Genomic DNA, 141,893 nt, shown 5'->3' with positions numbered 1-141,893 from the left:
GATATACCAAGCACACTATTAATTCTTATGAAGTTTAAACAGTTCTTATATGAGAACCATCAACAGAGGAAGTGGAGAGTTTGGGGCTATATTTGGATCTAAACTCTGGCTTTCATCTTAGCTGTGTGGCCTCAGGCAAGTTGTTGGTGAAGTTCAGAAATCCCCACCTACTGTGTAAGGATGCCGTAAGGGTAAGGACCAGAAATGCTGTCAGAGGTACTGCATGGCACGTAGCAGGTGGCACATAAGTGATAAAGAGTACTACAGCTGTATCCTCATGTTTCATTTGACAGCAACTCCAGTCTTTCCTGGATGCTTTATAAAAGAATTAAGGTTTTTAGGGGCACCTGGCTGGCTCAGTTGGTGGAGCATATAACTTTCGGTCTTGGGGTTATGAGTTCAAGCCCCACATTGGGTGGAGAGTACTTAAAAAAAAAAAGTCTTAAAAAAATTAAGTTTTTTAAATGCCAGAATATATGTGATTAAGCTGAGTGGTCCTTTCAATATACACTACAGATATCTATTAAGCTAATTAATGTTAGGTTACCAAAAATACCTACAATTGCCAGCAGTTCAGTAGACCGTGTGGGTATTTCTTACCTTAAATTTACGTTAACTGGAATCACCATCTTCCACCTCAGGCTTTCAGGAATAAACCAGGATTTGTCAAGCACCTGCCAAATACTCAGTATCATGAAGAGTGCAGTCATATGAATTATTAGGACTGGGGATTAAACATTAGATTCAAACACTAGTAGTAAGAATGGGCCTATCCTTTCCTGTTGGTAATTCATGTGACAGTGAAATAACCAAGCCCTAATGAACGATGTCTCATTAGTAATGTTAGAAAGCTATCAGTATGTTTTAAAGGTAATTATAAAAATTGTTTATTTCCCTTGTTTAATTAACACAGTCGCTAGAACTTCAATCTCAGTGTTTAATTTTCCCCAACAGTTTAGCTATTTCCAAGAAAAACAATCATTTGAAGACTGGAATTGCAGATAACAAAATATTATTACCTTGTACTGGCTTCTCTTTACCAGATCGTTTCAGTAAAAACAGAACTCCCAACTGGTCTACTTGGTTGCCACTTCATGTCCATTAATACAGCAAAAGTCTTGATTTTTGCCTCTTGTGATTATCAACCAAGCAACTAACTTCAAAGAAAAAGCAGCAGAAGGAATACTGAAGAACCACAGAACTGTCCACCAAGTTACACTAAACACAGTATTAGCACAGATACAGGTAACTTTCGTGCTTCTCAAATTCCTTTCTTCCAGAACACCTTAGGATTACAGAGCCAACACTTCTGCTTTAAAAAAAAAAAAAAATTAATAACTGTAGTCAGGGCAAGAAAAGGAAAACAGTATCTTTATTGTGTGTAGTTCTAACAAACATTCACTGTGTGCACATTCCAGCAGAAAGAGACAAAGATCTTTGTTCAAAATATGCTGAAATAAAATAGGTAAACAAACTCCATTACTGAATACACAAAAGGAATGTTAATATCACTCGTTCACAGTTGAGGGTGAAGTAAAAAGAAAGGAAGTTAAATAATCATAATATTTTGCCCAACGAGCACATGTAGAATACAGGTACAGGGAAAAAGCAGCTCCTAAAACTTATGAGTAAGATGCTAGATATTGGGTAGGTAACTTGACAAATACCTCTCTGCTTTCTGGAACCTCCCTCTGAAATCACCCCCACAAATTCCAAACCAGGCCCTTTCAGAGAACAACAGCCAAATGTGAACTAAACTCCCCATTACTTTTGTGACATCTGGCAACAGAATAAGATGGTTTAAAAAAAAACAAACAATCTCTTGTTGAGACAAGACATGTCTGAATCCATTTCTCTCAGGAAAGGAAGTAATGAACGTTAATGTTCTGCATTTCAATCTCCTAAAATGGAATTTAACCAGATAGGTATCACTTGAGATTTGAAGCATGAGATACCATAAGTAATGATATACCTGGCCTATAAATATAAAGCATTTCTCATTGCTCCACATCGGAACTCAATGAGTATAAACTCAACAATGCTCTTATCTCACAACATATGCATTTATGGCAACTGCTAAAAGAACTTAACAGGCTCAAATTATAGGTTCCAATGGATTTTTGTTTCTGCTTAAGAGGTCGCCAAAAAACTAAACACAGCATCAACTTTGTCCCCACCACTTTATTGTCTTTACAAATGTGGAGTTGTTTAGAAACCGAAACCAATTACTAAGGGACAGGGGCTAGGAAATTTTGGAGACCTGGCACTCACATACCCATGTGGGTGGCACACGTTGTCCCTCATCTCCTCCTTTTGTGACCTCCAGCCATCATGTGTGAGGCCACAGCTGGTCCTCCTCGGGAACGAACAACCCACCACCCCAGAGACCAGCCCTCGGGGGCCCCGTCAGCCAACAGAGACTGGCTCCAGTTACTCTCCAGAAGGGTTTTCGCGACCTACCAATGTTGAGACTGTTACGAGAATTTGAGTTTACCTCTTAAAACAAGTCCTTTTTGATGGATTTGGCTAACATACTGTATTATTCTACTGTTTAGAAAAACCTCTGCAAATTTGCACGCTAGCTCTACCTTTCGCCTGGCTCAGCAGAATAACAGTGAATGGACCCAAACGTGGTTTTTCTAATACAAAGTGACATCAGGAGTAGATCAAAAGAAGCCCTGGGTGTTGGATGGATTTCATGGACAGTAGAGAGACAAAGTCTGAAAATCTTTTCCTCTGGCTCCGAGGAAAAACAAGTCCATATATAAACGAGAAAAGAAAACCAGTATGAAATAGAAAAGCATACCTTTTGTGTTAGTATTCACCCTAAAAATATATTAAAAAAAAAAAACCACCAATTTTACTTAAGACTATAACTCTTTAACATTTCTTATAAGCCAGATGTTTTTCATTTAATTTTGGAGACTGCCAATATATTTTAATTGATCCAAGTTATCTGCTGGCTTAGTTTCAGCCTCAATGTTCCCCTTCCAGTTCCTCAATAGTCCTTTGTTCGTCATTTCTACCCCCAATGTGGCCCATGTAATCATGCAGCTTAATTATTACAGCAATTATATACAAATTCTTATTCAAGGCAGCCCTTCCTTATGCCTTCAAATGGGAGGAGCATCAACAGTCACACCACTTATGTTACATAATCACCAAAGGTTTTTTTTCAATAAATTGTCTAAAAGTGGCATCTTATACAATATTTTCTAAAGATAAAAGTTTGACTATTCCCACACCACTGATATATAAAAGTATGCCAAAAATCCCCTAAAATTTCTTCCTAATATCATATCCAAGTGTGCAAATACAAGGTTAATATTATTTTGATGAATTCTGAATTCACTACAGGACCTGGGTTGAACCTTTTCTTAAATAGTCTGCAGGAGCAGACACTGCTTTGCGGGGGCCTTTCCTGTCTTGTCAAGTCTGTGGCAAGTTGGAAGTGAAGGCAGGGCGGGGGGAGATACTGAGTAGTGTCCATGGTCCTTCTGGAACCAAGCCACTCCTTGCTGCACAGGACAATGGCTCAGAAGCAAACTGGTAATGCTTAAAAGATGGGGAGAAAAATCACCACAAACAATTGTTGGCAGAAAACAGCCCGTACACTGTCTCCTCAGGTGCTTCCACAGGGAAAAAAAAAGTAAAGTCAAATAAGCCAGAGAAATTCCTGAACCAAGAAGAAACACTCACATAATTCTAAATAACCTACTCTTCAATTAAAGGAATAAAAGGAATAAAACTAGCTGGTTGTTTTTTTCTTTTCCCCATCAATGGAAAAACAACAAAACCACAAATTGGAGCCATGGAGGTAAAATCCGGATGAAATGGAAAGCATTCTCTTGTCACAGTCTCCCCCTTTCGAAGGTCACTTTACTATGGAAGTTCTTTTACTGGGGCTAACAGAAAATCAGCTACTGTAGCTTTGATCAAGTTGGACTCTCTTGTTTTTGTAAAACGGGGAGTGAAAAAATTCACTAATCAATCAATAAAAAAATTTTGGTAAAGTTCTACAAATAGAATTATAAATTTGTATCTCAGCAATAAGACAGTTGGGGGGAAAAGAAAGAAGATGGCTAGAAAGTGATGCCACACCAAAGTAGAGCATGAAGTCTTTGGGGGAAAAAAAAAGAAAAGAATGAAGTCTTTGGTGCTTTTCCTAAACTCCCATCCTAAGTAGTGTCTCAGTATTTTGCGAAACAAAGAGGACTAGGAATTCACCCTATCACTCACCCCAGTTCATCTCTCCCCTTCCCTCTTCGTCTCCGTTCCCAAGACATACGATGGAAGCACAGTTCTGTCCAGCACTTGGCAGACATGGGGGGTGGCAAGAGCTACCTGCTACCCTAGCTCCGGAGGGAGGACAGGATTTCACGGTCCTTCAGAGTTTGAACAAATACAAACAAGGAACGAGATCATCTGGCAGTTGTGTTTTAAGTCATAGGTGTGCAACTTTACTTCACTAACTAAACCCCTTATGATAAATAATAGAATGAAGCCAGAAGAAAAATGGAAAAAGGAAAGCTTCAGAACCAGTGTGTTGCCCTGTTAAGAACGTCTGATGTACATCAAGGAACTGGAAAGCAGGCATTTTCACCAAAGGACAATGTCACTGGGACATTTGGATTGTAATTATAAAACCAAGTTCAGAAACACAAAGGGGCTGGTGGAAGCCAGTGGAGACAGGGGCACTGGCAGGGACACAGAACAATGAGCAGGTGCTTTGGGAGTAAGGCTCTGGGAAATGAAGGACACTGGCCCCAGGTCTGGGGTGGGCGTCTGGCCAACCATCTGGCCTCCAAGGGGGAAGCACACACCCAGCAGGATTCGAGAAGAGGGCATCGCTTGGCCTCCAAACAAGTCTCTAGCTCGCACTCCCAATGGATATGCTTTCCAACTTCCACACGGTCTCCTCAGGAGGATTTGCTTTCCGCCGTGTAGTAACGGTACAGGAAACCTAAGACAATAGCGCCTAGGATGGGCAAAATCCAGTACGACCAGCAACTAGAAGTGGGGGGAAAGCAATGAAGCCGTGAACACCTGACACCAAACGTTTGCTATCTTTCAACACCCACATTTTAATATTTTTATGAGCAAAGAGTTTTTATTTACTTTGGGAAGTTTAACTTTTTTTAGCACCCAAGTAGCAGGAAAAACATTTGGATTGGTATGATAATATTAAACAGTAATTTTTAAAAGATTAAAAACAGAATGCATAGTATGATATGAAAAAATATATACGTACATACACGCTTCTTTATATGTTTTTACAAAGACAAGTAGTGGTTATTTCTGGATTATGGATGGCTGAAAGTTTTCTTCTTTGTGCTTTGTTTTTTACATATTTTAGAATTAACATTTTTAAACAGGAAAAAAGCCACCATTTTATAGATATAATTACAAATTTAAAAGCAATACCATCTGATACAACTATTGGCAATGTTTTATCTGTCTCACATGTATTTTCTAAATTTAATCCTCATAACCACCCTATGAAATAGGTACTACTATTACTCTCGTATACACAGAGAACACGAGCCTTGTACCTAAAATCACAAAGCGAACTGAGTCAACCCATCTGATTCCAGACCCATCCTCTTAGTCTCCAGTTAAGTTTGGACACTAACGAGGATACACACCCACATAGAACGTATCAAAAAGTTAAATAAATAAATGGCAGTTGGCTTAAAAAAAAGTTGGGGCGCCTGGGTGGCTCAGTCAGTTAAGCAACCAACCCTTGGTTTTAGCTCAGGTCGTGATCTCAGGGTCATGGGACCGAGCCCTGATCGAGCCTGCTTGAGATTCTCTTTCTCCCTCTCCCTCCTGCTCTCTCTCTAAAATAAATAAATACATTTTTAGGGGGAAAAAGAAGGTCGAATAAAGTTAAATAAATCGCAGTTGGCTTGAGAAGTCCTCTAAGAGACTTTTCTTAGGAACTTCAGGATTGTCATCACTCTCTTTAAAATAATTCTTCTCTATTCAGCTCATTAGCACTGCTCATTTTAAAGTGTAATTTTTCCATGATCCAAATGACCTGCATGCCCCTCTACTAAGACATACGCATCCTTGGTATTAAAAGGTTTTGAAGCCAATAAAACCAGCCCAGTTTCAATAACAAAAATGATTCTCCTTGCCTAAACATGCCTGGTACTTTGTACATTTAAGTATGGCAGAAAGCTGCCCCAGAGTTTAGAATGTCAACCAAGGAGCTTAGTGTAAAAAAAGCAAGCAAGCCAACTGGCATGTACAACATCACTATGGCACATGGGAACTTTGAAGTACAACGTCCCCAGAAAGGTAATCAATTCAGGTATCTTGGAGAACCACAAGAGACAAAAGTAGGGTCCTTGAGAAAACAATGAGGAGAAATTCTTCCATGCAAAAGACTGAGAATGGTTGACCACCAATCCTCATGCAATCCTTTGTAATACTTAGCTGTCATTGGGGATAGAAGCAGAGGAAATGGATTTATGCTGCACCAGAAGAGTTTTAGGTGCAACAGTAATTTCCCCGGCCATAGGACAGAACTCTGTTTTGGAGATTTGCTCAGGTTATTGCATGTAGTTGTGACTCATTCATTTTTATTGCTTTGTAGTATTACACTTTATGAATATACCAGAATGGATTCATTCATTTTATTTTATTATTTTTTGGATTCATTTTATTAATGGTTATTTGGGTTGTTTCCAGTAGTTTGCTAGCTTGAATAATGCTGTTATGAACATTCTATGTATGTGTTTCCTGGCATACTTGTGCACGCATTTCTCTCAAATATATCCCTAGAAATGGAATTTCTGGGTCAAAAGTTATTCATATTGCCAAATTTACTAGATAATGCCAAATTCTTTTCCAAAGTGACTGTACCTATTTACGCTCCCCTAAGAGGGCCTACAAACCTTGGCGATCCACTTCCTCAACAACTTCTCTTATCTGTAGAATTTTCAATTTTTGCTAACCTGGTAGTTGTAAAATATATCTTATGATTTTATTATTTTTAAAAGATTTTATTTATTTATTTGAGAGTGAGAAAGAGCGCACATGAGCAAGCAGGGGGAGGGGCAGAGGGAGAGGGAAGGAATCTCAAGCAGACTTCCCACTAAGCGAGGAGCCCGACACTGGGCTCTCAATCTCACTACACGAGATCATGACCCGAGCTGAAATCAAGAGTCCGTCCCTTAACCGACTGAGCCACCCAGGCGTCCCTGCATAATAATTCTTAACAAGTGTTATATGTAGCCTAAGTCTGCTGCAAGTTTATGGCTTGTGTTTTCAAATTCTTTCCAGAGTACTTGGCTGAGCATAAGATCTTAATATTAAAGAAGGCGAATTTATTAAGTTTCCTTTAAGTTTAAATTTTTTGAATTCTCTGTCTTTCACCTCAGATTAAATAGAGGCAAATGTATACCTTCCAGAACTCATACTATTGTATTCCTAAAACCACAGCAAGGGATTATTTGAAGTAAACCTTTGGGAAAAAAAACCCAAATCCCTGAATACACATGCAATGTATATTTTTTCCTTCTATAAAATACAATAATAATAGCACACACCTTACAGAGTGGTTGTGAGGATTAAATGAGATTAAGTTTTAAGTGGAAGTTGCATAGCGGGGCTGAGCTGCAGAAACTGTTGGCTTGACTCAACAGTAGTTAGCTGTCCATGCACTGGCCTCTCACCAAATGTGATTCCAAATTATGTCACAACATAATTTAAAAATTACTCAAAGCATGAACTTTTGAGATTACTCAAAACGATTGAAAACTGTCAAAATTAATTTTGCTAATGGTAAGGAACTACTGAATTTGCAGTAATTTTGGCCAAAAAAGAGTTAGTTGTTAAACTGTAATTTTAAAAAATTGAAATGTAGTTAACATATACTTGAAATATAGTAATACAATATTACATTAAGGTGTACAACACAGTGATCTGACAAGTTGATACTTAGGCGGTGCTCACCACAAGTGTAGCTACCATCTGTCACTATACAATACTTTCACAACACCCTTAACTATATTCCCCACTTTTCTTCCCAAGTCAAACTGTATTCTTAAGTTATGTTATACACGTATATTTACAGAAAAACCTCTGGCCAGACATTATGTTGAACATAAGGAAGTCCATTAAGGGTATACTAACCTTTTGCACGGGGCATCTTTCGAAGGGTCCTGAAGAAGATGCATATTCAAAAGTTACCAAGAGAAACAAAGAAGATTAATAAGTATGTAAATCTTCCTGAATATCTGTATAAACTTTGCAGCTAATAACAGAACTTCATCTTTCATGCAATTTGATGTTTATAAACCTAAGGCACTGGGAGGACCAAGAATTCTATTTCTGATAACATACTGGTACTCCCTAGTGAAGAACAAGTAAGGAAAGCATAGAAAAATGGCCTGAACTTTCTTAGATATATATAAAAAAAAATGCTATTGATACAAACTATATTGAAATGAACTAGCTGCATCACAAGAATATGCCTAGTTCAGCTGGGCTTGTCACTGGCAGTAGCAAAGACCATATTTTCTGAAAACGTATTTTAAAAAATCAAAACTTGTGTCAAATAGATCAAATGTGAAATGCTCTAGAGCATGCAGATGATTGCTTTGTGGCTTACAGAAATGAACTGGTTACTCTCTGAAATCATAATAATTATGATAGAAACCCTAGGGTTTATTTAACAGTGAAATGGGAAGAATGGAATTAAGCGGGTGGAATATCAAAATAACCTTAAAAGCAAAATTTTGGCAATAAAAAGTAATAAAGTACTGAGCCATGCTTCAACATGGATGAACCTTGAAAACATTATGCTAAGTGAAAGGAGCTGGATACAAAACACGACATATTATACAAATATTACAGAAATCCATTTGTAGGAGAGGTTCAGCATAGGCAAATCTAGAGGCAGAAAGTAGATCTGTGGTTCCCTAAGGCTTGGGGAGGGGGGCAGCAGGAGAAGGGGAGTTGGAGGGGAACGGGAATGACTGTTAATGGTATGAGGTTTCTTTCTGGAATGATGAAAATGTTCCAAAATTATTGTGATTATGGTGGCACAGTTCTATGAATATACAAAAATCCCCTGACTGGTACATCTTCAAGAGGTAAATTGGATGGTATGTGAATTATATTTTACAAAGCTGTTATTAAAACTTTTAAATCCAATTTAAGTAAATATCAAATGAAGTTCTTGAGTCCATTAATTAGCTGTATATACAAAAGGCCTGCTAACTTAATGTCAGAGGACAAACCCATTAGTATAGATTACTGCTGCCCAAAATATCCTCTTTGCTAATATGTCGAAGTATGCTAGGGTGTGAACACAGAATATTAACTCTATTTAACCACAATTTTCAGTAATCACCAAGAATTTCCAAAAACCCTACATACTGGTCTAGATACTTTAGAGCAGATCATGAAATGAGTTTGTTTTATTTATTTATTTATTTATTTATTTTATGAGTTTTAATTTCATATACCCAAACACTGCCATGCAAATGAATACATGCCCCAAACCTGAAAGAAATTAGCCTACAGGCAAGTAAAACTTTTAATAAGAAGTTTCAGATAAAGCACATAAATAAACTACTATACTTCTTTGAGACCTTGATGATTACTGCTATCTGGGACATTTCTACTAGACTATCAAGAGTCAGGTTAATTAAAACATATTACTAGTTGATCTTTGAGAAATACAGCAAATGTTTTATACATCTGGAAGGTGGTGGCTGTAGTAGTTATGGTAGTGTGTGTGTCAGATTAACTTATAATGTTGCCTTTTAAAAGATTCCACTACAGGGCGCCTGGTGGCTCAGTCGTTAGGCGTCTGCCTTCGGCTCGGGTCATGGTCCCAGGGTCCTGGGATCGAGCCCCGCATCGGGCTCCCTGCTCTGCGGGAAGCCTGCTGCTCCCTCTCCCACTCCCCCTGCTTGTGATCCCTCTCTCGCTGTGTCTCTGTCAAATAAATAATAAATAAAATCTTTAAAAAAAAAAAAAAAGATTCCACTCCAGTAGCCATGAAATAATTGAATTTCATCAAGAAAATGTCCATGGTCTTTTATGCTTTATCCACATATATACCAATGATTTTGGAACAAAAAATGTACAGTCAGTATTAAAAAAACTAGGACAATTTGAAAGGCTTACATGAAGGCATTATAGAGCAATGTGTGTGTTATGTTTAATCTGTAATCATAGTAAAAGCCAAAGTTCATATTACTGGATTCTCTAGATTTCAAACTTTTAGCCTCTTTTACAACTAAAAGCCTGGGATGTGTGCTAACTGGAGTGAACCTCAAACAATGCAGAAAGCAACTGAGAAAAGAAAGAGAAAGACCAGAGAGAAGATTATAATATGCACCAACTGTAACAGTTTCTAATAAGCAATAAAAAATTTTAAAAACACTTAAGAAACAAAACAAAACTAAGTACCTCAATTCCTGTTTTAAGATAATTCCATCCCTGGAGGCAAAAAGATCAACTTCCCTACCACTGGAGGAAAGAGAAGAGAAAGAAGTGGAGGGGCGCCTGGGTGGCTCAGGTGGTTAAGCGACTGCCTTCGGCTCAGGTCATGATCCTGGAGTCCCGGGATCGAGTCCCACGTCGGGCTCCCTGCTCAGCAGGGAGTCTGCTTCTCCCTCTGACCCTCTTTCCTCTCGTTCTATCTCTCATTCTCTCTCTCTCAAATAAATAAATAAAATCTTAAAAAAAAAAAAAGTGGACCCTCTCTTTAAGACACTGACAGCCAAGTAAATGCCAGACTATAGTGACTCCACTTCTAGTGAACTATAATGAAAGAGTTGTTTAAGGCACTGCTCTTAGAAGCCAAGTACCTCAGCCAAGGTTGGAAAGAAGCCAAGTACATTATTTTTAATTTAACAAAATCAAAAAGAAAAGGTTTTGTTCACACAAAACCTTCCTTCACCCCCACCCTGCCATTCTTTCTATGCACAGCTCCCCAATTCCCATTTCCACTCCAAAGCTCTGTGCTCAGTCTAATGGATGCCTAAGTGAAATTCCTAGTTTATGATTGACTTTAACTTACCCCTTTGTGTGTTCAGGCATATCTGGCTGGTTCTGTCCTTGCCCACATCGTAATTTACATGCAAGATTTTTGGTCAGGAGAACAGTGACTGCGCAATCTTTGGCATGGAAGGCTGTAATTGCAATACTATATGATTTCAGTTACAAGACAGCAGATCAAATCCAGAGTTCTTCTACCAAAAGCCTTACCAAGTAATTAATATGCATGTTTCTGGAATACACTTCTGAACTACTAAACTGTTTTAAGCCTACTCTGATTTTAGTTCAAAATTAACAGAAATGAACTGTTCGAATAAACTGGTTTCTTAAGTTCGAGGTTCATTAAGGCGTTAATTCCCTCATAAAACAAATAAATAAACACGGACTCTGTAGGGTAAAAGGAAATATTTCCTAATATCTGAGTAGCCTTTTTATTAAGCTGCTCATAACTGAAACTATCTACAGTCTTCAAGTTCAAAGCTAAATCAGTTTCCTCACTTATAAAATGAAAGGCTCAGACCAGATAAACTCTAATTCTAAAGCCATATTTAATTAACTCAACACAGTTTTCTGGCCCAAGGGCATTTCAGCAAAATCTACAATAGCAGCCTTCTAAAGGTTAGAGAGAAGGAAACACTATTCTTCCATGTCTGGAAAGACTGAAGGAACACTCCCCACATGTAGATTTTTTTATCTTATACCTGGTATACAGAGATATGCTCTTCTAGATACTATGATTCCAAGTGGCACTGGACCATAAGTACAGACTCTCTTTGATATGGTTAAGAGAATGACAAAGAAATGTAGTAATCGGCAAACATACAGGAAAGGATTTGGGGGTCAGTGGGCATGGTTTCACTATGAAAACCATTTTTGAAAAAACGTGGGAAAACACATGCTTAAGGCATAGTGTACTCTGTCAACAGAACATAAACATAGGAAATGATGCACCAGAATTATGATTATGATGCATTAAAGTATATAGATAGGGCATTTATAAAGTGAACCTTCAGCCTAAACAGTTTAGACTTTCAGATATTTAAATAGAAGGCAAACCTACTGCTAGTGTATAAGGACCTTTTTTTTTTTAAATGAGCTTATGTTTCAATTCCTAAATTAGATGCTTGCTATTGCAAGAGGATTCCAAGTATTTAAAATTGGAAAAAGTGGATTTTTAGCCACATGACACCTTCAGTGCAGCTCATGAGTATTTGGGTGGTCCGATAGTTTTTGCAGCTTTTTATTTAGAACACTGTGGTTTCTATGTGGCCGGTAACTTATGAAAAAACAACTTTGGAACTTTTGGTTTCAAACACCATCGGAAAGGATTTTCCCCCCATAATACAATGGACTTTATAGCATGAACTGTCACAGTATGAATTTCAGTATTAATTTCTTAAAATCTGAAAAGTTTGACTATTAAAATACATGAGTTCAACATTTTATAGTTCCGACTATGGCATGGCCATGTGTGGATCTTGAGGACAGCCTTCTCAAGAAGCTCCAGTGTATTAATAATTACTGTCTTGTAAAGTATGTGTCATCCCTAGAGTCAGCCCAGTCAAGTAAAAAAATATCTCCCTGCATGTAAGGACAAAATTCAAAGATGAAAAACACCCTTTAAGACAAATTTCTGTACAACTCTCTCAAGAACCCACTGTGATAACATATATAAGATATCACTGAAGGAAAAATTCCAACGTTCACAGAGTAATTTCTACTGGGACCAAAGAAGTGAAAACCTTGTTCTAACACTGGAGGACTAATTTGAAAAAGATGTTACCTTATCCTTCTAACACCTTCTTTTGCAAAACTACACACTATCTCTAAATAAAGCGTTATGAGAAGACATTAATCCTTGCGATGCCTCAGCAATGGATATTTTGTTTTACAAGAGGGATTTTGCCATTACATCCTATGCTTTATTTGAAAATATTATGTTTCAAAAAAGAAATGTCAGACAAAATCAGGAACAATGAATCAACCATGCAAAATTATTTGGGAAAGAGCAATCACCGCTCATCTACAGGGCACCTGCATAACCATTCCAAACATTAATGAACTAGGTTTTATGTATGACAGGAATATTAAACAATTCTTTGAAGGAAAATTTTGGTATGATGCAACCAAGTAACTACATTACATAATTACAAACAATGTATTCTTTTTAGTTTCTCTCCCATAAAAGAGAAGATAAACTGGTTATTATTTATGTGTTCTAGAAAACTGTTGTATAACAAAAGTGAGTAGCATTAGGAAGAAAAATATCTATCTGCTTTTAAATGAACTTACAGATTGCTTCTAACATACATGGAATTTACTTGATTTCAAAAGTTAGTTCTTAACTTAAAAAAATGAAGTTTAAATAACACATTAAGCCTTTATGGAGACAATCTTATTTGTTTTTATTTATTTATTTAAGAAGATTTTTATTTATTTACTTGAGAGAGAGAACGAGAAAAAGAGCATGAGGGGGGAGGCAGAGGGAACAGGAGCAGCAGACTGCCCACTGAGAAGGGAGCCGATGCAGGCCTCAATCCCAGGACCCTGGGACCACAACTTGAGCTGAAGGCAGACGCTCAATCGCTCAACCAACTGAGCCACCCAGGCGCCCCACAATCTTATTTGTTTTTTTGTGTTTTTTTGTTTTTTTAAAAGATTTTATTTATTTACTTGACAGACAGAGACAGCGAGAGAGGGAACACAAGCAGGGGGAGTGGGAAGGGAGAAGCAGGCTTCCCGCTGAGCAGGGAGCCTGATGCGGGGCTCGATCCCAGGACCCTGAGATCATGACCTGAGCCAAAGGCAGATGCTTATTTTTTAACAACTGAGCCACACAGGCGCCCCTCTTGTTTTTAAAAAACACATCAAATCCTGTTATGTACGGCAAATGCCATTTCATCAAAATTCTTGTCTATGGGATACTGTTAAACAATAATCACTAACTGCACTGTATGTTAAATAACTAAAATTTAAATAAAAATCTGAAAAGAAAAAGTGGGTTTCTTGTAGGAAAAAAAAGAACAATCACTAAGATAAAAATTTTAAGTAAAGAAACAGTATAGAACAGTATGTGATTTTTTTTTTTTTAAGGAAGGGATGTTAGTCTGCTTATCAACTTATTGATCAATGGATCGATCTGTCTGTCCACCCATTTTTATTTATGAATGCATAGAATCTTTTGGGAAGAGAAAACAAGAAAATGGTAGCTGGCTACCTCTGAGGAAGGGGAACCGAGAGACTGAGAGTTGGAGATGGAAGGGAGTCATTTTATATATATGTGTGTGTGTGTGTGTGTGTAAAATATATATATAAATATATTATTTATGTATTATATACAATTAACATAATTATATATAAAGGATAGGTATTATTTATATATAAAACATATATATAAAAGTACACTTTTTTGCACTATTTCAATTTTTTGCCATGTACATCGTGTACTACCCATCCAAAAATTTAAATGGGAAAATGGTCAGGTTACTGAGTCTGCTCATTGTAATGATACTTGGAGCAACTGAACTGTCACCTAGATAGTATCTGCTGAATAAACGAATGAAATGATACTGACTATTTCTGCCAGGTTAGCATGTGTATGTACCTCATCTCCTCAACTGCCGGCAGCTCAAACAGCGAACCCACAAGTGAACGCATCATCCAAAGAGAGACATCATGGACCACAAATGTGTCTAGCTTACTCGCCCTACAGTAGACAGGCAGGCAAAATGGCACAGAAAACACCAAGTGTTTCTTTTCTTTTTTTAAAAAAAAATTTTTTTTTAAGATTTTATTTGACAGAGAGACAGCTAGAGCAGGAACACAGGCAGGGGGAGTGGGAGAGGGAGAAGCAGGCTTTCCACTAAGCAGGGAGCCCAATGCGGGGCTCGATCCCAGGACCCTGGGATCATGACCTGAGCTGAAGGCAGAGGCTTAATGACTGAGCCACCCAGGCGCCCCAACACCAAGTGTTTCTAAGGTGAGTTTCCATAATCCAAAGCAGACCAAACAAATGTTCACTCAAGTAGGAATAGAAGACTGATGGCCCTCAGCATGGGGACTATTCCAGGGAGGAAGAGATTCACAGAGACAAAAAGGTTTGTAATTCTAGTCCATTATCTACGACTGAAGCAGGTGAGAAAAACATCTGCTGCCAGATCTGTAGTTTCTAAGCTTTTACATTTTAGTTTTGTACTATTTCAAGGCGCTGGACCTCAGACATTATCAATCTAACAAGAAAACAATGGTGACCATCAATTATTTACCTCTGTTGTAGCAAAAGGAGTGGGAAAGGTAGTTGCCAAAAAACTGGGGAAAGGTTTCTGATTTCTACTCTGGAACAGCACATTCTCAGTGGCTTTTTTTTTTTTTTTTTTAATTTTGGGGGGGTGGGGCTGGGGGGGGAGTAGTTCTGGCAGGGAAGAGATGGGAAGCTGTGGGGGGAGGAGAGAAGTGGAGAAATGAAGGAAGGGAAAAGAAAGAGAAGGGAAATGAAAACTCTGTACCGAGGCAGAAGTCACCTCTTAATTAGGCTTAAAAAAGAAAAAAATCACTTCTTTGTAGAGGTTTAGGAACCTGTAACCAAAAGAAAGTATTAATGAAATGAATTTTATATCCTTTACTCCATGGTGAGTGAAGAAAAATTAAGAGAGGAGACATCTACATCCTAGATACAGAAGTGCTTATTTAAAATCTTTGTTAAGAAATCAGGACTTTCTTCCTGGAACTGAAATCAGGTTGGACTATAGCTCTGTAAAAACTATGTAGATGGCCTTGAAATTTTTGCCAAAGGTTTTCCTTGCCTGATCTGCCTAAAATACAGCAGCGTGACTGGAAACACTCTATAACCTACTCTCTACTTAATGGAGACTGTCCTTTGGGTACAACAGACCCAAGGAAAACAGCTATGAATATACTGCCTTTAGCCACTGTTATACCAGGCAGGGGCCAAACTATATTTGGAAACTTCTAAATTAATACAGAATTCAGTGAGTTGAAAGGGTTTCTTTTTCTGTATTTCTTACAAAATTCCAAGGCTCAACAGATTTAATTTAGCTGAGACATCTCTAATTCATTCTTTGGCCTATACCAGGTGGACAGTGCTTTCTACAGAAGAGAATTAAAGTTCCCCAAGTTTCCAAATGAAAAGATTGGCACATCATTTAGCAAAAAGCCTGGTGCTTGGCTACCTGGGTTACTTCAAATGCAAATTCCCAAGTCCCATCTCCAAAGACTACGAATCAGTAGTAGTGGAAGCAGAAAATAGACACTTCAGAAACATGCCCAGGGATTCCAACACAGGTGGTCCAAGGGACAGAATCTGAAAAATACCACTCTCCATTCCCAAGAATGGTCCTCACCACACACTGAATCACCAAGGAAGAAAAATAGCAACAAGAAGCAATTTGTAGACTTTTAGACAATTGTAATTCCCAAAATATTTTCTATTGTTTTAGTAAAGGCGCTCTCATGATTGATGTGTGAAAGTGGGTTATGGCTCCTAGATACAACGTGTATCTCTGGCACAAATGGGAATATCCCTTGAATTAAATGTTTACTTTAACCAAGACCAGTGTTTTCTAGACAAGTCCAATATATTCAGCAAGGCCACGCACAGCTCGAACTTGTCCTTCATCACATGTGCTAGGAAGGGGAAAAAAGACCAACCAACAGTGCTCCGGAAGCATTTAAAACAATCATTTCACCCCCCTTCATAAACAGTTCAACAATTCAGAATAGCGGAGTGTAGCAAGACGAAAGAGTTAATTTCCACAAACACTCTGGATTGCACAGCAACAGATTGCAGACATTATGAAATGACGTTCTGGTTGCAACTAAACTGCTGTCCCTTTAAGTGAAAGGGTAACCTGATAGCTGTCTGAAGGAGGAAGTCAAGAAAAAGCCTGAAGTAGTAAGGGAAATGAAGAGCCCCGGTTGTGGGAAGCTAAAAGGCTTTCATATTTTGTGCCTGGTATGTTATGCAGTGCACATTAAGTTTTTCAAATATTTACTCTTTCGTTTTTGCTGTATCACTGAGTAAATGAAATGGGTATAGGCCTATTTGAGCCTATACGATAAAAGGATTAAATCTGGGTAACAGGGACAGAAAGGCCCATTCCGGTCAATTACTTCAATCTGTAACTCCTCAGACTTTTAAGCGAAAATCAATTTTCCAATGATTTTTTTCCAACACAGAATTGTTATCACCTGTATTATTTAATGAAAGAATAAGAAATACTTTTCTACAACTGAACCTATCAACTAATTTCTTTCAAAACCATACTGGCTTTAGAATTTCCTTTTTTTTTTTTTTTTAAAGCAAACAGAAGCATGAACAAAATGTTTCCTACTGTTTAAGACTCAGTTATTCTTTTTTCCTGAGATGGCATTGAATCCAAATTCCTGAAAAAATGGGATTTTTGCTTGGGGGGAAAGTAAACACTTCTCTTGTTAATTTTTTCAAAAGACATTCTATTTGAGTAAATAGAAATATAAACACTTGAAACACATAAGAGAAAGATGACTTCTTACCTTGCTACCACTTTCAGGTTTAAGGTCATTCTGTTAAGAAAGGAAAACAAATAATATTTTAAGTCATATCCAAATGAATTCTCACCCTGGGCACTATGTGCTTGTTTCTAACCTTAGACCATGAGAATACATTCTGGTAATAGAGAATTCTCTGAAAGACGTCAAGGTCTGTAGAAAGGCAGATGCTCTCCCTGCCCCAACTCTGGGCCTATCAGGGTCCCTTCTTAGAACGTCCACAGTTACCACCTTTAGCAAGGAATTTCCAAGAACAACCAAATCATTCTTTTAGGTAGAGATGTAATTGCATCACAAAAATCAATTAAAAAAAATTCCAAAATCACTTCCCTTAACTTTTCAGATAACTACTGGTGTTGCTTTACATACAAGAAGCTGTATCTCGGCACAGCAGGCAAAAGGATTTGGGAGAATATGTAGCCTGATGGCTGGGTTCAATGAGTTTCCGTTTTAATGATTCATTCCCCTCCTTGTGTTCTGTGGCTGTTCAGCAGCTTCGTCTCTGTAAGCACTCCTAGCTCAGCTCGTTCTTACCGGATGCACATCACCAATATAGTACTGCTTTAGCATTTCTCTGGCATCAGCGGAGTGGCCGACATCTTCAAAGCTCTCACTTGCATCTGCACCAGCTTGTTCCAGCAGAACCTCTTCTCCCCCAGGATGCTACAAAGAAAAGATATTTGAACGTTGGGCCCGTGGAAATGAAAATTAATTTATGTTACTTTCCCCTCTTCTGCTTTTTTTTTTTTCTTCCTTAACGGGAGTCGTGGGATGAATCGCCACCGTATGCCAGCTGACGGGATGCACTGGGAAGAACACAACATAACTGGTGATACTCACACCAAAAGTGTATAATACTGGCCTAACTGGGAAGAAATCTAGGACAACAGCAAATTGAGAGAGAGTCTACAAAACGACCAGCCTGTGATCACCAAAAACATCAAGGTCACAAGAGCTACGGAAAGCCTAAGAGCAGTTCCAGACTGAAGGAGGCTAACAAGACAGTGCAACTGAAACAACATGTGCTCCCAGCTTGACTCTTTTTGCCAACATTATCCAGACGGCCGCAGAAACCCGAATGGAGAATCTGGTCAAGGAGTATATGGAATTCTTTATTCTATTCTTGCAACTCTTCTGTAAGTCTGAAATGGTTTCAAGATAAAAAGTCAAATCAGTGGTACCAAAATAACTCCCTCTATACCTAGGAAGTAGATCCTGTCTATGACTGACAAGCTATGTGTCCCTGGACAAGGTACTAAGAAACGGAGAGGTCTTTGCTTTCTAGTTTATAAAATGGAGGTAACAGGAGTACCTATCTTAACTATTATTATATCAAATGACATAAAGATAAGAAATACTTTGTACTCAGAAAGAGAGAGGTATAGTTTATATAATAGGCTACCTTCTGTGACTTTAAAAAGCAGATACATAGTATCACAGTACAATGTATCTAATGTGTGTATATATATACATGCATAAAATCTCTCTGAAAACAATGAAAAGAACCTGGGGGCCAGGAGAAAAGGCAGAAGGAAGATTTTTCACTGTAGACCCTTTTGAAATTGTTTTACCAAATAAAGTACCACCTGTTGAGAAAATACATATTTAAAAATTACATTTAGCACAGTCCTTGACTTAAACATTCAATAAGTATTTACTTACAATGAGCAAATTTAGAATTTACATTATATGACATATCTAAATCTGTATTTTTAAAATATCAAGTGATGCTTTTAAGTAGTTTTTATTATAACAACCTTTTAAGCAGGAATAATATTATCATCCTTATTTTAGGTAGCTTTTATTTCTTTATTGGGGGGGCAACCAGGGGAAGAGGCAGAGGGGGAAGGAGAGGGAAAGGGAGAGAGCATCTGAAGCAGACACCCTGCTAAGCCCAACTTGGGGGGGGGGGATTCGATCTCAACAACTAAGAGATCACGACCTGAGCTGAAACCAAGAGTCAGAAGCTTAACTGACTGAGCCATCGAGGCACCCCCATCCTTTTTTTTTTTTTTTTAAGATTTTGTTTATTTGTCAGAAAGAGAGAGAGAGAGCACAAGCAGGGGGAAGAGGAGGCAGAGGGAGAAGCAGACTCCCCACTGAGCAAGGAGCCCAATGTGGGACTTTATCCCAGGACCCTGAGATCATGACCTGAGCAGAAAGGTAAACGCTTAACCGACTGAGCCACCCAGGTGCCCTCATCCTTATTTTAAAGATGAATTCAACTGAAGCACAAGAACTCTAAGTGTAACCTCCCAAAGTCACTTGCCTATGAGCTCCCTAGGACAAGGATAACTTCTCTATTTCTCACCTAAAAGGTCTCTGTCCAGTGAGTGTATCTCCCATTCCAGTACTTAAGCAGGCTGTTTTCAAGCAAGAGTAAGAGAGCCATCACTCATCTGTCATTACAGCTGAGCTCTATCAGCTGTGGTGAGCCATTTGCTTTGGAATTGTGTCCCAATGCACTCTATAAGATTTTATTTATTTATTTGAGATAGAAAAGGGGAGAGAGAGAACACAAGTGGTGGGGAGGGGCAGAGAGAGAGGGAGAAGCAGGCTTCCCGCTGAGCAAGGAGCCCCATGTGGGGCTTGATCCCAGGACCCTGAGATCACGACCTGAGCTGAAGGCAGGCACCCAACCAACTGAGCCACCCAGGCGTGCCCCCCCATTGTGCTCTATGTACCTCAACTACGGAAGACAGTTTTTCCTTATGATACATCCCAACTATTATGTTGCCTTTCAGAGCAAAAGGATAATAAAATCTCTTAGCAGCATGAGATTATTTCAGGAAATGGCTTAATTTATGACTTCCTGCATGGCTCTATCTATAGCTACAAAGTATTTTCATTTTCACCACTCTCTCACCACATATAAATAAATAAAATGCAACACTTGGGGTTTGAGGGGGCTCTGGTGGTGATCTCAGGGTGGTGAGATCAAGCTCCCTGTCGCCCCATGCTGGCCATGGAGCCTGCTTTAGATTCTCTCTCCCTCTCCTTCTGCCCCTTTCCCCCACCACCACATGCATGTGTGCACACCCACGTGCTCTCTAAAAAAAAAAAAAAAAAAAAGTGCTACTCTTAAACAATTATATAATATATATCCATTGTTTTTACTGCATATTCAATCATTTCAATCATTATGCTATAATTTTTATTGAGTACTTATTTGATATGGTAGGCAGTGATAAATAAGTTTTCGTGTTTTTATAAAAATGAATTCATATGGTATACACTATCTTATAGCCTGATTTTTTTTTTCACTGAGGCAAGGAAGGTTGGAGTGGTCAAAAAAAACCTAGGTTTAGTACCTCTCACCTCAATATGTGGTTTTAATACAGATGGTTTAGAACAAGCAAGAGTTCAGGGAACCTTGATGACTGTTTTAGAACTCTATAAACTTCAGAAACTATTTAGAATCAAATGGCAGGGGCACCTTGGGCGGCTCAGTTCGTTGAGCATCCAACTCTTTTGGCTCAGGTCATGGTCTCGGGGTCATGAGTTCGAGCCCTGTGTGAGCAAGGAGTCTGCTTGAGATTCTCTCCCTCTGCCCTCCCCCACACTCGTTCTCTCTCTCAAATAAATATTTTAAAAATAATAAAATAAAATAAAATAAAATGGCAGCCCAGCTGAAGGCAGCACACTAGGCCTGAGGCTACAACACAGCCAGGGTCAGTTCTGGAACAGGGTAATGCCCAGGCTGAGGGCCTGACCTGCAATCCTGACTAGGCTGGCTCTCAATAAATTTTTTTTTTAAAGATTTTATCTATTTTGTCATGAAAGACAGAGAGAGACAGAGAGAGAGAGAGAAACAGGCTCCCAAGGAGCAGGGAGCCTGACGCGGGACTTGATCCCAGGACCCTGGGATCATGACCTGAGCCGAAAGCAGACGCCCAACCATCTGAGCCACCCAGGCGCCCCTATAAATTAAGATGGCGGGAAGGGCGCCTGGCTGGCTCAGTCAGTAGAGCATGTAACTCTGCAATAGGGTTGCACGCTGGGTGTGGAGATTACATAAAAATAAAATCTTTAGCAGTGCATGGATGACTCAGTTAAGTGTCTGACTCTTAATTTCAGCTCAGGTCATGATCTCAGGGCTGTGAGATCAAGCCCCAAGTCTGGCTCCACACTGAGCATGGAGTTTGCTTAATATTCTCCCTCCCTCTCCCTCTGTCCCTCCACACCTCTCTAAAAAAAATATAATAAAATAAAATCTTAAAAGAAAAAAAAAAAGATGGCAGGAGCTGCTGCTTGACTCCAATGTGAGCTTCTGGGTGTTCCTGCCCATGTTTATCATCACCCTCTCTGTGGGCATGATCCACCATCCTGCTGCAGAGTAACAAGAAACTCACCCAGGAGCAAGTATTTGACAGTTGAAGTCCTAGTACAAAGCAGAGTCCTCAGGGAAAATGGAAATAATATTCCCAAACAGTCCTTCTTGACGTGAAAATATTACTTCCAACACCTCAAACGATGGATTTTTCAAAAAACTAAAGGGAAAACAGTACTACCTTCTCTTATGACTGATATCATTATGCTCACCAACATGGTGAAAGGGAATTTAACACATGTCCTCCAATTATTCTTACTAGTGATTGGATAACATGACATGCTCGGGCTTTGTTAGAACCAAAGTCCTATTTCCAATGACCCTGTTTTAAGGCTATGCTATCGCAAGGAATTCAACTATTCACATTAGCTGCATCTGGGTAAATGCTACATCCTGGTACTTCTATGTATTTGGGATTCAGAGCATTTATTCTCTCATTCTGAGCCAAAATAAAGCCAATAACCAGTCAAGAATTATCCAAGCAGGGGCGCCTAAGTGGCTCAGTCAGTTGAGCGTCTGCCTTTGGCTCAGCTCATGATCCCAGAGTCCTGGGGCTGAGCCCCGAATCAGGCTCTCAATCTCCCTCCTCTCTCTCCCTCTGCTGCTCCCCCTGCTTGTGCTCTCTGTCAAGTAAATAAATGAAATCTAAAAAACAAACAAACAAAAAAAACAATCCAGGCAAAGATGACTGGAGCAGCCATGGCCATGCCCACAGACAGCAACAAAGCTTTCAAGGCAAAGTGGAAAGTTCTAGAGCTAACAGATTGCCAGTGGACACTTGATGATGTCAAAGAAGAGCTCATGGCCAAAGATCTCCACTTTGAAGGCATGTTCAAAAAAGAATTGTAGAGGGGCGCCTGGGTGGCTCAGATGGTTAAGCGTCTGCCTTCGGCTCAGGTCATGATCCCAGGGTCCTGGGATCGAGTCCTGCATCGGGCTCCCTGCTTGGCGGGGAGCCTGCTTCTCCCTCTGCTTCTCTTTCTCTCTCTCTCTGTCTCTCATGAATAAATAAATAAAATCTTAAAAAAAAAAAAAGAATTGTAGACCTCTATTTATTAAAGCGGGGATTAGCTCTGTTGGGAACAAACAGAGTAACCCTTAACCTTGTAAGCTGTTTGAGCTGGGGCCTCTCAGAATAAAAAGAACACATGAGCCCGTGGACGTACAAGGATCATTCTTGTCTGAGAGGGAGGATCCCTTATGTTTGAAACTGGAGGAAATGATTGTGTTCGGGGTGACTTACAGGGAAAGAACTATTTTTAAAATGTTTAAAAATTCCCTTCTGGTGACAACAGAAATGAAAGGCAGAGAAAGGGGAAACTCAAGCTAGTGATAATATATATATGAAAATTTAGCAAAAATTCAATCTTTGGAAGAAACAATGCCAATTATAATTATCATGTACAATTAGCCTGACATCTAAACCACAGTAAACTCCTGTTTTCTTGGGATTCAAATACCCTGAATTTTTACATCTAATTTACGTGCTCGTATTTTAGTAACTTCTTTTACAAAAGTAATAACTTTTATTAATGAAAATTCACTATGTATAAGCAAAACAAATATCACTGTATTATTCATTTTGAGCCTACAGAATGACATAAAGAACAAATGTATCAAAACTTTATTCAAATAAATTATTTTTCAGAGTGAATACTCAGGGCCAAGACTTAACAAACCTTCTATGTCTCTTAAAACTGTCCAGAGAAAACTGGTGACCCTAAGACACTGCGGAAATCTCAAGCACCTTAAGGAATGATTACCTATAGGTCAAATAGGATATTTTTCATGTGCAGTTCAATACATCAAATCAGCTGAAAAAATCAATGGCTCTGTACTGTACTACAGTGACTCGACTGAACTAAAGACCCAGTTAGTCTGGCTAAGAGTTTACTTATCATTATAAGAAGGTAGAGATGGCAAGTGCCGGAAGATACACAGAGAAAAGTTGCCGAGGATTAACTGTCTGGATTAAATGTCCTAGGGAAGTGGCAAGGTGCCATTTCTTTATCAAGAGGCAAATGTAATCTGCATGTTGAGTACTGTAATCAAAAGTGAATGACTCTTGACTCTACAAATTAAACCACCTTGTTTTCTCTTTAAAAGGGAAATCAGTTTTATAGAGGTAAAACTGGGAAGGTCAGAATAAGATCTGTGGATGCAATTAATGTCAATATCCGGGTTGTGGTATTGTACTACAGTTGTTTTTTTAAAGACCTTATTTACTTATTTGAGAGAAAGAGAGAGAGCATGCATGCCCATGAGTCAGGAAGTCAGGTAACATTTTACAAAATGTTACCATTGGGGGAAATGGGTAAAAGATACAAGGGATCTATTACTTTTTTACAAGTACATATGAATCTACAATTATTTCAATAAATTTTTCAATTAAAAAATCAAACTCAATTCCCTAGTATAGACCCAAAGAAATGTGTATAGATACATGAACTTATATACACACAAATAATCAGAGCAGCGTTATTTGTTATGACCCTACACTTGAAAACCCAGTGCCTGGGCCGCCTGGGTGGCACAGTCCATTAAGTGTTGGACTCTTGATTTCAGCTCAGGTCATGATCTCAAGGTCGTGAGATGGAGCCCCACAAGGGGCTCTGCACTCAGTGGGAGTCCGCTTGAGATTCTCTCTGTCCCTCTCCCTCTGCTCCACTCCCGAGTGCTCTCTCTAAAATAAATAAAATCTTATAAAAAAAAAAAGGAAAGGGGCGCCTGGGTGGCTCAGTTGGTTAAGCATCTGCCTTCGGCTCAGGTCATGATCCAAGGGTCCTGGGATCGAGCCCCGCATCGCATCGGGCTCTCCGCTCCGCGGGAGGCCTGCTTCTCCCTCTACCACTCCCCCTGCTTGTGTTCCTGCTCTCGCTGTGTCTCTCTCTGTCAAATAAATAAATAAAATCTTAAAAAAAAAAAAGGAAAAAAAAAGAAAACCCAATGACCATAAGCAGAGTATGAATAAATTATGATATAATCCTACAGTAGAATCCTAATCAATAATGAAAAGAACCACTGCAATATCCACAACACGAAAGAATATAAATGGTGAACAAAAGACACCAGACAGGGCGCCTGGGTGGCTCAGTCGGTTAAGCGACTGCCTTCGGCTCAGGTCATGATCCTGGAGTCCCGGGATCGAGTCCCGCATCGGGCTCCCTGCTCAGCAGGGAGTCTGCTTCTCCCTCTGACCCTCTTCCCTCTCGTGCTATCTCTCATTCTCTCTCTCTCAAACAAATAAATAAAATCTTTAAAAAAAAAAAACAGACACCAGACATAAAACAATATAAACTGTGACACTCTCGGGGCACCTGGTGGCACAGTCAGTCAAGCATCTGCCTTTTGCTCAGGTCATGATCTCAGGGTCCTGGGATCGAGCCCCAAGTCCAGCTCCCTGCTCAGGTGGAGTCTGCCTCTCCCTCTCCCTCTGCCCCTCCCTGTTGCTCATGCTCTCACTCTGACTTGCTCTCTAATAAAAAAATAAAATCTTAAAAAACAAAACAAACAAAAAAACTGTGACTCTCTCATTTGTAAAAAGTTTAAAAACAAAACAAATCTACAGGATTAGTCAATAAATAGACTGGGTACCTCCAGGGATGAAGAAGAAAGCAGTGATTAGGAGGAGGCACAAGGAAAGGTTCCAGCATGCTATAAAGTTTTTTTTTTTTAAAGATTTTATTTATTTATTTGAGAGAGAGAAGGAGAGCACATGGGGGGAGGGGCGGGCAGAGGGAGAAGCAGACTCCCCACTGAGCAGAGAGCCCAGCACAGGGCTCAAGGGATCATGACCTGAGCTAAAGACAGATACTTAACTGACTGAGCCACCCAGGCGCCCTGCATGCTGTAAAGTTCTAGACAGTGGTTATCCAAATGTGAGTGATGCCATATGACTAAATTTCAGGGATTTATAATTAACGGGAAAATAATTTCCAAAATAACACATACATAACTATCCTTGTATATATAGTCAAATGATCTTCGACAAGGGATGCCAGGACCACTCACAATAGGGAAAAGGCAGTCTCTTCAACAAATAATGTTGGCAAAACTGGATATCCACATACAGAAGAATGAAGATGGACCCTTATCTTGTATCATAAGACAAAAATTAGCTGAAAATGAATTAAAGATCTAAACATAAGACCCAGAACTATAAAACTCGTAGAAGAAAATATAGAAGAAAAGCTTTAGGACATTGGATTTGATAATGCTTTCTTGAATATGACACCAAAAGCATAGGCAACAAAAGTAAAGCAACAAAAGTAAAGACTGACAAATGGGAGTACATCAAACTTAAAATTTTTTATGTACCAAAGGACACAATCACCAAATTGAAAAAACAACCTACAGAATGAGAGAAAAGATATGTAAATCATAAGGGGTTGCTATCCAGAATATATAAAGAACACCTAAAATTCAACAACAAAAACATCAAATAATGTGATTAGAAAATAGGCAAAGGACTTAAGGAGACATTTCACTGAAGATGATCTACAGATGGCCAGCAAGTATATGAAAAGATGCTCAACATCGGTAGTCACTGGGGAAATGCAAATCAAAACCAAAATGAGGCCACATGCAGAAGAATGAAACTGGACCATTTCCTTACACCATACACAAAAATAAACTCAAAATGGATGAAAGACCTAAATGTGAGACAGGAATCCATCAAAATCCTAGAGAACACAGGCAGCACCCTCTTTGACCTCAGCTGCAGCAACTTCCTGCTAGACATGTCTCCAAACGCAAGGGAAACAAAAGCAAAAATGAACTATTGGGACTTCATCAAGATAAAAAGCCTCTGCACAGCAAACAAAGCAGTCAACAAAACTAAAAGACAACGTACAGAATGGGAGAAGATATTTGCAAATGACATATCAGATAAAGGGCAAGTATCCAAGATCTATAAAGAACTTATCAAACTCAACACCCCAAAAACAAATAATCCAGTAAAAAATGGGCAGAAAACATGAACAGACATTTCCCCAAAGATGTACAAATGGCCAACAGGCACATGAAAAAATGCTCAGTTGGTGGGGGGGGGAGGAGAGTCTGCTTCTCCCTCTCCCTCTGCCTGCCACTCCCCCTGCTCGTACTCTCTCTGTCAAATAAATAAAATCTTAAAAAAAAAACCAAACCTAAAGTGAGTCTCCTATAGACAGTATCTTGTTGGATCCTCTATTTTTATCCATTCTGTCAACCTCTGTCTTTAGATTTAGGAATTTAATCCATTTAGGGGCTCCTGGATGGCTCAGTTGGCTCAAAGTGTGGCTCCTGGTTTTGGATCAGGTTGTGATCTCAGAGTCCTGAGATGGAGCCCCACATTGGGCTCTGTGCTCAGTTGGGAGTTTGCTTCAGATTTTCTCCCTCCCTTACCCTGTGCCCCTCCCCCCACTGGCACACATGCATGAGCATGCCTGCTCTAATAAACAACCATTTTTTTAAAAGGAATTTAATCCATTTACATTTAAAGTAATTACTGATGAGGGCGCCTGGGTGGCTCAGTTGGTTGGGCAACTGCCTTCGGCTCAGGTCATGATCCTGGAGTCCCAGGATCGAGTCCCGCATCGGGCTCCCTGCTCAGCGGGGAGTCTGCTTCTCCCTCTGACCCTCTTCCCTCTCGTGCTCTCTATCTCTCATTCTCTCTCTCAAATAATAAATAAAATCTTAAAAAAAATAAAATAAAATAAAGTAATTACTGATGAGGAGGGACTTAACTCTCTCAAAATTAAAAACTTTTGTATATCAAAGGACATTATCAGACAAGATCGGGCACATTCAAGGTGGTAGGGCCATAGATCAAAGGACATTATCAAGAAAGTGAAATGACAAGCTACAGAAGGGGAGAAAATATTTGCAAATCAAATATCTAATAAAGGATTGATATCCAGAATATATAAAGAAATCCAACAGCAAAAAGACAAACAATTCAATTGAAAAATAGGCAAAGAACTTGATTAGATATTTCTCCAAGATACACAGAGGACCAGTAAATACATGAACACCATTAGTCATCAGGGAAATGCAAATCAAACCACAATGAGATACCACTTTACACCTGGCTAGGATGACTAGAAGTGAAAAAAATAAAGTGTTGAAGACACTGTGGGAAAACTGGAACCCTCATTCACTGCTGGTGGAAATGTAAAATGCTGCTGTGGAAAACAGTCTAGAGTTCCACAAAAAGGACAGAAGAGCCATATGACTTAGCAATTCCACTCCACAGTACATATCCAAATGAACCGAAAACAAGCACTCTGATAAATACTTGTATACCAATGATCACTGCAGTATTGTTCACAAATAGCCAAAAGATGGAAACAATCCAAGTGTCCATTGATGAATGGTTGAATGGACAAACAAAATGCGGTATATATACATATAATGGAATATTATTCAGCCTTAAAAGGAAGGAAATTCTGACACATGCTACAACATGAATGAACCTTGAACACATTATACTAAGTGAAACAAGTACAAAAGGGCAAATATCAAATTATTCAATTTATATGTGGTACCTAGAATAGTCAAATTCATAGAGACACAAAAATCCAACAGTGATTACTAGGGGCTGGGAGGAAGGGCAATGGAGTTATTATTTAATGGATAGAGTTTCACTTTGGGATGACGAAAAAGTTCTGGAGATAAATGGTGGTGAGAGTTATACAATGATGTGAATGTACTTAATGCCACTGAACTGTACAATTAAATATGGTTAATCAAATTTATGTTATGCATATTTTACCACAATAAAAATTTTAAAAACCAAAACATTATGTTAAGTGAAAGTAATCAGACACCAAAGGACAAATATTGTATGTTACCATCTACTTGAGGTACCTAGAATTAAGCAATTCTAGAGAGACAAAGCAGATTAGAAGTTATTAGAGGAAGAGTGATGAAGGGGTAGTTATTGCCTAGTGGCTACAAGAGTTCTGCTTGAGGTGATGAAAAAGTTTTAGAAACAGTTATCATTGTTGGTTTGTTGTACAACAGTGTGAATGAAATTAATGCCACTAAATTGTACAACTGATTAAATGGCAAATTCTGTTATATATCTATATCACCACAATAAAAAAGCTAGGTATATATACCTGTAATTAATATTAGCCAAAAACTTACTTTTGTCTGAATTAGAGCAAAATAAAACAAATGAGACCATAAGAGTTTCAGGGGTTAACCTGAATAATCTAAGTTGGGGGCCTACACTATTCAAATCTATTGGAAAACTGTAAATTTCTCCCGATTTTTTTTTAAAGATTTTTATTTATTTATTTGGCAGAGAGATACAGAGAGAGCAAGTAGTTAGAGAGGGAGGCAGAGGGAGAGGGAGAGGGAGAAGCAGGCTCCCCACCGAGCAGGGAGCCCAATGCGGGCCTCGATCCCAGGACCCTGGGATTATGACCTGAGCCGAAGGCAGCCACTTAACCGATTGAGCCACCCAGGCGCCCCTCTCCCGATTTTTATTCAGTAAATCTAATATAAGGCAACGCATATTTCCCACTTTTCCTAGGACTTGCTGTGCTTTTAAATCTCGTATAAATTTACCAAAAATTTATTTTGACTTGGATAGCCTTTGTGTTTTAAGACTAATGGACCTTGTCCCGGCTTTTATTATGTAAGCAGTTACACAATGTTACAAAGAAAATGTCTTAAATAAACGACACTGTAACCAAGATCATAAACTTTCAAAAGGGATGAAACAATGACTGTGATCCATTCATTTCTCTCTCAGTCCGGTAGTAATCAAGTGAAATACTTCAAAGATACAAAGGAAATTTTGTAATGTCCCCTGGTGAAAGATTTCAGTAGTTCATCTGTCCAAAGCATATGTGGTAGGGAGGAAGCCTTTTGGTTCTTCCTTAAGTTCATTTACTAAGTATTACTGCAAAGAAGACAGAAAATTTATGTTTTAATACAGAAAAGAGAGCAGACAAATTAGTAACAGAAAATAAACTTCCAGATTACTAATACCATGCAAAGGACAGGGGTCAGATGGCAGAAAAGAAGAGAATGCGAAGAATGACAGGGAATAAAAATCTTTTTTTTTTAAGATTTTATTTATTTAACAGTATTTATTTGACAGAGAGAGACAGAGAGAGAGGGAATACAAGCAAGGGGAGAGGGAGAAGCAGGCCTCCCGCTGAGCAGGGAGCCTGTTGCAGGGCTCAATCCCAAGACCCTGGAATCACGACCCGAGCCGAAGGTAGACGCCCAGCGATTGAGCAGGGGAAAACATTACACAAATTCTCTGTGAGTGGAAATCCCATAATGATGTAATAAAAATGTAACAATAGGGATATGCTAGAGACCACTAGACTTAGAAAATAAAATCTAGAACATTAAGATTTTGGAAGCTGCAAAATTAAGCTGGGTGATGAAAAGAAACTCTAGCCAAACAGATGGGCAGAATACCTCATCAAAATGAGATACGGAGATTGAAATTCTGGACAGGACAAAACCCACTTTTTAAAAAACAGTCTGACAAGGCAGAAAAAGATGACAGACCTGAGGGGTGAACAGGAGGAAATGGTGTAGGTCCACAGGTATTCGTTCGCATTTAGATTAGAAAAAGCGAAATAAAGAAGGGGTCATTTAGGAGAGGCTAACTTGATCGCTGCCAGAAAGGCTGTAACCTTGGCAGTCACCACTGCCCAGGGGTCAAATCTCAGGTCTTCAGTTCCAAACATAACTTATCCCCACCAGATTAAATCCCACTACCATAGATTTTCACAATTCCTTAGGTACCTTCATAGTATTCACTTATGACAACTACCATTATTTATTTGACGTCTTTGTTCACCTGCTAGACTATGAACTCCGTAAGAACAGCGACCGTGGTTGTCTTTTTCATGGCTGTATTCCAGAACATAGCATGCCTGGAACATAGTGAGATCTAAGAGAGCTCACTCTGCCCTCCTTCCCTCCTGTTTGCTGCCTACCTCTCATGCCCACATGCAAAACAAATAAATGAAAGTCAGTTTGTTCATCAGAGCATCTCACCTGGACAGTACTGAAGGTTAAATTTTGCCTCATTTTATTTCTAGCTTTCCCTAGGACTAACCACTTGTAACTACTCAAGGAAAGAAAGTATTCTTGGGGCACGTGGGTGGCTCAGTTGGTTAAGCATCTGCCTTCGGCTCAGCTCATGATCTCAGAGCCCTGGAGCCCCACGCTGTCACGTTCCCTGCTCAGCAGGGAGTCTGTTTCTCCCTCTGCCTCTCCTTGCTCACGCTGGTGTGCTCTCTCTAATAAATAAAATCTTAAAAAAAAAAATTCTTCCTATAGATTTGTTAATTTCACAAGCTAGATGACAATCAAATTACACTTTATTTTCACCAGCCTTAGAGAAATCCAGTAAGAATTGTTATTAGTCAGGCTCTGAAGCTTTTAGGGGTACCGTCAGTACCCTGATATCAAACAGAGCCTGTGTTGTCTTTCTTGCATGACAATTACTTGTGCACAGATCTCAATCTCACTCACAAGTCCAAGACATCTAACTCACCTTTACATGTTCAGAGCATCTGTCACTTAAGCACTCAAAATATGCTGCAGGGAACAAGTAAATTTTATTATTAATAAAAATAACTTCAATCAATCATTCAATGGCCCCTAACACCGAGCTCTTTATTGCAGGTACCATAAGACTTTATATGCATTACCTATATTAATTGTCATAACAACTCTGTGGAGTAGGTACAATTATCTCTATTTTATAGATGGGAAAGGGCCTTTACAGAGCTATTTGCCCAAGGTTATACAACTATTAGGTGGTAAAGTGGTAACCTGAACCAGACATTTGGACCCCAAAGCCAGCACCCAGACATTAGAATTGTATTTCATCTATACAAGGGACCAAATTTTCTTTAAAAAACACTACTAACTGGGGCTCCTGTGTGACTGTCAGTTAAGCAGCCAACTCATGGATTTTGGCTCAGGTCCTGATCTCAGGTCATGGGATTGTGCCCCGCCTCAGGCTCCCTGCAGTCTGCTTGGGATTCTCTCTCCCTCTGCCCCTCCCCCCATTCATGAGCACGCTCTCTCTCCCCCGAAATAAAGATTTTCATTTATTTATTTGAGAGAGAGAGAGAGACTGAGAGAACAAGTAGGAGGAAGGGCAAAGAGAGAAGAAGACTCCCTGAGGAGCAGGGAGCCCATCTCGGGACTCTATCCCAGGACTCTGGGATCATTACCTGAGCGGAAGGCAGACACTTAACCGAAAGAACCACCCAGGCACCCAGTATACAAAATTTTAACAACAAACAAACAAACAAAATCCCACTATTAAGAAAATGAAAAGGCAAAATACAGACTGGGAGAATAAAGTCACAATACATATAAGATTGACCCTTAAACAATGTGGGGATTGGGGTGCCATTGAACCCCATCCTCTACACACAGCTGAAAATTTGTATATGAATTTAGACTCCCCAAATATCTAACTACTATTAGCCTCCTCTTCACCGGAAGCCTTACCAATAAAATAGTCAATTAACACATATTTTGTAGGTTATATGTATTATACTTTGTTCTTAGAATAAAGTAAGCTAGAAAACAGAAAATGTCATTAAGAAGATCATGGGGTGCCTGGCTGGCTCAGTTGTAGAGCATGTGACTCTTGATCTCACGGTCATGAATTCAAGCCCTACGTTGGGCGTGGAGCCTACTTAAAGAAAAAAAAGTAAGAAGATCATAAGGAAGAAAAAATACTATATTGAAAAAAAAATCCACGTGTAAATGGACCTGTGCAGTTCAAACCTGCTATTCAAGGGTCAACTATATCTGAAAGGACTTGCATCTAGAATACATGAAGAAATGTTTTCAAGTCAATAAGAAAACAATTCAATTATAAATGGCCAAAATAAAACAGACACTTTACAAAAATCCATACAAATGGCCAGGCATACCATGATGATACTCAGTATCATTAGTCATCAAGGAAAATAAGTTAAAACCATAATTTATATACCAGCACACACATTAGAATGGTTAAAAATATAATGACAGATACTGTGTGTCAAGGAGGGTGTGGAGAAACCGGAAAACCATATATTGCTGGTGGGAATATAAAATGATACACTTTGAGAAAAGGCCTGAGAGTGCTTAAAAAGTTAAGAAAAAAAAAAAAAGTATGACCCAGAAATCTCACTCCTAGGTATTTAACCAAGAGGAATGAAAACATATGTCCACACACAGATTTGTACACGAACATTCACAGCAGTTTTATTCATAATAGCCAAAAAATGGAAAACAATGTAAATGTCGATCAATAGGTGAACAGATAAATTTCAATTCAATCATACAATGAAATAAATACATAAAATAAGTAAAAGAAAATAAATAAAAAGCAACAGGAACAAACTGCTGATACATAGGAAAAAAACAAAGATAAGTCTCAGACATGTGAAGCCAAAGACATTAGACACAAAAAAGTGATACCATTGTTCTACAGTGTCAGAAATAAGGGTGCTTGGGTAGCTCAGTCTGTTGAGCATGTGACTCTTGATTTCTGCTCAGGTCATGATCTCAGGGTCGCAGGATCAATCCCTGAGACGGGCTCCCTGCTCATCGAAGAGTCTGCTTGAGATTCTCTCCCTCTCCCTCTACCCCCCCTACCCCATGAAATAAATAAATAAATCTTAAAAAGAAAAGGGATGGGTTGTTAGAAGTTAAAAGAAAATTACAGGTAAAGCACTCAGAATAATAAGCACCCAGTAAATACTATTTGTACTACTAAAACAAATCAATGAATAGATACTAGAATTCAATTAAGGAATACTATGATCGGGGTGCCTGGCTGGCTCAGTCAGAGGAGCCTACAACTTGTGATCTCAAGAGTTGGGAGCTCAAGCCCCATATTGTGTGATTACTGAAAAAAAAAAGGAATACTACAATTCTATTTCCATATTTATTTGTACACATTTGTATATATTGGTATATACATGAAAGATGTAGAAAGATTCAAACAAATCCTTGGGATAGAGTTTTACTTTCTTCCACTCTGTATTGCTTTTCCCTCTGACCTAATTGCCGACTTCTAGGCCAAAGTAATCTACTAGAAAAGCAAAGTGCTTTAATATCACCCCCACCTTAAAAGGCTTCAGTGGTTCTCTAATACATTTAGGATCAAATCCATACTACCTACCCTGCCTTCCCAGGCCTGGCTTCCACCAAGCTCTCTGGCCATTCTTGACCTTCACTGACTATACCACAGCCACAGCTGCTTTCAGTCCCACTGATGGGCCAAACTCTTGCTTGACTCTGCAAATGCCGTCGGTATGCGCTTTTCTCTAGTCTTCCTGAAGCTAGTTCCTTCTCAGCTCAAATAAAACTCATCTCACAGAAGCTTTCCAGATCACTCTTTATTAAAGTAGATCTTGGCTTAGTCGGCAGAGCATGCGACTCGAACTCAGGGTTGTGAGATCAAGCCCCAAATTTTTATTTAAAAAAAAATGGGGGGCGCCTGGGTGGCTCAGATGGTTAAGCGTCTGCCTTCGGCTCAGGTCACGATCCCAGGACCCTGGGATCGAGCCCGCATTAGGCTCCCTGCTCAGCGGGGGGCCTGCTTCTCCCCCTCCCTCTGCTTCTCCCCCTGCTCATGTTCTCTCTCTCTCTGTCTCGAATGAATAAATATAAAAAATCTTTAAAAAAAAATTGGGGTGCCTGGGTGGCTCAGTTGTTAAGCATCTGCCTTCGGCTCAGGTCATGATCCCAGGGTCCTGGGATCGAGCCCCACATCGGGCTCCCTGCTCCACGGGAAGCCTGCTTCTCCCTCTCTCACTCCCCCTGCTTGTGTTCCCTCTCTCCCTGTCTCTCTCTGTGAAATAAATAAGATCTTAAAAAGATAAATAAAAAAAATCAAAACCCTCATTTTTCTTTCTCTACTTTTGTTTCCTTCGCAGACAGCACCATCACTGAACATTTTTCTACTTTTGTTTTCTATTGTCTTCCCTCAAAGAGTAGGTTCAAAAAGACAGGACCGCTTCCAGGAGACTAGCGCTGGGGAGAGGAAGGTCGCGAGTATATCACCTTTAAGGAAAAATGAAGTTTTTAGGTGACTATTTTGTACAATAAAAATCGAATTGACATGGACTCTGGGTCCTTGCTGCTCAAGAAATGTCTTCACTTTCAGAATATGCCTTGCACATGACTCGTCTGAGTGCCCGGCTGTTCGGTGAAGTGGCAAGGCCTACTGATTCCAAATCCATGAAAGTGGTGAAACTGTTCAGTGAGCAGCCTCTGGCCAAGAGGAAGGAGACTTATGACTGGTATCCAAATCACAACACTTATTTTGCGCTCATGGGGACTCTACGTTTTCTTGGCCTCTATAGAGACGAGCACCAGGACTTCAGGGATGAGCAGTTGCGTCTAAAGAAGCTTCGTGGCAAGGGGAAACCAAAGAAAGGAGAAGGGAAAAGAACAGCAAGAAAGAAAGAGTGCTGGTCCATCAGGAGAACAAAGCTCTTTCTCAGCAACTGACAGCAGAAGAAGGTGTATTTATCTTTCCACATATTCAAGGAATGTAAGCTTCCGAAATTGAAGATTATTTGGAGAAACACAATCATTTCTGTGTTGAAGTCCAATCCAGTTGAATTGTGACTGGTTTCCTGGACACAGTCTAATTCTGCAAAGTTATTTTGGCCTTGGTTTCATACTCTGATGTTTACCTCTTTCTCTAAAGAAATGAATGCATAGGTGATTGAAGAATGACTCACTTGATATGGGAATGGGATGTTGGGGACATGGGGAACTTAAATGAGCATCCTTTAGTCTCCCCAGGATCCCTTCTTGCTTCCCCACTACACCAGCCCTGAACTCTTCCATCCCTCTGGCTGTTCAACCACTGTCTCCACCACCAAGCTCACAAACTTCATGTACCTCTCCACATACCCTTGGAGAGTATCTACTAAGATAGATTTGTGGGAAAAGTATCTACCTGTTAAGAGAGTACTGAGTGAGTACCTGCTGGGCCCTAATAATATCATGGTTAGGAAGAAAAAACAGTCCCTACCTCATGGAACTTTCAGGCTTGTGGGAAAGACTAATATCATTACATAAGTAAAATTGTATTAAATGCTACAAAGGAAAAATACAGAAAAAAAAAAAAAAGACAGGACCACGTTTTTATTTGCCACCAGGGTCTAGTACCACAGCACTAGACAGCACCTAGCAAATACCTGTTGAATGCTATCCCATTTGTGAGGCAAGCCCTATAGTAATATTCCCACTTATGCCCATAGTCACTAAAAAGTACCTAGAAAACTTTAAAATATCACAATGTGTTATTTTAAGTTATTCTTTTCAGAAATAGTTATTAAACATAAGATAATGGCTTCCAAATTTCTCTCAACAGTAAGAAAATTACAATAGTAACTGAAACAAAGGTTCACAAAATCATACTTACCCTTGCTAAGGGAGCTGTACTTTGATATTTTCTAGTTCATGTCGTAAGACAGTATAACCATTTTTATGTGCTTTTTCTAAACTATTAAAGTGGAAAGACAATGATGAATGATGTGTACTGCTGCAAGGTTTTGGTTTTTCATTCATGATTTCAATAAATTAAACCAATACCACTAATTCAAAAATGCAAAATTAATGTTAGGGGAAAGGTAATTCAATTACCTTACCAATTCAAAATTATCACATTCAAACTCTAGAATAACATTATAACCATATTCATTAAAAAAAAAAGCAACCTACAGACACAGGATTTTCAGATTAGGAACTCCTTTCTAAGGAGGAATCCCAAAGTGATCTCAAATTGTAAAGAGAAGAATGAGAACCGGCGTAGGTCTTCCCATCTCATCTAATAGCAATTCTATTCCTCCTGACCTATAGGACAAAAACCTTGGTGCCATTTTTTATTTCTCTCACTCCTCAAATCCAATGCATTATTAAATCCTATTGGCTCAGGGCGCCTGGGTGGCTCAGTCGGTTAAGCGGCTGCCTTCGGCTCAGGTCATGATCCCAGGGTCCTGGGATCGAGCCCCGCGTCAGGCTCCCTGCTCAGTGGAGCGTCTGCTTCTTCCTCTCCCTCTGCCGCCTCTCTGCCTACTTGTGCTCTCTCTATCTCTCTGTCAAATAAATAAATAAATAAAATCTTAAAAAAAAAAAAGATTAAATCCTATTGGCTCTACCATCAAAACACACCCAGGGGCACCTCCTGGTTGGGTGGTTAAGGGATGAACTCTTGGTTTCAGCTCAGGTCATGATTTCAGGGTTGCAAGTTCAAATCCCACATCGTGCTTTGCTTAAGACTCTTTTGCCCTCTCCCCCTGCCATCCCTTCTCTCCCCCACTGCCAAAATAAATAAATCTTGGGGAAAAAAAACAAAACACATATCCAAAATCTGATACTTCTCACCACCTCTCACTGCTACCAGCCTGGTCCAAGCCACCACCACCTGTTGCCCAAATTACAACAGCCTCCTGTAACTGGGCTCAATTCTCCCTTTGCCCTCCTCCAGTCTCTTTTAAACCATGCAGTCAGAGTGATACTATTAAATCATTAAGTCACATCATGACACTCCCCTGCTCCAGTGTGGGTTCCTAGCCTACACAAAGTCAAAACCCTTCCTAAAGCCTGCAGAAGTGTATTTGATCTGCCCTCACCTAATCATGCTCACCTCATCTACTACTATCTGGCCACTATGGCCTCCCTCACTTGGCCTCAAACAACATCAAACTCCCACCTCAAGGCCTTCAAACTTGCTCCCTCTGACAGGAATGCTCTTCCTGCAGATATCCACATGGCTAGCTCCTTTAACTTCCTTCTGGCCTTTACTCTAGTCATGTTCTTAATAAAACCAACTCTGGCCGGCCATCATACCTAAAATTTCAACCCCTTACCCTTACACCCTCATCCCATATACGTCTACAGTCCCCTTCTCTGCTTTATTTTTCTTCTTAGAACCTACCACTACCTAACATAGCATATATTACAGCATTCATTCTTATTGTCCACTCCCCATAGATTAATCTTCATGAAGGCATAAATACAGCATATCCACTGCTGGATCCTAAGCACCTAGAACAGTATGTGACACATAATAGACACTTGATAAATATTTGAATGAGCAAGTGAATGAATGAACAGGCTTGGAATGAACAAGAAAATAGGAACTGAGATGACAGAACAGGTTAAGTAAGAAGAGCTTAGGTAAAGAGCTGCAGGTAAAGAGCTGTGGCTCAAGCTTCATGGGCAGCTCTGGCATACCTGTGATGTCTCTGGCTCTACCAACATGTGTGAACCAGGTTAGCAACCACTACTCAAGATTGAACGAAAAAAAAAAGATTGAACGAAGGTCCACTACAAGCACTGAGTGTTCCTTCCAAGTTCATTATGTATTCTAAATCAATCAAATAGAAATTCGGGGGAAATGAAACCACAAACGAAAAACATTATTACCTACCATTATGAACTAAGCTTTAACAGGCTACAACCCACAACTTTAACTTACAATGACGCACATATGCACCAAAGGACTAAGCTAAGGCTAGAATTCTGAAGTAATGCTATGTACACAAGAGAAATCAAGGGATCTATCTAAATCAGATTCTGCCACTCATCAACCGTACAACCAAAATCTCTGTGAATCTGTTTCTCATCCTGTTAACATAGGGATCACTACATCCAAATCAGATGTACCCTCAACTAGTAATTCAAGGATGAAATAATGGGAAAGTACTTTTAAAGTACTTTTTAAAAAAGATTTTATTTATTTGAGAGACAGAGAGAGCCCAAGAGGGGGGTAGGGTCAGAAGGAGAAGCAGACTCCCTGCTCAGCAGGGAGCAAGATGTGGGACTCGATCCCGGGACTCCGGGATCCGACCTGTCCGATGATCTGTCCGAAGGCAGTCGCTTAACCAACTGAGCTACCCAGGCACCCTAAAGTACCTTTTAAAAGCATAAAAGGCCATACCCCATCCAAATACAAGTTACTAAATTCTAAGATGTTAACTTACTGACCATTAGGAAGATTTAATAAAAACAATGTCCTTGGGGTGCCTTGGTGGCTCAGTCGTTAAGCGTCTGCCTTCAGCTCAGGTCATGATCCCAGGGTCTCGGGATGGAGCCCTGTATCAGGCTCCCTGCTCCGCAGGAAGCCTGCTTCTCCATCTCCCACTCCCCCTGCTTGTGTTCCCTCTCTCGCTGTCTCTCTCTCTGTCAGATAAATAAAATCTTAAAAAAAAAAAGTCCTTTTGGGAACCTTTACATTTCAAAGCTTTTTATAGATTTATGAATCAGAATGTAGAAAAAGTATTTTACTAGTATACTTGATTCACAGGAAGAACAGAAATTAAGTTTTTTTTTCAGTTACAACAATGTTATATTGTGCAGGAATTTCCAAGGAATTCACCACAAGATTCATTACTCAAAATGACACACACCTAAAAAATATATATGTTAATATGTGTATATATATATAAATACCTCAAAGCCTCAGGGACTGGGGTGGGTGGACTGTCAAGGAGCAAAAGGGAACTTTTTAGGGTGATGGAAATGCTGTCTTAATTGGGAGTGTGATTACATGGAAAACATATTTGTCAAAACTCATTAACTGTACATTTTAAATGGGCACAATTTCTGTATGTAAAGTACACCCCAATATGTTTGTTTAGACAAAAGTCTGTCCTGTTTCCTTAAAAAAAAAAAAAAAAATCACCCGGTTGCACCACGGCCTCAAGAACTTGCATAATGAGATCTAATGCAACAGGTCTGAAGATTTAACAAAGATGAGTCAATGACCAGAAAAGTTAACTCATTACCTTCCGGCCTCAAGGTTAACTCAAATTAATAGAAAACAAAGGAAGCATAATCAGGGGGTAAAAAAATCTCAGTTTCTTCTCAAGAAAACCGGAAATGAATTACTTCAGAGAGCGCCGTGGAAAGAGCACAGGTTCAGAGCCCTTCAAACCTAGACTGGAAGGGTTACAGGCTGTTTAGCGTGTGACCTTGAGAATCCTCAGTCCCTGAAGCTCAGTTTCCCTTTCTGTAAAATGGGGATAATGATGGCTTAAAAGTTTGGCCTAGCGTACAGTTAAGTACCCAATGTATGATATGCAATTCACATTATCGAAGACTCCGGAATTTAGCGCTGGTTAGAAATGCATGCAGAACAGGCCCTTCAGTTTCCGTCTAGGGGAGTTGTGATCCCTTTCGTACGCCTTATCGCCCTCAGCCAGGCTTCATTTCCCTCCTACACACACCCTGCAACTTTTCCGGTCCGGACCACCCCTCACCCGTGCAGCTCGCAGGGGCCGCCCACCTCCCGGGCCCCACCTCGTTAAGGAAACGGGTAATATCGTAGACTCGCCCGTGGATCACCAGCCATATCTCCTTCATGGAGTTGCGCTTCGCCACCTCCTCCAATCGATAATATGTGACGGAGGTCTCGACCCCTTGCCCTTTCCCATCGCTGTCGCTTGCTTCCACAGTCGCCATTGGGCCTGAAATAGTTCTTCTCTACCACTATCCCGGCTTCCGAGGTTAACTTCCTCGAACTAGACCTTGTGCTCAGCCCTCCCCGGCTTCCGTAACTCAGGCCCCTACGGCCGTCGGAGGGATCCTGGCAACAGCCAATCACGCTCCCGAATAGTTCCTGGTTCGTTTTTTTCTTCTTACCAATGAAACAACGGATTCAGCTTCAAGTCCCGCCCACCTCTCGCCCGATCCTTGGAACGTAGGCCTGGTTCGAGGTCCAACTAACCAATCAGGATCGTCTATCCCTCCAATCTCGCCAACCAGGTACCGTGATTTTGGAAAGACGCCTAATGGAGACGGTTTGACAGGTGTTACGCAAGAGAGGTTTCCCCTTCACTTAGTGTAGCGACCTGCGGAGTCCTGGAAGAGGGGGCCGAGTCTCTTTTTTCCCGTTTCCCTTCCCTTCGCCATGACCTCTCCACGCGAAGCTTCTTTCCCTCCACCTCCTGTGCGGCCTGTATTCCAGCCCAGATTTACATCTTTTTTTGCAACCATCGGGCTGTGACGGGACGAATCACGAATCACGACTGTCTCATTTTCTTCACCAGTTTTTACTGGGCGAGATAACTTTGGTCTATTAAATGAGAGTGTATCTGCACAGCGCTTGGCACATAGTAATCAAGGCATGAACGACAGCGGTGCTAAAAAAAGGGGGCGGGGCGGGGCCGTAATTCGCCTAAGGCCATGGACAGGTACTATCGCAAGTTTCTGCCACTACTGAGAATCTGATTTTGTTATACGTCAATTATATCTTGAAGTTGGGAAAGGGGAATCTGATTTTTAAACGAATTATTTGGTGATCAGAACATACTATGCTATTTTCGTTTCTATGTGCTCTAAGATAAAATTCACCTCAACTATTCCCAGCTAGAGAGCCCAGCATTTTGGAATTCCAAGCTTGGTTGATGAGCAGTGTTGTAAGCTCCTCAGTTTTAACTGCCATTACAACTGACAGATTGACATGTAATGTCCTTTTCATCCTGTCACACTCCCAGACTCTCCACAATCCATCCCCAACCCCTTTTACTAATATGTTCCACCATTCCTTTTATAAGACTTGTGTACCAGCCACTGACTCCTAAACCTGCTAGTAATAAAACCACTTCTGTGATCATAGGAAGTGCACCGACCCTCTTCCTTCCAATGCCTACTCATTTTCAAGCTCCTCCTGAAATTCTTTTTCACAAACTCCCCTGACATTCCAGCCTCCAGTGGTCCCATCTCCTACAGCACCAAAGCATATTACTATTTCAGGAAACCCCCTGTGTCTGTAAATCTTAACTTCCCATATCTTACCTCCCAAATGAGACTGAAATTATGGGCGAAATTCCATATGATTCTTAGGATATTCCACAAACTGGATTCAAATACTTATGTTCATTTACTGAACATTTACTGTGTCACAAGTACTGTGATAGGCTCTGTGATCGAAAAGTAACATAAGAAATAAGTGTTCTGAGGGTACCTCAGTCGGTTAGGCATCTGCCTTCAGCTCAGGTCATGATCCCAGGGTCCCTGCTCAGTGGGGACCCTGCTTCTCCCTCTCCTGCCCCTCCCCCTGCTTGTGCTCTGTCTCTCTCTCAAATAAATAAAATTTTTTTAAAAAAAGAAAAAAGCCTTCTAAAAAACATTTACATATATATATAAATTTAAATTCTAGAAATATAGATTTGTTCCAAATGTAATGGGACACAGCTCTGAACACATATTTGTTAAATGAATACTTCACACTTAACCCCAGTGTGCATGTGTCATCTGAGGAGGCTGTTCTAAAAATACAGATTCTGGGGTGTCTGGGGGACTCAGTCAGTTAAGCGGCTGCCTTTGGCTCAGGTCATGATCCCAGGGTCCTGGCTGGGGGTGGCGGGGGGGGGATGCTTCTCTCTCTCCCTCTGCCCCTCCCCACTGCTTGTGCTCTCTCTCTCTCAAATAAATAAATAAAAATCTTTAAACATACAGATTCCTTCCTGTCCAAACAGGGGATTCTCCTCCTCACCTTGAATCCTGGCTTGCCTTATTACTTACCCTGACCAATAGATTGTGGCAGAAGTGATGTTGTGCAAGTTATGAAGTTCAGACTTCAAGAGGCCTTTAAGTTTCCATCTTCACCACGTAGGAACACTACCCCGACAGAGATCAAGATGCTGTGAAGAAGCCTGGGATTAAAGACCAGCCATTTAAACTCTCAGCTGAGCCCACCCCTTCATCGACTTGTCAGCTGAGCGTGAACACTGAGTGAGCCCACGCTTACTCAGCAGAACTGCCAAGTCAACCCACAGAATTGTGAGAAATAATAAAACATTGTTTTAACACAGTAAAAAAAAAAAAAGCAGATTCCCAGCCCCACCTCCAGAGATTTAGGCCCAGTGGGTCTGGATATAAAACCAGAAACGAACATTTTTAGCAAGTATTTCTTTTCTTTTTTCTTTTTTTAAGACTTTATTTATTTATTTATTTGACAGCGAGAATGAGAGAGAGAGAGCATGAGAAGGGGGAGGGTCAAAGGGAGAAGCAGACTCTCTGCCGAGCAGGGAGCCCGATGCGGGACTCAATCCCGGGACTCCGGGATCATGACCTGAGCCGAAGGCAGTTGCTTAACCAACTGAGCCACCCAGGCGCCCTTTAGCAAGTATTTCTGATGACTGATGCAAGTGATTTGTGGATAACTTTGGGAAACCCTGAACTTTTTCTGAAGCATATATGTCTTTATCTCTCATACAATAAATTAGTGAAATTACAGAGCATTTCCTTTACTATTTCCACCTTTAGGAAACTGAGTCCAACAGTGTTTTTAAAGACCCTAAGATGGTAGTATAGAAGAACTCAACAAAGGGAAGGGTTAGAGAAACATATCTGGAGTACCATAACACCAAAAGCAGGTTTTCTGAGACTGGGAAGAGAAAAGTGGTTTGGGATTCCTCCAGTAAGAGTAACAGGAAACCCACAAGTTTCCCGAAAGGGACGGAGGGAGGGGAGCGGTAGAGGCAAGGGGATGGTGGGAGGGGAAGGGCTACACACTGTAGGCAGGGAGATCAGACCTTCTGTGCCAGGGCTCCCAGCTAGCAGACTACTTGAGACCCAGGGCAGAGGCTGTCAGCTCTACAAAAGATCTTTTGGGAAGTGAGCAATGTGGCCTGAAGGCCAGAGGGCTCTTCCTGAATGTTTTGAACTATGTAAAACCCCTGGGAAGGAGGGGAACTGCTCCCATAAATGATTAAGACTGAATTTGTCATCATCCTGGCAAGTGGAATTAGGATCACATTAAAGTGTTTTTTAAATTAATATTTAAATTCCTTTTTTTAGAATTTCAAACAGGTACATTGAAAGAATAATACAATGAACTCCCATATACTTTTAACTTAGATTTACTAACTGTGAATGTCTTTTCACATTTGATTTCTTCCATATATATTTATTATTGCTGTTGTTGTGAATAATGTTAGACCATTTCAGAACAAGTTGTAGACATCATGACCCTTTACCTCCAAATAATTATGTATCTCCTAAGAATGAGAACATACTCTTACATAACCCCGGTATGATTTTCAAATTCAAGGAATTTAACATTCATACATACCTCCCCACTCCTGCTCTCTTGCTATCTCTGTCTCTCTCCCAAATAAATAAATAAAATCTTAAAAAAAAGAAGACATTTATATTGTTTAAAAGCATGACCTCAGATTGAATTTTTTTTTTAAAGATTTTATTTATTTGACAGAGGGAGAGAAAGAGAGCGAGGGAGAAAGAGAGAGAGAGAGACAGCACAAGCAGGGGGAGCGGCAGGCAGAGGGAGAGGGAGAAGCAGGCTCCCTGCTCAGCAGGGAGACCAATGCGGGGCTCGATTCCAGGACCCTGGGATCATGACCTGAGCCGAAGGCAGACGCTTAACCGTCTGAGCCGCCCAGGCATCCCTTTAGTTATTTATTATTTTTTTTATTTTATTTTTTTTAAAGATTTTATTTATTTATTTGACAGAGAGAGACACAGCGAGAGGGAACACGAGCAGGGGGAGCGGGAGAGGGAGAAGCAGGCTTCCCGCGGAGCAGGGAGCCCGGCGTGGGGCTCCGTCCCAGGACGCTGGGATCATGACCTGAGCCGAAGGCAGACGCTTAACGACTGAGCCACCCAGGCGCCCCAATGAATAAAATATTTTTAAAAAATAAATAATAACTAGGGGCGCCTGGGTGGCTCAGTCGTTAAGCGTCTGCCTTCGGCTCAGGTCACGATCCCAGGGTCCATCGGGCTCCCTGCTCGGCGGGAAGCCTGCTTCTCCCTCTCCCGCTTCCCCTGCTCGTGTTCTCTCTCTCGCTGTGTCTCTCTCTGTCAAATAAATAAATAAAATTAAAAAACAAAAACAAATTCTTAAAAAAATATTTTATTTATTTTTGAGAGAGAGAGAGCACGTGCGAGCAGGGGGAGGGGCAGAGGGAAAGGGAGAGAGAGAATCTCAAACAGACTCGCTGCTCAGCACAGAGCCCAACACAGCGCTCTATCTCGCGACCCTGAAATCATGACCTGAACCAAAATTAAGAGTTGGCCGCTCAACTGACTGAGCCACCCACGCGCCCCATATTTGCTGAGCCCAACAGAGTGCTCAAACTTAAAACCCCAAGGTCAAGAGTCACATGTTCTACCAACTGAGCCAGTCACGCACCCCGTTTTCTTCTTTTTTAATTTCATTTACTCCTAAAGCAGCAATCATGCAGGACAAAGATATATGAATAAGGTAAGGATTCAGGTGAGTGAATATAGTCTCCCACTGCCTCTCTTCAATCTCAGGGAGTGTGCTGAAATTGAGCATGTACAGACCAGACTCGAAGCAGCTTGCAGCTAAGGCTAAAAAAACTAAAGAGAGATCTGAACTGCTGCACATCATAGGCAGGACAAAGTCTGCAGTCTGAGTCTAAGTTAACTGCCTAGTAAAACAAAAAAAAAATTTTTTTAAGATTTTATTTATTTGACAGAGAGACAGCGAGAGAGGGAACACAAGCAGGGGGAGAGGGAGAGGGAGAAGCAGGCTTCCTGCTGAGCGGGAGCCTGATGCGGGGCTCGATCCCAGGACCCTGGGATCATGACCTGAACCAAAGGCAGATGCTTAACTGACTGAGCCACCCAGGTGCCCCTTCAGATTGAATTTGATTCAGAAAAAGATTGTAGCCTAAATGTACTGATTATTAAATTCATATTCACAATTACCACGCGTTAGCCAGAAAGTCTAGCTTGGAATCCCCGTCCCTGCCACTCACAAGCTTGGTTAATATTAGGTAGCTTTCTTGATCTCTTTTTTTTCCAAGTGGATACCCAACTGAACCAACACCATTTGATGAAAACATAATTCCCCAATGAATTATATTCATGTCTTTCTTGAAAATGAATTACCCATATCAGTGTGGGTCTTTCTCTGAACTTTCTATTCCGTTCCAGTGATTTGTCTATTCTAAGGCCAATTCCACACTGTCTTGATTACTATAGTTTTGTAGTAAGGCTTGAAGTCAGGTAATGTAAATCCTTCAGCTTTGCTCTTATTTTTCAAAATTGTTTCTATTTTAGATCTTTTGTATTTCCACATAAATTTTAAAATTATCTTGTTGAACCAAGTAACCAAAGTTAACATCAGTGATAAATCATATTGGTAGCATGTGTTAGTGATGTAGTATGTGATGAGGAGAGCACTTCATCACTATGTAGTCTTCCCAAAAACCCATAATCCCAGTGGAAGCATAAGAAAAACATTAGGCAAACCCAAATTGAGGGGCATTCTACAAAATGCCTGACCAATATTCCTCAAAACTGTCAAACTTATTAAAAACAAAACACGGAATCACTTAGAAACTGTCACAGACCCAAGTGGACTAAAGACATAAGACAACTAAATGCAAAGTAATATCCTGGACTGGATCCTACAACAACAACAAAAGGACATTAAGGGAAAAAACAGTGAAATCCAGATAAAGTAATAGTAAGGTGCCAGTGTTGACTTCTTAGTTTTGACAAATGTACTACAGTAAATATAACATGTTAATGTTACGGGAAGCTGGGTGAGGGGTATATAAGAACTCTCTGTACTGTTTTGCAACTTTTCTGTAAATCTAAAATTATCCCAGAATAAAAAGGTAATTTTAAAATCAGCCAGTTAATTTCTAAAAAACAGCTTATAGATTAATTTATAGAGAATAAACATCTTAACAACCTTGACTCTCATAATCCACAAATATGGTATACTGCTCATTTATTTGAATCTTATTTTAATTTGTAGTTTTCAGCATAAAGGTCCTTTGCATTTTTGTTAAGTTTATTCCTAAATATTTTATGATATTTATGATATTATAAATAGAGTTATTTCAGTTTTCACTTGTTTGCAGCTATAACAGAGAAATATAATGGATTTTGTACATTAACTTAAGTATCCTATGACCTTGCTAAATTCACTTAGAGTTCTAGTGGTTGTTTTGTATATTTCTTTTCCTTTTTTTTTTTTTAAAGATTTTATTTATTTATTTGACAGAGAGAGACACAGTGAGAGAGGGAACACAAGCAAGGGGGGATGGGAGAGGGAGAAGCAGACTTCCCACAGAGCGGAGAGCCCGATGTGGAACTTGATCCCAGGACCCTGGGACCCACGACCTGAGCCGAAGGCAGTCGCCCAACGACTGAGCCACCCAGGCGCCCTGTTTTGTATATTTCTTAGAATAACCTATATAGCAATCATGTCATCTGCTAATAGAGACAATTTACTTCCTCCTTTCCAATCTGTGTGCTTTTTCTTTTTTTCTTGCCTTATTTCACTGGCTGGGACTTCTAGTACAACATTAAATAAAAATGGCGAAATGAGCATCCTTGCCTTGTTTCCAGATTTAGGAGGAAAGCATTCAGGTTTTCATGATTAAATATGATGTTGTCAGGATGCTTGGGTGGCTCAGTCGGGTAAGCATCTGCCTTCAGCTGGGGTCGTGATCCCAGGATCCTGGGATGGAGTCCTGCATCGGGTTCCTTGCTCAGCGGGGAGCCTGCTTCTCCTCCCTCTGCCTGCTGTTTTCCCTGCTTGTGCTCTCTCTTGCTGACAAATAAGTAAATAAAATATTTAATAAATATATAAATAAAGAAAGAAATAAGATGTTGTCTGTAGATTTTTTTCAGCTGATGCCCTTTATCAGATATAAGGCAGAATTCCCCCATATTCCTAGTTTCCTTTTTTTATCATAAAAGGATATTGAATCCTGTCAGATATTTTTTCTGTATCCTTTGAGATGACCATTTGATTTTTTTCCCCTTTATTCTGTTAAGATGGTGAATTATTTTGAATGGTTTTCAAAAACTTAACCATCTTTGCATTCCTGGAATAAACTCCATTTGGTTATGATGTAGCTTTTTTATATATTGTTGGATTTAATTTGCTAGTGTTTTTTAAAGATCTTTGCATCTGTATTCATGAGGAATATTGGCTGTAATTGTCTATTCTTGAATGCCTTTGATAGTTTTTTCCAAGCTTTTTGATAAATATTTACTGAGTAACTACAGCTAAGTACTGTGTCAACATAAGTATTAAACAAAACTCAGCACAGTGCCTGCCACAGACAGTCCTCAGTAAATGCTGGATATTTTGGAGTTATTACTTCTAGATGCTATAAATGAGACCCACCTCGGGCGCCTGGGTGGCTCAGTCGGTTAAGCGTCTGCCTTCGGCTCAGGTCATGATCCTGGAGTCCCGGGATCGAGTCCCGCATCGGGCTCCCTGCTCAGCGAGGAGCCTGCTTCTCCCTCTGACCCTCCCCCCTCTCATGTACTCTCGCTCTCTCTCATTCTCCCTCTCTCAAAATAAAGAAATAAATCTTTAAAAAAAAAAAATAAAAAAAAATAAAATAAATGAGACCCACCTCCTAAAGAAATTTACTAAGAGGAAGATGGCACCTACCATATAAAACTTTTTTTTTTTTTAGGTAGTCTCCATGCCCAATGTGAGGTTTGAACTCATAACCCTGAGATCAAGAGTTGCATGTTCTACCAACTGAGCCAGCCAGGCATCCCACCATATAAAACATTTTTTACATTAACATTTTACTTTTGCTGGGGCACCTGGGTGGCTCAGATGGTTAAGCGTCTGCCTTCGGCTCGGGTCATGATTCCAGGGTCATGGGATCAAGCCCCACATCAGGCTCCTGGCTCAGCGAGGAGCCTGCTTCTCCCTCTGCCTCTCCCCCTGCTCATGCTTTCTCTCTCTGTATCTCTGTGTCTCAAATGAATAAATAAAAATCTTTAAAAAAAATTTTTACTTTTGCTGTTTTTATGTATTAGAAAATCTCCCCCCGAGCTGTCCAGGAGCATGCCCTGAAATTTGTCTCTGCTAACAGTGGGATCAATGTGTGAGAATCTGCTCCAGGGAAGTCGTTATTTACCTTGCAACCTCATTCTACTATTTTTGTATAAATAGTGGAATTGGAACAGGAAACAGTCAAGGAAAACACTGTGCATGCTCCATGAGAATAGAGTAAGAAATAAGGATTCTGTCTCATTTTTTGCAGACATCAAACACACCTCCTGTGTTCTCACACCTTTTTGCAGGGGGAGGGGTCCCCTTTCCTGTTCCAGGAACGGAATACAATGAGGTAGCCCTCAAACCTGCTCTTGCCCTTCTCAGGGTATTATGTCCCCTGGCAACCTATTCTCTTTCCCTGCCAGAAGGAAGACAAACTCTTAAAGCCATCACAGTCCAACACTCTCCTTCCCTTCCTAGGGCCAAACCCAGGTCATCCAGTGTCAGGGAAGCTTCAGGAAGTTGATGCAAAGTGAGAAGCCCTAATTCTCCAGGGTATGGCCTCAGGGAGGGTTTGGTTGCAAGCATCCTACAGTCGTTCCAACCCTCAGGTCAGCCAGACCTCCCTGGCCTGTTGGGTGGATTCTTCTGGAGCTTCCCCCAACCCTATCCTGTTCAGTCTTATGCCAGTGGGGCCCAACCTCCAACAGCCCAGCCCAGTTTCTTTTCTTTTTTTTAATTTTATTTATTTATTTGACAGAGAGAGTGAGTGAGCACACAGAGGGAGCAGCAGAGGGAGAGAGAGAGAGAGAAGTAGGCTTTCCACTGAGCAGGGAGCCTGATGCAGGGCTTGATCCCAGAACCCTGGGATCGTGACCTGAGCCGAAAACAGACGCTTAACCAACTGAGCCACCCAGGCAGCCCCCCAGCCCAGTTTCATTTCCAGAAATGAAAGAAAGTATCACTGTGTAAATAGCTATTAATGAGGATGGTTTCTACCCTGGCTTGGTTTTCCTGGCTTCAGAACACTCACTTTTTTTTCTTTCTGATGTTTGTTAGCTTACTCTAAACAGGTAAATACATACACATGTTTCAAAAAGAAAATATATGTGTGCCCCTTTATATGTATATTTATTATTATTATTTTTTTTTTTTTTTTTTGGTGGGCAGCAAAGCAAAATTTATTGAGAGTAAAAAGCTCCTGATGAGGGAGGGGACCTGAGAGGTTGCCCATGTGTCCCTTTATATTAATGTGTATATAAATATAAGCAAATTACCCTTCATATGGGATGTATTGATTTACACACCCTCCCACAAGGTGTCAGGGCGCCTGCTTTTATAAAGTCCTACCAATAGACCACTAAAACAAAACAGAGTCCTAAAATGCATTCAAGAATAGAAGACGTGTAAAAAAAGAGAGAGAGAGAAGGGCAGTGTCTGGCTGGCTCAGTCAGTGGAGCATGCAACTCTTGATCTTGGGGTCTTGAGTTGGAGCCCCATGTTGGGTGTAAAGATTACTTTAAAAAAAGAATAGAAGACATGGTAAAAATATTATCTCAAATCACCGAGGAAAAGGAGGACTTTTACGGTGTACATAAAATCTTAATAAAAACAAAAAACTAAAAACTTCTGTGCTGCAAACAATACCATTAAAGACTGAAGAGACAGGGGTGGCTCAGTCATTAAGTGTCTGCCTTTGGCTCAGGTCATGATCCCAGGGTGCTGGGATCGAGCCCCGCATCGGGCTCCCTGCTCTGTGGGAAGCCTGCTTCTCCCCCTCCCACACCCCCTGCTTGTGTTCCCGCTCTCACTGACTCTCTCTCTGTCAAATAAATAAATAAAATCTTAAAAAAAAAAAAATTGAAGAGACAAGCCACAGATTGGTAGAAAATATATGCAAATCACATATCTGATAAAGGATTTGTATCCAGAATACATAAAGAACTTTTACAATCAACAATAAAAAGACAACCCAATTTAAAAATGCACAAAGGATCTGAGTAGACATTTCACCAAAGAAGCTCTACAAATAGCTAATAAGCATATGAAAGGATTCTCAACATCACTCTTAGGGAAATGCAACTCAAAACCATGATGAGATTGTACTTCATACTCGCTAGGATGGCCATAGTGAAAAAGGACAGACAAAACAAGTGGTGGTGAGTATTCCGAGAACATGGAACACTCCTACACTGCTAGGGTGAATGTAAAATGGAGCATCCAGGGCGCCTGGGTGGCTCAGTTGTTAAGCATCTGCCTTCGGCTCAGGTCGTGATCCCGGGGTCCTGGGATCGAGCCCCGCATCGGGCTCCCTGCTCAGCGGGAGGCCTGCTTCTCCCTCTCCCACTCCCCCTGCTTCTGTTCCCTCTCTCGCTGTGTGTCTCTCTCTCTGTCAAATAAATAAATAAAATCTAAAAAAAAAAAAAAATGGAGCATCCACTGTGGAAAACAGTTTGCAGCTCCTCAACAAGTTACACATAGAGTTACCATAGGATTTAGCAATTCCACTCCTAGGTATATACCCAAGAAAAATGAAAACTATGTGTCCACACAACTTGCTTACAAATGTTTATAGCAGCACTATTCATAATAGCCAAAAAGTGGAAACAACCCAAATGTCCATCAACTGATGAATGGATAAAGAAAGTATAGTGTGTCCTTACAATGGGTTATTATTCAGCAGTAAAACAACATGCTGAAACATGGATGTACCTTGAAAACATCATGCTAAGTGAAAGAAGCCAGTCACAAAAGACTGCATGATTTAATTGATGTGAAATCTCCAGAAGAGGCATGTTTAGAGACACAGAAAGTAGATTTAGTGGTTGCACAGGGCTGAGACGGTTGGGGGACTGGGGATGACTGCCAACAGGGTAGGGGATAAAAATGTTCTAAAATTAGTTTGCATGGTAGTTACACATCCCTGTGCCTGTACTAAAAGATATTGAATTGTACATTTTCAGAAGGTGAATTACATAGTCAGTTATATCTCAATAAAGCTATGGGTGGAAAAAACAGACAAAACTTAGATACAATGTTAGAAGTCTGGGTTAGTGGTTGAAAAAGGGCAGGAAGAGGGGAAAGGAGAAATATTTTTTTTTTAAAGATTTTATTTATTTATTAGAGAGCGAGAATGAGAGATAGAGAGCACAAGAGGGAAGAGGGTCAGAGGGAGAAGCAGACTCCCCACCGAGCAGGGAGCCCGATGTGGGACTCGATCCCGGGACTCCAGGATCATGACCTGAGCCGAAGGCAGTCGCTTAACCAACTGAGCCACCCAGGCGCCCGAGAAATATTTTTTAAAAACATACAAAAGCTGTAATAATTCCCAAATGTGGAACCAATGAAAGAATGCATGTAAAAAGATGTTCAAATGTTGAAGTTTTTTACAATGTAAGTGGTTCTTTTTGTTTTTTGTTTTTTTTTTAAAGATTTTATTATTTATTTATTTGAGAGAGAGAATGAGATAGAGAGAGCATGAGAGGGGAGAGGGTCAGAGGGAGAAGCAGACTCCCTACTGAGCAGGGAGCCCAATGTGGGACTCGATCCCGGGACTCCAGGATCATGACCTGAGCTGAAGGCAGTCACCCAACCAACTGAGCCACCCAGGTGCCCTAAGTGGTTCTTTTTGATAAAGATAATCTAGTACATAGACTGGATGATGTCACTGTTTTTACTTCAATCTGCTGGACAAAAGGCCACTTTGAAAAATCATGTTTCCATAAACACAATTTCCTTTAGGCTAGTTTTGCCCTAGGAATTCTCCCATTGTCTTTGGTCAAGGCCTTTATCTGATCCGTTGAGTATGAGTAGCAAGGCACAGAAAGCTCCTTGGTGATTAGATTAATTGCTAATATATTTTTGAAATCAGCTTTATTAACCATCATCCACACATAATTAAGCAGAAATTTTCTCATGGGGGAGGTTGGATAAGTAAACAATGGCTATGGATTAAGTGATAAATTTTTAAGTTTATTTATTTAGGTAAGTAATCTCTACACCCAATGTGGGACCTGAACTCACAACCCCGAGATCAAGAGTCACATGCTTTTCCAACTGAGCCAGCCAGGTGCCCCAAAGTGATAAATTAACAAATTCAGATAAGGGGTAGCAGAAGGGGCAATTTTTTAATTTTTTAAGGCCCTAATACATTCACATGGTTCAAAACTAAAAAAAAAGCTGGGGCACCTGGGTGGCTCAGTTGTTAAGCATCTGCCTTCGGCTCAGGTCAGGATCCCAGGGGCCTGGGATCGAGCCCCACATTGGTCTCCCTGCTCAACGAGGAGCCCACTTCTCCCTCTCCTTCCAGCTTGTGCTCTCTCTCGCTATCTGTCTCTCTCTCTCAAATAAATAAATAAAATCAATTTTTAAAAAAGAAAACCTCTCAATGAAGTCTCTTGCCCACCCTTTCTACCCACTTTCCATCCCCTTCCACTCACCCACCCCAGATAATCACTTAATATTTTTTGTGTATATCCTTCCTGAGTTTCTGTATGCAAATGCTAGTAAATATAAATATTTATGCCTACCTTACTCACTTTTTTAAATTTTTATTGTTATGTTAATCACCATACATTACATCATTAGCTTTTGATGTAGTGTTCCATGATTCGTTGTTTGTGCATAACACCCAGTGCTCCACGCAGAACGTGCCCTCTTTAATACCCATCACCAGGCTAACCCATCCCCCCACTCTCTTCCCCTACCTTACTCACTTTTATGTAAAAAGTAGCATAGTTCTGTGTCTTGCTTTTTTTACTTAATGACATCTTGGAAATGTTTAGATAGTAGTAATACACAGAGAGCTTCCTCATTTGTTTTTACAGTTGGATAGTTTTCCATAGTTAATATTCATTGTTTGATATGAATGTTTCATAACTTTGTCTCCTACTGGGAAATTTGGGTTTCCAGTCTTTTGAAATTACAAACAATGCTACAATTAATAACCTTGGTCTTACATCATTTTACATACATAAAAGAAATGGGACTTCCAGGTCAAAAGCATACGCATTTGTAGGGTTAGCAAGGGTACTGATTTTTATTTTCACTGGTGATGCATTTAAATGACAGCTTCCTCACAGCCCCACAGAGCGTGTTACCAAGTTTTTGAGTTATACCAATGTGACATTTAAAAAATGCTATCACGGGGCACTTGGGTGGCTCAGTCAGTTAAGCATCTGCCCTCGGCTCAGGTCATGATCCCAGAGTCCTGGAATCGAGCCCCACATCAGGCTCCCTGCTCAGTGGGGAGCCTGCTTCTCCCTCTCCCTCTCTGTGTGTGTGCTCTCTCTCTTAAATAAACAGATAAATAAATAAATCTTTTAAAAAATGCTATCACACTGTAGTTTTGATTTGTATTTCTCTTCTTATGGGTGAGGTTGAACATCCACACACTTAAGATTCAGAAAGGAATTTATCAACTTTCTATCTAGATCAACTCCTGGAAAATAATCCTAATAGCCAAGAATTTCTTTTGAGTGGAGATGGTTTATTTTCCACATGCCAGGAATGAGCCTACCTTCGGGGATATTCCCTCTACCTAGAATGGTCGTCTCTCATCCCGACTTCACAGATTTTCTCTCTCTTATCTCAAGTTAAATGTCACCCTCTTGGTGAAGTTTATATGAGCCACCTCATCATAAGTGGCTACCCATTCTAATATATAATTCTGTTTTCCTTTTCTCCATAGAACTCATGGCTACACATATTTTTCTGATTTATGTGTTGATTGATTTGTATGCCCACCATTGTAGTCCCAGTATCTTGGCACACAGTAGGTGTTTACTCTCTGTTGAATAGATAAATGCCCAACTTCTGGAATGAGGGAGAAGGGGTTAAGTTTCTAAACAGAGTTTTCTGAAACTGGAGTGTGGGAAAGGAATTTGGCCTTGCCACTGGATTAAGAATGCCTACAGGGAGCCCCTAACCCTGAAACTTTATTCTTAAAGCATTTTAACTTCATACTAAATTTGAGCCGTGGACGTGAGACCCACCCATGGTTAAGTTCAGGTTAGGTTTGGGACACTGGGACATTTTCTTTCATCCATAATCACTGGATCAAGGCCTATAAATCAAATAGTTAAGACACAAAACACAAACAAGGTCGTAATTTGTTTCTTCCTGCCCTCTGTTTTTCTTGGCATGGAAAAACTCCAGCTTTTCCTGACTAGGGATGGGTAATGACACTGGGGGGTGATTCATTAAAAGTGGCCTGAGTAACTGGCCTTTTATTTCTTCTCATTCTTTCCCTTTATTGTCCCAACTCATGTAAGGAAGCACATTGAATAAAATAATTCTTCTGCTGATAAAGAACTTTCCCTTGACTCTTTGTTCACTTGCAGTTACATGTTCCCAGAATCAAAATCTTGGTTGTAGGGAGGCCGAAGTGGCTAAGGGTGGATGTAATGTGTATTTCTGGTAGAGAAGGAAGGCGAAGAGTCCTGGCTTATGGAAGCCCCTTCTTTTGCCTTCTTTTCTTAACAAAGTTGCCTATTTTATTAGGAAATTGTTCCAGTCTCCAGGGAACCTGACAGGAGTTAGGTATGACTGTGGGTAAGTCTGAGAACCTTAGTTCCCCATCTCTAAATTGGATGTCACAATATCAATACTTTCCTCTCAAATGAGTGCCATTAATGTCAACCATTCCTAAGGCCAGAAGAGAGAAGAGGAACTGGTAACAACAAAAAATATTCAATTTAATAGTACACATAGATCATGATAATAAGAGAAATCACAGAGTATAGTATGTTCATCTTTTACATTATACACTTCTATTTTATTTGAAATGTTTTTATATTTTTTAAATAAAAGATAAGTTTTAAAATATGTATAGAAAAAAAAGCTGGACAATAAGAGGCCAAAAGGCTAACAACAGCTATCGCGGGGCGGAGGGCTTGGAGTGGATTTTTGTTCTCATCTTTATCCATCTCTACAACTTTTTAGTTCTTTTCACAGATTGTGTATACTTTTGTGATTAAAAAGAAATAATAATAAAATGTTGTTATATTTAAGTTGGTTTGTGTGCCCCAACCTCCTGCACCTTTCTGTGGAAACGGAACAATTTATTTTCCAAGAGGTGGGCATAGAAGGACATGAGTGGGACTATGATCCAGGTCAGGGTGAGGCAGTGGAAAAATACCAGTGATGCCTCACCCTCAGCATGGTTCTGGTGAAGGCCACTAGGAAGTCACCCCCTCCTTCGGTTTCTTTTAACCCCCCTCCACGTGAAATAATCCCAGTTCCTCTCACCTGCTGTTGTAAATCTGTTGTAAATCTCAGAGTCCGCTCCTAGCGCTCCACAGTCTCTGCGGATTCCCGAGGTAACCGGCTCCTCGGCGGGGGATGCATCTAGGAAGGGGAGAGTGAGAAGATGAATCTGTGGGTCTCTGATGTTCTAAACTGGTGGTTCTTGCTGACTTTTGAGAAGAGGCCTCAGTAAGACAGCATGCCTCCTCCCTACTCAGGCTCCGGGTCGGGTAGGGGTCTAGGTAGTCCGAAGACGGATTACCTTCTACTAGGGCTACACGTTAGGTTGGAGAATGTGACTCAGGGCGTGAGCCCAGTAGGCTTCCTTGTATCCTAATTAAACAGACTTTCCTACCAATCCCAGGTAGCAGTGGACTAGGCTGCCCTCCCCGTGTGGAGTGAGACGAGAGAACCTGCGCGCCCTCCCAGGATCATGGTCCTAAAAGACCAGGGGGAGGAAGACACTGACGACTCATGCCCAGTTTCTCCTGATGCTCTTCCTTCTCGAAGTGCAGAAGGAGAAAGGGGAAAAGAGGGGCCTAGAGCATGACTGTTGATGGCCCTCTACAGGAAGGAAATATCTGGAGCTGGAAGAAAGCACTTTCCTCTCCAAAAGTTCTTACTATGTCTTGGATTATAGAACACTTTGAGGATATGAAGCAAGGTGCACATACGTGCCGGACTTTGATATTAGTGGTTTATATCTGCCTGTCTTTCCCTTTCTTCTGGAACCCCCGTCTTCCTCTAGGACTGTTACGTCCTCATCTCCGCGAAGCCCGCCCGGTTGTCAATCAGTATGCCCCACCTCCCCGTGCTTACAGGTGAGGCATGTGATCCAATCTATCCAATCAGAGAAGCTCATTTCCCCGGCCCCGCTGTTTCCGGAACCTGCGCTTGAATTAAAGCAGCAAAACAGGGAAAGAGAACTAAGAGAGGGTAGGGGAAGACCCCTTTTTTATTCAGAGAACACCAAACTGGAGAAAAGTAAAGCTTGAGGCTCTCCAGGGCTATTTTGTCTGCCTAGTTGAAAGAGTCTCAAGAAGAGAGCCCAACAAAATGGAAAGGTGTCCTCAGGACATCGTTAAATCCTTGAATCTGGTCGTAAATGAAAAACCTAAACATAAACGAGCCACTTAATTTCCTTTTATTTCCCCCCGGTCAAGCTACGTTTCTGTTCTTTGTAACTGACGTGCCCACATAGAACTTGGCCTCCACTTTCCAGGGGTGGTCAGACTCTGAAGCCCAAACCTCCATTGGAGTTCAGAGCCCTTTCTGTTAGTGGTGCCCCTTATAAATTTGAAAATTGATCAAGTATTCTAAAAGATTCAGATACATCTGATAACTGAATTTGCGGCAGCAGCACTTGCTTCTTCACGTTGGCACCATTTCTGCTTAGCAGCAACTCGAAAAACACCCTGAGAGCACAAAGCTGGAGGGCCCAGAGCTTGAGAGAAAACAAGTAGCCTGGGTGTGTTAGAAGGCAAAAATGTTAGGAGAAAGAGACTCATCCTCTTTTTCTTTTTATATAATCCACCAGAGTTGCAGGTGGAAAGGAGAGAAGGAGAAACCCACCCAAACCAAAGAGGATGTGGGGGCCAGTTAACCTGCAAAAGGGCACTAGGAATTTGATACAGGGTGGTGTAGAAAAAGCTCTGGGATAATAAGAGCTTACATTTTATTAAGCATTTACTCTAGGCTAGAGTTACACTAAATACTTTACATGCATTATAACGACTCTAGGTGGCAGGGGCTATCTTTATTCCCATTTTGCAGATGGTAACACTGAGACTGAGAGGAATTAGGCACAAGAGAGTCCCCCAGCTCCACAGGTTGGGGAGCCAGATCCCGTATCAGGGAAGTCTGAATCCCACACTTCCTACCCACCATGTCCCTCCTGTTTAGCGAAGGACCTGGGTTAGAATAAAGCTTCTCGCACTTGCTGGTTGAGTGACTTTGAGTAAAATCAGCCTCTCTGAGTTTGTTGCCTCCCCTGAGAAATTCAGATATTGTATTACATAACTTAATCTCTTTCCAAGCCAACATTTCAAAAAATTTTTCAACAATTTCAAGAATTAAAAAAAAATCCCCAACTCCCCAAATGAAGATTTGTATTGCTGGCCTGTGCTTTTCCCCTCAAGACCATATAGATTTGTTTTCCCATGGATTAGGATCAAAGGGCTCCTTTGGGTTATGTAGTCCTTTGAAATGAATTCAAAGGCATGCATTTTCCAAGTGCAGGGGGGATCTGGAAAGCCTTCATCCTTGCTGAGTGAATCAGCATCCAGGGAGCACAGGTGACAAGACCTGACCCATCCCTTCACTGTCTGATAAGCCCAAAGGTCCCAGCTCTGAACTTGACCCCACTTCTCCTTCTTCCTGCCCCTTTTGTGGGTTTTCTGATAAGGTGCCCTAAGTCAGCTGTGACACTGTTTTCTCTCTCTGCAAACATAGCCCCCAGGGCGTGCACTCTGCCTGTGAGCTCCCCAGCTGCTTCCAGCTCTCCCTTTGCCCACAGCCTTTTAATTGCTGCATTCCAACAAATTAGCCATGTGACAGAAGATTATTTTTAACTTCAATAGAGCAGCTCCCTCTCTTTTAATATATCATGCTTGGCCCACATTCCCTCGGTGAAAAGGGCACCATCGGCTACTTCTGAGAACTTTTAATTACTCCAATTGTTTGCAAACCTCTTAGAAGCTTGGGGAAAAAAAAAATACATTTCTTTTCAGTTTTCCCATTTCTTATTTAATGGGAGCTGAGGCTGAGTCCAACCTGGGGACTTACCAGGTTCAACAGGTCTCCCCCAATCCCCTCCAGCCCCCTCCCACCTGTTCTCCACAGGACTTTTTTTTAAAGTGCAAATCCACTGGGAGGATGAAGGGTGGGCAAGTTCCAGAGTGACAGGGACTCCCCTCCCCCAATCCCACAGAGAGCCTGGAAGATAGCAGGAATGGAGGTAGGGCTGGTGGCCCCAGGAAGACTGAGTGCTCAGCACCTCCTAGATCTTGGAATCCTCCAAGAGTGTCCTGATGATTGAGCTTGAGCTTGAGTCTGAGCCTTCCAATTTTGGGTAAACCACACAGAACAATAAGCATCTCAATGGCCATCACATGGACCAAAGGCCAATCTCCAGTTTTTCTGAATGTCCTAAGCCCCAGATATTTCTCTAATCTCAGGAAGCCAAGTGGGCTGTGTGGCCAAAAATGATTGGGATTATATCACCCACCTCCACCCAGAAAGGTAGAGATTGAGTCGCATTTAAGTTTGAGTTCCCCTCCCCCGCCCGCCGCAAACTGAGAAATGTGTAATTTCTTATATGTGAGTTCTGCAAAGTAGTTCAAACAGGTTATATCAGTATGGGATCATTACAGCCATTTGCTATGCTATATGTATTTTGACACACAATGAATTATAAAAAGACAGGTGTGTGTGTATGTGTGTGTGTGTATGTGTGAGAGAGAGAGAGACAGAGAGAGGGAGAGAGAATGGGTGCAGTCGTGTGTTGGTAAAAGGGAAGAAAAAGTGTTCCAGGCAGTGGGAAGAGCATATATGCTAGCTGTTGGGTGCGGAAAAGCATTGTGTTTGGAGAATTAAAAAAAGGCCAGCGTGACTGTAATCTACAGAGAGTAACACATTATGCTCCCAGAGCCCAGTCCTCTCAAGTTTTTAAAATTGAGGTATAGGGGCTCCTGGGTGGCTCAGTTGGTTAAGCGACTGCCTTCGGCTCAGGTCATGATCCCGGGGTCCTGAGATCGAGCCCCGCATCAGGCTCCCTGCTCAGCGGGAAGCCTGCTTCTCCCACTCCCCCTGCGTGTGTTCCCTATCTTGCTGTGTCTCTCTCTGTCAAATAAATAAATAAAATCTTTAAAAAAAAATAAGGGGCGCCTGGGTGGCTCAGTTGTTAAGCGTCTGCCTTCGGCTCAGGTCATGATCCCAGGGTCCTGGGATCGAGCCCCGCATCGGGCTCCCTGCTCAGCGAGGAGCCTGCTTCTCCCTCTCCCACTCCCCCTGCTTGTGTTCCCTCTCTCGCTGTGTCTCTCTGTCAAATAAATAAATTTTTTAAAAAAGATTTTTAATTAAAAAAATTAAGAAATAAATAAAATTGAGGTATATTTTACATAAAATAAAACACTAACATTTTAGTGTATAGGTCAGTGAGTTTTTTTTAATGCTTTGTTTCCTCCACATATTTTATTTTATTTATTTTATTTTTTAAAGATTTTATTTATTTATTTGACAGAGAGAGAGACACAGTGAGAGAGGGAACACAAGCAGGGGGAGTGGGAGAGGGAGAAGCAGGCTTCCCGCTGAGCAGGGAGCCCGATGTGGGGCTCGATCCCAGGACCCTGGGATCATGACCCGAGCCGAAGGCAGACGCTTAATGACTGAGCCACCCAGGCGCCCCTAGGTCAGTGAGTTTTGACAACTGCAAATGCTGCTACCCAGATCAATATTCAGATTTTCCATACCTTCAGAAAGTTCCCTGGTGCCCCTATCCAGTTAATGCCCCCAACCTCAGGCGGCTGTTGTTCTGATTTCTATCACCATAGATTCAACTTGTTTGTCCTTGACTTATCATCATATAAATGGGATCATACAGTATGTACTTTTTGTGTCTTTACTTTGTTTTACAATACATCATCTGTATTGTCCCAACAGTTCCAATCTCTATGGCGTTTTTCTGTTGGATTTGCAGGAATTTGTGAGTTTGAGCCCATGTTGGGTATAGAGCTTACTTAAAAAATACATATTAAAAAAAAAAAACAGAATAAAATCCCTTCCCTCATGGAGCTTCCATTCTAGTGACAGGGGTGGGAGAAAAAAAATAAACAAAAAATCTATTTGAATAGTGTGCTATCATTAATGTAAAATGGAAGAATAAAAGCTGGGGAAGAAAACATAAATGTATTCTTTTATTTGTTTATTTAATTTTTAATTTTTAAATTTTTAATTAATTTTATTTTTTAAAGATTTTATTTATTTATTTGTCAGAGAGAGAGAGCACGCACAAGCAGGGAGAGGGGCAGAGGGAGACGCAGACTCCCCCGCTGAGCAGGGAGCCCAATGTGGGGACTCGCCTCCAGGACCCTGGGATCATGACCTGAGCCGAAGGCAGATGCTTAACTGACTGAGCCACCCAGGCATCCCTATTTTTATTTTTTTAAAGTTTTTTTTTAAAGTAATCTCTATACCCAAAAACGCAGGGTTCAAACTCCCGACCCCAAGATCAAGAGCCACAGGATCCACTGACTGAGCCAGCCAGGTGCCCCATAAATGTGTTCTTTTAAAGCTGCAGGAAATTCCTATCTCAGAGAAAACACACCAGAAACTGGTAGCCCTGAGGCAGGGAGCTGGGCAGCTGGGAGAACGCAGGCAGAAGAACAAAGTCACCTTCTGCTCTGTGTATCTTCTGAATTTATAAATGATTGAGTGTGTTATCTAATCCAGAATTAATGGATACAATTACAATAGTTTTGTTAAGTTGGAAGAAACGTTTGGCAGTATTGCCAAGCACCTGGGCCCTGAAGTTGTGGGAAATGCCTCCCAGCGTTTTAATCAGGGCTGGAGGAAAGGGCGGGCTCCCAGCTGTCACTCACGGCAGTCATGAACCAAGTCATACCATCACTCCAGGGAGATAAAAGAGCCACTGAGAGGACAGAAGGAAACACAATCAGTCTTGAGTCGCATACGTTTCAAGGATAGTTATAAAAGGCGTAGGCAGCTCCTTCCTAAATGTGAATTAATGTCAAAAGAGAATCATTTCAGGAAGTGTTGAGTTCCTCTCTTCAAACTTTTTGGGACCATCCCACTCTGGTATGAATCACATAGACCCAAGTTCATTCACAGGGAACATCTGTGTGGGAGGAAGGGGGGGCACAAAAAAGAGACCATCTGACACTGAACTTGGATACCTATTGTCTTTTTTCCCAGCTTCCCTTGGGATGTCCACTTGTTTGGTTGTATGGGAAGGAAGGTCTTTAAAATGCTTATATGGCTATTATTTGAGTTTATTCATTTAATATGTGAAAATGGCAATTTGGAAGAGGAGCATGACTGAAATCCACATTCTTTGTGAATGTTTGCATTCCAGAAGTTTTGCAGAGTTGTTGGAAAGTGGCTTTGGGATTTCTCTCTCCTTGTGGCCTCTAGTCAACCAAGATGATAAAAAACAGGGGTACCGGGCTGGCTCAGTCAGTGGAGCCTGCGACTCTCCATCTTGGGGGTGTGAGTTTGAGCCCCACATTGGGTGTAGAGATTACTTAAAAATAAAATCTTTAGGGCGCCTGAGTGGCTCAGTCTGTTAAGCGTCTGCCTTCAGCTCAGGTCATGATCCCAGGGTCTTGGGATCGAGTCCCGCATCGGGCTCCCTGCTCTGCTGGGAGCCTGCTTCTCCCTCTCCCACTCCCCCTGCTTGTGTTCCTGCTCTCGCTATCTCTCTCTCTGTCAAATAAATAAATAAAATCTTTAAAATAAAATAAAATAAAATCTTTAAACCAAATAATCAGGGGAGCCTGAGTAGCTCAGTCGATTAAGCGTCTGACTCTTGGTTTCACTCAGGTCATGATCTCAGGGTGGTGAGATCAAGGCCCCCCTCATCTACTTGAGATTCTCTCCCTCTCCTCTGCTCCTCCCCCCATGCGTGCTCTCTCTCAAATAAAGAAATAAAGTATTTTAAAAACAAACAAACAAAAAACAAAATAATAAAAAATGTTTGGCTTGGGGGCGCCTGGGTGGCTTAGTTGGTTAATCAACTGCCTTCGGCTCAGGTCATGATCCCAGGGTCCTGGGATCGAGACCCACATCAGGCTCCCTGCTCCCCGGGGGGGCCTGCTTCTCCCTCTCCCTCTGCCTGTCACTGCCCCTGCTTGTGCTCTCTCTGTGTCAAATAAATTAAAAAAATCTTTAAAAAAAAAAGTTTGGCTTTGAATATCAAGTTTATAATTATTGATCTTATCTCAATAAAGTACCTCTTACAAAATCCTACCATGATTTTTCCTGTATTTTATTAACTTTTAATTGCTATTAATTTAGGAATACATCCTTCTTTCTTTCTTCTTTTTTTTTTTTTAAATAGAATGTTGCAGGGGCACTGGTGGCTCAGTCGTTAAGTGTCTGCCTTCAGCTCAGGTCCCTGGGATCAAGCCCTGCATCGAGGCCCTCATCAGGCTCCCTGCTCAGCAGGAAGCCTGCTTCTCCCTCTCCCACTCCCCCTGCTTGTGTTCCCTCTCTCACTGTGTTTCTCTCTGTCAAATAAATAAATAAAATCTTTAAAAAAAAATAGAATGTTGCAGGTAAACTTTTGGTTCTCTTTAGTCATTTTCCATAATGCTAATTTAATTGGCCTCGAGTGTGGTTGGCAAATAATTACTTTAACACAGTGATTCTAATATGCAGCAAAGTATGAGAATCACTTGTCTAACTGATATAGGACCCCAATGTTCTTGGAAACTCAGTACTAGAAATGATGGGAAATACATATTTAAAAAATATAATAAATGGTTTTCCTTCTTTAAGTGAAGGGTAAGATTTGCCTTTCAAGACGGATTGCATTTTACCAAGAACGCATCAGTGAACTTACGGATGTGCAAATAAAAAGCCAATATGCAATTCTAGAATGGAGTCTGGGGACAAGATGACCCTAAACTCACCATATAAAAGTTGTCATTGTTGTGGGCATGTTGCATCTCTGTAGAGTATTAAGATATGGCTGGAGACTGGGGATTGAAGAAGAACTGATTGAAGAAGTTTCTTGGCTAGAGAAAGAGAGGGCCATAAAAAAGACCCCTGTGAAAGAGTCAGGCTGAGACTCTTGAGGACTGTGTTGTCCAACATGGTAGCCACGAACCACATGTGGTTATTTAATTCTAAATTTAAGTGAATTGATATGAAATCAAATTTTTTTTTAAGATTTTATTTATTTGACAGAGAGAGATACAGCGAGAGAGGGCACACAAGCAGGGGGAGTGGGAGAGGGGAGAAAGAAGCAGGCTTCCCGCTGAGCAGGGAACCCCATGCGAGGCTTGATCCCAGGACTCTAGGATCATGACCTGAGCCAAAGGCAGATGCTTAATGACTGAGCCACCCAAGCTCCCCGAAATGAAATCAAATTAAAAGTTCAGTTCCTCAGTCATAGTAGCCACATTTCAAGTGCTCAATAGCCACATGTAACCAGTGGCTACCATACTGGATGCAAATATAGAACATTTACCTCATGAACGAAAGCTCCATGGGACAGTGCTACTCTAGAAATCATTATAGATGGTCTTACCTAGTAGCTAGTTTTAAATTTTCATTCATGCAGTGTAATTACTTGCTTTCCTCCCAAGCCGTCAACAAAGTTTTAAAATAATAGTAACAGCTAATATTCATTGAATACTTATGTATTGGTCAGTTTTCTTGGTTGCAGACAAGTTTCACTCTTGTTAATTTAAGCACAAAGAGATTTACTGAAGGGTATGGCTAGCTCACAGAATCATTTGGAAAGTTAAGAAATACACTCTGGGCTAAACATCCAGGAATGACTTCCAAAATTATACTGCAGAACTGGGTTGACAAGCAAGCCGCAGCCTCTGCCACCATCTAGAAGATTCAGAACTGCTAAGCTGCCGCCAACAGCAGCTGGCTTCAGAATCACATTGCCTTTGCCATGATCAGCACCAGCAAAATGAATGCTTCTTCACACCTGCCTCTCCCTGCATAGGGTTCACAGTTTTAAAGTCTCATACAAATGGCATAAATCACAAACAGAATTGGAGCAGCAAGGGAGTTTGAGAAATGTAATAAGTGTTTAGCTTTCTATTTCCTGCAGTTCAGAAAGCAAGGTAGAAAGGGGTTGCAATGGATTTTGAGAGAACCAGTCTAAAGTATCTGTCACAACTTGCCATGTGCCAAGTCCGGTAAACATGCCCAATCTCATTTCATTCTTACAAGAATTCAGTGGGGAAGGCCCTGTAATTATCCCCATTTGCCAGATGAAGACACTACAGTAAATGGTGGGACTCACAGTATGAACCTAGTTGTGCTTTTGGAAGTTAAAGGAGCCCTCTGTCCACTCTTGGAAAGAACTTAAGGGAAGCAGGGAAAGGACAGCTGACTGAAGAAGCCAGGATGGAAGATGACAACCCATGAGAATAAAGCAGCAGTCCCAAGGTGACAAAGGACAGCCAGAATGAATCTGAGAACTCAGGAGTGGTGCCAGATTCATGCCAGATTCGAGTCCCTACTCTCTCCCCAAAGTCCATGCTGCCCCCAATGGAAAGAACCAGAACTTACACACCAATGACAAAGACTGAGAAGACTTCTCTGGTTTCAACGGTCCCAGTTGCATCTGTGACACAGAACAGAATGCAAAATAAAGAACTCAGCCGGGAAGGCTTCCAGAAGGAGGTGCATTTTCAGTCAGTTTTAGAGGAGAGAAGTGTTAGCTTACCCTACTGCACTGAGAAGGCAGAGGGTTTCAGATGAAAGAACTCATATGTCTCATGCCAAGACTCAGGGCTGAAACGGACCAGCCACTGTAGCATATCAAAGCAATGTCCTTGACTAAGGAGGAAGGAGGTGGGTCAGTGTTTAGCAGAAAACAATAAATCTGGTGGGGAAGAGAATTGATTGCAGGATAAAATCACATGAAACCCGTCCCATGGTTATAGTTATATTAAAATATTAATAAAGTATGGACTGAAATTCAATTTGGAACAAAATTAAAATCTCAGGGAGTGGAACTCAGAAATTTTTTCTTTTCTTTTTCTTTTATTTTCTTTTATTCATTTATTTGGGAGAGAGCACAAGTCGGGTAAGGAGCAGAGGGAGAAGCAGACTCGAGTGGGGTGAGGGGCAGAGAGAGAAGGAGAAGCAGACTCCCCGCTGAGCAGGGAGACCGATTCGGGGCTCTATCCTGGGACTCCAGGATCGTTACCTGAGCCGAAGGCAGACACTTAACCAACTGAGCCACTCAGGTGCCCTAAGAACCCAGAAATTTTCTAACAAACACTCCAAGTTGATTTGTCTTGATTTGCCTGTCACAAGGGCTGTTCCCAGTCCCAGTTCTCCTTCCCTGTGAAAAAACCCAAACTTCTGGTGCCCCTTTGCCACCTCATTCTTTCTTGAAGACATTGTAGTAGGATCACAAGATAACCATGCTCGGGGGATAGAATAAATCTCAAGGAAATGGGTCGCTTGGTGCTGAGAGCTTCAGGTAATTTGAGAAAGCAGTGTCAACATCTCAGAAATGTGGTAGCTCTGTGTGATTCTTACTTTGCTTAAGCTTTATCAAACAATATTACTAACTAACATTCTAACAAGCCTTTGCATCTGCTAGGTCCTAGGCTAAGCAACTTAGTAATGCTTTATATCACTGAACCCTCACAACAATTGCCTATACTAGAGGCTATTAATATTCCCATTTTACTAATAAGGAAACTGTGGCTTAAGAGGTCCCACAGCTAAGAACTGGACTCTGCAGCCCATAGATTTAGCCATGCTGCTATGCTGCCTTGATTTCTTCTTTCTTAATTGTGTTTCCCTATTATTTTTCACATGGTATGTTTGTTTACTCATTGGCTCTTCACTCCTCCAAAAACTATAAGTTTCTTAAATGTGATGATCAAGTCTAATTCATCTTTAGACACCCTTACCCTCAATACCTGACAAAGACTAGCACATAGTGAGTGCTTAATATGTGTGAGCTAGACAGAGCTTTGTGACATAAAAGTCACTCATTTTATATACTTATACACAATTACTCTTGCAGATATTCACAGCTTCTGGATAACAAGTTGATGACGTTTGTACTCTCATTTCATATAGTGCCATGGTCAAGTGTGAGGGTCGTAGAGCCAGATAGTTACTGGTTTGAATCCTGCCTCAGCCACTTATTAGTGGTGTAAATTTTGGCAAATGTTAAAAGAAAAAAAAGTGTTACAATTTATAAAGGGTTATCTGTAAAAGGAGCACTGCTCTTGGGTCGTGAAGAAATAGTTGGAACAGTTTATGATTCAGATGCTTAAAAATATATATATGTGTGGAGGCACCTGGGCGGCTCAGTTGGTTGCGCAGCCAACTCTTCATTTTGGCTCAGGTCATGATCTCAGGGTCAGGGGATCAAGCCTTGTGTGGGGCTCTGTGTTCAGCTCGGAGTCTGCTTGTCCCTCTCCCTCCGCTCCTCCCCCTGCTCTCTCTTTCTCTCTCAAATAAATAAATAAATTTAAAAACTATATATATGTGTGTGTGTGAAGACACATGAAAAGATGCTCAACATTGGGGCACCTGGGTGGCTCAGTTGGTTAAGCGACTGCCTTTGGCTCAGGTCATGATCCTGGAGTCCCGGGATCGAGTCCCACATCGGGCTCCCTGCTCAGCGGGGAGTCTGCTTCCCCCTCTGACCCTTCCTCCTCTCATGCCCTCTCTCTCTCTCATTCTCTCTCAAATAAATAAATAAAATCTTTAAAAAAAAAAAAAAAGAAAAGAAAAGATGCTCAACATCACTAATCATCAGGGAAATGCAAATTAAAACCATAATAAGGGGAGCCTGGGTGGCTCAGTCATTAAGCATCTGCCTTTGGCTCAGGTCATGATCCCAGGGTCCTGGGATCGAGCCCCGCATCGGGCTCCCTGCTCTGCGGGAAGCCTGGTTCCCTCTCCCACTCCCCCTGCTTGTGTTCCCTCTCTTGCTGTGTCTCTCTCTGTCAAATAAATAAATTAAATCTTAAAATAAAATAAATACAACCATAATAAGATACCACCCCATTCCCATCAAAATGGCTATTATTATCAAAAAGTAAGCTACAACAAATGTTGAGACATCTGGGTGGCTCAGTTGGTTAAGCATCTGCCTTCGCTCAGGTCATGATCTAAAGGTCCTGGGATTGAGCCCCGCAGTGGGCTCCCTGCTCAGTGAGTGGGGAGCCTGCTACTCTCTCTCCCTCTGCCCCTCCCCTGGCTCATGATCTCTCTCTCAAATAAATAAATAAAATCTTAAAGAAATAATAAATGCTGGCAAGGCTTTAGAGAAAAGGGAACCCTCATGCACTGTTGGGGGGAATGTAAATTAGTACAGCCACAGTGGAAAACAGTATGGGGCTTCCTCATAGATAAAATAGAACTACAGTACAATCCAGGAATCACATTTCTAGTTATTTATCTGAAGAAAATGAAAATACTAATTTGAAAAGACATATGCACTCCTACGTTCGTTGCAGCATTATATACAATAGCCAAGATTTGGAAGCAACCTAAATGTCCATTGATAGATGAATGGATAAATAAGATGTGGTATATACATGCAATGGAATATTACCCACAAAAAGAATGAAATCCTGCCATTTATGACAACACTTGTGGATCCGGAAGGTATTATGCCAAGCGAAATTAGTCAGAGAAAGACAAATATTATATGATTTCACTTATATGTGGAATCCAAAAATCAAAACAAATGAACAAACCAGAAACAGATTCATAGATACAGAGAACAAACTGACCGTTGCCCAAGGGATGTGGGGTGTGGGAATGGATGAAATAGGTGAAGGAGATTAAGAAGTACAAATTTGCAGGGGTGCCTAGGGGGCTCAGTGAGTTAAGCAACTGACTCTTGACCTCAGTTTAAGTCTCACAGTCGTGAGTTCAAGCCCTGCATTGAACTTAAAAAAAAAAAAAGAAGAAGAAGCACAAACTTACAGTTACAAAATAAATAAGACGTGGGGATGTAATGTACAGCATAGGATATATAGTCAGTAATATTATATCAACTTTGGTGACAGATGTGACTAGATTTATGTGGTGACCATTTTGTAATGTATATAAATATAGAATCACAATGTTGTATACCTGAAACGAATATGATACTGTATTTCAATTATTCTTTAATAAAAAATATGTACTTGATAAAAGTGGTAGATGGGTGGGTTCTCAGAGGAGCCCGGGGTCTTCCTAGAGTAGCTAATAGCCTACTGAGAGGAGAACCTACTCCTACTCAGTCGCCTCCTACTAAGAAAGATGGAGCAGCAAGAACAGGGACTTGCTGGGGTTAAATGTTAACTTGTGTTTATTTCTCTACAACTGCCTGCTGTTTAATTTGGCCAACCCAGTGAAGATTCTTTGGTAAGCCAGTGTGTAATTTCTAAACACCAGACCTACGACCTTTATACACATGCTAAACATTTATAGAGTGGGAGAGTTCTTTTTCCCCATCAGTGAATTGAATAAATAACAACATCCTCCCCTCTCCCCCCAAAAAAGCATTCTTTGATCTACACGAAAGATAAATTGGTAATAATTCATCCTGATCAGCTAAGGATTGTAAAGCAGAGTCTTTGATAAGCCAATTAATTTCAGAGGGCACGGGAGCTTGTTTCTTCCTGATACTGATTTATATTCTCAAAGCCATAGAATGTTAGAGCTGAAAAGAAACCTTTTAAGATTATCTCTTCAAATCTTCTGATTTTAATGGATAAGAAAACTGCGCACTCCAGAGAGGAAAGTTTAGACAAATGCTAATAAAGAACCATATAGAAAATGTTTTGTCACAACAATTCCTAAAGCATTTTAAGCTTTCTGTGGTTGTTGCTTTTTGTTTCCTTTTTAATCTGGTGATCCAAATACATTATTTGGGTCTGGATTTGGAAATCTGTGGGCACTAATCCTCAGTTTTGTGCTGACGTCAGAGATATTTGAGAATCACTGCTGTCCCCTGCTGGAAATTTAAATCTCACAGGTTTTCAAGGTTCTATGGAATTTTTTTAACAGTCAAACAAATGATAAAAGTAGTATCTCCTTAAGGTAGTGAGTTTAAATAGCATAAAAGGGTATGAAGAGAAAAGTAAAACTGGGAAAGTGGTAACTGTCATTAACAATTTTATTGAACATTCTTCCATAATTTTTTACTTATATATTTATATATATCTACACATATGTATAATACATTTTAAAAGATTTATTTATGGGGTGCCTGGGTGACTCAGTTGGTTAAGCGTCTGCCTTCGGCTCAGGTCATGATCCCGGGGTCCTGGGATCGAGCCCCACCTCGGGCTCCTTGCTCAGTCAGGAGCCTGCTTCTCCCTCTGCCTCTGCTGCTCCCCCTGCTTGTGTGTGTGCAGGTGTGAGGTGGGGCAACAGAGGGAGAGGGAGAGAGAATCTTAAGCAGGTGCCATGCTGGGGAGTTCTGAGTGTGGGGGGCTCCATCTCACAACCCTGAGATCATGACCTGAGCTGAAATCAAGAGTCCTATGATTAACGGAAGGCACCACCCAGGCGCCCCAATATGTTTATACACACATAGGAAAATGCTATATGCAGGGTTTTGTAGCTTAGTTTTCTCTTTTTTCTTTCTTTATTTTGAATAGGAATATATTCAAAAGCTTCCTATTTTTTTTTTTTAGAAATATGTCCTGAACAGTCTTTTAAAAAGTAATCTCTGTGCCCAGTGTGGGGCTTAAACTCAACCGGGAGATCAAGAGTCACATGCTCTTCCAGCTGAGCCAGCCAGCCACCCCCTCCCCAGGGGCTCCTGTCTTGAACATCTTTTTTTTTCTTAAGATTTTATTTAATTTTGACAGAGAGAGAGTGTACAAGCAGGGGAAGCAGCAGGCAGAGGGAGAGGGAGAAGCAGGCTCCCCGCTCGGCAGGGAGCCCGATGCGGGGCTCGATCCCAGGACCCTGGGATCATGACCTGAGCCTAAGGCAGATGCTTAACCATCTGAGCCACCCAGGCACCCCATTGAACATCTTTTTAAAGCAGTATATTGGGGCAGCTGGGTGGCTCAGTTATTAAGCGTCTGCCTTAGGCTCAGGTCATGATCCCAGGGTTCTGGGATCGAGCCCCACATCGGGCTCCCTGCCGAGTGGGGAGCCTGCTTCTCCCTCTCCCACTCCCCCTGCTTGTGTTCCCTCTCTCGCTGTGTCTCTCTCTGTCAAATAAAGAAATAAAAATCTTAAAAAAACAAGCAGTATATTGACAACCTCATTTTTGATGGGAGAATAATATTCCATTGCTCAGGTGTATCATAAATTATTTGTTTAGTCCTCTTTTGATAGACTAAAATGTAAATCTCTCTAAGAGTAGGGAATTTATTATTTTGTTGTTGTTACTGCTGTCTCAATAAAATTTGCTTAATAAATGACTGGACATTTTCCTAGTTTAAAGTATTTCTCTGCTTAAAAATGCTGCCCTGAATACCCTTGTGCCTGTATTTTGGGGCAGTAGATAAAGTCTGGAAGGAAGTACAGGTTCAAGGACATGTGAATTTTAAGTTTTGACAGGTGAATACTTCTGATGAAACATGGATCCAGATGTTTAGTAATTCTATCATTCCCATACCTGCTTGAGCATCGAAGCCAGAAGCTCCCAGAGAATTAATGAAAAATAGCTCTTTCTGCACATCCCTTCTCTGTTTTAATTCAGTAGTGTGTGTGGGGGGTCAGGAATATTTAAAGCCCCCGCCCCCAACTATGATTCCCGTGCACACTCAGAACTGGCAATAGCCACATAATACCCATGTCTTGCTACACTGCAGCAGAAGGGAAGGTGCTCCTATATCCCAATGTTCATGTGGTAACTCATCTGTTATTCACCTGATGCTTATCCAGTGCCTACTGTGTGCAAGACCCTATGCTCGCTCAACCACGGGCAAGATTGTGCAGGCGGTGTGGTACGGATTTCGCCACTGCCCTGGGTGGTGGTGCTGGGAGCAGACGGGTGAGTTTGTTGTTGTACGAGTCGGCTGGTGGTTGGGGTTTGGGGAGGGAGCGCTGTGTGGGTGAAACTTGGGAATCCTGCACTACAGCGGCAGGAATTTTAAAAAGGCCCAGCCCTGCCCTCAGTGACATGTATGTGTGTCTAACAAACATGGAGCCCCCACAACTTCTAGGTCTTCCTAGGCAGGAGCTACTGGGGGTGACCCCAGCAGTGGTGCGGGGCAGGGCCCAGGCCTTTCCCTCTGGGCCCTTCTAAGCCAGATAAAATATCATGCAGATGCAACACACGTGGGAAATGCGCCATGGACAGCCAACAGATGGCAGTCATAAAAAGAGATGACAGATTCCACCGTCATTCACGACCCACCCAAATGTCACGTCCGCTGGGCTCTTTCCCTGACAGTTACTGCCCCGAGCAGGTGTTGTTTTCATGTACTCCGTGGCAGTTAAAATATAACAACAGAAAAAAACTCCAACAACCAAAAACCAAAAAACCGAACTATTAGTACTGCTCCCCGAGGCTTACTGGATCAGAACTTCTAACCACCTTATTGCATGACCCCATTGTATTCTCCCAACAGTGTAGGGAACTCAGAGAAGTTAAATAACCAGTTAAAGGCCACACAACTTAAGTAGATTGATCTTCACATTCTTCTTGCTTGCACATCTCATCAAATAATTTTGAAAAATTGTCTACCCCTAGAAACAGACATACACATCTATGGTCACTTAATTGATAACAAAGGAGGCACTACAGAGAGTAGGAAAAGATCTTAATAAATCATGCTGGAATAGCTAGATACCCATATAGAGAAAAAATGAAATTGGTCTCCACTTCATGCCATACACAACATCAGATCCAGGTGGATAAAAGACAAATGTGAAAGGCAAAAATCTACAGCTTTTTAGAATATATGAAAATATCTTCTTGACTTCTGAATAGGAAAGCATTTAAGCCACTAACAGCCCTCAAGACAAAGGAAAAGAAAGGTAGATAAAGAGAATGATTCAGTGACACTAAAGTTATACATTGTGGTTCATAAATATATTATGTAGAGAGTTTGACAGATAAACCACAGAGTGAGAGAAGATAGTTGCAACAAATGTAACTATATGCTCATCGCAGCTTGTTGCAACACTAAACTAAGGCAACAGTATTCAGTGGTACCACTTTGGAAAACAGTTTGGCATCCTTTTTGTACAAATGTTATAGAGTTGCCCCTTAAACACCACTGGTGGTTTGACTGAACCTGCAGGTCCACTAATACACAGATGTACACTTAATATTTTTTCTTAAAATTTTCTCTTATAGTTTTCTTAATAATATTTTCTTTTCTCTAGCTTATTTTATTGTAAGAATACAGAATGTAATATACATAACATACAAAATATGTGCTGATCAACAGCTTATTTTATATCGGTAAGGCTTCTGGTCAACAGCAGGCTATTAGTAGTTAAGTTTTGGGGGAGTCAAAAGTATTATGCAGATTTCTAACTGCATGGGGGTCAGTGTCCCCAGCTTTGCATTGCTGAAGGGCCTACTATAGTTGACAATGAAAAGGAAAAAGACAAGAAATCACTGCCTAAGAATGTGTATCTCCTTCCACATTTTAAAGTTGACATCTAAAAGTTTCCATCTTATTTACTTTTTTTTTTTACTTGAACAATAATGCTTATAGCAGCCTTATTTGTAATGCCCCAAACAGGAAACAACCTAAATATCTATGGAGAATGAATAAATAAATTGTGGATTTTCATATAATGGAACAATACTCAGCAATAAAAAGGAATGACATGGGTGAATCTCAAAAACTGTTATGCAAATTAAGTTAGACACAAAGAGTACCTACCATATGATTCTGTTTATATGAAATTTAGAAACAGACAAACTAAGATGTTTGAAATCCAAACAGTCATTGGTGGATGGGGAGTATCTTGAAAGGGGCATAAGGGAACATTCTGGGGGTGATTCAGCACGCATTTAACTAGATGCAAAAGATGTACTTTCTGGTACATTACAGATGTTAACATTCAAAAATAAAACTGTGATATTACCGCCACAAATACACCCAATGAAATATAAGTACCATACTGATTTGATATCCACCATCATCTATTTAAAAATAAAAAAATATGGACAGGCCCTTCTTGAGCAGTCATACTTTTTTTTTTTAAAGATTTTATTTATTTATTTGAGAAAGAGAATGAGAGATAGAGAGCACGAGAGGGAAGAGGGTCAGAGGGAGAGGCAGACTCCCTGCTGAGCAGGGAGCCCGATGTGGGACTCGATCCCAGGACTCCAGGATCATGACCTGAGCCAAAGGCAGTCGCTTAACCAACTGAGCCACCCAGGCGCCCCGAGCAGTCATACGTTTTAATAAATTTTTTTTTCCTTAAGTAAGCTCTATCCCCAACATGGGGCTTGAACACACCACCCTGAGATCAAGAGTCACATGCTTCACTGGCTGAGCCAGCCAGGCACCCTAACAGTCATACATTGTAAATCATTCTTTTTCTTCTTGAAATCTATGTCTCCCACCAAATATTACTCTAAAGTAACATGGTTTTATGTTTGAAAGTCCTTTATTCATCATCTATTACTCTGCAACAACATATGACCATTTATTTTTTGTTGCATTCTAAAATCTTAAAAAATATACTATCACCACAAGGCTTTATTTTGTTTAAATTTATTTATTCGTCAGAGAGAGAGAGAGAGAGAGTGCATGCACAAGCAGAGGGAGAAGCAGGCTCCCCGCTGAGCAAGATGCCCGATGTGGGACTCGATCCCAGGACCCTGGGATCATGACCTGAGCTGAAGGCAGATGCTTAACCAACTGAGCCACCCAGGTGTCACTCACAAGTCTTTAAATATTAATTTTCTTCGGGCTTAAGCTAGCATTATAAGTCATACACTAATAATATTGATCAAATTAGCATAAAATTATGTCCATTGAAAATTCATCTCTCAGGGTGCCTGGGTGGCTCAGTTGGTTTAAGTGTTCAACTTTTGATATCAGCTCAGGTCTTGACTTCAGGGTTTTGAGTTCAAGTCCCTCATTTGGCAGGCTGGGCATGGAGCTTACTTAAAAATAAAAAAATCATCTCTCAAAAATGGATGAGGGAGTAGTTAATGGGACCTTAATTAGTCTTTTTTTAAAAGGCTTTATTTATTTATTTGTGAGAGAGAAAGAGCGAGCGAGAGACAAGATGAAGGGGGGAGGGGCAGAGGGAGAAGCAGACTCCCTGTCGAGCAGGGAGCTGGACTCGGGGCTCAATCCCAGGACCCCAGGATCATGACCTGGGCCAAAGGCAGAGCTTAACTGACTGAGCCACCCAGGTACACCGGGACCTTAATTAGTCTTGAACTATGCCTGTATTTGTATCCAAACTCGGTTTCTAACACCATAATATACACCAATATACAACATAATATACACCAAAGTGAGATGCGGATGGTATGCCTTATCTTTTGCAAGGTGGGAGAAATCTGACTGGGAACGGGAAACTGGCAGGATCTCTGACATTAGTGTATTCTTACATCAGTTTTAAGAAAGATAACACATGAAGGTTGATCCCCCTTGAAAAGTGTTCATGCTTAGGGATATGTGTAATTCCGGTTTGAAGACCACCAGTTTAGAATGTGTGGAGATGGAATTCTGACCCAGATATATCTGACTCCCAGCCAACTACCCCATACAATCCTAATTTATTCCTTATCACTTTGACCTAAAAAAAATTTTTTTTTAGGAATATTTATTTGCCGGGGGAGGGTTGGGGGCAGCTCTAGAAGTAATACATAACCATTGCTCAAAATTGAAATACAGTGTCATTTTTACATGTTGGTATTCCACCTAGACCTTAAATTCCTTCAGGGCAAAACTAGTGTTTTATCTATATTCATGGCCCTAGAACCAGTGGAGCTTCAATTCACAAAGCAGGGCCTCAATAAATACAGAGCAAATGCCCATGGTGGACAGGACCATATCTGAGTCTTCGACCTGCATGGATAAGGGCCCCAGGTTGGGAGAGGTGATGCCAATGGGTGACTCGGCTTTGGAGTTTAAGCCTCCTGTTATTTCCATCAGTCCCTTCCTCCATTCTTTGCTACAGACAACTGTTGTTTTCTCAAACCAACATCCAATGCTTGATGCACTTGGCTTCAAGACAGTACCCTCACTTAGCCTTCCAACGAGATTGTCCCCTGGTCCCACCCCAAAGCCTTCCTTTATCAGATTTCTGTAACTCTCACTGCTGACCACAGAGAACTTTCATCTGTGGGATTGGGAAGAACCAGCCATGTGTGTTCTTGACACAGATGTTCCATGTGCAGAGTGAAAAAGACTGAAGAACCTTCTGTCCATGCTGGGCTTCATCCCCTGTTGCTGTTCTCTAGCCCACAAATGCCAGAACAGTGCTTCCCACACTCTCAGCATTCCATGTCACCTTTATGACTTTGGGTATATCCACAGGCCACCTGTATTTACATCCTACTTTTCTTTATATGACTCATTATTTTTTACCTAAAAACTTGCTTAAGCTTTGTCCTGAGCAATAATATCGAAGTAATGACATGCCTGATGAGTGAGGTATGATGTGTGTATATGTGTATGTGTATGTGTGTGTTTCAAATGTGTTTTAAAAAGTTCATAGTTATTAATATTTTTAAAATATTAGTTGGTGTATGTTTAAGAAAAAAACACCCAGTTTTCCCCTCCTTTCACTTTCACACAAAATGCTTTACTTCTGACACTTGTGGTCACCAAATGTATGGGGTTTCTTTCCCACACCAAGCAATTCTTTGTGACACCAGCTGGATGTTCTATAGTTTAACTCCATTACATACAACTTCTGTCCAATGTGTCTACAAATCAGAGGTTGCCATGATCCCCCCAATTTCCATTAATTTGCTTAGAGTGGCTCATAGAATGCAGGAAAACATTTATGTTTACCAGTTTATTAAAGGATATGATTAAGAATAGAGATGAACATTCAGCTGAAGAGATACATAGGGCAAGTTCTGGGAGGGTCCCCAGCACAGGAGCTTCTGTCTTGGTGGACTTGAGGTATGTCACCCTCCAGTTACATGGATGTGTTCACCAACCTAGAAGCTCTCTGAACCCCATACTACTGGGATTTTATGGAGGCTTCATCATGTATGCATGAGAGATCATGAGCTCCATTTTTAGCCCTCCTTCTCCCTTCTCAAGAGAATAGGGGAAGGGGTGGAAAATTCCAAGTTTCTAATCATGGCTTGGTCTTTCTGGTGACCAGCTCCCATCTAGGAGCCATCTGCGAGCCCACCCAGGGTTATCTTTTTAGAACAAGAGATGGCCCCAGTGCTCTTATCACTTAAGAAATTACCAGAGTTTTAGAAGCTCTGTGCCAGGAACCGGGGGCAGAGACCAATATATCTATATTCTACTATCTCACAGTGTACTACTTAAAAAATCTCCCATATAAGACTGGAAATGTCCTGTTCTAGACAGGAAGTTATTAGGCTATGCAGCTTTCTTTTTTTTTTAATTTTTTATTGTTATGTTAATCACCATACATTACATCATTAGTTTTTGATGTAGTGTTCCATGAGTCATTGTTTATGCATAACACCCAGTGCTCCATGCAGACTGTGCCCTCTTTAATACCCATCACCAGGCTAACCCATCCCCCCACCCCCCTCCCCTCTAGAACCCTCAGTTTGTTTTTCAGAGTCCATCGTCTCTCATGGTTCGTCTCCCCCTCCGACTTACTCCCCTTCATTCTTCCCCTCCTGCTATCTTCTTCTCCTTTTTTTTTTCTTAACATATATTGCATTATTTGTTTCAGAAGTACAGATCCGTGATTCATCAGTCTTGTACAATTCACAGTGCTCACCATAGCACATACCCTCCCCAATGTCTATCACCCAGCCACCCAATCCCTCCCACCCCCCACCACTCCAGCAACCCTCAGTTTGTTTCCTGAGATTAAGAATTCCTCATATCAGTGAGGTCATATGATACATGTCTTTCTCTGATTGACTTATTTCACTCAGCATAACACCCTCCAGTTCCATCCACGTCGTTGCAAATGGCAAGATCTCATTCCTTTTGATGGCTGCATAATATTCCATTGTGTATATATACCACATCTTCTTTATCCATTCATCTGTCGATGGACATCTTGGCTCTTTCCACAGTTTGGCTATTGTGGACATTGCTGCTATAAACATTGGGGTGCACGTACCCCTTCGGATCCCTACATTTGTATCTTTGTGGTAAATACCCAGTAGTGCAATTAGGCTATGCAGCTTTCTTCATCCTCTTTCGAGTCAGGAATCATGGTAAGGTTTCATAAAGCACAACATTTATTGGGGACCTTTTCCCTCTACTCCCTGTAGAAAATTAGGAAAATACAGAAAGGTCTAAGGAAGAACAAATTTGAAATCTCTTGTTGTTCTATCTTGGTTAATACAAATAGATCTGGATTTAAAATCAGACTCAGACATAAATTCATTATAATGTCTTGGACAAGTCACTTAACCTCCTAATAAACTGAATAATCCTCAGTTTATTCATCTGTAAAACTGGCATAATGATACATTTTTTGAAGGATTTTGATGAAGATTAAATGAAATAATAGCATTTAATTACCGTAGCATGGTAAGTGATAAATAGTAAATGCTCAAAAAAGTATTTTACAGGGGCACCTGGGTGGCTCAGTTGTTAAGCGTCTGCCTTCGGCTCAGGTCATGATCCCAGGGCCCTGGGATCGTCCTGGGATCAAGCTCCGCGTCAGGCTCCCTGCTCTGCAGGAAGCCTGCTTCTCCCTTTTCCACTCCCCCTGCTTGTGTTCCCTCTCTCACTGTGTCTCTCTCTGTCAAACAAATCAATAAAATCTTAAAAAAAAAAGTATTTTACAAATTATAACTTCCATAAATGTGTGGTCACATTATATGTTTCTATCCCTTTTGTGTTATTTTATCTTGAGCATGAAGTAATCTTTGAGTACATAATTATTTATTTTATGGGGGGGCAAAATTTTTATCACAGAATAAAATTCCTTACTATGAACACACCATGACTTATTTAATAATCTTATTATTGGCTCTTTCTAGTTCTAATGTACACTGTAAGTAATGCTGTGATGAAAATCCTTGCACTTAAATCTTGGTGCTCATTTACAATTATTTCCATAGAATGAATTTCTAAACAATGGAAGTTTTATGGCTCTTGTTTTTTTATTTGGTTTTATTTTGTTTTGTTTTCCTGAATTGCTCCCTGGAAAGGTTTTATAGATTGACACTTTCAGCAGCACTGGCTGAAAGTGCTTGTTTCACAGCACCCTCCCTCACACTGGGTATTTTTTTTTCTAGACTTGCTAACTTAATTAACATATATCAGGCATTGTTTACAGGCCTATCTCATTTCATCTTCACTACAACCCTATGAAGTGTCCATTTGGTAATCTGTACTCTTTAGCAGGTAGGGGAAACAAGATCCTTAGAGGTTAAGTTCTTACCCAAGCCAGTAAATTTTTAGGCCAGGAAAAGCCTGATCATTAACTTGCTGATCATTAACTTGCTGACTGTAGCTTTTCCCCTATACCACCCTGCCTCCTGCTGGTGTCCAGAGGGAGGGCAGGAAGCACTGAAGTTCCTCAAAGCAGAATCCTTAACTCAGAGCTGGGGTGTTTGTGGTGAGTAAAGAGTGATGTCGTGACAATCATATGATGGTGCGGCTTTGAAAAATGAGGAGAAAACTCAACAAGTTTTACACTTAATATTTATGCACTTTATGTAAGTTATAACTTAATTTAAAAAGAAAAGGAAAAATGAGAATTTTTGATAGAAAAGAGGAGGAAAGACTTTTCAGACAGATAGTGGATGAGCTCATAGAAATAGCTTACACTTACTGAGCCCATACAACCAGCCAAGTCCTCCACGAAGGGCACTGGAAATAGTAACTCACTTAATTTTCATACAATCCCCATGAGGCACCTCTGTTATTTGGGCTTGACAGATAAGAAAACAGAAGTAGGAGAGAGATGGTTAAGCATTTTTTAAAATTTATTTATTTGAGAGAGAGCGCGCACACACTCGAGCAGGGGGAGGAGCAGAGGGAGAAGGGCAAGCAGACTCCACAGTGAGCTCAGAGCCCAACGCAGGGCTCAAGGCTCGGTCCCAGGACCGTGAGATCATGACCTGAACCTAAATCAAGAGTCAGACGCTCAACTGACTGAGCCACGCAGGCTCCCCAACGGTTTAGTAATTTGCTCAAGTTTACATGGCTAACAAGCAGAAGAGTCAGAATGTGAGGCAGGTAATTTGGCTTCTGGTTAAGACAGGCAGGCTGGGATGGCAAAGCAGCCAAAATCACCAAAGATCTGTCAGACTTAGAGGCCTCTCCCTCTTCTGGAATGTCCACAACATAGAGATTTTGAAAAAACAGGATGCTATACAGACTCAGATCTTTGCCTAACTAATTCAAGGGTCTAGCATGTGATTTCACAACCTCAGTGATGCTGCTACTTGCCCTCCTGAGTTGTCCGTTAATAGCCCCAAACTGGATCTCTGCTGGTTCTAAACCAGTGAGGTAGGTAGAAAAGTCTTTTACGCTCAACCAGTTACTGGACCTCTCAGAGAGGTGGCACACCACTCCCACAACCAGGATTTCTCTATTTGGTCCAGGTGCTGGGTGGTGAATTCCAAGAGCATCAAAGATACCTATAGGTGATTCATATCCTATGTCCCCACTTCCTTCCTACACCGACTCCAGGCCCACTCAGTCGTCTGGAAATTCTCCTTGTTCATTCATTCCCCCACCTGTGGAAGATACGGACAATGATGCACCCAATGAAGGAATGGGAATTGACTCTCCAAGGTCTATGTGGCAAACCCATCACAGAAATGAAAAAGAAGAAGAAGAAGTAAGTAAGGTTCAGGAATGTGCCCAGCAAGGCGAGGGCTGAAAGTGGATTTGGAAGTGGAGTTGGACAAGAAGAGAACCTGGAGAAGGAGAGAAGGACCATGATTTTTTTTTTTTTTTTTTGAAGTCCTCTCCAGTCTGATCTACAAGGACAGAAAAGGAGAAAAGAACTCAGGGAAGATATCCTGTACAGTCCTAAAATTATGTAGTCAGCTGTTCTGTATCTAGAAAATCACGACACAAATACACAAGAAATGGGAGGCAGCCTTAATGAATAAGAATATTCCTATTTCAATAAATATGGTTTGCTGGTAGGCATGAAATTAAATTGCAGTAAATAAAATTTGCTGGTGGTATGGTTTTTCAATGTGTTATCAAAAGCCTTTCTCGTGTGCCTAGTCAACTCCAACGTCAAGAAATATGTCAGGCCCTGGGCTAGGTTCCAGGATGTAGGGTGGACAAGCAGACAGGGTGTCCGCTTCCCAAAGCAGCTAACTCTAGATAATGTATTTTAGGAAGGATGAAATATTAGATGCTAAGGAGGGCGCAACAGGGGGTTTAACCCTGCCCAGAAAGTCAAGAAAGGTTGAAATTCTCTTAAATGAGGCTTGAAGGACAAGAAGGACTTAGGCTAGAATAGGCAAGATAATGGCTCCATGCCAACTGAGTAGCAGGTGAAAAGGAAATGACAGAAGTTGTTCATACACACACTTGAGCACAAAATGATGTTGACAAATAGGCAACCTCTTCAAGCTTTAAACATCATGTTAAGGCATCCGCAACTGTTCAAAAGCAAAAGGGAACTGCCAAAGAGTAACAAGTGAAATATTTTGATATGTGTTCTACTGTGTATCCTTTGACTAATTCCGCTTTAAGGAAAGGATCCTAAGGAAATAATTATAAATTTGTGCAACTATACTGTTAAAAGTGTGTTTCTAATATTGAGATTGTCTAAAATTAGAAAATTTTGAAATAACCTAAACGTCTTATAGTAGGGGCTTAAATGAAGAAAACTTTGGTTTTCACCCATACATTAACAGCTATATAGCTGTTAAAGATACTGCGGAAAAAATATTTAATGGCATGGAAAGATGTTTGTTATATGTTAAATGAAAAATGATTATATAAAATATATATAACACCGTTTTTAGTAAAAAATATATGTACACACATACACGCACACACAATATGTACAAAAGACACTGGAAAGCTATAAAACTGCACGTCAAATTATTCTTTCCTGCGGGATTATGGGTGATTTAAATGTTCATCCTTTTGCTTATTTTTTTTCTAACATGTCACTTTTGTGATTAAAAAATTATATGTCTTATATGTCTAGAGGTTTCTCGGGTGCCGGTCATAATCTATTTCTTGACCTTGATTGGGTTTACAATGGCCTTTGTTTTAAATTATTTGTTAAAAAAACAATTTGTTTAAAAATGTAAATCTGTTTAATAAACTTTCTTTTATAAAATGTGTGTTACATTTCACAATTTTGTGTTTAATAAACTGCACGTATTTCTTTTTCAATATCTTATACGTAGTCCCAGTATCTTATAGCGTTCCATAACTCCGAAGGGAACTCGACACTTAACCGCAAACCCGCTTGGTTCACCCGCCTAGACGGCTTGGACTTCAAGCCCCAGCAAGCATTGCGGCCTGCACATCGGGAACTACGGGGTCCGAGACGGGGTTAGGGATGCACGGTCTTTTCCCTCCCAGAAGCCCGCGGGCTGCTAGGAACACCGTCCGTGTCATGGCCGCGGGAGCCGGGACGGCAAGCCCCGCTTCCGGCCCGGGCGTCGTACGTGACCCGGAGGCGTCACAGTCGAAGAAGCGGCCCGGCCGGGAAGGCGGGGAGGGCGCGCGGCGATCGGACGCGATGGCGGGAGGAGGCGGGAGCAGCGACGGCAGCGGGCGGGTGGCAGGCCGGCGGGCGTCCCGCAGCGGCGGGCGGGCTCGGCGGGGGCGCCAGGAGCCGGGGCTGGGGGGCGCCACGGAGCGGGGAGCGGGGGAGGCACGGCTGGAGGAAGCGGTCAACCGCTGGGTGCTCAAGTTCTACTTCTACGAGGCGCTGCGGGCCTTTCGGGGTAGCCGGTACGGGGACTTCAGGCAGATCCGGGACATCATGCAGGGTGAGGGCCGGACCTGGGGAAGGGGGCTGGCTGGAGAAGGGGATCTGTGGGCCCCGGGGGAGGCGCTGGGGGGATCGTCGAGCCAACGATGTCTTCTTTCCCAGCTTTGCTTGTCAGGCCCCTGGGGAAGGAGCATACCGTGTCCCGGCTGCTGCGGGTTATGCAGTGTCTGTCGCGCATCGAAGAAGGGGAAAATTTAGGTATGGCAGTTTCTGTATTCTTCTCTGGGCTTATTTATGGTTACGTTGTTGTTTTCCAACTTATGTCCGGAACTGAAGGATTCGGGGTTAAGGTGCACTACTATGTTTCGATCACAGTGGTGTCTTTTTTCTTCTAGAATGAATCTGTTCTTTGGGTCTAGCTTTCTCCAGTTAAGATTCTCTTGGCTACTTTTCTGTTTTTTATTTCGTCCCACCTGTTCCTTGCTTGCCCCAACTTTGCTGCGATCTAGTGAGTTATATTAAGAAGGCCAAATTTTCCCCCATAGTAGAATGTTTTTCAGAGTATAAGCACTTTTTTTCTTTTAATTGAACTTAAGAGCTGTTTAGCAAAACTGTCTTCAGTTTCTGGTCGCATGTATCTGAGGAGAATGTGTGTATCCTGAAATTTGAGATGCAAATGCATGTGTTAAAAAATAAATTTTTACTTGTTTTTGAAATTATTAAAAAATAGTCACTTCAGATTCACTGGTTTGAATTTGAACTCCTAACATGTTTGTAAGCTTGTAGCCAGTATGTTAGAAAATTAAATGCAAATCTTTCTATATTTACATGTGTCTTTTCTGATAAATGTGTATTTTTGGACATGTTTTTGCTCCTTATAAAAATAGCTTAAAGCGAAACTGTGCTCTTTGTCCTAGACTGTTCCTTTGATATGGAGGCTGAGCTCACACCACTGGAGTCAGCTATCAATGTGCTGGAGATGATTAAAACGGAATTTACACTGACAGAGGCAGTGGTCGAATCCAGTAGAAAACTGGTCAAGGAGGCTGTAAGGCTCTATTTTTCTTTTTCTTTTGACAAAAATCAGATGTCTTTGAGGATAAAATGCTTATCTTTTCTGTGTGGGGATGGAGAGAGCAAGTGAGCACACTCCAACATAGACACGTACAGATGTTACATCTCTTCAAGTGACTTCTAACCAGGCCAGGCTTGGAAAGTATTAATGGCAGGTATGTTGCTTTTGTGATTTTGGTAGTGTTCCTTGTGGCCTTGGCAGGAGAGGCCACAATACACAAGAACCGGGTTGACATTGAGGACTGACATTTTGGAGGTTATTACACCATTCAGGAGCATTGTTAAAGGGCTAGAAGCAACTGGCCTAGGTTTTGGTCATCCTTGTTTATAATAAACCAAAGAGGATAGCTGGGGCCTTGGGAAATGTGGGACTGACTTTGAAGAGGAACATTCCCTTTGAACACAGAATTAAAGATGCTAGGACAATCATCAGCCAGTTAGAAAAACAGTAATGGTAGAAGGCTGGCACAGCCAGTGTTCTTGACAAGTAAAAAGCTACTGGAGTGTCTAGGAACTTGGGACTGTGTGTCATGGCTCAGGTAGCTCCAAGTAGTAGAACTTATTTTTATTTAAAACATAACTGGCAATGGGATCCAGTCAGAAAAAGCTTTTTCTTTCTCAGTAACGAAGGCTGGGGTGTGGAAGCAGATGTAGAGGTGGGGCCTGAAGAACAACAGCTCAGCATTGCCTTGGTAGTGGAAAGTAAGGAAACTGGTAAGAAAAGAGCACCCCCTAAAAAGATGGTATCTGACATGGGGGTGGGAGGATAAAACTTTGCTTAGCAAGGAAGACTTTCTGTCCCTTAGCTGTGTGCTGGGTACTTAGGTACCCTGCTAAAAAAATAACTAGTGGGTGGGAGGTGCAGATATTTATTCAGTCAAGGACCTTGGGCAGGAACTACTTTCAGTCTTGGAAAGAATGCTCAGGTAATCCAAATTCCAAAGAGGAATAACTCCAATAATAGATTTTTAGTATAGGTAGGTCAGGTTTGTGTTGGAGGGAAAATGCCAGAAAAGACATATTAGCAAAGGAGGAGAAATCCATGCCTCCTTTCAGAAGAGCTAAGGATCTTTTGAATGGGAAGAAATGGCTCAGTTGGTGGAGCATGCAACTCTTGATCTCGGAGTTGTGAGGTCGAGCCCCACGTTGGGTATAGAGATTACATAAAAATAAAATCTTGAAAAAAAACTGGGCAGGAAAGGGTACCATTTCAAAGTAATTCATGTAATTCCTTTTAAGTAGGTAGCTGATTCAGAAGTGCATCTCCTTCAGAACAGAAAAGCTATAGATTTGTCTCTGTCCCCTCTTCTGGAAGAGTCTTGTGGACTTTCATCTGTATACTTGTTAATTTATTATTATTTATTATTTAAGTTTATTGGTCTCGTTTGGGGGGCTTCCTTATGAAAAAATCTGTTAGCGAAGTCTAAATTCTTTTAAAATAGTCAACCGTACTCTTAATGTTGACTCCCTTCTGCTTTTCCATTTTCCATCATGTACCAGATTTCTTGTTATACTTACCATATTACTGTTATTGCTGTGTACCAAATTACCCCCAAATCTAGCAGCTTAAAACAGGAAATATTGTCTCTCATTTTCTAAGAGTTCGGTTCAGCTGAGTGCTTCTGGCTTGAGGTCTCTCATGAGATTGTAGTCAAGCTGTCTGCTAGGGTTGCAATCATCTCAAGACTCCACTGGAGCTGAAGGATCTGTTCCCATGCTCACTCACATGGTTGTTAGCAGGACTCACTTTCCTTGCTGGCTGTTGGTTGGAGTCTTCAGCTCCTTGCCTCTCCACAGGGCTGCTTACAATATGATAGCTTGCTTTCTCTAAAGTATGTGATCCAGGAGAACAAGAGCCCAAGACAAAAGCTGAAGTCTTTTATAACCCAATTTCAGAAGTATCATTACTTCTGCCATATGCTGTTGGTCACACAGACTGGACCAACTATGGATTAGTGTGTGGAATGGGACTATGCAGGGGGTGGGGATCATTGGGGGCCATCTTAGAGGCTGGCTACTACAATTACCTTGAACTCTTAGTTATTAAATGATACCATATCACTTGCCTCAATTTATTATTATTTTTTTAATTTTTCATTTAGAGTCATAGGATCTGTTAATGGTCATCTTCGGGAAAATACCATGGGGTGCCTAGGCTATTTGAGGCTTTTCGATGCATTTTAAGCTTTGTAAAGTGTCACAACAGTTCATTTAAAAGTCTATTAAGTTTTTGTTAAAGTTTATCAAATAAGTTACTAAGTTAGAACTTTTCGTTATATGGTGTGGGGATTTCTGCAGGTCTTCAGGACCCTTTCAGGAATCAAAACTATTTTCATGACAGTGCCAAATCATTAGTTGACTTTCAGTGCACTGATTTTGCACTAATGGTGCAAAAGCACTGATGGATAAAATTGCTGGTGCTTTAACATGACCCAGGAGGTGGTTACTAGTCATTGTAGTCTTTGCCACATACGTGCAGTTAAGAAATAAAAAGCCAGTTTCAATTAAGAATGTCTTTGATAAAGCAGTAAAATTAATTTTATTAAATCTAGACCCTTGAGCAAACATCTTTTCAGTATTTTGTGACAAAGTAGGAAGTTTGCCTAAAGCATTTCTGCCACATAAAATGATGGTTGTCTTCAGGAAGTCACTTGTGTGATTGCTTGAGTTGCATGCTGCTCTAGATGCTTTTTTTAATGGAACACCTTTCTTTACTTGAAAGAACTGAAAATTTTGGTTATTTAGGTGTGGGCATTTGGCAGTCATTTTCTTGCAAAAGAGCAATGGGAACTTGTCACTTCAAAGAAAACAACTGGTAGTGCTAAAACTCAAGCTTTATCAAGTAAAAATTCAAATTTTGGAAAACTTGTATTGATGTACCTGACAGCCTCCTAATCCTTACGCTTTTCTGATAAGATTGATGGTGGTTATTAACAACTGTGATTTAAAAAATATTTTTAACGAATGTGTCAACATTTGGAAGATCTCTGTAACTCAGTAAATAAATATTTTCCAAATGGCCAGTGCATTAATTTACAAAATCATTCATGGGTAAAAGATCCATTTAAAATGCAAGATAGACTAAAAGATTTTAATGTAACAGATGATGAAAAGTTCACTTGCCCAAGTTTGCTGTAGAGTCAAAGAAGAATATCCACAATTTTCTGAAAGGTCTATTAAAATACTCCTCCCTTTTCCAACTTATCTGTGTGAGGCTGGATTTTTTTTTAAATATACTTTAACCACAACAACACATCACATCAGTATAAGTGGAGAAGCAGATATGAGAATCCAACTTTCTTCTATTAAGTCAGATATTATGGAGATTTGCAGAAATGTAAAACAAGGCCAGCCTTCTCATTAAACTTTTGTCTTAGAAAACATAGTAACTTTTCATAAAGTTATATTTACATTAACCTGCAATGGGTTTGTTATTTTTTAATGAATTAATGAATTAATAAATATTTTAAATTTTTCTCAGTTTTATATTTCTAATACGGTGATATAATGCACATAAGCAGAAGCTCTTTGGGGTCCTCATTAACATTTAAAAGTATAAAGGAATCCTGAGACTAAAAAGTTTGAGAACTGATCCTGTAAGCTGTTAATGATATTGAGGCCAAATTGATTTTCTCTTCATAACCAAAGATTCCTCAGTTAGGTTCCCATGGAGAACAGCAGAGAGTAACATGTATGGCATATTATTGCAACATTCTCCCCTGCACCTTTGGTAACAGCATCTTTTCTTTTTTGGGGCCTTACCCCATTTTGGGGGGTGGTGCATAAAACACAGTCTCTAAGTACCTTAATTCTTGAAATAAAAGGCTTTGTCAGAGCTTTTTGAGCATTCCTGTTTCCCATAACAGCCTGTTTTTTTTCTGAGTTTTCTTCCTTAGCCTTTCTTTCCTTTTTTTTTTTTAAAGATTTTATTTATTTATTCATGAGAGACAGAGAGAGAGAGAGAGAGAGAGAGAGGCAGAGGGAGAAGCAGGCTCCCAAGGAGCAGGGAGCCTGATGCGGGACTCGATCCCAGGACCCTGGGATCATGACCTGAGCCGAAGGCAGACGCTTAACCATCTGAGCCACCCAGGCGCCCTTAGCCTTTCTTTCCTAATGTGAGTTTTGGTTTTCTCTTTCTATGTGCTTTCTGCTATTACCCCCCAAGATACCTATCTCACCTCTAATGAAAATCTATGCTTGGAATTTCCTTTTTGTTTAAGTTAGCCAGAGACCATTGCTATTACTTAAACCCTAAGAACCTTAACAGCTATATAAGAGATGAAATTATACTTCTTTCTGAAAACTCTCAAGTGAAAAAAAAAAAAGCAATAGTTCATCTCTTAAAAAAAACAAAACAACTTTCCAGGAAATTAAAAATAGTTTTAAAAGATAAGCTCATGGGGCGCCTGGGTGGCTTAGTTGTTAAGCATCTGCCTTCAGCTCAGGTCATGATCCCAGGGTCCTGGGATCGAGCCCTGCATCGGGCTCCCTGCTCGGCGGGAAGCCTGCTTCTCCCTCTCCCACTCGCCCTGCTTGTGCTCCTGCTCTCGCTATCTCCCTCTCTGTCAAATAAATAAATAAAATCTTAAAAAAAAAATAAGTTCATAGTATAAACGTTGGAGGCAAACTTTTAATTTATAATTTGAATGCATTCACATTTCCTTTCTTATTTCACAAATTAAATATAGTAGGACCTGGTTCTAATTCTGGAAAAGACAGAGTAAGCATACTCTCTTCTGTCCTTCTTAATGCAAGTATAAATCCTAGATAGAATGTGTGGAGCAGCTGTCTGAGGATTCATAAATGTAAATGGTAGTAAGCAGACGGGGAAGAAGACCAGAATTTGAAGATCCACCAAACTGGTGATGATTAGTATACAATGTTTTTCTTCTCTGATATCATCTAGCCTGGACTTGAAGTCTCCTGAGAAACCTAGAAATGCACTCCAGGTGGGAACAGAAAGAACTCCAAGAAAGGCTTCCTCTGGCCTGAGGAGCAAGAAAGGGATGTCCTAAGAGTCAGGGAGGGTGCGAGAAATCCCAGGGTTTCTTTTCTCTCTGCTCTCCTGCTCTGGCACCCAGGCAATACTGCATTGGTAGCAGCAGTGACCCAGTGCCGACAGTGACAGCAGGGCTGGCACTACAACTGAAGGAAGAGAACCCATTCTCTTTAGCAGTGGAGCTGTGACCCCCAGAACTTAGAGCACATTCCACTGCTTTTTTTTTTACTGTCTATCCTGCTGCTTAGCCCTGGATGCAGATACAGTGTGTGGCACAGTAGGGAAACTAAACCCCAGGAATGCAAGGCTGGTTTGAAATTTGAAAATCAATCAACGTCCTTCATTCTATTAGTTTAAAGGAGAATGAAATATAACATCTATCAGTTGATGCAGATAAGGCATTTAACAAAATTCAACATTAGTTCATGATAAAAACACTCAGCAAACTATGAATAGAAGAGAACTTAATCTGATAAAAGACATCTACAGAAAACTTATAGCTAACATCATACTTGATGGTGGAGGATAGAACCAAAAGGCAAGGATGTCCATTCTCACCACTTCCATTCCATATCATACTGGAAGACCTGGCTAGTGCAGTAAGTCAAGAAAAAGAAAAGAGACTAGAGAGGAAGGGAAAAAAATGTCCCTATTTGCAGATGATATGACTGTCCATATGGAAAATCCCATGCAATATACTAAAAAGTCTATAAGTTTAGCAAGATTGAAGGATACAAAAATCAACAGTTATTCATATTTCCAGTATATATTAGCAGTGAATGACTTGAAATTACCAAAACAATGCCACTTACAACAGTCCAAAGAAAAATACTTAAGGTCTAGGAAAACATGTACAGTATCTGTATGTGGAAAAACACAAAATGCTGATGAGAGAAATCAAGACCTAATAAATGGAAAGGCACACCATGTTCATGGACTGGAAGAGAATATAGTTAAGACATCCATTCTCTCCAGCTGATCTGTAGATTTATTTATTTATTTTTAAAGATTTTATTTATTTGAGAGAGAGAATGAGATAGAGCATGAGAGAGGGGAGGGTCAGAGGGAGAAGCAGACTCACTGCTGAGCAGGGAGCCCAATGCGGGACTTGATCCCGGGACTCCAGGATCATGACCTGAGCCGAAGGCAGTCGCTTAACCAACGGAGCCACCCAGGCGCCCTGATCTGTAGATTTAATATAATTCCAATCACGATCTCAACAGGATTTTCTGTAGACACTGATTCTAAAATACAAATGGTAAAGCAAAGGAACTAAAATAACCCAAACAATTTTGTAAAAGAAGAACAAAGTTGAAGCACTCTCTACCCAATTTTAAGAATTACTATAAAGATACTTATGACCATAAATAAAGATTAATGAAACAGAAGACAGAGTCCAGAAATAGGCCTACACAAATGTGACATTGATTTTTAACAAAAATGTGAAAGCAATGCAATAGAAAAGGTATTCAATAGAATACCTTTGTTGTCTTCAACAAATGGTATTGAAACAGTTGGATGTCCACATGCAAAAATTGAACCTTGACCTCACAAAAACTCAAAAAACTAGTTCAAAATGGGTCATAATCTAAATTTGAAATGTAAAGCTGTAAAGCTTAGAAAATAAGATGAAAGAAAAACTTTATGTTCTGGACTTAGGCAAAAAGTTCTTAGTTACGTATGACGCTAAAAGCATGATCCATAAGAGGAAATTTTGGTAAGAGGAAATAATGGTAAATTGGTCTTAATCAAAATTTAAAACTTTTTTTAAAAGATTTTTTATTTATTTGACAGACAGCGAGAGAGGGAACGCAAACTGAGGGAGTGGGAGAGGGAGAAGAAGGCTTCCCAGTGAGCAGGGAACCCAATGCTGGGCTGGAACCCAATGCTGGGCTCGATCCCAGGACCCTGGAATCATGACCTGAGCCGAAGGCAGACGCTTAATGACTGAGCCACCCAGGCACCCCCAAAATTTAAAACTTTTGTTCAGAAAGATACTGTTAAGAGAATAAAGACAAGCTATAGACTAGGAGAAAATATTTGCAAATCACATATCTGACAAAGAACTTGCATCCAAAATATATAAAGAACTCTCAAAAGGAAATAGTGCTATTTAAAAAATGGGCAAGGGCACCTGGGTGGCTCAGTTGGTTAAGCAACTGCCTTCGGCTCAGGTCATGATCCAGAGTCCTGGGATTGAGTCCCACATCGGGCTCCCTGCTCTGCAGGAAGCTTGCTTCTCTCTCGGCTTGTGTTACCTCTCTTGCTGTCTCTCTCTCTCTCTCAAATAAATAAAAAATTTTTAAAAAAATTTAAAAAAATTTAAAAAAAAATTAAAAATGGGCAAAAGCCTCACCAAAGAGAATATACAAATGGCATATAAACACATGACAAAATGTTCAACATAATTTAGTCTATAGAGAAATACCAATTAAAATCACAATGACTACTAGGACGTACCTATTACAATAGCTAAACTTAAAAAAATACACTAATGCGTGCTAATGAGGATGTGGAGCAACTGGAACTCTCATACATTGCCAGTGGGAGTGCAAAATGGTATAGCCACAAAGGAAAACAGTTTAGCCATTTCTCATATAAGTTAAATATATTTTTTCCATATGACCCAGCAATCCCACTTGTGGGTATTTACCTTAGAGAAATGTTATGTTCACCCCAAAACCTGTACATGAACGATTTAACATCTATTCCTAATCACCAAAAATTGCAGACAACCCAGATACCCTTCAGCGGGTCAATGGATAAAAGTAGCACAGTAGCCCACCCACCCCACCCCACCCATAGTTGCACTCTATAGTTTCAGTTATCCGTGGTCAACTGTGGTTGGGAAGCGGACGATCCTCCTTCTGACATATGGTCAGAAGGTAGAAGGTCAGGAGTAGCCTTGGGCTAAGTCTTAATATATATGTCATTCACCTCACTTCACCTCATCACATAGGCATCTTACCATCTCACATCACAAAAAGGGTGAGTACAGTACAATCAGATATTTTGAGAGAGAGACCACATTCCCATAACTTTCATTACAGTATATTGTTACGTTCTGGTTTACTGTTAATTTCCTACTTGCCTAATTTATAAATTAAACTTTATCATAAGTCGGTATGTATAAGAAAGGGAAGTGGGAGGCATTACTATACATTCAAATAATGCAATACTGCTCAGCCATCAGAAAGAAAGAATTATAGATAATGCAACAACAAAGATGGATCTCAAAGGCATTTATACAGAAGGAAAGCGTCTTAGGGTTACATCCTCTAAAAAAATAAGCACTACATGCTGTAGGATTCCATTTATATGACATTCTTGAAGAGATAAAACTGAAAAGATAAGTGGTTGCCAAGGGTTGCGGTTGGGGGAGGGGTGACTACAGAAGGGTAGCACAAAGGGAGGTTTTTGGATTCCTGGTTTTTGTATCCTCATTGTGGTAGTTAATAGGAGTCAATACATCTATTAAAACTCAAGATACTACACCCTCCAAAAGTCCATTTTACTGTATGCATGTTAAAATTTAAAAACATAATAGGATATAAATTATTTTATATAGAGTAAAACCTTTGAATTCTTCAAGAAAGTTATTCTGCTGAAAATGATGTAAAAGTGAATGTGGTCATCTGACTATAAAATGAAAAGTCCTACTTTGTAACTTCCCGGGGCAGCAGGAATTCATGGTTGTGCCTGCTATCAAGAGCATTTGACACCAGTTTCCTTTGCATGCTGAGGACAGAATCACCAGAGATTAATACTGACCAGAGATTAATACTGAATTCCCTTTGCTATTCCTCCGTTTTTTGCCTTCAGTTCTTCCCTGAAATGAAGATTGAGGACCAGTTTTCCTTCCGTGTGTGTGTGTGTGTGTGTGTGTGTGTGTGTGTGTGTGTGTGTGTGTGTGGTGTTTCTTTTACCTCCTGGTGTGTGTGTGTGTGTGTGTGTGTGTGTGTGTGTGTGTGTGTGTGTGTGTGTGGTGTTTCTTTTACCTCCTGGTGTGTGTGTGTGTGTGTGTGTGTGTGTGTGTGTGTGTGTGTGTGTGTGTGTGTGGTGTTTCTTTTACCTCCTGGTGTGTGTGTGTGTGTGTGTGTGTGTGGTGTTTCTTTTACCTCCTGGTGTGTGTGTGTGTGTTTCTTTTACCTCCTGGTGTGTGTGTGTGTGGTGTTTCTTTTACCTCCTGGTGTGTGTGTGTGTGGTGTTTCTTTTACCTCCTGGTGTGTGTGTGTGTGGTGTTTCTTTTACCTCCTGGTGTGTGTGTGTTTCTTTTACCTCCTGATGTGTGTGTGTGTGTGTGTGTTGTTTCTTTTACCTCCTGGTGTGTGTGTGTGTGTGTGTGTGTGTTTCTTTTACCTCCTGGTGGGTGGGGGTGTGTGTGTGTGTGTGCTGTTTCTTTTACCTCTCTTTGAGACAGGATTTAGGGTAGCTACTTCATCCTGTTAGATAACTCCAAGTGCTCCCAAGTTTTCCCTGGCTTTTCTAATTTTTAAAAAAATGACACCTATATTTTAGGGATGTCTGGGTGGCTCAGTCAGTTGAGCAACTGCCTTCGGCTCAGGTCATGATCCTAGGGTCCTGGGATCGAGCCCCGCATCGGGCTCCTTGCTCAGCAGGGAATCTGCCTCTCCCTCTCCCTTCTACTCCACCTGCTTGTGTGTTCTCTCTCTCAAATAAATAATCTTTAAAAAAATTTTAAAAATGACACCTATATTTATTTTATTTTTTTAAGATTTTATTTATTTATTTGACAGATAGCGAGAGCAGGAACACAAGCAGGGGGAGTGGGAGAGGGAGAAGCAGGGTTCCCGCTGAGCAGGGAGCCCGATGTGGGACTCCAGGACCCTGAGATCATGAACTGAGCCGAAGGCAGACGCTTAACGACTAAGCCACCCAGGCGCCCGACACTTACATTTTTAAAATACCACTTAAAATTTTCGATCACTGTCATTTTTCCTCTATATATATTTTCTTGGGGTTTCTTTACTAAAGGACTCTTTTTCTCATGAGACTTCTGCATCCTATCTGGAATTTTGCCCTCCTTGTGTGCTACCTGTGGATGCCCTGGGTTTGTTCATCTCAGTAATTCCCTGCACACCTGAACTCGAGTTGCCAGCTAGGGTTTAGGGTAGTGAGAGGCTGTGCTGGTTGTCCTACAGAAATGGCCTCAGGACTTTCCTGAATGGAACTAGCAGAACTCCATGGTCAGCAAATGGCTTTTTTTTTCCCCTCACAGTATATCCTCCCCCCTCTGTCCCTATCATTATATCAAAGATTTTGCATCCAAAAAGAACAGATCCAATTGTTCTGGGGACCTGGAATGACTCCTGTCCATTTTGCCTTTCCTTAGGAGGCCCTATTCAAATTGGGTAAATGGTCTGTAATCCAGAGGATCAGATTTTGCTTTATCAGCTATTTTTTAAAAATCCAGTGTAATGTTGAAAATCTACTCCCCTACACAATGAAAGAAGAGTGCTTACAGTTGTTCATAATGCCTGAAAAGTGATTGTTAGTTTTTAAGTACAGGAATTTGACAGAATGTGAAAAAGTTCTTGGGTATGTAAGACTCACTTTTACTTTTTAGTAGTTTATTTTAGTATCTGATATTCTGATTACACCTGTCATTATACAACAGTTAAAAAAAAAAGTGTTTTTTTTCCCCTTTTGTAGGCTGTCATTATTTGTATCAAAAACAAAGAATTTGAAAAGGCTTCAAAAATTTTGAAAAAACATATGTCCAAGGACCCCACAACTCAGGTAAATTTGATGTATTTTTGCTCCCATAACTTAAATCCATCTCATTGTTTTTTGTGGGGAACAGGGAAAGGGTTCTTTGTCAGGAATTTATCTAAATATTTGGCACCTTTAGCATGTTGTCTTTTATATCCAAGATTGCTTACTGTAAGATTGGCTTTTCAAAATTTATTTTTCATTATACAAATTTACCTAAATTATTTTCTTGCCCGTTTCTGTCAGGTTTGTGACAGAACTTTATTTAAAGTGATCAGCACCAGATATTAAACTATCAAGTTCTGTAACACTTTTAACTTTATTTACATAAATGCTGATCCTGCAGACTTGAGAATCTGCTTGGTGAGGACTTAATTCCTCTGGTTCCTGGTGTCAAAAGCTCTGTTGGTGTCCTGCTCTTTTTTTTTTTTTTATAAATCTAATTTTGAGTTCTTGAAAAGGTAATACATGCACATAATAAAATTCAAAAGGTACAACAAAAGAGCTTAGCTCATCTCTTAAGTCAGCCACCTCATTCCTCTTCATAGGCAACCAGTTTTTTTTCTTTTATCCTTTCAGAGATATTCTGTGCATATGCAAGCAAACAAATGTGCATGTGTGTATATAGAGATATACACGTATATCCATTCTTCCTGCTCTTCCCATATGCACATGTGAGCATATTCTACACTCTAATTTGAGCATTTCGTAAATTGCTTTTTTCACTTAACATATCTTGAAGATTGTTGTGTATTACCACATAAGGAGCTGCTTCATCCTTTTTTTTCTTAAGTTTAAAAATCTTTATGTAAATGTATAAAGGTACTTTAGATCCTAAGCTTCATCTTTTTTTTATAGCTACATAGTAACCCACTATGGCTGATACATAATTTATTGACCTGTTCTTTGTGGTATGCTTGCATAAATCTTCCCCTTCCTATATATATATATATATACCAGTGATTGCAATTGACAGCATTGTGAAAGTTCTGATAATGTTGTCTCAACTCATCATCATTGAATTTTTACTGGAGTTTTCCTCTCTTATGTCACAAATATTGGTCCTTTGTGTAGAAGCTGAGAAATGATCTCCTGAACATTATCCGTGAGAAGAACTTGGCCCACCCTGTTATCCAGAACTTTTCCTACGAGACCTTCCAGCAGAAGATGCTGCGCTTCCTGGAGAGTCACCTGGATGACGCAGAGCCCTACCTCCTCACGGTGGGCCTTGGCCTTCTCTTCCCATAACCGTGATGTGGCCTTGAGGATGTGCAGGCAATTAGAAAAGGACAGCTCTTTTTAGAAGTGAAAAGAGTAAATGTGTGTAAAAGACTTTGAATTATATGCACTGTCTTCCTTAATTAAATGCCTTAAATATACAGAAGCAGAGATCCTGACAGAGACAAAATAGAACATACCTGGTTTCCCTCACCTCCCATTTATACCTTCTACATGTGATTAATCTGTGTGGCTAAAGTAGGGGCACACTTAAAATTAGTGGTGGTTCCCAAAGGAGATGAAATTTGAGTTCAGTTTGGGAGGAAGAGTGGTTTGGTAGACATGGTGTGATGGGGTTGTTAACACGAAGAGGGAATAACTGGAGAAAAAAGGTGTGACTAGAAGTATAAGGGAAAAGAAGCCAAATGTAGACATTCTTTAACTGGATCAAAGTGATCAGCAGAAAGAATGGTAGCAGTGAGGCTTAGGACAGCATGTGGAAGAATTAGAACACAGTCTATTCTAGAGGGTGGGCTGTGATATTGGATAACTGAGTGAGTTTTGTTGTTGGTTTTTTTGTTTGTTTGTTTTTAAATCACCAACATTTAGAGAGTGTTGAGAATATCTTAGTTTGGGGTGACTGGCTGGCTGAGTCAGTAGAGCATGCAACTCTTGATCTTGGGGTTGTGAGTTTGAGCCCCACATTGGGTGTAGAGATTACTTAAAAATATCTTAAAAAAAAAAAAAAGAAAGAAAATATCTTAGTTCATAACAGTAGATCTGCCAAGCCCATGTTAGGATAGTGTCATTGATCGTAGCAGTCATTTGACAGATGTCAAATTATCTGCAAAGCAGATAGTTTGAGATATTCAGGGTACAAGTGTCAGGATACTTGAGCCTTGCCTACTGTCCTTTCTCTTATATTACAGATAACTGGAAAATAAACTGCCACTGTTTCTGTGAGGGGAGAGACCTCTCAGTTCTTAAGACATTACTTGTTACAGGCATACATATCTGAAACAGAATGATACTGGACTGATTAGAAATTTTTTTCTTTTTTTTAATAATTTTTATTGTTATGTTAATCACCATACATTACATCATTAGTTTTTGATGTAGTGTTCCATGATTCATTGTTTGTGCATAACACCCAGTGCTCCACGCAGAATGTGCCTTCTTTAATACCCATCACCAGGCTAACCCATCCCCCCACCCCCCTGGACTGATTAGAAATTTATAAAATTTTAGTCAAAGGGAGGGAGATGAGCAGTTGGAGTCAGAGCAAGATTGGCACACTCAGGACTTTATGTGGTATTAGGATTTTCAGAGTTACCAGGCAACATATTTGTGGGAATATAGTTACAAAAAATTTTAGACACAAACTAAAAGACACTAACATAAACATTAGTTATCTTAAGTTTGAAAAAAAAAAGTCTGACTTTTGTGCATGACCCCAAAGGTATATTTGGCATTCAGAAACTAGATTAGGGATGAGATTGGAAGAACAGCAAAGGAAGAACAAAGTAAAATTACGTACTTATTTGTTGTCCAAAAGGTTAAAGAATTCTTGCAAGTATCAGGATGGTTAGCACCACTCAAATTGAATTCTCCTTTAGTATAGAAAACTGTGAGCCATTTTTTGAAGAAGGAAAAAGCAGGATATTTGAAATAGTTCTTGTGAGTTCTCTCCCCTTCTATGTCCTCCTCTAGTTTATGCCTAGATTGGATTTATAAGTGAACACGTTTGCATGTTGAGTATGTATGTTTGTGGTGAAAGAAGAGAATTAATGAAATTCTGTGGCTTCCTCTTCCTGATGACATCCTTCTTTTCCCAGATGGCCAAGAAGGCTTTGAAATCTGAGACTGCTGCCTCAAGTACAGTGAAGGAAGATAAACAGCCAGCACCAGAGCCTGTGCAAAAGCCACTCAGAGAACCTGCAAGGTGAGAGGGATGCCCTTTTGCAATCTTGGGCGAAACAAGGGTAGTCTGTTGGAAACAGTCTCCTTAGAGCAGAATCAGTTAGTTCCTCCTGGTACTGAAATGTTACTGGATTACTTGTACCAGGCACTGTGGGAGTTACAGAGCATGCCCTGGGAAAATGAGAATATTGAAGACAGGATGTCATATCCCAGACAGAAGTTGCTGACTGGCTATTCCTCAGAGGTTCTTTCCTTCTTTGTTCTCCTATCCTTGCCTTGCCCATATCTACACACTGCTTCCTTGTGGATACCTGATCTCTTAATGTAGTGTTCAGACTTGTGAATCAGATTCCCAAAACAAGTTTTTAAAGTAGGGATCAAAGTTTAGATGCCTTTGGGGGCCCAGTAGGAAATGTACAAGAGTGGGTGTAGGATAATACAGAGCATGTGAATGTGAACCAAAGAGTGCATGCTTTTCAGCTTTGTGTGATTGTTGCTATGTGGGAATGTCCAAGGATGCCCAAACTTTAGTTCAAATTTTTGTGTGAGACATTTAGGGTTTTTTGTTTTTGTGGTTTTTTTGAGCTTTCCCAGTTTCTGAATGTTGGCAGTTAGTCCAACTAAAAAAAAACAACAAAATTTGCATAGGTTAGGCAACAAGACATATCTACCAAATGGGTTTGGCTTGTAGGCTGCCAGTTTGCCCTCTCCTAACAGTTTTTATTTAAAGTATACTAGTGGGGTGCCTGGGTGGCTCAGTTGTTAAGCGTCCGCTTTTGTCTTAGGTCATGATCCCAGGGTCCTGGGATCGAGCCCCGCATCGGGCTCCCCACTCCGCAGGAAACCTGCTTCTCCCTCTCCCACTCCCCCTGCTTGTGTTCCCTCTCCCGCTGTGCCTCTGTCTCTCTCTGCCAAATAAATAAATAAATATCTTTTAAAAAAATAAAGTATACTAGTTATTCCAAATGATAAATGAACTTACCTTTATTATGAAAAGGCAGTTTCTCATTGTTCTAAGACTGTGTGGCACACTTCTAACTTGGGAGAATTCTCAAAAGTCCCATTTAGAAGTGTACTGTAGGAGGAAGGGGGCAGAATGGAGACCGATCTTTTCCTTCTCTCACAGGAGGGTTGGACTGGACAGCAAAGTGAGATTGCTAGATTGTCGGTTGGTTGCCCAGGCTGACTTGTAGCTGTTAGGCACTATACAGAGTTCTTACATAGTGGAAAGCAGTGTTTTACTGTGCTTTAGTTCATGCAGACAAAAGGGGTTAGTGCACTGGCTAAAAAGGTCTCTTGGAGGGGGAGTATCATTGGCTCTAGTCCTTTAAAGTTCTTACTTGGAGTTTAAACTCCAGAGTTCAACTTACATATTTAAAGCCTCTACTTATGCTTATAAATGCAAGCTTTATAAAGTTGTTCAGAGTTTTTTCTTTTTAATTTTTTAAAGATTTTATTTATTTGTGAGAGAGAGAGCACAAGCAGGGGGAGCTGCAGGCAAAGGGAGAAGGAGAAGCAGGCTCCCCACTAAGCATGTAGCCTGATGCGGGGCTCAATCCCAGGACCCTGAGATCATGACCCGAGGTGAAGTAAGACGCTCAACTGAGCGAGGCACCCAGGCACCCCTCTTTTATTTTTTTAAATGAAGAGTCCTCTTTCTCATTTGAAGCTTCACACTTTGGAAAAGTTGTGGCTCTTTGGATGAGCATCAGTAATGGTGAGATTGATCTTTGTATATTTGCTTTATATATAGGCAGTTACGGAGTACTCCAACCACCATTGGAATTATGACCTTGAAAGCAGCTTTCAAGACTCTGTCCAGTGCACAAGATTCTGAGGCAGCCTTCTCAAAACTGGACCAGAAAGATCTGGTATTTCCTAATCAAGTGTCCCTACCATCACCAGCCCTCAAAAACAAGAGACCAAGAAAAGATGAAAATGAAAGTTCAGCCCCTGCTGAGGGTGAGGGTGGCTCTGAACTGCAGCCCAAGAACAAGCGCATGACAATAAGCAGATTGGTTTTGGAGGAGGACAGCCAGAGTACTGAGCCGAGCACAGGTCTCGACTCCTCCCAGGAGGTCGTCCCAGCATCACCATCCAAGCCCACCGTTCTCAACCAGCCCCACCCTGGGGAGAAGATTCCCAAGTATGAAGACCTTCTTTGTAGCAGTTTTGGGGCTGGTTGGTGGTCCTGGTTGGGCCTGGTATTGCTTCCATGAATGAAGTAACTTTCAGCTAAGTTATTCACCACCAAGGCTTGCTCAAACTGCTAGAATGTGACTTGGGAGTGGGGAGTGACAACATAGCCATCCCTGGCAGTTCTGAAGCCCCACCTGTGGGCTTCCAGGCATTGCTCTAGGTGTGAGTGAGGATGGAAGGGTTTCAGAGCCTCCTCATTGCTGCTTTCATTTCTAGTAAACTTCTGAATGCCCTGACTACTAAATATCAGTCTTCTTTGTTAAAAGAAATTTGTTTGAATTAGGCTACTTTAGACTTTGATCTTAAAAAAGATTTATGAATATTTATAGTTTTGCACCTTCTAAGAGCAATTAAGACTTGGCAAATTGAGTAAATATCTACTAATCTCTCACATTCTGCTAGGTTCTATGGGGCAGTGGTTAGAATGCTTTTATTTTGCTCCCCATCATGACCCCCAACCTAGCTTTCAAGTTTTGCTACCCTTTGTGCCCTCTTGTGGATCCTTCCTCCAAGCAAACTGGTTTGCTTGTTCTCTCTGGAACACACTTGGTTTTTGCTACTGTACTCTTCTTGCTTCCTGTCATTCCCCACAGTTGGACTATCATTCCTCCATCGTTCCTTGTGAGAATCCCATCCATCCTTCAGAGGGAAAAGATGCTGATATTGACTAAGTACTTTCCATGGGCCAAGCACCTCTCACATATTATTTTACTGAATCTCTAGAATCCTCATTCTGTGAGTGATATATTAGCCCCATTTTAGAAGGTTTAGAAAAGTTATTAACTTGCCTGAAGTCACAAACCTGAAAAGTGGCAAAGTTGGGCTTTGGGATTTTTTTTTTAAAGTAGGCTCCACACTTGGTGTGGAGCCCAGTGAGGGACCTGAACTCAGATCTTGACTCAAAGTCCATGGCCTATACACCACATACGCCAAGCTGCCTCTTAAAATTCTGCCTCCTCCATGTATCTCCCCTGGTCACCCTGCTGTAAGTGATCACCTCGCTGGTCCCCCAAGGCCATTGCCATCTCTACCACTGCTCTGTTGTAGTTGTGTGGAGACCTATGCTCTGACATGCACGTGCTAGATACCCAGAGAGGCTGTGACATCTAAATGATTAATACTCAGGCATGAATCTTCACTATATGTACCACTACCTGCATTTGGGTGTGAGTGAGTCATTGGCCGGGCAAGCAAATGGAGCTCAACACATTTTATTCTCATTTGATACATGATCTCCTTTATTCCTTGCAGTAATCCTATAAAGTATAGCTATTATCCCATGAACAGATGAAGAAACTAGAGAGAGTACATGGTTACAGTGGTTTTATAAATGGGAGGATTTGTGAAGGTTTAGACCTTTCCACCTCTCTCATGTGTCAAGGGCATGAAGTATGATGGGTACTCTAAAGCAGAGGTTGGCAAACTACAGCCCCTGGGCCAAATCTACCTGGTACCTGTTTTTGTAAATAAAGTTTTATTGGAACTCAGCCACGAACATTATATATGTATTGTCTGTGGCTGCTTTTGATGCTACACTGAGTTGAGTAATTGGAACAGAGCCAATAAGGCCTGCAAATCTGAAGATATTATCTGGCCCTTTATAGGAACAGCCTGGTTGTAAAGGAATTGTGTGAGTTACCCGGGAGCTCCAGGAAGAAGAGCTGAGTCTGCTCAGCAAAGTTTTGGGTAGATCAAGCCTTGCAGAGGAGCAAATGTTGAGCTGACCTTGAAGGAAGAGTAGGAAGTCATCAAGCATATTGTGGGTGGGGGTTCTAGGCAGCAGAAACCCCTTATATAAAGTCATGAGAAAGCCTGGTATGCTCCAGAAAATGTCATGTACTCTGTATGGCAGAATATAATGCACAGAGAGGATGAAGGGAGAAATGTCTGGATGGGTAGATGGGCCAGGTCTTGAGTTCCTATTGTATTCTATCAGGCAGAGGTTCTTAAGCTGGGTTTCGCATCACAGTTACCTGTGGAATGTTTAATAAAATACACAATCCCAGGCTCCTGAGTACTGAATTAGAAGGGGCAGGGGATGGGTCTGTAATCTTCTTTTCTAACTGTGCTCCCAGATAATTCTAATACAGCTAATCTGAGGGCCTGATGAGCTACCATTGATGGCTTTTGAACAGGCACTGAGGCAAAGGAGACAAGATGGGTGGCTGGAGACTGCTACGGGATGAGTAGTTAGGACCTGGAGAAAGCTGGGCTGGTGGAATTGAAGGCAGAATTAGGGTGTATCACCTGGAGGGCAGGGTCACAACTACTAGATTTTTATATGTTCTATGGCACTTGGCAAGGACAAGTGCTGATTAGATACTTTCTGACCAAATAATAATTCTTGGTTCTTGCAATTTAAAGGGTCATACCCAAAACTTCTATAAAAGGCCAGCAAAGGGTTAACATATTAGGCTTTCTGGACCACTTGTGTCTCTGTTGTTTATTTTTTGTTTTGTTTTGTTTACAACCCTTTGAAAATGTAAAAACCATTCTTAGCTCAAGGGGTGTACAAAAACCAGCCACAAGCTGTAGTTTGCCGACCCCTTGAGACCAGACCCCTCTAGCCCATTCATTACTCATCAAATTCTAACTTTACAAAGAGGAGCTTAAGGACCAGGAAGTGACCTGACTTGCCCAGAACCGCAGAGCCATCAAACAATGAGATGAGGACCCAGATCTCATTCTCTTCTATAACAGAAGTTAGGCAGTACCAAACATTTGTACACAAAATAAGTGCTGAGTTCAAAGGAAGAGCAGGTTACCAAAATGATCTGTGCAGATTGTCTGCAGGAAGAATGAGCAGGTAACGCAGGTGGAAATGACAGATCCGGAGGTTAAAATCAGTTTTATCCCAGCATGGGGATAAGCAGGTAGAAAACTGAAACTATAATCCTGACTTATTTATAAATAGTAATTAACACAGTTAATATCCTGAAAAGGAAAAACCTCATGTAATCTTTTCACTTGTCTCAAGCAAATTATTCTCAAAAATAACATTTTGGGGGATATGAACCAATTCAAACATAATGAAAAGTAGATGGTTCACCATTTGTCTCAGCCATCTAAGTAATTTCATAGAAAACTCATGGAACTCAAATTTTTTTCAAGTCTGTACTTCTTAAACGAACTGCTTTCATTACTCATTTGCAAAATACCTAGCCAGTCTTAAAAATAGATTTCTGGTCATAGTGGGGGAAGGAGACTGAAGTTTGTCTCTACTCTCTTGATCAAGTTTTATAGGATCTGATCTATATAACTTCTTCAAATTACTTCAGATACTTCCCATGTTACTTTGTAATTGATGTTACAATTCTGAGGTCAGATTTGTGCTGTGTTCTGTTCCCAGGGCAATTGTACTATTAATCAGGTAAACATGGTTACAGTTGATTAGAAAAGACTGACTACAGTTTTCATTTATTCAATAATTTGGGTTTGGGATTATTTTTTAGTTTTGGGATTTTTGGTTATACTCAAGTACTTAACATTTCATGTGCACAGAAAGGATTCTTACTTGCTTACTATGCTAATCTTCAATGGTATAATTTATTTGCTGCTCTTTGATAATCCTATTTTTACTTTAGCACGTTTTTCCAGCTGCTGTTAGGGTATGTGTTACCATGCTAGGTGTTTGGGATGGACAGATGAAGATACAGCCCTTGCTTGCAACGTGCTTATGATTAGGGTGTATGTTATGAAATGGCTGTTTTAATAAAATGGAAGCACAACCACAAGGGCAGAGGAGTGGGGTTTTTTTGTGTGTTGGGGGCCTAGATTTAGGGCAGGCTTCATTGGGAATGATGGCCTTAAAAAATGGGTAGAATTTTACTTGGCAGGGAAGAGAATCCTAAGCAGAGGGAACTGTAGAGAGAAAAGTTATAGAGTTTATAGAAGGAAAAGAGGAGCAGAAGGCGTGGCTCTGCTGTTTGTGCTGATGCGGTTGTGGAGGCAGGGTTGGAGAGAGGAGGCTTCGGTAGCAAAAAACTGGCTGGAGCCAGAGTGGATGATCTTGACTGATCCTCCATACAGGCTTCATTGTTGAGGCAGTGAGAAGTGATCATGGAACGGAGAAAGGATGAGGTAATTTTAGACTGATGTTCAGATGGTTTTGGAACGGGAAGGGGCTAGGGACAGAGACTCCAGTTAAGAGACCAGTGTTAGGTACCATATGCTTGGACAAGAGTGCAGTCCAGAGATAGGACTGGGCATGTCTTTGAAGGACTGGGAGCAGTTTGCTCATTCTAGGTTAGAAGAATGCTGAGACCTTCAAAATCAGAGTCAAAACCAACCAAACAAAACCAGGAAAATGAGCAGATTTTGAAGGGGTTAGTGGTGTATTCACTGCTCAGTTTGAGGGATGATCCTGCGGCCTGTGGGACAACGACATGGAGATGCCCAGCCAGGTCAGCATTTGGGAGTTGTGTGTTAAGTGAATCTCAACTGTGGTCACAGCAGAACAGGGAGGAGTATAGGCCATGAAGAGAGCCAAGGACAGACTATGGATGACCCCAATGATCTGTTTTACATCTTGTCCTCTTGTTGATCTCCCCTCAGAGTACCCAAAGGCAAGTGGAACAGCTCTAATGGGGTTGAAGAAAAAGAGACATGGGTGGAAGAGGATGAACTGTTTCAAGTTCAGGGTAAGCTAGGACATTCTCCTCGGTCCTTGACATTAGCTGAATTATAGACAAGTGTTCCTATCACATTAATGTTCTAAAAACTGCTGTCTCCAAACTAGTAAAAGTCCAGTAAGTTCCTTACTGTGATTCATGAGTAGTCCTAGTTTTATGTCCTTTCCCATTAAACAGTGGGGAGACTGTCAAAGCAGCACTTTATATTTAAAGAGAATGCCTGGTTTTGTTTTAATAAATCCTATATCTAATTGTAGCTGATGTTCTTCCTAAAGTCTTTAAATTAAAAAAGGTAGATGTGGTCATTCCCTGCATTTCCTGTTTAAGTAAAAAATCTCTTACCAGTTTCAATATATAATTTTTTTCTAAAATAGGAAACTTTACTTTTCCATAATTAATACTAAAGTTCATAGCATTTGCAGTAGAATCTCTCCCACCACATACTTTGCATTCTAATGGAAATATCATAATCTTGGAGATTCTAAAGACTTTGGTAACACAGCAACAGTAAACCTCTGCCAGTCCCAAAGGTTTTGTCCTTAAAAAGTACCTTCATTGGCACAAACATAGTTGGCAGGATCGAGATCACAAAGGAAATGGGGGAAGTAACAGAAAATCAATAAAAGTGGCATAAAATATTTAAAAACAACAGGATATAAAAGTTCTAGAAAACATCCACATCCAGTGCAGTCCAGATTTGTCAACTTTAAAATCTGCTTCCACTATAGTATGAAATACTTCATAACTTAAAACTAAATAATCTGCTCTTCTAAGTATCCCTTTTCCTGAGCCACCTTCATTGTTTAAGAAGACCTGCTAGGACAGTAGCATCTGCTGAAGCAGACATTCAGCAAATCATGTTTATGCAACTTTGCCTTTTCTTGCAGCTTTTTAATGGCTCTTGTTGGCTTCCAGTGGCATGTCTTTTATACTAGTAGACCCTTCTGTAGTCCTCTGGCCTTTAAAAAAATTATCTTGGTGCATTTTTTTGAGGCCTCATGTCTTTCCATATGGTGAGAGGGTGGAGCTTGAGCAGATCTCCTACGGTCTCTCTGAGTGGGGAGCAATAACTCTCCTGTTCTTTTGCTTAAGGAGCTGAAACACATTTTATTTACATAAAATGATCAGGGATTTTGAAAATTCTGGCATAAAACAGTAAAATTGTGTTATTTCAAAGCAGTGGTTAGCAAGGGGTTACAAAGCAGAAATTATACACACACACACACACACACACACACACACAAGTATATAATACAGTCGACCTGTAAACAACACAGGTTTGAAATGCACAGGTCCACTTATACACATTTTTTAAAATACAGTATAATACTGTAAATATATTATGATTTTCTTTTTTTATGATTTCCTTAACCTTTTCTCTAGCTCACTTTATTGTGAGAATATAATATATGATACATTTAACATGCAAAATATGTGTTAATTGACTGTTTATGTTATTGGTAATGTTTCTGGTGAACAGTAGGCTATTATTAAGTTTTTGGGGAGTCAGCATGGATTGACTATATGGGGAGTTGGTGCCCCTAAACCCTGCATTCTTTAAGGATCACCTGTAGATGTGTATATATTAGAGTTTTAAATACCACAGTCCCTCAGTAATTTTAGAAAATCATGTAGGTTTTACTAAAGAGCCTGAAATCCATCACTAACCAATATTTATTGAATGTCCGTATGTAAAATATTTGCTTTGTACAGATTCTCATTGGCTGAAATGATTGATATCTTTCAAACAAAGGACAAAAACAAATTACCCTTCAGTGATATACTTTTTCTCTCAATGTTGGGAAATTTCAGTCACGTTTTCCCTTTAGGAACATTCTATGTCTTTTTCTTGTGGTTTGTGCAGAGAAAGGTGAACTCTGAAATGAGTCTATTTTTAATGTTTTCCAGCAGCACCAGATGAAGAGAGTACAACCAGTATAACAAAAAAGCAGGTAATTTAAAATTACTTTTTCTGACCTTTTCTGGTAATGTGGGTAGAACAGAGGTAAAATAAGCACATCTCCTAGCATAGGCTATCCATGCACCTGTAAAAAGGTATTTTGCAATTTTCAGATAATCCAAACTGAGTTAAAGTCATAGTTATTTTCTGGAAGAAAAATCTGGACCAGAAATCTGACACATTCTCCTGACCATGAACAACATAACGTTTGAAGTTTTGAATGCAGAAGTGATTAGGATGAAATAGGACATTGAAAATTATTAAATGTCTAAATCCACAGTGTTAACTTATCTCTATCGTGTTTTAAAAATATAAACCCTTCTTTTGGGTTCAGATTCTTGTCCTAGGATTCTTGAGTTTACCTCTTAACCGTATGAAAATGTGAATAAGTGGAGAGACAGGTTGTGATAAATATTTTGGTCTTCTTTTGCAGAAGTGGACTGTAGAAGAAAGCGAGTGGGTCAAGGCTGGAGTGCAGAAATATGGGGAAGGAAACTGGGCTGCCATTTCCAAAAATTACCCATTTGTTAACCGAACAGCTGTGATGATTAAGGATCGCTGGCGGACCATGAAAAGACTTGGCATGAACTGAAACAGGCTTTCATTTCCACAGAATTCACAGGAGCATGGTTCCTAATAATAGCCCCTGATAGTCTGTTGTTTCTTTCAGAAGCTGGGCTGGGATGAGAATTTTGGGCATCCTCCTCCAACGTGGGGGAGGTCCCAGTTCTACTTCATCGATGTTGGAGATCATGGAGCTGAGAAACAAAGCCAAGTCCACCCCATGTCCTTGGCAGAGATGACAGGCACATAGCTTGTACAGTGCCAGAATATCATTAGTATTTCCCTTCTTTAGTGGTTTGCTTGAATTTAAATCCCTGGTAATCAGTAGAACCTTCTCCTAGGAAATGGTGGAGTCTGTTAGGAGCCACTTATGACTCTGACCTGTTAAAACCAGCAACATGAGCATTATTTGGAGTGAACTTGTTCCAGGTAAAGCTTTGGCCTTCTGATGCAAATGCAGAGGAACTTCATCTGTCATGAACTCAGGCTGATGAGAGCCCAGTCCTGGTGGAATCAGAGTCTCTTTTAAAAACTCTTTAGCCAGTTGTAACATCAACATCCAGATCTGACAGCCTTGGCATTTGCTCTTAATATTTGCTGGGCTACGTAGGCAGGTTTAACCTCCACCTCTCCTGTGGTTGAACCAGTGTGTTTTTTTTGTAAAACGGTGATTGTAGATAAGCTTAGCCTTTTCCTCCATCCCCTCTGCCCAATTCCCTTCCTTATGCTGGACTTTTAAAGCTTAAAAAATCCTGACTGAATATAAATGCTTAATTCCATTCTTTGTGAAATGGTTGCTTCCGCCTGATTCCCTTATTGTGCTGTGTTAGTGTCTTGCTCTAAAAGTCAACATTCCCTTCTCCTTTTGTACTGTGTCGTGCTTGCTGTCTCTCTCGGACATCCTTAAAGACTGTCTTTTTGGCACACACACACAAAAAATCAGTAAAGTGTTTTCTGTAATCTTTTTTTAAAATATGAGAACTAAATACTGTCCATAACTTGTAGCATTCTTCATTAAAGTCTTGCTTCTCTCAAATGTTAAGTAGCTATTTAATTCCAGCACAGCATGTATGAGCAGTTGGAGGTAGCAAAATTGTTAAACAAGCTTTGCTGAACCATGCTGACTATGTTAAGACGCTGATGTCAGACTGTATTGGATGTTTTAATCCTTGAAAGCCATGTCAAACAGAAATGTGGGAATGTCCTCTTAATTTGTCCATACCCTCATATAACATATTTTTGGGACAAAATTCCCCCTTTCTCACTTTTGAGTCAGTGAAAAGCAAGGTTCAGTTTTAAAATTCATCCTGTAGGTACAAGTTAGAAACTTTGTATAGCTTTATTATCTATTTACATGTTTTGGGATTTGGTACTACTGTCTTTTTTTTTAAGTTAACCCCAAATGAAGCTACAGTGAAAGGGTGAAACTCTCGATCCCTCCTGATCTGGTTGCTGCTATTTGTGGTCTTCCTCTAAACGTGGTTAGGATCCAGGAGCTTTTATCTCTTCCACGCTTAACATTATTAGACTACGCTCTCTGGGTAGAAGAGTGACACTGTGATACATTTAAGGAAGCAGAATATCCTTATCAGTGTTTCTCAAATTGAGAAATGCATAAGTCCATTAACACTTATAACTTCAGGGGTATTTTTATTATACTATTCCTGAAATGTGTACAAACATAAAACTATGTTTTACATAGTTTACACCTTCTATAGAACTATAATATACACTATGAACTGATGATTGTTTTGCTGAATCTAAGTCACTGCTCATGACATGGGTAGTGTTGGGACTGTAGCAATGATAGGATGTCGGTGGGGATGCTTCTGCATTGGGAAGTGATCCCAGTCTCTCCCACCTTCACCTTAGCAAGACTGATGCAGAGCCACTGTGCCTGCAGAGTACTGTGATGTTACGTGGCCTTTGCTAGAAGTGAATACAGTTATGAGGTCTGTTCTTTGCTTATTAGTTTATGACACTTAAGGAATTACCACTTGGGAGTCAATGCAATGAAGCAATACGTGGTAAGAAGGTGCTGATGCTGTTTTGTTTTTTTAAGATTATGGCTGAAACCAAAATATTTAGGCACTGTCAGCACTCAGACTGACAGAAACACTGTCCTGATAGGTAAGAGTGTGAGACCCACTCGGGGCCCCAGCTGCACCAGCTGTGCTTCTGGGACACAGAGCTGGCCGGTGGAATCTCTGAATGTCCCATTTCCTCATCTCTAAGGCAGTAGGTAATGGTATCTCCCTCCCAGGGCTGTTGTGAGAACATATAGGAAGCAAGTAAATCACTTAGCTCAATGCCAGCCATGAAGTCAGTGGTTGTTCAATGAGCCTTTTCCCTGCTGAAGAAGTCATAAATAAAGGAGGAAAGATTGAAGGTTTGAACAATATAAATACTCTTTAAGTTGGTTTTTCGATAGCTTTAGAAGAACAGATCAGGGGGAAAGTAGAACGAGAATGATCAGTGGAGAAGTTTGACCACTGCCTCTTGCTCACTTTATTTGTCCATTAAAATTTTTGCACACACTTCTATGCTATGCTTTTTGCTAAGATCTAGCACTGGGCAGAAAATATTCTGTTGAAAGAGGTTTGCCCCACATATCTTACTGAAGCAGCAATAGGTATCACCTAGCAATTTGATACGAACAGGAGAAACAAATCTCTCCAGGCAAACTGTCCGTATATTCAGATGGTTGTAAATAAACTTGGCCAATGTTTATTCCTAAGAACTGAAAAATGATAACCTAAAGGAAGGACAGAAATACCTCTTCTGAAGTAGATTCTGTCTAGCACCCATGAAGTAGGTTTGGTAAGCCACTGAGTTTTTGAGGTAAAAACAAAAACTTCCTGTGAGCCAAGCATGGGGATATATCATGCCAGTTCTATTATGGAATATCCATGTGTGACCCTGAAACTGGCCTAAGTGTGACTTGTAAGTTAATGATTACCCTAGCAGTTGTCTAAACTACTTGGTTTCACTAGACTGCAAGCACTTCACCTGCAGAGGAGTCTCCAGAAAGCAGCATGTTCCCTTTGCTCTTTGGGGCTGGACTGGTGGTTCTGAACCTAGTGACTTCTGCTAGGAGCCAGGAACCCCTTAGTGGCTCTGGGGACCAGCTGCTCTTCCATGGAGCAGATCGATCTGACTTTGCCATCATGATCCCTCCAGCAGGCATAGAATGCTTCTGGCAATTTGCCCGCCAGACTGGATACTTCTATTTCAGTTACGAGGTGAGTACACGGGCCCCTCTGGCCATACGGGGGACTTGCTTTTTTGTTTCCTTTTGCAAAGTGGGTCAGGTTTTATTCAGATAGAAGATTCTGGTTGTCTTTATTATGCTGTGATTCCCTACCTGTTAATGAAATGGACCTGCATTTAGATGGAAACTCCTGATGGATGAATAATCACTAAAACATATGGCTTGATTTCTCAAACTGGGGGCAACGGAGGTGTGCTCAAAGCCATGGGACAAACAGACTGCCTCTTCCTGGAGAGGTAATCATATATTAACTCAGATTTGGAGATGAGAGGAGAGAGAATCCATTTTTTAAAATAATAATAAGGATATGGTACAAAGTCGAATGAAAACTTACATGAACTTTGGCAACAGACCCTGAGATTTCAAAGAAAGATACTTCAGTTTATGGGACTGGGGGAGCCACATTTAGTCTCCCGCTTTAATGGGTAATTCTGGCAAACTACAGAATTACTGGCTCAAGGTCGATTTGGCCAGACAATCCTGTTTCTTAAGGAAGGTTAATGTTTTCAACTTGCCTGTTTACAGGCCAAGGACATTTATCTATCCTGTGGTCTTACACCACAGTGCCCAAGGATGGTGAACTCAATAGTAAAGTCAGAGGCTGTTAATTTCCTTTGTTCTTCATCTTAGAAATCTGTTAAAGCTTTCTAAATTTTGTTTACATAGTAATAAACTATTTTGATCTTATTCCATTGCACTGTAACTCAAAGCTTATTTTAAATTAGCTTATCAGAGCCTTTCCTTGTCTCTGAATTTATAACAGAACAGTAGCTACTAGTAAGCTCACTATAGCCTGGGCTTATCAAGACCCAGCTTGAGGAGAAGTGCCTACCGAATGCCTTATTTGCTGTCAAGCAGCAAGTAAACCCAAGTCTGGGAAACCACCAGGGAAGTCAAAACCAAGCAAGTTCAATCAAGAACTCTACAGCCAAAAACATACATATCGATCAATATACACCAGATGTACGTTCTGAGACAGGTCTTCTTAAAAGGAGTGTTACTGGCATTTTGGGCAATTCTTTGTCTTGCAGTACCGTTTCTAACGTGGCAGGATGTTCAACATTGCTGTCTCTTCCTACCCACCCCCCAACACCACTGTTGTCTCAACCCAAACTCCCAGGGAGGATTGGGCAGTACCATCCCCAATTGAGAACCACTGTGCTGATGATCAGGAATGTCAATCTTAGCACTTAGCTAGCTTTCTGGTGATGTAGCAGGGGCTTTTCTCCCTCTTTAATGTGTCTTGGCAGGTGCAACGGACACTGGGAATGTCACATGACCGACATGTTGCTGCCACTGCACATACCCCACAGGGTTTCCTCATAGACTCCTCTCAGAATGTTCGAGGCCAGATAAACTTCTCTATCAAAGAGACAGGTCTGTTTTAATCACCACAGTTACTGTAATAATCATAAGTGTCTTTGAAACTGAGTCAATAATGAGGAAGTACTGAAATTACTCAAGTACATGAAATGTAAAAGCTCTGGGTTTTTCACACAGGGATAATCAAACAGTAGGGGGACTAAACTGCCTTGAACACCAAAAACTATCCTTCCAACACCAACATCAAATCTTTATTGGAGATTGCTGGCGGCAGAGGACATAAGTGGCAGGCTGTCCACTGGCAGATTCGGGACAGGGTCTCCAGGTGACTAATTATTGTAACTCCAGACTCCAGAAGCTCAGTTTTATCTCATTGCCTCCAACTGACCAGGTTATGAGAAAGTGACCAAAATAGACCCACTTGTAATACAGAATTCCAATTAACAAATTTATTATAGGATAGCATTTCTTTCTAAAGTTATCAGAATACCTGAGGCAGTTATTAAACAGCAGACTCAGAACGAAAGGAAACGCATAGCCATGAAAATATCCACATTCCACAACAAAGCACTTCTCCAGTTACAAGAAAACTTCTATAGCCAGATCGAGTCTGTCCCCACCTTGGACAACATGGGTCAGTTTTTTGGGTTTTTTTGTTTTTTCCAAGAGCAAGCGAGCAAGAGCACAAGCACGCACGTGAGCAAGCACACAAGTGGGGGAGGGGCAAAGGGAGAGGGAGAAGCAGACTCCCCACTGAGCAGGGAGCCTGACACGTGCGGCTTAATCCCAGGACTCCAGGATCATGACCCAAAACCAAGGCTGATGCTTAACCAACTGAACCACGCAGGGGTCAGTTTTAATTGCCCTATCAGCCGGGTATACGAAAAAAGACAATGTTTTTCAACCAGGGCATAAAACAATCCATTGTGTAGCACAGGATATTCATCATCTTTGGCCCCTACCTGCCAGTAGTGCCTTCCAATCATTTTGACAATCAGATACACTGCCACACCTTTCTAATCCTGCTCCTCCCCACTTCCAAACACACAAGAAGGATGGCGACACCAGTTAAGAACCAGCACCAGTACATACCCTAAACCATCAGTTCCTGTACAAACCACCTTGCAGAAGTTACTCCATCCAACAGAATAGCTTCTTTCATTCAAAACACATCAATTTTTTTTCTAGTTTCAAGTTCAAGATGGTATCCCCCAGCTCTAATGGTATACAAGAAGTAGGAAAACACCATGCTCTTAATTTCAATTCATTTTGTTAAACAGAAGTTTCAAGAGATGTGAGAAATATAAGTTGAAAAAGACGGAGAAAAAAACATTGTTTTCAATCTAGTATAGAACTTAGTAAATTTACTTACAAATTTACTAATTTATAGAACTAAGTTACTAATATTTGGCAAAACACAGTATTGTAACTGGTACTTAGTAAAGTAAGTTTCATGGAAGATCATATAAGGTCTTCCACATCAAAAATTGAATCTACTTCCTAAGTAAAAAGAAGGAACTACAGTAGCACCTTTAACACTGGTAAACATGTATCTCCAGGGAAATCAAACAAAGGGTCAACAAAGGGTGGAGACCAAGATTTGGTAATGATCTAGGGATTCCTACAGGTTTTTATCAGCTTTGTCTAAAAAATCAGCAAAATCACTTTGGTTCTGTGCAAGTGTACCTCAATTTTGGAGTCTTCTATGAGGGGCCTGAGATGGACCACAAACAGAAGAATGAAAGAAAACAACTGAATGATACTCTGGATGCAATTGAGGTAACTATTTTGTGGGAGATTGTGGAAACATCCTTGGAAATGGGTAATATCATCTGAGTGAGCGCTCATTTGGGGAGAAACCAAACAGGCACAGGGATCTGAAACCTTTAATTTTTAGGACTTGGAGCTCTTGAAACTCCTCACTTGTTTTATACCAGGAGTTGGCAAACTATGGTACACAGACCAAATCTGGCCCACTGCCCATTTGTCTTTTTAATTAAGATAGAATTCACCATTTTAAAATGTACAATTCTGCGGTTTTTAGTATATTCCCAAGGTCCTGCCACTATTGCATCTAATTCCAGAAGTTTCATCACAAAAAAGAACTCCATACCTTTTAGTCACTCTTCCTTCTCCATGCCCCCCTCCCAGTCCTGGGTAATTATTCACTAATCAACTTTCTGTTTCTATAAATTTGCCTATTCTGTACATTGTATGAGTGGAATCATACAATGTGGTCTTTGTTTCTGGCTTCTTTCACTTAGCATGTTCTCAAGGTTGATCCACATTGTAACAAGTATTAGTACTTCATTCCCTTTTATGGATGACTAATAGTCTCTTGTATGACTATACCACATTTTGCTTATCCACTCATCAGCTGATAGACATTTGGGTTGTCCACTTTTTGGCTATTATGAATAATGCGGCTATGAACATTTGCATGACGTTTTTTGTAAACATGTTTTCATTTCTGTATACCAAGAAGTGGTATAATCTGGTGGGTCATATGGTAACTGTTTAACTTCACTTCGTAACTGCTATTTTTCAGTAGCTAAACCATTTTACACTCCCACCAGCAGTATCTGATGGTTTCAATTTCTCCACATCTTTGCCAACATGCCACTGTCTCTTCTATTATTGACATCCTAGTGGGTGTGGAGTTGTATCTTATGGTTTTGAGTTCTGGCTCCCTAATGGCTAAGGACATTGAGCATCTTTTCATGTTTTTTGGCCATTTGTATATCTTCTTTGGAGAACTGTCTATTCAAATCCTTTACCCATTTTAAAATTGGGTGGTCTTTTTATTGAGTTATAAGTTTTTTATATATTCTAGATATAAGTTCCTTATCAGGTAAGTGATTTGCAGACATTTTCTCCATTCTGTGGGATGTCGTTTCACTTTTTTTTTTTAAAGATTTTATTTATTTGAGAGAGCGAGAATGAGAAAGAGAGAGAGAGCACATGAGAGGGGGAAGGGTCAGAGGGAGAAGCAGACTCTGCTGAGCAGGGAGCCTGATGTAGGACTCAATCTGGGGACTCCAGGATCATGACCTGAGCTGAAGGCAGTCGCTTAACTGACTGAGCCACCCAGGCGCCCCAATGTTGTTTCACTCTGATAGTATTTTTCAGTGCACAAAAGCCCACTGCCTGTTTCCGTAAACGAAGTTTCAATGAAACATAGCTATGCTCATTTGACAATTACATATGGCTGCTTTTGTGCTAACAATAGTGGAGTTTGGTAGTTGCAACAGAGATTGTATTGCCTACAAAGCCTAAAATATTTACTATCTGGTCCTTTAATAAGTTTGCAGGCCCTCGTCTTCTACCATATACAAAGAACAGAAGACATTGCCAGAACGGCAGTGACGTTCGGAATACGTGCCTAAATCTAAAAATACTCTGGAAGAGCTTTCTAGTTTCAGCACTGAAATTTTTCATTATAAAATTATATCTTTTTAAACTGAAGTCCAGACCTTTTTTTTCATATACAGCAAAACCAGCTTTACTAACAACTACAATAATCAACTTACTACATATCATAAAATTACGAGTAGGTTACTCAACTTCCAGGTAACTTAGATTAGTGCTTGTGAGCACCCAGGTGAGACTAGATGGGAGGTAGGGAGGACCCTCTTTTTATTTCATTTTCTGTCCCACAGGAGAGTACACAGAAGGTGCAAAACAATATCTTTCACATGTGGAGATACTACAACTTTGCACGCATGAGGAAAACGGCTGACTTTTTCCTTCTCCAATCAAATCATAACTATGTGAACTGGTGGTCGACAGCTCAAAGCCTCGTTATTGTTCTTTCTGGAATCCTGCAGCTTTATTTCTTAAAGCGTCTCTTCAATGTCCCGAAGACTACAGACACAAAAAAGCCAAGATGCTAAGCCAAAATGACTACAGCACCTTAACTCTTTTCTTCTGGGGCAGACGCTTTGTCAAAGTTTCAGTCAAATAAGCTTTGTAAAGTTACTGGAAAAAATCAATTTATCTTGTTAGAACATCTTAGTCTATTGCTCTCCTTTCCTCTCCAATTGCCTCAAAATGGCAATAAAATAATAAATGTGCAAGTTTTGATATTAACTATGAGTGTGTACTAAATGCTACCATCAAAATACTGTTCAAAATACAGTAGTCCCTTAACCTTTACTAAGTCTATTTAGAGAGTTAACACAGAACCTCGGGAGAAAGGAGTTGAAAAAATGGGACAAAACATATCTCAGTTTTATATGTTACATACAAAAACAGGAATTGGTAGACTGCTTTTTTGTAGTTAAAAATTTTATTTTTAGAGATGTCACCTTTGGAATTTAAAGTAAGCAGGAAAAAAAGAAAAAAGCAATATATTTAAAGAAATGTTTTATAATACAGGCAGTTTTAAAAAACTTAGTGGAATTTTTTCATTTCTAAAAAATATTTCAGTAATTCCAAAAATAATTTTGTCGGGCATGGGCAAGGTTAGAGGAGCTGAATTATTTCAGTGGTCTCTGATTAGTGCTTTCTGTCTAGTCCAGTCAGGTAAGTAAAGGTTTGTAAGGGAAATCATGTTTTAAGAAATCAAGGTGATGAAAAAAACATTAGCCTGGGATCATACCATCTAAGAAAAAGGAGAACAAGAACCAAGATATATAATCAAACTATACTCATGAGATCCTATCCTTAGTAATAGAAATACCCAGTATACGCAATATAAAAATAATTCTTACCATTTATTTAAACCTAACATTTGCCAGGCACTGTGCGAAGTGCTTTACAAACATGATTTCTAATTCTAAGACCATTCGTAGGGAGATGGTTAAAGCTGTTTTTTGAAGCAGGAGAAAATAAGCTTATCAAAGTTTAATGACGCCTCTAAAGCCATATAGCTGGTAGGTGTGAGAACTGGGGTTTGAATCCAAGGTTTTCTTGCACACCACACAGAACCTACTATATAGAAAATTAGCAGAATAAATTGCTATTATTTTATCCAAATTTCATTTGTAAAATCCCATACATGACCTACCGTTCTAATATGGCAATATCTGACTTTCATGGTATTAATAAATAATGAAGAAAATCTATTGTGTTCTTATCGTGAGTTTGGAAAACAGTGTTATCACAGACAACAATAAGCTAGCTATTCTTGTCCTCAGTTCCAATGACTTAGAACCTGTTACTCAAGACAAGAAGCCCTCTGATTCAAATATAAAACACAGTATTCTATTTAGTCACAAAGATCCGAAACACCGTTTTTGAGCCATTTCCGCATAAGAATCCAGCCTGCATTCGTCCGTAATAGAAAGAATATTAAACTAAGAAGTCCCTGAAGAAGTCACAGTGTTGACAAAATTCAACATGATGATGGAGCCTACACAGACACAGGAAACAAAGCTAGGCCCTTCCACACAGCCATAAGTCCTCGCGATGATTTCGTTTTAAGTCAAAGTCTCTTCATGCCGCACATATTCCCCAATGTCTGCTTGATGAAATACCACAATCGCCATGGGGTCTACTTTCCTGCAGTCTTGTGTAGACTTTGCTGCCACCCCAAAACCCTGGGATTCAAAAGAAGAGACACTGATTCACTCAAGTCATTCAATAGGCACGCATTGAGGGGTAGAAATAATGAAGATGAAAAAAACAGTTCTTTGAGAAATTTGAAAGGTGCTAAGAATTTAGTCTCTGAAGCGCACAGACTGAAAATACATCCTTCTCGATTAAAAAGATACTTGATTTTTGTAACAGCTACCATCTCTACTCACCAAAGGGACGTCTGCCATGGAGTACACCACCACTCCCTGGTACTGACAAGTATTTTCGGTGATTCGACCCAGTCCAGATTTCAACACATGGTTCCCATAAAGGAAGGACTGTTCTGCTCCAGGCTTTATCCACACTTTATACTACAAAAAAACAGAATTAAATCCAAGAGACATTAAAATGCTAATTGTTGTATCCCTGCAGATAAGCCAGCTGCTGGATATGTGATTAATTTCTTGAAAGCATTTTAAGGAAAAGAGAAAAACGGATGGTTATCTCAAACTGTTCACTCCCTAAAAAGAACTACCAGGACGTTCTTTCTTCAACTCTACAATCTCTCTCATGGATAGTTTAAAAGCTCTTTTTCTGGATCCCACTATGCTCTCACCAAAACCACCAATTTGCTTTTTTTTGAGTGAGGTCTGCATAGGCTTTTCTACTCTGCTGGACCTAACTACGACTATGCAACCGCACAGCATTCCCATGCCAGAACCCCAACCATACCCAAGCAGCAAGTCCTGGAAACACCTCCATGTGCTGGCACTGACTCCGTGGCAGCGAAGCTGCCCAATTATCTGCTTTCTGACGTGGCCCTCATCTTTGACTTCCTTCATCCCCAGTGGCCGAACGAATACCACCCTACAAACCTTGGCATAGGGTGCAAGGTAATCCAGAGCTGTGATGTGCAACCGGAACTTGTGAGTCTTAGTGAATTTTCCGAAGCAGGTCCCCAGCGACACCAGCTTGTCCCCAGAGATGTTGGCGGCCAACTTCAGAATCTTCTCACTGAAGGGGTAAGGAAGAAGAAGGTGTCAGATGAGGGAAGCTGGTGGGACCCAGCCTCCACCCGGGTCCATTGCTGTCCACCCAGCACCGCCTCACCTCACGTAGTACACCCGGTCGTTGTGCAGCCTGAAACAGTAGGTGCCGTCGGGCCTGTCGACCAGCAGCTGAAGGTTCTCCCCGATGCTGAAGGCAAAAGGAGGACTGGAGACAGCGCCCCAACAGACTCCTCCCGGCCCCGCGCCCCCACTCTACCCGCGCTCTTCCCGCCACACACACATTTCCCCTTCCCCTCCGCACCCGCTTACTATTTCGCTATCTTCTCAAACATTACGCGGGTCTCTTCTTCAGTCAAAGGCCGCATTTTCCCGCTGGGTTACAACACCGAATCCGCGTGCCTCAGAGGCCGGAAACGGAAGTCAGCCGCCGGCCGCTCCCTGGCAACCCCAAAGCCTGCCTCTCTAGCCGCCTTCAATTTCTTCCCCACGCCAGCGCCCGGTAGCCTGGAGGACCGTCGGGAAAGAAAGCCGGCCGGATACGAACCCCCGGCTGCTTCCGGGCCTAGATTCTGAGCCAGCGCCCTCGCTGGGCCGGAGGGGAAGTGACGCTGCTGCCGGAATATGGCGGCGACGGCGGCAATCGCTTCGTCGACCACGGCCTCTGCCACGGCGACGGTCACTGCAGCGGCTCTCGGGGAGGTGGAGGATGAAGGGCTCCTGGCATCGCTGTTCCGAGACCGCTTCCCCGAGGCCCAGTGGCGGGAGCGGCCCGACGTGGGCCGCTACCTCCGGGAGTTGAGCGGCTCCGGGCTGGAGAGGCTGAGGCGCGAGCCCGAGCGCTTGGCGGAAGAGCGAGCGCAGCTGCTGCAGCAGACGCGCGACTTGGCCTTTGCCAACTACAAGACCTTCATCCGAGGCGCCGAGTGCACCGAGCGCATCCACCGCCTCTTTGGCGACGTGGAGGCGTCGCTGGGCCGCCTGCTCGACCGCTTGCCCAGCTTCCAGCAGAGCTGCAGGTGCGGCGGGCTCGGCACTAAAGGGGCTTTTAGCAACTGTAATAGCTGACATTTATGATGGAAGAAATAGCTAACACTTACAAAGCACTTACCATGCATGGGTCAGGCTCTCCTCTGAGCATTTTAAAAAATCCATTTAAGCTTCACAACAGCTTTGGAGGTAGGTACTGTTATTCCCATTTAATGTTATGAGTAAGTTGAGACAGCTTAGGAATTGTCGAAGAGGCTCTTGGAAGCTAGTAAGTTTCCAAGTTAGAATTGGACACCAGCAGCAACTCCCTCATAGGACTGTTGTGAGTATTAGAGAATACATGCAAAGCACTTATCATTGGGTCTGACATAGCTAACACTCTGCAGTTGTCAGCTATAAGATACACATGCAGACTGTCCAAAACTTTCATTGAGAGAAGTCTGACAACGAAATCTTTCCATTTGGAGGCAGCAAAAATTATCAAAAAAATCTCTCTTTCTTAAGCCATATTCTACCTCTCTAGATCCTCAGTCTCTTATCCTTAATTCTGCCTTTCATGGTAAAAGTTTAAGTTGTGAGTCTTTGGATATTTGACAATAGCTTCTGTACCCTTCCACCCTCCAGAATAGATAAAAGACTTCATAAAGCAGATCTCTGCAATTATGGAGAAGTGAAGACTGTGGAATTAAAAGTGGAACAACAGCCTAAGAGAAGATTAAGGGGCTGAGGGAATTTGAGGGTGAGGTTGTAGCTTTTTTTTTTTTTAAGATTTTTATTTATTTATTTGACAGAGACAAAGCAAGAGAGGGAACACAAGCAGGGGGAGTGGGAGAGAGAGAAGCAGGCTCCCCGCAGAGCAGGGAGCCCGATGTGGGGCTCAATCCCAGGACCCTGGGATCATGACCCGAGCTGAAGGCAGATGCTTAACGACTGAGCCACCCAGGCACCCCAAGGTTGTAGCTTCTAAACTGGTTAGTGATCACAAAAAGAATAGATATTATTAACATTTACTGTGTGTCCAGTTCTGTGTTAAATGCTTCATACACATCATCTCATTTAATCCTCACAGCCTTATGAGGTGGATCCTACTAAATAGTACCGATGAGGAAAGAGTTCAGAGAGCCTAAGTACCTTGCCAACGCTAATTAAGTGGCAGATCTGGGCTCACATATTTTTATCATTTGTTAGTTGTGTGATCTTGGACAAGTTGCTTAGCCTCTCTGGGATTAAAGTTGTCTCAAGAGTAACAGTACTTACCTCACAGGTTTGGTGTGAAGATTAAATCATAAACCATCCAGCTCAGTGTCCAGTTCATAGTAAATGCTTGGTAATTGTAGCTAACTTTCGGATGTAGAGCAGTGAGCAACCAATATTCTCCTGTTTGTTACTAGAAACTTTGTCAAAGAGGCTGAGGAGATCAGCTCCAACCGCCGGATGAACACCCTGACTCTAAACCGGCACACAGAAATCCTGGAAATCCTGGAGATTCCTCAGCTAATGGACACCTGTGTCCGGAACAGCTATTATGAAGAGGCCCTGGAGCTTGCAGCCTACGTACACCGACTGGAAAGGAAATACTCCTCCATCCCTGTCATCCAGGTAGTCAAACTGACCCAAAAGGACTCAAATTGATGTTCTTGTAATCAGTAATTCTGTGGTCATCACTGAACCTTTAGGCAGAAATCTTAGGGAAATTTTGCATGTTTCATATCGGTTTCTGCCAGCCAGACAGGTTTGAACATGAAACATTCATTCATTCATTCAACTGATAAATATTAATCATGTGCCAGACACTGATCTAGGTGCTGGGAAGACAATGAGACAAAGCAGAGAAGGCCCTAGTTTTCATGAATGTAAGTTGATAGTTGGCAAATAAATAAATAACATGATCCTTTCAGATAATGGTAACTGTCTGAAGAAAATAAATTAGGGAATGGGTAGAAGGAGACTAGGGTGAGGTACCCTAGATAGAGTGGTGAGGAAAGGCTCTGTTGGAGAGATAATATTTAAGCTGAGAACCAGATGACGAGAAGGAACCAGCCACACGAAGATGTGGGGAAAGAGCAAATCAGAAAGTGGAAAGAAAAGGTATAGCAGACTGACAAGGGAACAAGTTGGGAGTGTTTAAGAAATACAAAGGAAAAAAAAAAAAGCCAGTGTGACAGGATTGCAGTGAGCAAGGGGACAGAATTAGGAAGCGGGTGAGGCAGGAGAACAAAACAGGGCCTCTAGGCCACAGTGAATAGTTACATATGGCCACAGTGAATTAGATCTTTGTTGGTAAGCCTGTACACATCAACTTTAGGAAATCTTCATATATCAGGAAAAGCAGTGGGAATGCTGATCTGTAGTATTCAGGGGTAGTGGAATGGATTCCTGGAAATGTCTTTCCCAGTGTGGTGTGACTGACCCCCTATCTTGTCAGGGCATTGTGAACGAAGTGCGCCAGTCCATGCAGCTGATGCTGAGCCAGCTGATCCAGCAGCTAAGAACCAACATCCAGCTCCCTGCCTGCCTCCGTGTCATTGGCTTCCTGCGGTGCATGGATGTCTTCACTGAGGCTGAGTTGAGGGTGAAGTTTCTTCAGGCCCGAGATGCTTGGCTCCGTTCCATCCTGACTGCCATCCCCAATGATGATCCCTATTTCCACATCACAAAAACCATTGAGGCCTGCCGTGTCCATCTGTTCGATATCATCACCCAGTACCGTGCCATATTCTCCGATGAGGACCCTTTGTTGCCCCCTGCCACGGGTGAGCACACTATGAATGAGAGTGCCATCTTCTACGGCTGGGTGCTACAGAGAGTCTCACAGTTCCTGCAGGTGCTGGAGACCGACCTTCACCGGGGGATTGGTGGTCGTCTAGACTCTTTGCTGGGTCAGTGCATGTACTTTGGGCTGTCCTTCAGCCGGGTGGGGGTTGATTTCCGGGGCCAGTTGGCTCCTGTTTTCCAGCGGGTGGCCATCAGCACTTTCCAGAAAGCAATTCAGGAAGCAGTGGAGAAGTTCCAGGATGAAATGAATTCCTACACCCTCATCTCAGCTCCAGCCATCCTGGGCAGCAGTAATCTGCCTGCTGCTGTGCCAGTCACTCAGCCAGGGACCCTGCAGCCACCCATGGTGCTCTTAGATTTCCCACCCCTCGCCTGCTTCCTCAACAATATTCTGGTTGCCTTCAATGATCTGCGCCTCTGCTGTCCTGTGGCCCTGGCACAGGGTGTGACTAGGGCCCTGGAGGACGCCCTTGCCAAGGTGAGCACATCCTGTTGGCTCTCTACTGGGGCTTTCTTTGGTAACAGGTGGCCAGACTTTTGTAAAAAATAAACCAGTTTATGTGATAGGTGGTTGCAGACTTAGGCTTAGTGGGGTTTTAGAGATTTTTCTGATTGAGCAGCTCTGGTTAGTCCCCCATCATGGGACCTAGAACAATTCATGAAGTGGCTCACCTGTAATAATGATTCAGTAAAGTATTAGTTTTCTACTGCTGCATAACAAACACAGCAGCCTAAAACAACATATTTATTTTTTCCCAGTTTCTTTGGATTGGGAGTCCTGGGTCCTCTGCTCAGGATCTCACAAGGTTACAGTCAAGGTGTTGGCCAGGCCACAGTCTCATCTAAAGTTTGGAGTCCCCTTTCAAGCTCATTCATGTTGGCAGATTTCTGTTCTTTGCAGTTGTAGGTTTAAGGCTTTCAGGTCCTAGTAGCCACCTCACTCCATACAGTGTGGCTTTCTGATTCTTCAAGGCCAATGGAGAGTAACTCTCCTACAGTGAGTCTCTTCTTTTAGGGAAATCCTCAACCCCTTTTTTTTTCCTCAACCCCTTTTTAAAAGGCTTATCTGATTAAGTCAGGCCCACCCAGGATATCCCTTGATTAACTCAAAGTCAACTGATTAGGGGCTTTGATTACATCTGCAAAATCCTTCACCTTTGCCATATCCTATTGGTTAGAAACAAGCCACACATCCTGCCTGCAATCAAGGGGAAGGGATTACACAAAGGAGTGGATACCAGGGGCTGGGATTCAAAAGAACCATTTTAGAATTCTACATAATACAAGAAATACTACAACTAATGGTATCCTGCACATTTTTTACATATTTAAACCTTTAGATATTGGGATGTTTCTTACAACTTATGGCATCTTATAATTGCTGTCAGCCAGATGGCAGTTGTGACATGGTTATATAAAATCTTTCTGGGCCCAGCTCTCTCACTTTTGAGCTTGCCCGCTCTCATATCTCAAGAGTGTATTTTGCTTTAATAAACTTTCCCACTTGTGTTACTCAAAAAAAAAAAATGTTAATGCCCTCCTGTAAGAGAAAGAAAGCATGAGCATTGAAATTTTGTAGTCAATGAAATTCAGGTAATAGTAATTTGCTAATATTTATATAGAACTTACTCCATGCCAGGTAGTGTTCATCATATTTTATACCTATTAAGACTTGATCCTCACAACCCTAAGAGGTAGGTCCTGTTGCAGGCCCTACTCTATAGATGAGGAAACTGAGGAACAGAGGGCACAAAGTGTTTAAGTTATCACTTGGAAGTCACAAAACCAGCAAGTGGCACAGCTAGGACTTGGAACCAGGAATGTCAGCTAGGTTGTTCTGTTACTTGTATGTGGAACTTCTTTTCTAGCTCTGTGTTCTTTTATAATTTTCTAGTGATCTAGCTTCCTGGAACCTTAACTACCTTACTCAGTAAAAACCTTTTACAGTTTTGCTTCATTTTCCTGGATCCAGTATAGTTCTGGTCATCTCCTTTAGGAATCAAGAACCTCTTGATGCTCTTCCACTGAAAGTGGAAAGTGTGCCAGTAATGAAACAAGTTGGGTTTGGGTCAGAAATACATTAGTGAAGTGACAGAACTGTGGAGAGTGACAATTCTGAATTTAAACAAGACGGTAATATAATGTACTGTTTGGAATGACTTTATGAAAACTTGAGGGCTGCACATTTGTGCTTAGTTTCAGGTACTGCTGATGGTGATAGACTACTCTAGTGACTGATGGTGCCCTTGTCCCCTAGGTAACCAAAACAATCCTGGCCTTCCATCGCGCAGAAGAGGCTGCTTTCAGCAGTGGGGAGCAAGAGCTCTTTGTCCAGTTCTGCACTGTCTTCCTGGAAGACCTTGTTCCTTATTTAAATCGCTGTCTCCAAGTCCTTTTTCCACCAGCTCAGATAGCACAGACCTTAGGTAAGAGAAAGGAGGGGAAAGCTCTTTAAAACTACTTTATTGATATAATTCATATACTAAATAAAATTCACCCATTTGTAAAACTCAGTGTTTTTTATTAAGTATACAGAGATGTACAATCATTACCACTATCCAATTTTAAAAATGTTTCCATCACCCCAAAAAGATCCCTGCAGCCCAATGTTAGCCCCTGGCAACCCCTAATCAGCTGTTACCGTATATTTGCCTTTTCTGGACATTTCATATAAATTAAATAATACAGTATGTGTATATCTGGCTAAGTGGAAGAAGCTAGTCACAGGAGAACCACCTATTGTAGGACTCTATTTATATGAAATGTCCAGAGAAGGTATTTTAAAAAGATTTTTCCTAATTTGTCTTCACTTCCCTGTCCCCACTCTCTCTGTGCCTGGAGTGGGGGCCGGGGGAGCCAGAGCTTCCCTTAGGGCAGTCGGCCAGTGGCCACACCAGCAGAATGGCTGTTGGCCACTTTACCCCAGCTTTCTCCTTGGGCCTGGCACAGGGAAGCCAGTGCCTTCTGAGGTTCTCTTGGCTTTTAACTCGATCCATCCTCCACTGTGTTATTGCAGATTACCTCCAAAGTCTTGCCTTATAGTATAGTTTCCTGTCCCATATCACGAAGATGACTTTTACTGTATGGAAATGTGGAAACTGTCCTGTAAGTTTTTCTCCCCTGTGACACATCAATATTTAAATTTATTTAACGTTTTTTCTATTTCACTTTCTCTACCTTCTGGGTCAGGCATTCCACCCACTCAGCTCTCCAAGTACGGAAACCTTGGGCATGTGAACATCGGCCTCGTCCAGGAGCCTCTTGCCTTCCTCCTGCCGAAGAGAGAGCTGGTCCTCTGTCTAGATGAAAAGGAGCTGGTGCCGGAGCTCGCGGCTCCAGCACCCGCCGCCGAGGAGTCAGGCTTGGAGTCCGTCGCTGCAGCTCGCTCTGAGGATGCGCAGGAGCAGGCGGACTCAGCCGAGGCGCCGCAAGCTGAGGCGCCCGGTGCGGACCCCTAGCCGGCGTCCCTGCACCCAGCCGCGGCGCGGCCCGGGACACGGGATGGCCAGGGCTTCCTGCCGCGCCCGCGGGGAGGCGAGGCCGGCCTCGGAGAGCACCGGGCAGCCCCATGGGGGAGGCTCCAAACGCATTCGTGACAGCAAACGAAAGGGGGAACCTCTGCGTCACGCTCGCCAATGGTTGATTATACAGTAAAACACGGAATTCACTAATAAAGCTGCTGACGTCACGGAGGCGGGCTGAGCTCTGCGGGCCGCGCTGGCGCTCCCGGAAGGCGCGCGGGAACTCTGCTTCCCGGCGTCCCCCGCGACGGGAGGGCTCGCCTACCGGGGCCGGGGAGGGTGGCTGCGGTCGGGCGGCTGTGCTCGGCGCACCGGGGGCCGAATGGGAGCCGGGCTGCTACTGGGGACGCTGCTGGCGCGGACGCGTCACTGCTTGGGGCCGGCCCCACCGTGGGGAGGGGGAGCGGCGGCCGGCGGCGCCCGGGCCTGCAGTTCTGCGCCCGCCCGGGACGGCCTCGAGGGCCCGGCGCGCCGGCGGTCCTACTGGCGCTACGTGCGGCGTCTGGTGCGGGGCGCGCCCGAGCCGCCGTACCCGCGCGTGTGCCAGGTCGGGGACCCGGCGCTGCGGGCCGTGGCGGCCCCGGTGGACCCGGCGCAGCTGGCGGGGCCCGAACTGCAGAAGCTGGTGCAGAGGTTGGTGCAGGTGATGCGAAGCCGACGCTGCGTGGGCCTGAGCGCTCCGCAGCTCGGGGTGCCGCTGCAGGTGCTGGCTTTAGAGTTCCCCGAGGCGCTCTTCCGCGCCTGCGCGCCGCCCCTGCGCGAGGCCCGCCAGATGGAGCCCTTCCCCCTGCGCGTGTTCGTGAACCCCCGCCTGCGGGTGCTAGACAGCCGCCTGGTCACCTTCCCTGAGGGCTGCGAGAGCGTCGCGGGCTTCCTGGCCTGCGTGCCCCGCTTCCAGGCCGTGCAGATCACAGGTGCGGGGGGTCGGGGCGGGGGGTCGGTGGCTTTGGGGAGGTTGGGTAAACGCGTGCGTCTCTTCCCCCCGCCCATGGAGGCGGCGACCTCGGGTCCCATGAAACAGTTTTTGCAAAGCTCCAGTAAAGCGCAGACTTGTGAAAGTGTAGGCTCAGGGAAGCCTCCGGGCAAAACTCTGGAGTGGACGTGATTCAAGACTGACCGATTGGGATGGGGATGGCGGCCAGTGACAGCAGAGACAGCTCCTCGGGGTCGTGGTTTGGGCTGGGAACGTGGCCTCTTTCCGATGTTGCCGCACTCCAGGTCCTCTGCTCTGTGCCCTCTCCCTCGCTGTCTCCCACACACACGTTCTACCCAATTGGAGCCATCGTGGTGGAATGGGAGAAGTGGCACGCAGCTTTGCCCAGCCCAGGGTGATAAGCCACAGGATGTTTTGTGGAATCTGATTTGCTGGAGTTGGAATGATTGTTCCTCTTGAGTAGGCCACTTGGTCCAGGTCAGAAAGTAAATGGTACCCCTTTATTTTATAGTGTACCAAGTTGAAAGACTTTTAGGAATTGAAATAAATCAGCAGTATCTCAGAAATGGGAGGAATGTTCAGAAATGAAGCACCTTAGGAAGATCATTTCTCATCTCAGCCCCATAGTAAGTCCAGCAACCTAATTGTCAGTGTTAGAACCACACTGAATACTTGGTAATGGGTAGAGTTGAGGCATCTTTTCTGGGAAGAATAGAGGCTGCTGCCTACATTCCCTTCTGATGTTGCCTCTTGTCAACAGGAAGAGCCAGAGGCAGGGAAAAGGTAAGGAGATTAAAAGTGATGCAGTTAAGCATATCCTTACCCAGGCTGTAACTTACTTTGCAGGGCTGGACCCCAAAGGGGAGCAGGTGGTGTGGCAGGCGAGTGGATGGGCAGCACGTATCATCCAGCATGAGATGGACCACTTGCAGGGCTGCCTGTTCATTGACAAAATGGACAGCAAGACGTTTACAAACATCTACTGGATGGAGGTGAATGATTAAAATTTTCCTGCTGCATCTGAGGATTCTGGAAATGAAAACACAAACACTTGGGATTTGAGCTGGGTATGGCTTGCCCATTTCCAACTTGATATTGGGCTGGCTCTGACAGAAAACAGTGAATTGCCAAACCAGGTTGGAGGAATATATCAAAAATGTTTGCCCTGAAATCATCCATGGACAAAATATTGCCTTCAACGTGAAAAGAAAATGAACTCCCCCAAAGAGTAGACATTTCCTGATGATTTTGTATGGTAAAAAGTGGGGCAAATAACCACTCCTAGTAGACATGATTTCAAAGACCTGTATGATCTATCCCAAAGCCAAGATTTGATAATGACATAGTCCCAAAATATCTGAAAGCTGTTTAAAAATGCAGGTTAAGACTACGGTTGACCATCTTCACTGAGTTCTTATTTTTACAAAGGGCTTGTGTGTCTTACCTGCAGAGTCCTTTGCCTTGGACAACAGTTTGCTTGTGTAAGTAAAACAGAACAGAATGGCCACAGTTCATGAAGTGTTTAATGAGAGTATTAACATAAATGGGTACCCGCACATTTTACCAGGTTCACAAGTTTTGGTCTCCACCTTCTGCCTTTAACAGATTTGGGGATGATTTTCCTGCAAAGATTTCTCGGGCAGCTGCTATTTGGCTCATTCTTTTTGGTGGAGCTCATGGATCAGGGCTAGGGGAGGGCTGATAGTTGACGAAGCAATGAACCTCTTCCTGTCACAATTAGAAAAGAAAGAGAAAGCAAAACTTGTGCTTCCTGGTCACCACACTTATTTTGGAAAAATAAATTAGCATCACCCTGGCCAATGATTAGCCTTAAGACACTGTCAGAGCTATTTGCAAGAGGTGAAGGAACTTGTTTCTCTAGATACTGGTCTTGCCTCATTTCTATGTTGAGTTTTGCAACATGGGTACTCTTACCAGAGTCCTCAAAATCCTAGGACCCGTGTAGTAAGTCCAGTAAGTTGCTTAGAAAAAACTTGTTTTAAACAGTAGTTAACTAAACGAACCCGGTATGGCTTTCTCTAAACAGGCCACCCTCTGGGGGCCTAAGAGGTCAAGCAAAAGGGAACTGGCTCTCTCTGCATTAAACTTTGGAAGGGAGTAAGAGCCGGCACTGCTCCAAGGTGAGGTTAGATACTCCGCCACTGGGAAAGTCTGTAGAAAACTCTCATTTATACTAAAAACATGGATCCTTATGAAAATGAGGATTCAGTGACCCTCCTTTCCCTTGGACAATGTTCAGAAGCTCCTGCAGGGTGGCTTCAGGATACTCAGAAGCTTCCTTACAGTGCTCTGAAGTTAACAGTCCTTACCGATGCCTTTGTAATGTAGATCAGTAACATTTGCCTGCAGCTTCCTGACCTGGGGACCCAAGAGTACGTGGTTGCTCAGAGTGGACCTTGGAGAAAGCCTGAAACTATTACTGACAACATGAGGTTTACTACTGTAAACAAATCCACCAAGGAGGATTTGTGCAACTAGCTACTACAGCCCAAAGCAGCAAATCTGCATTTCTAATAAAATCTCACCCACCTCAGGGAGATGTATCAGCCACAATAACCACACATACAAATCAGCATCTTGAGCTAAGGAAAGTTTTAGAAGTCAACTACCGAAGTCAAAGCCAAGGTAAACAGAAGGTTTAGGCCAGAATTCCCAAGTAGGGAAGAGTGAATTTCAGAGTTAGCATTTAGGGGAGGAAATACATGGCTCTCCTCTGCACCTGTGAGCCATGTATAACATGGATGGTGAGGCATGCCATCAGTCTGAGGTGACTTCGGCCTCACATGTGAGTAGGACATCCATCACCCTGCATCCTGTCACCAGTGGTGGAGAGAAGAATGGAGAGGCGTAGCATCTGTGATAGCCGTGACCAGAGCTATGAAGATGAACCACAGCAGCCCCAGTTTCTGTTAACCCCTGTGACTTGCCAAGGCGTCTGAGCAGTAGAAAGGAAGATTTTAAAAATAAAGCAAGGACCTTCTGAGTCAAGTAAAGGTGACTGGAGGTAGAGTAAGAAAACACAAGTAGCTAAAATGAAGGAGTACGAGTCGGGCAGTGTCCTGTGCTGGCTTCTAGTCCAGCATTCACCAACATTAACTGGTGGCTCAGGGCACCTAACTAAAGCGAGAGCCACGGGAACTCCTGAGTGACAAAGATGCCAGCCACGGATGCTGCCAAGGCGTCACCTGGTCAGGCCTGCTGAGGCACCTGGTATTGAGGCAGGGCTAACATACCCACACTGGAGAGGAGCATTTGGGCCCAAGCCTTCAAGGAACCAACAAAAGTTGGCTCAATTCAGCCATTCCTAACCAAATCAAAGACCACCATGGTGCAAGGCTACTGTGATCTAAGAGTTGGCCACATCATCAGTTCTGGACAATCTGGGTTTTAGTAAGACCTGGAGCCATAATCACAGCTTTTGGAGGGGAAGGGAAAGTAGACCAGCCAGATGGCAGGCCTTTTGTGTATTCCTATGCACACTATCAAGCAGCACGGCCTCCTACTCAGCATTTTTAGGGCTGCCAGGTCTAGAGCCTTGGGGGGCGGAGCGGGAGGGTGTCTCAAGATCAGGAGTCACAGATTCAAATGGCCACAGGAGCTCGGCAGGCAACCTGGAGGACTGAAGCAGTGCGTGTGGAGGTGGTGAGCTGGAGAGAGTGTTCTGCTTCTGAGCACGGCAGCCCCTCCTTGGCTGTGGCTGACAGGCTGCCTCATGGGGACGTAGGCCCAGCACTGCCTCATTTCCCAGAAGCCAGAAATCTGCATTTTCACATCAACTCTTGATTTTTCAATGTTGGCAGCAGACCAAACCAAACACAGCTGCAGGCCATGTCTGGGCCACAGGCCTCCCAGTCCGCAGGAAGAACTGTCCAGGTGCCACATGGGCAAGGCCCCGGGGGTGGGGGTGGGGTGTCTGGCCAGCCTGACCAGAGAACAGGCGTGGGGACTGCGGCAGGTTGGCAATGCCCTCCTCCGATGGAGAGAAGAGTGTGGAGAGAAAACCAGGGGGTCTTTCTAATGGAAGCAAGCATGGCCTTCAAGGAGCCCAGATAAGAATCAAAGATGAGATCACTCAGGTGGCTCAAGAGGGAAAAGGATTTATTAGCCCATTTCCAGGGCAGGGAGCCAGGGGCAGTGGCAGGGTTCAGTGTTCCCACATTGAGAGGGAAGAAAACGCAGCAGTAAAACCCACCTGACTACCTTCACTCCTTCTGAGCTAGAGCTTTGTGCTCAAAAACCACCCTCTCCTCCTGCAGGGGGGACATATGGCCCGAGATGCTGACCTAGGAGGGTGGGAATGGCTTGGTTATACTCTTGGCCTTCACGGGCAGGGCTTGGGCTGGCACCCCAGGGCATCAGCCACTGTGTTCACAAGTAGTAAAATTCGGGTTAGAAGGGACAGGCGGAGGGAGCTGCAGGCCATCCTGAAGGTCTGCAGCAACCCCACAGTACGGGCTGCTCCCACTCCTTGACGCTTCTGGGAGATCTGAACTTTATTTATAAACAAGACAAAAATCCAAGCAGCATTAATTTAGGGGAACAAAGAAAGGTTTAAAAAAAAAAAAAAACCAAAAACCACAGAGGGGCAGGACAAGGAGTTGGTGAGCATCCAGAAGAGGAGAAGGAGAGGAAGGAGGAAGGACCAGTACTCCACCCAGTGCTGAATGTGCTTGTGTCTCTGCGGCCAGGGAGGCCCTTCCTGCCTGCTCCCTGGCCGGCAGCCAGACAGCAGAGGGGACGCTGCAGTGAAGTGAAGACGAGCCCTGGAGCGCTGTCTGGCCACTGACTTGGGGAGTGCCGTGGATTTATTACCCCAATCGACCCCCCACCTTCACCGTCACCAAGTGAAGAAATCTTTAACTCTCCTGTCCGAAGTCCTCTGAGAATTTCTTCACTTTCAGGAGATCGTCTGCATTCACGGTGGGCCGAGTGGTGGCCAGAGACCGGAGCATGTCCGACTGCAAAGACAAGGGCACGAAGCTGAGGAGGAGCCAGGCCCCGGGGCCTCGACCTCCCCTTGTCGCAGACCCAGGGGGTGCAGCAAGAAGAGGCCAGTGTTCCCAGTCACTCCCAGCCCCAAAAGCAAAGCTCCCTCTGGCTGCCTGGCGCCTGCCTGTCTCCTGTGACAGGACCGCTCTTCCCTCCTGAGGTAGCTCAAACAGGCCTACTTCTCGTCTGAGAGAATCCAAGCTCCCCTCACGTCTTAACTCCTGGGAGAAGCTCGCTCTGACCGCACACCCGCCACCCCAGCCACACTGGCAGACGCCTGCCCCACACGACAGGCAAGACGTCGGGGAGACCGGAACGAGAAGAGGGCAAGACTTGTCCCGTGAGGCTGCCTGTGCGCGCCATCCAAGCAAGCTGCCAACAGACGCTCGCTGCCTCCTTCTGGGCACAGAACAAGCCAAAGCCATGGAATGATGTAGTCACACCAGTGGGCCTTTATTCTTGCTGAAGAAAATAAAAGGCTCATGCTATGGCCTCCATCTTGGGCCCCCGCTGAGTCTGTAACAGCACGAGCCCCAGCTGCCCAGCGCCCCAAAGGCCATTCTCGGTTTCAGAGAGGCCACGACAGCCCAGGACGGAGAAGGGGAGAAGCCTATTTTTATTTTCAGATCCAAGACCCCAGTTTTCTGGGCTCTGTGCAGTCCCTCTCCCAGCCGGCCACTTACCATGCAAACCACAGGCTCTAAGAGTTTGTCACCAGGGACATCCATCCAAGTCATCTCCATGGCCCCTGGGTCCCCTGGTGAGCATGGGGTCAGGAGGTCATCGATCATAACGCTAGGGTTGGTGCGGGAAGGGCCACAGACCTGAAATCAAACAGGAGTTGGGCTGCAGGGGTTGCACCTCAGTGCTTGGGGAAGGGACAGGATGCTTCAGATTTCTGAGTCCTGAAGAGAAGGTGGTGGTAGAGGATGTATGCATGCCTGGCCTTCTAGGTCATCAGTCTGAGAAGAGAATGACTCCTTCCGAACTCTCAGGCTGGCAGTCGAAGTAGCTCAACGTAGGATTTCAGAGGTTTGTGATTAGCATGATATTCCAGGCACTGTTCTTCAGAATCTCAATTTGTGGCCCAAAGTGTCTTAATATCTTCCTCTTCCTCATTAACTCCATCAAATTTCACCACAAATGCAGTGACATCAAGAATGTTTTTCTAACCACAGTCTGCTTTATTGGCAACATCCCCCCAAATATCCCCAAGGCTAATTCCCTCACCTCCTTCAACTCTTGACTCCAATGTCACCTGGGTGGCCTATCCTTTAAGAATACAACTTGCCCAGGGGCGCCTGGGTGGCACATTCAGTTAAGTGTCCGACTCTTGATTTCGGCTCAGGTCATGATCTCAGGGTTGTGAGATGGAGCAGAGAGTCCCTTGGGATTCTCTCCCTCTCCCTCTGCCCCTCCTCCCCATCCCCACCCCAGCTCATCCTCTCTCTCAAATAAATAAATATTTTTTTTATAATACAAGCTGCCCACCCAACTCCAAACTTCAGAAACACCAGACTCCATCCCCTGCTCTATTTTCCCTCTCATCACCCTCTAAGAAATGAGTATCTCCTCAACTACTGAAGAGGCTCCGATAGGGCAGGGACTTTTGTCTGCTGTGGTCACAAGTGTCTCCCCAGCTCCTAGAACAGCACCAGAAGCATAGTAGGAACCCCAGCAGACACTCAATAGAGATATGCTGTGTAAGAGGAGTTCCTCCTTAAAGCAGGTGATTTTTTTTTTAAAGATTTATTTATTTATTTGAGAGAGAGAATGAGATAGAGAGAGAAAACATGAGAGGGGGGAGGGTCAGAGGGAGAAGCAGACTCCCTGCTGAGCAGGGAGCCCGATGCGGGGCTCGATCCCGGGACTCCAGGATCATGACCTGAGCCGAAGGCAGTCGCTTAACCAACTGAGCCACCCAGGCGCCTAAAGCAGGTGATTTTGTATCCGCCGATTCTTCAGACACCGAGTGGGGTCCCCACACACAACAGCAGAGCACTGACTGTGGAAGTGGCAGAGGTGACTGGCATGGTGCCATGTCCTCTGGCTTCACGCAATCTGAGATGGTGAGCATTGGAGCAAGAACTCTAGGGAGAGAGTGGTGCAACCCCAGCCCCTACAGCCAGAGGGCTCACTTTATACTTGTCCTTGGTTCTCCAGGAGACTGAAGCTATGTCACCTGAGCAGCCAAGGAATTGGCAAAGAAAGCTGATATCCCCATTCCTGTGACACTTTCTCAGCAACTCCTTGCTGGCCCAACTTACCCTTTTTTTTTTTTTTTAAAGTAGGCTCTACACCAGGCGTGGAGCCCAACATGGGGCTTGTCAGATCAAGACCTGAGCTTCGATCAAGAGTCAGATGCTTCACCAACTGAGCCACCCAGGTGCCCCTCCACTCACCTTTTTGAAGTGTGTTGCTGACTGAACTTTTCTAACAGGCTGCATGAGGGAGTCCCGCACAATGATGCTGATGTCAGCACCTGAGTAGCCTTCCGTCTTCCGGGCCAGCTCGTGGATGTTGGCATCTGTGAGGTTGTGGGGAGTGCTCCCCAGATGCAACCGGAACATCTGGGCACGGGCAGCCTCCTCAGGCAGCGGAATGTAAATCCGCTTTTCAAACCTAGAGAGCCAAGCACATGGCAGGACTTGAGAAGAGATGGCTTAAGAGTCTTCGTGGAGAGGGGTGCCAGGGCCCTCCAGAAGCTGGCTTCACTGAGGACTCTGCTCACCTTGTAGACATGAAGAGGCCCCTGGGCAAATGGGGTCAGGCTGCACCCACGGCTGCCAGCAGCAGGCTGACTACAGCTGGAGAAAGACCTCAGCCCCTGGCTCCTACTGGGGAAGACTCACCTCCTTCTAATGGCTGAATCCAACACCCAGGGGATATTTGTGGCACCAAGAACCAGAGTCCCATCGTTGTTATTCCCCACCCCTGTGGAGAAAGGGACACACAGATGCTGAGTCAGAACACCTGCAAGGATCAGGGAGCATCTGGGGGAGGCACTTCAGGGCCTTTGTGTGTTCTGATCTGGGGCCAGCCCCATTCCCCCACCAGCAGGGCCCCAACCAGGTCTGCTGGGCTAAGAGCCTTCTCTGAAGCCCTGCCAGCCTCGGGAAGGTCAGAGGGCTCCTGGGCAAAGGCTGGGGTAACCTCTCTGCAGGCCTGTGGAGAGGGAGTGGAGAATGGCTGCACTGACATTTTCCCTCCATCCTAAGGATCATCGAACCCAGCCGCAGCTAAACGATGAAGCCCTGCGTTGGCTGCAGACGGACCGAGAACCAGGGCGGGCACCTAGCACTGGCACGCACCCTGCATCTGGACCAAGAACTCCGTTTTGATCCTTCGGGCAGCCTCGCTCTCATTTTCATTGCGTGACCCGCAGAGGGAATCCACCTCATCGATGAAGATGATGGAGGGCTTGTGCTGCCTGGCCAGCTCAAACAGGTTCTTGACGAGCCTGTGAAGGTGACAAGTGAGGCTGGGATCGGAACACCCACACCCAGCCCAGCCAGGGCCCCAGTCACTGCTTCTCTCTCCCTTCCCACAGGCAGGTCAAGCCTCCAGTCAGGCCTGGATTTCAGACAGTAGCCATCACAAATCCGCTGACAGCACGGTACCAGGAGGAACAGCCAGCCTCCATGACAGCCCAGCTCATTAGCTTTGGATTTAGGACAAGTCCCTTCCCCTCCGCCCAGCCTCAGTGTCATCCTCTGCACAACAGGAGTCGGTGTGGAAAATGCCTGAACTACATGAAGTCCCCAACAGAGGACACCCACCCGATACCCAAAGATTGTGAGTGCTTTTGCCTTCTGTTCATGAGGGCTCCTCTCGCCCCACCGAGTGCCCATTCAGTCTCAGCAGGTTCTGTCAGGACACAGTCCCACCCAACAAGCTAGCAGAATTCCCCTCTGCTGGCTACTTCTCCCTGACCCCCACCAGCGGTTCCTCTGGGCCATGGCTCATGGCAGGGAAGCAGGCCTGGCAGCTGACTTACTTCTCACTCTCCCCCAACCACTTAGACATCAAGTCTGAGGAGGACACTGAGAAAAAGGTGGAGTTGTTGGCCTCTGTGGCCACCGCTTTGGCCAGGTAGGATTTCCCTGTGCCAGGGGGTCCAAAGAGCAGTATCCCTCGCCAAGGTGTACGCTTGCCTACAACAAAGAATAAACTGAGGTGAGCTTCCTCCTGCCTGGGGAAAGGGAACAGAAAAAAGCAGAGGGGACTTAGTTACTCTAAGTACGGACAGAAGAGCAAAGTTCTACAAGACAACTGGTTCTAGAAGCAAAGGAATAAAGGGACCTGAATTAACTGCTGAGAGCCTGCTCCTAGCCCTGGCTCATGACCCCCAAAACCTTGCAAAGTGACACTGGCTGGCACTGGTTCCTGACCCTACTCACCCACTGGGATGGTCAAGTCAAAGTTCTAGTCGCAATGGTGTTTCTGACACCAGAGAGGAGCCAAGACGGTTGTGATGGGTAGACCCTGGGGCCTCTCTTGACTGAGAGCCCTGAGAGGGAAGCTTGGGGCCTCACCGCTGGAGGGCCCACCGAGCTGAGTGGTCACCTGCTCCTGGACACCTTCAGAGTGGGAGCCCTGGGCTGGCTTCCTGAGAAGCCTATTTTTCCATCTCGGCCTAAAGTAGCTCAACTCTTACCTGTGAACAAGTGTGGGAATTTAATTGGCAAAATGACAGCTTCTTTGAGGGCCTCCTTGGCCCCCTCCAGCCCAGCCACATCACTCCACCGAATGTTGGGCTTCTCCATCACAACAGCACCTGCAAGAGGCAAGATGAGCCTTCCACCCGGAGCCCGACCGATGAGTCTGAGCCGATCCTCCAGGGACCCTCGCCACATCCCGCTCCCATTGCCGCAGGGCGGCGGGCCTCTTACCCATCAGTTGTTCTTGCAATTTCTTTTTCTCTGGATTATCCCCTTCACTGTCACTATCACTGCTGGGAAAGGAGACAGAAGACGACAGACTGAAGCAAGAGGCAGTCGGCAAGGAGGCTCTGAGAGCGAGGCCAGGCTCTGGGTCATGAGCCGCCTGCCCCGCTCAACAGTGGTGACAGACCCACCAGCAGGGGCCTCAGAGATGCTCAGGCCACCTGTTAGCAACACTCCCCTCCGTGTTCTCCAGGAAACACTCCCGGAACCCATCCTTGTTTCTCCATTAAGGGAGTAAGAACAGAGACGTGTGTGTCTCCAGAAGGCTGGTGAGGGACATGTGCTTTGGGGGGACTTTGGGAGCAGCTAGGTGGGCAACCGGAGCTGTCACTGGCCTTTCACACAGACTCACAACCAGACAGCAGGTGGTGTGACTCGGAGGAGAGTGATGTTTAAAGAGGGGGACCTGGGGGCGCCTGGGTAGCTCAGTCATTAAGCGTCTGCCTTCGGCTCAGGTCGTGGTCCCAGGGTCCTGGGATCAAGCCCCGCGCGGGCTCCCTGCTCCGCGGGAAGCCTGCTTCTCCCTCTCCCACTCCCCCTGCTTGTGTTCCCTCTCTCGCTGTCTCTCTCTTTGTCAAATAAATAAATAAAATCTTTGACTTTGGAGGGGGACACAGAGTCCCTGCGTGTGGGTCCAGCCTCCATCCAGTGCCAGCTCCGTGACCTGGGCCACGTCTGAACTTGAGTCTGCTGCCTCCTCTGTCAGATGAAGAGAGTAGCTCCGAGCATAAGAGCAGCTGACTCCATCCTTCCTGCACGCCCCACTTTACTCTTGGGGCTTTACCCGCATCATCTCACCCGCTCCTTAGGGCGACGCTGGGAGGGAGGGGCTGTTATCCTTCTACAGATGAGGAGCCTGGAAGCACAGGGGGTCATGGCACGTGTCCACGGTCACCCGGCCAGGAAGTGGTGGCGCCGGGATCTACCCTGAGAGCCTGACTGCAGAACCCCAGGCTTGTAACCTCCCTGCTGGCTCGCATTTCACTCGCAGCTTTTCTGTGCGGATCCAACGAGGCATCGGTCCGAAGCAGTACTGCTCACGGTGCCTGGAGCGAGCAGCTCGGGGCGCTAGCATGTGAGTGGCAGCCCCCCGAAGGAAGGCAGCATTAGCAACAGGAGTGAAGCACCACAGGAAAAGGACACACGCTCATGGGGTCTCTGGTTCCCCGGTCGGCTCCTCCACTCCTCTGTACTCACCCCTTGCTCTCACTCTGATTTTCTTTGACTGGCTTCTTGCCATGCTTCTCTTTGCTTCGTAAGTAATCCTTCAGCTTCTCCGCCCGGTCTAGGTACTGCATGCACTTGGCTCGAATGCTCTCCTTGGCCTTGTCGCTGTGTGCCTCATCTGCAAAAGGGGAATTGGAGAGGGTGTGCGCACCCTGCTCTCCAGGGGCTTTGCAGCCTGGGAGGGCCCTGCACGTGACTCACATTTGATAGCGTGTAGGAAATACTCCACAGCATGCTGGTAGAGCCGGAGTGCCTCCTCGTAATTCTTGGCTTTATCCTCCTCAGTGGCTTTCGTCACCAGATCAATGGCTTTCTGGAAATGCGAAGCAAATACCTCAGTGCTTCCCAAGAGACCCAAAAAGCCCTTGGGGTCCCAGGGCAGCAGGAATCCTGTGGATCTGTTAGTCACACACCATTATGTTGGCCTGTTTTTCCAACATCAACTAGAAAGGCCTTGAAAGGAAGCCTTTGTAAACGACAGCCATCCCTCTTCACAATACACTCATACAGGTGAAAACAACCTCCTTCTCCATTTCACTCTGGATTTCAGTAAGTGGAAACCTGACCAAATATCTCAGGTTAGGGCTCAAGGGGAGAATCCACTTTCTATTCCTTGCGTCAAGGGAAAGAAGAGTGGACCTGGACCCAGCACCTGGAACCGGGGAAACACCACAACCAATTGCTGTGTGGCTCAGCATGAAGGCCAGGAACCGCACTTGACCTCGAAGGCCAGAGAAGAGCCAGCCCTGGGTTCTACCAGACCGGTCAAAGGGATCTCTATTTCCTCCTACCAGCCCAGCCTGTTTCTCTGTGGGGAAAACAGAAGATGGTTTTCCTAAATTTGCTACTTAGGGAAGGGATGCTTAGACACATGGGTCAGTACACCAGTAGCTCTAGCAATGAAAGTGCTTGCTGGGGCGCCTGGGTGGCTCAGTCAGTTAAGTGTCTGACTCTTGGTTTCGGGTCAGGTCATGATCTCAGGGTCAAGAGATCAAGCCCTGCATCCGGCTCCGCACTCAGCGGGGAGTCTGCTCGAAGATTCTCTCCCTTTGCCCCTCCCCCACTGGCATATGCACACGCTAAAATAAATAAATCTTTAAAAAAAGAAAAAAGCAAGAAAAAGGCTGGCTTACTCCAAAGTCATGTATGTGCTGCCAACTGAGGGGAATGGTCCTCTGGCATCTTCTAAGAACTCTGTGAGAGTATCTCTGTGAATCTCACAAATCCTGTGGGCCTGTGCTCTAGACCGAACTCAAAGCAGGCTGGATCTTTCAGGCAGCTGCCCCACACCTACATATCCAGTTTTAGAAACCACGGCTTCACCAACCCAGGAAGCGCTACCAGAATTATCTTCCTCAAGCTGATCGGCACTAGACACCAGGCCAGCAGATCCCACTGTACACACACAGTTCCATCCACAGCAAACAATAAACCTCCTGACCAGCTCTTGGCAGGGCTCAGGCATTTGTGCAGCCCTTCCTCATCTGAAAGTAAGAAATCTCAGAAAGACACAGCTAGCTCTACAAAACTAACAGACAGAAGCAGGTTAGGCCAGGTTGACGACAAATGAACCCACCAGAGGTTGACGAGATGAGGAAAGGCCAAAGAGTGTTGGCTACTATTTTCAAGCTCAGCTACCTCCATTACCTACAAATAGAGAATGGCCAGGAGCCCAGAACCTTCTCGAATGATTAGCTTAAACACAAGCTTCGCAGGTCTACTGTTCCCCAACGACCCGCTCTTCTGATGAGACAATGAAATGAATTCTCCTGTCCCTGATGGCGTCTCTTCTCCAGAACAAACATGCCCAGTTCCTTGGACTTTTTCACTCTATATGCCTTCTTCCTTGGGTCTGTCCTTTGGAAAGGCAGGGCTCAGAACAATACTCAAGGGATGCTCTGCCCACCTCCCTCTGAGATAATTAATGCACCTAAGAGCACATTAGATCTTTTTGGCAACTGCATACAATGTTTCACAGGCAAGAGGCCTCAGCTGCAATTTGAAGAATAGTTTTGCATAACACAAGGGTGAGGTGATAAATAAAACTGCCAGCCTGCTGCATCTCTAGTAACACATATGGCAAAGGATGAGGGTGAAGGACAAGTTTAAGGAAGATATGCTAACAGAAGAGCTGGCAAACTGTAAAGAACCAGATGGTAAATAGGTTAGACTTTCCTGGCCGTACAATCTCTGCAGCAGCTACTCAACTCTGCCTTTGTAGCCCAAAAGCAGCCATAGAGAATACGTAAATGAAGGAGCAGGAATGTGTTCCAATAAAACTTTATTTATAGACACTGAAATTTGAATTTCATAATTTTCACGTGTCATGAGATTTCTTTCCCAGCCTTTTAAAAACATAAAAACCTACATTATGTTAAGTGAGAGAAGCCAGTCAAAAAGGACCACATATTGTATGATTCCAGTTATATAAAATGTGGAGAATAGGGGCGCCTGGGTGGCACAGTTGACCGAGCATCCGACTCTTGGTTTCTGCTCGTTTGGTGATCTTGGGGTCATGGGATCGAGCCCCATGTGGGCTCCGTGATTAGCCAGGAGCCTGCTTAAGTTTTTCTCTCCCTCAGCCCCTCCCCCCTCTAAAATAAATAAACCTTTTAATAAATGAACAAATACGTAAAGTGCCCAGAATAGGCAAATCCAAAGGACAGAAATTAGCTGAGTGTTTGCCCAGGGCTGGGAGAGATACAGGATTTGTGGGGTTAACGGTAAAGGGTGTGGAGTTTCTTTTTGGGTGATGAAAATGTTCTAAAAGTATGGTGATGGTTGCACGACTCCGAATATACTAAAAGCCACTGAATTGTATACTTTAAATGTGCGAATTTTCTGGTGAGTTATATCTTAATAAAGCTTTTCTTTTTAAGATTTATTTTAGAGAGAGAAAGAGAGCCTGAGCAGGGGGAGAGAATCTTCAAGTAGACTCCCTGCTGAGCACAGAGCAGATGCAGGGCTCCATCTCAGGACCCTGAGGTCATGACCTGAGCCGAAATCAAGAGCCGGCCGCTTAACCGACTAAGCCACGCAGGTGCCCCTTAATAAAACTTTAATAGAAATGTGAAAACATTCTTAACTCACATACAAAAACCGTCTGGGCAGGGGGGAGCTGCAGGCAAAGTTTACAAACCCTTGTGATAACAAATCCGAGCTTCTGCTGGTGGATGGTGGGGGTCTGGCTTTGGATTCTAGTTAATTCTTGGCCAAGTAGCCCCGTTTATTCTATGCCTCTGTTCCCACTTTTTCCTCCACCTTCGGATATCTGAATGCTACCCACCCTTTCCGGATCCAGCCAAATGCCCCTTCTTCCATGAAGTCTTGCCTAGCTCCTTCACAGGCTTTATTTTGAGCACTTACTATGTGGCAGACACTGTGTTAAGACTTCACCTGAATTACTCAATCCAGAGCCACTGTCACAACAACCCTACAGGGTATTACCCCAATTCACTGACAGGAAACCCGAAATTCCAAGATCAAGTAACTAGCCCAAGGTCACATGCGGGTGAGTGGTAGAGCCAAGACTGAAGCCCAGGTCCGAGGCCTGGGCATGTTTCTGTCCGAGGGCCCAGTAGCACGGGCAGCACCTGGAGGATCGGTCAGTCATGCATCCAGGTGGCGCCACCCCAGCACCCCCAGGCAAGACCTAGGGAATGAATGAAAAGGTCGCTGGCCGACAGGAGGAAATCCGAGGCTGGAGAAGGAGCGGGGACTCGTCCTAAGGGAAGCAGGAGGAGGAGGGAGAGCAAGCAGCCCGACTGCGGGGCCGAGCTTCCCGGGCGGCGCCGGTGCGGTCCGCAGGAGGCTGATCCCCGCGGCGGTACCGGGGCGCCGCCGGCTGCACGTAGCGGCCTCGGGGCTCGGCCTGGCCCGGGCGGAGGGTGGGGTGGGGGTGGCAGGGGAGCGGGAGTTCTGGACGGGAGACAGCCAGTGGCTCCGGGCGCGTGAAAACAGAAACGGGCGGAGGCGGCGACAGGGCGGCGGGGCGAGGGCCGCGGGGCCGGGGTTCCGAGCAGGCCACCGGCCCGACTGCTGGTTCGCAGGCCCCACCGCGCCTCCTCCGGCCTCCGGAAGCCGAGCCCGGCCGCGCCGAGGTACCTGGAGGGTTGACGTTGTCATTTCATCTCCTGGGTCCGCCCCACACCCCGCGGCGCTGCTTGCGGCCTCAGTCCGGCCCCGGGGAGCCGAGCTGCTGGGTCGGGCGCGGGGAGCCCGGCGGCTTGGCGCTGGGCGCGGGCAGGGCTGCCGCTCGCAGCCGGAGCCGAGTCGGAGGGCGAGCGAGGAGCGCGGCCCAGAGCGGTCGGGCCCGAGCCGCGCGGCTGCCCCCCGGCGGCCACGGCTGGCACTGCAGGCGCCGCTCCCCGCGGCCAAGGGACGGCCCGCACTAGGGCCGCGCTAGGGCTGGGCAGGGGGCGAGTCAGGGGCGTGTTAGGGGCGGGGAGCCCAGCGAAGACGGGGTGGGGGCGGGGCGGGGCAGGGCGGGGCACGGCGGGACGTGTGGGCGGGGGCGGG

The 141,893-nt window shown here is 42.5% G+C and overlaps 6 protein-coding genes, 1 non-coding gene and 2 pseudogenes across 13 annotated transcripts; 5 read left to right on the top strand and 4 right to left on the bottom strand.

The window, feature by feature from the left end:
* Nucleotides 1–1,354: 1,354 nt before the first annotated feature.
* On the bottom strand, nt 1,355–40,451 carry CYB5B (cytochrome b5 type B). Of its 2 annotated transcripts, XR_003607309.1 has the most exons (6): nt 40,190–40,451; nt 18,103–18,231; nt 17,554–17,583; nt 11,045–11,156; nt 8,143–8,171; nt 4,953–5,010 (listed from the first exon to the last, which is right to left on the bottom strand). XR_003607309.1 is itself a non-coding variant. In XM_028091437.2 (5 exons), exons 1-5 carry the CDS (start codon nt 40,349–40,351, stop codon nt 4,920–4,922), a joined length of 441 nt encoding a protein of 146 aa, XP_027947238.1. In that variant the 5' UTR covers nt 40,352–40,451; the 3' UTR covers nt 1,355–4,919. The 2 variants fall into 2 exon arrangements, 1 of the variants encoding a protein (XP_027947238.1); XM_028091437.2 differs by lacking the exon at nt 11,045–11,156 and having other exon boundaries at nt 1,355–5,010.
* Nucleotides 21,789–22,758, top strand: LOC114203784 (ER membrane protein complex subunit 3 pseudogene; annotated as a pseudogene).
* Nucleotides 31,275–31,357, bottom strand: LOC114204348 (small nucleolar RNA SNORA17). Its single transcript, XR_003608172.1, has one exon. It is a non-coding gene; the product is annotated as a small nucleolar RNA SNORA17 (small nucleolar RNA).
* Nucleotides 35,014–35,383, top strand: LOC114199527 (small ribosomal subunit protein mS33 pseudogene; annotated as a pseudogene).
* A 15,451-nt stretch (nt 40,452–55,902) lies between the features above and the next one.
* On the bottom strand, nt 55,903–118,529 carry NIP7 (nucleolar pre-rRNA processing protein NIP7). Of its 4 annotated transcripts, none has more exons than XM_028094523.2 (5): nt 118,285–118,529; nt 118,076–118,162; nt 117,841–117,979; nt 117,196–117,336; nt 55,903–55,988 (listed from the first exon to the last, which is right to left on the bottom strand). In XM_028094523.2, the coding sequence occupies exons 1-5, from the start codon at nt 118,338–118,340 to the stop codon at nt 55,929–55,931; spliced, it is 483 nt and encodes a 160-aa protein (XP_027950324.1). In that variant the 5' UTR covers nt 118,341–118,529; the 3' UTR covers nt 55,903–55,928. The 4 variants fall into 4 exon arrangements, with proteins under 4 accessions (XP_027950324.1, XP_087883584.1, XP_027950332.1 ...); XM_088027458.1 differs by lacking the exon at nt 55,903–55,988 and adding an exon at nt 77,844–77,946; XM_028094531.2 differs by lacking the exon at nt 55,903–55,988 and adding an exon at nt 100,104–105,425.
* On the top strand, nt 82,166–107,890 carry TERF2 (telomeric repeat binding factor 2). Its single transcript, XM_028094447.2, has 10 exons — nt 82,166–82,614; nt 82,719–82,814; nt 83,474–83,604; nt 94,303–94,389; nt 95,437–95,583; nt 97,416–97,522; nt 99,254–99,646; nt 104,254–104,339; nt 106,239–106,282; nt 106,724–107,890. Exons 1-10 carry the CDS (start codon nt 82,179–82,181, stop codon nt 106,880–106,882), a joined length of 1,686 nt encoding a protein of 561 aa, XP_027950248.1. The 5' UTR covers nt 82,166–82,178; the 3' UTR covers nt 106,883–107,890.
* TMED6 (transmembrane p24 trafficking protein 6) lies at nt 109,086–115,537 on the top strand. Of its 2 annotated transcripts, none has more exons than XM_088027456.1 (4): nt 109,086–110,096; nt 111,376–111,502; nt 113,130–113,227; nt 115,108–115,537. In XM_088027456.1, exons 1-4 carry the CDS (start codon nt 109,890–109,892, stop codon nt 115,339–115,341), a joined length of 666 nt encoding a protein of 221 aa, XP_087883582.1. In that variant the 5' UTR covers nt 109,086–109,889; the 3' UTR covers nt 115,342–115,537. The 2 variants fall into 2 exon arrangements, with proteins under 2 accessions (XP_087883582.1, XP_027950307.1); XM_028094506.2 differs by having other exon boundaries at nt 113,076–113,227.
* Nucleotides 118,453–127,701, top strand: COG8 (component of oligomeric golgi complex 8). Its single transcript, XM_028094435.2, has 7 exons — nt 118,453–118,991; nt 120,354–120,561; nt 121,388–122,215; nt 123,995–124,163; nt 124,927–125,194; nt 125,442–126,172; nt 127,039–127,701. Exons 1-7 carry the CDS (start codon nt 118,597–118,599, stop codon nt 127,194–127,196), a joined length of 2,757 nt encoding a protein of 918 aa, XP_027950236.2. The 5' UTR covers nt 118,453–118,596; the 3' UTR covers nt 127,197–127,701.
* A 2,593-nt stretch (nt 127,702–130,294) lies between these two features.
* On the bottom strand, nt 130,295–141,647 carry VPS4A (vacuolar protein sorting 4 homolog A). 2 transcript variants are annotated; one of them, XM_028094461.1, is made up of 11 exons: nt 141,480–141,647; nt 137,577–137,688; nt 137,346–137,493; nt 136,095–136,156; nt 135,860–135,979; nt 135,200–135,356; nt 134,514–134,662; nt 134,055–134,136; nt 133,605–133,824; nt 131,886–132,026; nt 130,295–131,171 (listed from the first exon to the last, which is right to left on the bottom strand). In XM_028094461.1, exons 1-11 carry the CDS (start codon nt 141,498–141,500, stop codon nt 131,070–131,072), a joined length of 1,314 nt encoding a protein of 437 aa, XP_027950262.1. In that variant the 5' UTR covers nt 141,501–141,647; the 3' UTR covers nt 130,295–131,069. The 2 variants fall into 2 exon arrangements, with proteins under 2 accessions (XP_027950262.1, XP_027950271.1); XM_028094470.1 differs by having other exon boundaries at nt 136,095–136,153.
* Between the last annotated feature and the right edge of the window lie 246 nt (nt 141,648–141,893).

Source organism: Eumetopias jubatus, unplaced genomic scaffold (genome assembly GCF_037043125.1).
Source record: "Eumetopias jubatus isolate StellerSeaLion01/CBP00866 unplaced genomic scaffold, mEumJub1_p1.0 scaffold_10, whole genome shotgun sequence".
Classification (NCBI taxonomy): domain Eukaryota; kingdom Metazoa; phylum Chordata; class Mammalia; order Carnivora; family Otariidae; genus Eumetopias; species Eumetopias jubatus.
The sequence above is the reverse complement of the archived record's forward strand: the minus strand, read 5'-3'. Positions and strand labels throughout refer to the sequence as shown.

Bases quoted from the DNA above. Each gene is read 5' to 3' on its own strand.
- CYB5B (XM_028091437.2), bottom strand. From the start codon at position 40,351: ATGGCGACTGTGGAAGCAAGCGACAGCGATGGGAAAGGGCAAGGGGTC. The intron at 17,584-18,102 runs GTAAGAACGAGC...CTTTCTTAACAG, and splicing joins ATATTGGTGATGTGCATCCG to AATGACCTTAAACCTGAAAG. The intron at 5,011-8,142 runs GTTAGTATACCC...CCCCACTTCTAG, and splicing joins AAAGATGCCCCGTGCAAAAG to TTGCTGGTCGTACTGGATTT.
- TERF2 (XM_028094447.2), top strand. From the start codon at position 82,179: ATGCACGGTCTTTTCCCTCCCAGAAGCCCGCGGGCTGCTAGGAACACC. The intron at 83,605-94,302 runs GTAAGGCTCTAT...CCCCTTTTGTAG, and splicing joins GAAAACTGGTCAAGGAGGCT to GCTGTCATTATTTGTATCAA. The intron at 106,283-106,723 runs GTAATTTAAAAT...CTTCTTTTGCAG, and splicing joins CCAGTATAACAAAAAAGCAG to AAGTGGACTGTAGAAGAAAG.
- TMED6 (XM_028094506.2), top strand. From the start codon at position 109,890: ATGTTCCCTTTGCTCTTTGGGGCTGGACTGGTGGTTCTGAACCTAGTG. The intron at 110,097-111,375 runs GTGAGTACACGG...GTGTCTTGGCAG, and splicing joins ACTTCTATTTCAGTTACGAG to GTGCAACGGACACTGGGAAT. The intron at 113,228-115,107 runs GTAACTATTTTG...TCTGTCCCACAG, and splicing joins ATACTCTGGATGCAATTGAG to GAGAGTACACAGAAGGTGCA.
- NIP7 (XM_028094516.2), bottom strand. From the start codon at position 118,340: ATGCGGCCTTTGACTGAAGAAGAGACCCGCGTAATGTTTGAGAAGATA. The intron at 117,980-118,075 runs GTGAGGCGGTGC...TTACCCCTTCAG, and splicing joins GACCGGGTGTACTACGTGAG to TGAGAAGATTCTGAAGTTGG. The intron at 116,989-117,195 runs GTGAGTAGAGAT...TTTGAATCCCAG, and splicing joins CCATGGCAGACGTCCCTTTG to GGTTTTGGGGTGGCAGCAAA.
- COG8 (XM_028094435.2), top strand. From the start codon at position 118,597: ATGGCGGCGACGGCGGCAATCGCTTCGTCGACCACGGCCTCTGCCACG. The intron at 120,562-121,387 runs GTAGTCAAACTG...CTATCTTGTCAG, and splicing joins CCTCCATCCCTGTCATCCAG to GGCATTGTGAACGAAGTGCG. The intron at 122,216-123,994 runs GTGAGCACATCC...CTTGTCCCCTAG, and splicing joins TGGAGGACGCCCTTGCCAAG to GTAACCAAAACAATCCTGGC.
- VPS4A (XM_028094461.1), bottom strand. From the start codon at position 141,500: ATGACAACGTCAACCCTCCAG. The intron at 137,689-141,479 runs GTACCTCGGCGC...TCGCATTTCCAG, and splicing joins TGACAACGTCAACCCTCCAG to AAAGCCATTGATCTGGTGAC. The intron at 135,357-135,859 runs GTAAGAGTTGAG...TCTTTGTTGTAG, and splicing joins ATTCCCACACTTGTTCACAG to GCAAGCGTACACCTTGGCGA.